General features: G+C 32.7%; 10 protein-coding genes and 2 long non-coding RNA genes across 14 annotated transcripts; 6 read left to right on the forward strand and 6 right to left on the reverse strand.

Annotated features, from left to right (window-relative positions):
• Positions 1 to 5,759: 5,759 nt before the first annotated feature.
• On the forward strand, positions 5,760 to 6,836 carry LOC144574144 (nuclear transcription factor Y subunit B-1-like). Its single transcript, XM_078324011.1, has 2 exons — positions 5,760 to 6,096; positions 6,187 to 6,836. Exons 1-2 carry the CDS (start codon positions 5,869 to 5,871, stop codon positions 6,586 to 6,588), a joined length of 630 nt encoding a protein of 209 aa, XP_078180137.1. The 5' UTR covers positions 5,760 to 5,868; the 3' UTR covers positions 6,589 to 6,836.
• A 24,749-nt stretch (positions 6,837 to 31,585) lies between these two features.
• On the forward strand, positions 31,586 to 32,559 carry LOC144573731 (uncharacterized). Its single transcript, XM_078323481.1, has 2 exons — positions 31,586 to 32,025; positions 32,463 to 32,559. The coding sequence occupies exons 1-2, from the start codon at positions 31,586 to 31,588 to the stop codon at positions 32,557 to 32,559; spliced, it is 537 nt and encodes a 178-aa protein (XP_078179607.1).
• A 1,277-nt stretch (positions 32,560 to 33,836) lies between these two features.
• LOC144574432 (uncharacterized) lies at positions 33,837 to 40,874 on the reverse strand. Its single transcript, XR_013518211.1, has 4 exons — positions 40,649 to 40,874; positions 34,827 to 34,841; positions 34,295 to 34,342; positions 33,837 to 34,144 (listed from the first exon to the last, which is right to left on the reverse strand). It is a non-coding gene; the product is annotated as an uncharacterized LOC144574432 (long non-coding RNA).
• Positions 40,875 to 45,858: 4,984 nt separating this feature from the next.
• On the forward strand, positions 45,859 to 46,817 carry LOC144574169 (MIZU-KUSSEI-like protein (Protein of unknown function, DUF617)). The gene has a single exon (XM_078324052.1). It carries the CDS (start codon positions 45,880 to 45,882, stop codon positions 46,612 to 46,614), a length of 735 nt encoding a protein of 244 aa, XP_078180178.1. The 5' UTR covers positions 45,859 to 45,879; the 3' UTR covers positions 46,615 to 46,817.
• Positions 46,818 to 51,472: 4,655 nt separating this feature from the next.
• SEP2 (stress enhanced protein 2) lies at positions 51,473 to 52,670 on the forward strand. The gene is made up of 2 exons (XM_078323844.1): positions 51,473 to 51,966; positions 52,199 to 52,670. Exons 1-2 carry the CDS (start codon positions 51,628 to 51,630, stop codon positions 52,463 to 52,465), a joined length of 606 nt encoding a protein of 201 aa, XP_078179970.1. The 5' UTR covers positions 51,473 to 51,627; the 3' UTR covers positions 52,466 to 52,670.
• Positions 52,671 to 52,773: 103 nt separating this feature from the next.
• LOC144574024 (uncharacterized) lies at positions 52,774 to 55,293 on the reverse strand. Its single transcript, XM_078323843.1, has 10 exons — positions 55,077 to 55,293; positions 54,628 to 54,723; positions 54,370 to 54,444; positions 54,178 to 54,246; positions 53,993 to 54,069; positions 53,788 to 53,876; positions 53,570 to 53,699; positions 53,365 to 53,455; positions 53,216 to 53,281; positions 52,774 to 53,129 (listed from the first exon to the last, which is right to left on the reverse strand). Exons 1-10 carry the CDS (start codon positions 55,236 to 55,238, stop codon positions 53,010 to 53,012), a joined length of 975 nt encoding a protein of 324 aa, XP_078179969.1. The 5' UTR covers positions 55,239 to 55,293; the 3' UTR covers positions 52,774 to 53,009.
• A 293-nt stretch (positions 55,294 to 55,586) lies between these two features.
• Positions 55,587 to 62,918, forward strand: LOC144574433 (Protein kinase superfamily protein). Its single transcript, XM_078324401.1, has 21 exons — positions 55,587 to 55,970; positions 56,068 to 56,112; positions 56,683 to 56,721; positions 56,816 to 56,986; positions 57,138 to 57,290; positions 57,614 to 57,649; positions 58,699 to 58,742; positions 59,131 to 59,221; positions 59,554 to 59,595; positions 59,753 to 59,861; positions 59,946 to 60,060; positions 60,492 to 60,541; positions 60,628 to 60,706; positions 60,785 to 60,835; positions 60,931 to 61,072; positions 61,158 to 61,202; positions 61,429 to 61,533; positions 61,650 to 61,691; positions 61,867 to 62,052; positions 62,202 to 62,321; positions 62,593 to 62,918. The coding sequence occupies exons 1-21, from the start codon at positions 55,629 to 55,631 to the stop codon at positions 62,695 to 62,697; spliced, it is 2,112 nt and encodes a 703-aa protein (XP_078180527.1). The 5' UTR covers positions 55,587 to 55,628; the 3' UTR covers positions 62,698 to 62,918.
• A 342-nt stretch (positions 62,919 to 63,260) lies between these two features.
• Positions 63,261 to 67,865, reverse strand: SK1 (shikimate kinase 1). Its single transcript, XM_078324402.1, has 10 exons — positions 67,295 to 67,865; positions 66,382 to 66,428; positions 65,989 to 66,043; positions 65,832 to 65,904; positions 65,616 to 65,703; positions 65,396 to 65,478; positions 64,624 to 64,753; positions 64,016 to 64,094; positions 63,774 to 63,838; positions 63,261 to 63,683 (listed from the first exon to the last, which is right to left on the reverse strand). Exons 1-10 carry the CDS (start codon positions 67,512 to 67,514, stop codon positions 63,627 to 63,629), a joined length of 897 nt encoding a protein of 298 aa, XP_078180528.1. The 5' UTR covers positions 67,515 to 67,865; the 3' UTR covers positions 63,261 to 63,626.
• On the reverse strand, positions 64,312 to 64,568 carry LOC144574435 (uncharacterized). The gene is made up of 2 exons (XR_013518212.1): positions 64,445 to 64,568; positions 64,312 to 64,343 (listed from the first exon to the last, which is right to left on the reverse strand). It is a non-coding gene; the product is annotated as an uncharacterized LOC144574435 (long non-coding RNA).
• A 13,701-nt stretch (positions 67,866 to 81,566) lies between the features above and the next one.
• XYL4 (beta-D-xylosidase 4) lies at positions 81,567 to 89,891 on the reverse strand. Its single transcript, XM_078324403.1, has 7 exons — positions 89,199 to 89,891; positions 86,885 to 87,166; positions 84,749 to 84,918; positions 84,066 to 84,163; positions 83,202 to 83,552; positions 82,478 to 82,894; positions 81,567 to 82,345 (listed from the first exon to the last, which is right to left on the reverse strand). The coding sequence occupies exons 1-7, from the start codon at positions 89,604 to 89,606 to the stop codon at positions 81,777 to 81,779; spliced, it is 2,295 nt and encodes a 764-aa protein (XP_078180529.1). The 5' UTR covers positions 89,607 to 89,891; the 3' UTR covers positions 81,567 to 81,776.
• An 18,678-nt stretch (positions 89,892 to 108,569) lies between these two features.
• LOC144574395 (uncharacterized) lies at positions 108,570 to 112,496 on the forward strand. Of its 3 annotated transcripts, XM_078324357.1 has the most exons (10): positions 108,602 to 108,709; positions 109,506 to 109,597; positions 109,679 to 109,765; positions 109,871 to 109,983; positions 110,094 to 110,177; positions 110,272 to 110,369; positions 110,797 to 111,113; positions 111,304 to 111,541; positions 111,679 to 111,883; positions 112,253 to 112,496. In XM_078324357.1, the coding sequence occupies exons 4-10, from the start codon at positions 109,891 to 109,893 to the stop codon at positions 112,340 to 112,342; spliced, it is 1,125 nt and encodes a 374-aa protein (XP_078180483.1). In that variant the 5' UTR covers positions 108,602 to 108,709; positions 109,506 to 109,597; positions 109,679 to 109,765; positions 109,871 to 109,890; the 3' UTR covers positions 112,343 to 112,496. The 3 variants fall into 3 exon arrangements, with proteins under 3 accessions (XP_078180481.1, XP_078180482.1, XP_078180483.1); XM_078324355.1 differs by lacking the exon at positions 109,506 to 109,597 and having other exon boundaries at positions 108,570 to 108,709; positions 109,864 to 109,983; XM_078324356.1 differs by lacking the exon at positions 109,506 to 109,597 and having other exon boundaries at positions 108,570 to 108,709.
• Positions 112,497 to 114,203: 1,707 nt separating this feature from the next.
• On the reverse strand, positions 114,204 to 115,403 carry LOC144573732 (UPF0481 protein At3g47200-like). The gene has a single exon (XM_078323483.1). It carries the CDS (start codon positions 115,401 to 115,403, stop codon positions 114,204 to 114,206), a length of 1,200 nt encoding a protein of 399 aa, XP_078179609.1.
• Positions 115,404 to 144,179: the final 28,776 nt, after the last annotated feature.

Raw genomic sequence — 144,179 nt, forward strand, 5'->3', positions numbered from 1 at the left:
TAGCTGAAACCTAATTATTACACTAACCTGAAGCAAATTCACTGTTGCAGATTGCTGGTAATTAATAAATTGGTAATAGTCATTTGGAGGCTTGATGTACATCTTTCTTTGTGAATTTTATCTTGGTAATATTCAATAATCAGGCCACTTTTTTTTTTAGAGAGAGAGAATAGATTAGGAAATTGTACAATTATCAAAGGTTCATTTAATTGTAATTACTCGTTCTACTTGTAGAAAAATCTCAAAAGCAGAGGTTTTATAATTTAATTATCATGTTATATGACTCATCAATACACATATCTAAAATTTTAAGTTATTTAATGATTGTTATTAAAAAGAATTTTCAAAATAGATACAACTTTTTATAAATTAAATGTACTAGAAGAATCACAATATTTTTTGTATTACCTAGAAGTGACTTTTAAAACGGGATCAATAACTCAGAATCTTTTTATTTTTTTCCAGTAACTCATAAAGAAATATATTAATTTTTCTTACAACCACAAAAAATCCGGCATGAAAAATGTTGATCTGGGTTATTTGTAGTAGACTTTCTAATAAATCAAATTATATAGTATTCCATCTATTTGCAAAGAAATATTTTAAATATTTCTAATATTTCAATATAAAAAATAAAAAAATCTGAAAAATGAAAAAAAAAATTGGAACTGTAAAATTTTTTTGCGGTTTTTTTTTTTTAAACCGCAAATTTTTTTGTGGTTTTGGAATTCCAAAACAGCAATTTTTTTTTGCGGTTTTAGACTGAATTACCGCAAAAAAAATTTGCGGTTTGGATGGATTTCGAAATCTGGTGTAACTTTGATTAGTTTTTGAAATTTAATTATTTTTTTGGATATTAATAAAAAAAATCAGGAATTCTGGTATAGAGTAGTTAGTATAGTTAGTTTATTTAAATTTTGAAGTTGTAAACATTTTTATTTGTCTGTACTCCTGGTAACTACTACTATGAATTTAAAAAAAAAAAAAAGTCTCATGTGGAAGTCATAAGTTTAAAATTCGGATGGAAAACTTCTTTAATATAATAACATGAATATTAAAATAATTAAATTGTTTGACGTCCAACTTTTACCTAAAAAAAAAAAAAATTCATTGTATCCATATAAGCCGACTGCTACTCGTTTGATAATAAAATTTGGCTTCCTAGAATAAGTAAAATTACATGAGATTAAGATATTGAATTCTTGCATCACTTCCATTGTATATGACGTATTTCAAACACACCTACATATATGAATGGAAATACTTTAGATAATAGTTTAGATTCGTTTTATTTTTTATAAAATATTTTTATAAATATTTATCTGACCTGTTTAATTCTAGTTATAAGGATTCAACTATAGCACATTCGGTGCTACAGTCAACTAAGAGCATCTACATCCCTGAAACTCTTGGAGTTTCTAAATAACTGTTAACTAATTTTTAGAAACTTTATCTCTGAAAGTTTATAAACCCTCATATCCCTGAAACTCAAAATTAGAGTTTCTTAATTGCCACATCAGCAAATAAATTACAAGAGAAAAAATTTTCAGCGAATTATTTGGCCACGTCAGAGTTTATAAACGGTTTCTTATTAAGAAACTTTGGAGCAAAGTTGCTAAATAAGAAACTCATCTGCATCCCTGAAACTGGTTTAAAAACTGCCACATCAGATTAGAAACTCAAAGAGTTTCAGAAATGTAGATGCTCTAAGAAATGTAAGACTTATGCGGCCTCTGTACGGCAAAGTCTACGAGAAATATACTAGTACATTTAGCTCTCACAAGTTGACCTAAATTTGTCTACTTCACAGCTTCTTTTCCAAACTTCTTTAATTATTATCAGCATTGACGGTCCAAATTTGACCGAATAAAAGTGATTTCGACTTTTAGAGATAATTTTTTTAGTTAGGTCTGTGCAGGAGTCGTTGAAAAACAAAATTTAAAAATAACAAGGATTACAACAAATCCAAATCGAACTAAGATAAATTAAGTAAAGATATTGGCAAACCTGATTTGACTTCGTGCAGTAAATCAGACATATACCTTTTCTTTTATCTCCATTGATTGTGCACTGCGTGAAGTTAAACTAATTCAGTTAATATCTTTATTAAAAAATATAGTCCAAATTTAAAAATATTGACAAAATATAATTAAAGAGACATACTGTACTTAAATAGGATATAATGAGTTAGCAATAAATTTTTTAGAGTAAAGCTAGGGTGTGATGTGCTCACCAAGAAAGTTTGGTGAGCATAACTACAAAAGTATATCGGATCAACGTCAAATGTCAAATTCAAACCGTTAAAATCCATGCACTTCATGAGTGATGCATATACATGCAAAATTTTGAAAGTTTCGAGTTTATTTGTTACACAGTTAAGTGGTCAAAGAAATGAACATTTTATAAGTTAATTTATAAGTTATTTTATATATTCAATTTTTATTATTTCTTTGACCACTTGACTGTGTAGCAAATAAACTCGAAACTTTCAAAATTTTGCATGTATATGCATCACTCATGAAGTACATGGATTTCAATGGCTTGGATTCGGCATTTGACGTCGATCCGATATACTTTTGGAGTTATGTTCACCAAACTTTCTTGATGAGCACGTCACACCCTAGCTTTACTCAATTTTTTATATAGTTTGTTATGCAGTCCGTTATATTATACATTTACTTTATATTCTTTTAATGTCATAAAAAAATTGGTACAAAAATTTGATGAGAAAAGAGTAGGATGTCTATTGGACTCAAATTTAGTTTTGATGGGCATCGCTTTTATCCGACACACTTGAAGATGGGTCCATGCATCTGCACAAATATTGAAGCGGGAATGCACGAATCTTACAGCGGCACGCACACATATTGAAGCAGATTGAACAGAAGCATTGTTCATCGAATCTAAATTAGGTCGGATGTGCATTGAACCTACGAAAGCGTATCCTCACGAGTAACGCATCACTCTATACAATCCCAATCGAGTGATGCTTTCACGGAATAGCATTAGATGCACGTGTAAGAGGGATCTTTGAGATTCATGACGGGTTAAATCGGACGGCTGAGATTGCTCATTATTCATGATAGGATATCCTAGAGTACCTAGAAAGAAAGTTCCTTCCGTAATGGATCAGGTAGCCCTGCTATAATTATCATTAAAAAAAAAAAAATTGGCCTGGCAATAACCCCACCGTATTGGTTTTCCCACTGTACTGGATAATGACCAGCTGCTCAAATAAGATTCTCATTAATCAAATCATGCTATAATTAGCTGATTCAAAACAGACATGAAGACAGCAACACTGTTCCAGACTCCAGACAAGTGTATTGGGTAATTGGGTTGTTGAATTACCTAACGCATAAAGACAAAATTAGTAGTTTAGTACGGAGATATTGTTTAAATCAGTTTTTTTGGGCCATTTATCTGCACTAATCAAGATAACCGGCCCAAATTGGGCTTGTATGAGATAATCAGTATTAACAGGGCTGGCCCAAAATTTCCCATGCAATTTAGACTTTAGAGAGCGCTTGGCACCGAAGAGTATGCGAATTCGTATCCTCTGAGATATCTCAAACTTTGCGTGACTTTATGGAAAATCCCAACCGTTTAAATACGCTCAGCACGAATCTCAAAGTACAAACATCACCTCGAATGGGCACCGGACATGTCGGTCACACAAAAGTTGAGATATCTCAGAGGATGCGCACTCACTCTGAGTGCGTATCCTCTGAGATATCTCAACTTTTGCGTGACCGATGTGTCCGGTGCCTGTTCGAGGATGATGTAGGGGGTCAGTATTTGTGCTTTGAGATTTGTGTAGAATGTATTTAAACGGTTGAGATTTTCCATAAAGTCACGCAAAGTTTGAGATATAGGATACGAATTCGTGCAATACTTGATTGAGTAGAATAATGAGATCTGAATCGTCAGTTTTTGTTTGGCACGAATTTCAAAACATATCTCTCTATATCTAAATTTGAGCGATTTTTCTCACTGATCTCACCTCCAAAATTAGAATATATAGGATGTGACTTCTTTACCTGTCCTCTCTGCCTCACCTTTATTTTTTTACTTTATACAATCTGTTTTGAGGACAGTCTTAGGTTAGTTTAATTAGATATCAGTAATCTACATATATGTTAATTGATGGTATAATCAGGGTTGTCTGTCATGACCAACAGGTAGACACAATGGAAATTTTTTTTTTCTCAATTCTCTAGTACCTTTTGTTTGTTGTAATTCCAACTAAAATTGGAGAAGGGAGAATAAAAATGTGAGAATGAGGAAATCCCCTTAATGAGATTTTTTTTAATCATTTACAGCTACCATTGGTTGCTTTTGAATATCAGAATATGTGATGGTGGTCAGAACTTAAAAGTGTACTTCTGAGTTAATTTTTACAAAATAAATAAATAAATAAAGTGGTATTTTGCAAATAACAGAGAAAAACTGAGTTCCTGCAAATATGATAATAGGTTTTTTTTTTCTGAAACTATTGAAATCAAAGATGATGAAATCACCGTTATAAGAGAAGCCACAAATTCTGTCTTTTTTCAAAATCAGAAACCATTTATGCTTGTACGAATAATTTGTACCTTAATTTTTTTCTGGATTAAATTTAATTATTTATTTATTTATTTTTAAGTACAAGTCCGTAGATACACAGCCTGACTCGCACAACCTCAAAGGAAAACACCAACCGAAATCTTGAACCTCCATCAGATCATAAGCTGGAATGGCAATTTCCTCCATTTTATCAATTTGGTTCTGACTATCATTTCCAGTCAAAATTGTGTCTGTGGATAATTTGACATTGAAAGACAGTACAGTTATTTAATTGTTGCGCATTACCTATTAAGTAATAAATATCTCATTCTCATCCATTTGATCAATGAAAAAATGATGGAAACGAATCCAATCTATACATTTTTTTTTAAAGTACAAATAAAGTATTGCTTCACTGACCAATAAATTGATCAGCTTTATTTTAATTAACACATGTAACAAATGCAAAGCATAATTCCTTCACATGAGAAGTGTCAAGTGTGAAGTGTCGCCTCGGTTTGGTCGAAGGACAGAATATTGTTAGGCTTTACTACCGGGGTCGCTTTCTTTCTCATTTATGGTATCTCTTTCTTTATAAGGCATTGCTTTTTAACTATCTTAATATTTTAATACCGGCAATAACTAATATAAAAAGAATATAATTAACCTTATATGTGCACTGAACTAATTAACTAAATGACTGTTTTAATTACATCATAGACACTAAGACACGGAGATATTGTTTGGACCTCTCTTTTGTTTTGAAGAAATATATGATCAAACTTTGTACCTTTTTTTGTCCTGATTCTTCCATTATTGTTGGATGTGACTGAAAGAAAGAAAGATGAACATAGGCAGTACTTTTTTTTGGTGGCTATGATGCAATGGAAAAAAAAAATAGAAGACCCGTTTCTGACGCCTATCTGAATGCTAAATTCACAAGTTATGTACCATACAATGACATAATAAATTGTCTAAAGTTTTGGTTTCATCATAAACAAAAAAATTACTATTTTTATTACTTATTAAATTAAATAAAAAAAATACATTGTTAGGCTATTAAACATATATTGCATGCATTTATACTTGGAGAATGAAGATGGAGAGCTAATTGTCTGTGGCAAGATGCAAAGACAAAGAACCTCAAAAGTGAATAAAATCAAACCAGATAGCTTTGCATCTGCATCGTTTCCCACCTTGTCATGCCACTTGCAGCTCATAAATTCTTTGCATCACTCCTCATTCCTCCCCATTTAAAGAACACCAGTCTCTGTGCTCGCTCTCTTAGCTAATAACATTCCTTCCGCACTATAACTGAATGCTATGAAGAGTAGAAGAAACAACATTCACTACCACAATACAAGTCCCAATGGCACTCCTCCTTCAGACACAGAATCTGGTTCAGCTGCAGCTGCAGCTGCTCGGGCTGGCTCTCAGTCCCCACCAAGGGAGCAGGATCGCTTCCTTCCTATTGCCAATGTCAGCCGCATCATGAAGCGGTCCCTCCCTGCAAACGCAAAAATATCCAAGGAGGGAAAAGAGACCGTACAGGTTTTATGTTTGTTTTGTTGGATGCATGAATATGTTTATATGCATTAAATGTAAGCAAATTAAAGTATGTTTCAATATGCACAAGTGCAGGAATGCGTGTCGGAGTTTATCAGCTTTGTGACTGGCGAAGCCTCTGACAAGTGTCAGAGGGAGAAGAGAAAGACCATAAATGGAGATGATCTTCTGTGGGCAATGACCACACTCGGTTTTGAGAACTATGTCGTTCCACTTAAATCCTACCTGGCTCAGTACAGAGAAGCAGAGGGTGAGAGGGTTGCTATGTCAGCGCTCCCAGGTAATGACAAGATTGGCGAGGCAGGGGATGCTGATATGCTGCATTTGGGAAACTCGGGTGAGGATGGGGTTGGCCTTGATATGCAGATCTTTGGGTTTTATGCTAACGGACCCACATCAGCTGTTGGTCCGAAAAGTCTGGGAGAGGGATCTGGTAGTAAGATCGTAGACTTTGACATGGCAAGGGAACCATGGTAGAACTCCGATTTCCCCATATGATTGAGGAATTAATATATGAACTTATATATGTAGGTATAATATCAAATAATGTATGTCATTTGTTTCTGTTTCAGTTCAGGCAATGCAAGTTATTTTGCAACCAGCTTATTGTGTATCCACTAAGAATAGTTTGCAGCTTCTTGCAACAGTTCATTTTTCCATCAGCAAAACATGTTTGTACCTACAACAATGCAGCATTCACTGTAATACATTTCTACCTATTATAATTAATTACATGACTATCCCTGGCTAATGACTTTATTTGCAGAATGAAATGGCCAAACTTTTCCGGAAAAATTATATATCATGAACAAAGGATTGGGTTGAATAGAACAAACAAAAATTCTAATCCAACACAAGGAATAAGTGAATAACAAAAGGCAGCCCTCTTTATTCTTGCAAGCTGTAGTGTACCGTGCAAGTACTTGCTCCTGTTGTACCAGAGCTCTTAAACAAATTTCGAGAACAAAGTGTAGATATATATACATAAGTCTTAATTATTTCTTTGGAATCTTCAACAATAAGATATTGCATGCTTTAAAGCAGAGAATGTGGGGGGAGAGGCCATACAAGACTATAAAAGTGTGTGTTTTGTTTAAACAAAAATTTAGAAGGAAGTTATTTTGCATAATTGATTTGTTTGCAACTCCTAGCTAGTGATTCCCAACAAGTGGATAGAACCCTCATCTTTAGAGAGTGAAACTTCTTGTCTTTAGACAATTTTTGAGATAATTATTTTGTACATATTTAGAAGAACTTTGCTTGCACACAAATTCAGAAGTTTGATTGTCTAATGGAATAGATGTTAGAGTTTAATTTGCTTTCATATGGGTGTTTGTACAAATTTACACTGCTTATATAAAAAAGTACTAATTTTACAGGGTATAAGATTTCATACTATTTTAAAAGTTGCCCAATTTGCACTTTGTGGAGAACTTCTTAATGTCAATCTGGTAGATGGTCACTCAATTGTGACAGTTTGAGCAAATCCCCTATTATAAATTGAGATTTTGTTCCTTCGAAAACCGAAGGAAAAACTACCCTGGTATGTAATTTGTCAGATTAGCGGGTCAAAATTTTCCTATTAGGTCTCCACCTTTTAGTGAATGAAAATAAATCAGCAAGGATATGTATCCCTTTACAAGAAAGAGAACTAGAGAGGCTAAAAACTATATTTCCATGGTACAGATGCAGAGTTAAAGCTCATGCTCGGGTATTAAAAATGAAACTACCTTTCCTCATTGAATTGAAATATTATTTTCCGTCAACAAGTTAAGAAACAAATCAGAAAGTTAACGGCGATAAGAGTACATTTTCTCTTTTATTTAGAAAAATATACTTGGTTCTTATATCCTATAAATATAGCATTTGTAAATAATTAAAATTAATGTAGATATATAAAATGAGAACAAAAATTGCCTCGCACAGGAGGTAGGGGTGCAAAAGGGTCGGATATTTTCCGACCGTATCCACATCCGTATCTGTATCCGTATCCATATCCGAAAATTAGGTATGAATATCCATGCAGATACGGATACGGTACGGATATGGTTTTGAATTTTAATTATCTGTATCCGGATAGTATATATATACCATATAGTTTACCATAAATTATGAAAATATTTATGTATATATCTACGGATATCCGATATTCATATCCGTATCCGTATCCGTATGTATCCGTCTAATGTCCAATCCGTATCTGAAAATTAAATGCGGATATGGATATGATTTTACCACTATCCAATCCGTTTGCACCCCTAACAGGAGGTAGGAAAGAAGTAGAACGAAAAGAGCAAAAGAAAACAAAAAAAGAAAAAGAAAAAGGAACAAGGAACAAGGAACAAGAGAAAAACCATGTTAGAACCAGTACAAACTCCAAATAAGGTGCAACATAATTTGATGGAAAAGGTAAGTTTCTTCCAAACAAAGTACCTTGTCTAGTCTAGCCTCTGCGTACCAGTTTAGTACCAATGGTCCAACCTAAATCCTTGGAACAACCAATAGACTATTGAAGGGAGAATAAACAAATAGCCCTCAGAAAAAAAAAATCAAGATAATGAAAGAAGAGCACTAAAATGAATGGGAGAATAAAGTGTTCAAGTCAAAGCAAAACATGTGATGATTGATGGACACAGAGAAGTGCCAGATAAAATAGGAAGTCACAGGTACCATTTATTAATAATAGGGAAGTGACCTGGTTTGATATTGTTATAACTTATAATCACTCTTCTGCATCACTTACCATCTTTACTTATAGTTAGCTAATTATTAAAAAAAAAAAATACCCCAACCAGCATCGCGTAATTGGCCCCAGAAACAGTATGCTGTAACTATCAATTATAAATGTAACAATAACTCCCTGAAGGAAATTAATCTCTCTTTCTGAAAAAAAGGGGGAAAATGTCACCTTCTGTTGTAACCCTAGGATTATGTCGAATACCTGCCTAATGGAGAAGTGAATATCACAATCCTGTACAGCCTGGTAAAGGTCATGGCAATCCTTTCTCTTCTTTAAGTGCATCTAGTGCTAGTGTGGTTTGTCTCTATGGGACGTCAAGAGTCAAGACTCAAGACGGTATCTGTTGTAGACATAAATAAAAAATACAATTTGTTGTATCCTTTCTCTTATTGACATGTTGGTGTTATATTTTGTGCACAAATGGTGTTCCACGAAATGTTTCAGTAATAATTTGGGATGACATATATTATTTACATACTTTTTCTGCAAATGATTCAATGCTAATAGTGTTCAATGAAATGTTCCAGTAATCATTCAGGATGACTTATATTATTCACTTCTCTGAAAAAAATGCTCCATGGTCCTGTGCTAATAATGTATGTTTAAGCAATATCAAAAGTAGCAAAAACATTAGAACTGAAAGCTGCTTTATCAGTACTGTTGAAACATACGATTGTGCACAATGTACGAAAAAACAATATCTTGTCAGGTTCTGAAAACTTCATTGTTCGGAACCAGTTCTTCCAAGTTCTAAGTGGTAACAACATCAAAGGAATTAGTACAGTGTCAAGTCAATAATTCTCCTTCAAATGTAAGGAATTAATTGGATGCTCCCCCGCCAGATCTGGGATGTCCATTTTAAATTTGATACGTACCAGATTAATACTGACCGAATACCCACCTAGACCCTGCCTATTAATTGGAAACTGTACCATCCTAGCTGCCCAGCCTGGGGTATGACTTGTAAACATCATTGCTTGAATGACAATTTTTTGTCAATTGTCAAATTTACTGGTTGTTTCTGGGTGGTATCTCACATTGTATCTGTGCTGATGGTTTGTTTCGATTTTTGTTATGGTTTTTCCATACTAGGTATACAGCTAAATGACTTCATTAAGTTGGGTATTTCATCAAACATCTTCTGTGCACTATAATAAGAATAAACCTGGTACCAATTGCACGGATCAAGAGAAGGGTACACCACACGTTTTTCCAAGACTAATGTTCTGGAAAAGCAAATGGATTGGTTATCTGTAAAGTTACACAATAATTTACCACCATCTCGTGCACCGCAGGGAATGACCATGCAATAATGCATTCAAACCATTCCTGCCCCTCAAAAGGAATTTGCACACACTCACGTTACCTGCTCCAGTGGATTCTGACAAGATAGGTATGCAAAGAGGAACTATAGAAGAAAGTCAAGCTGCTCTCTGTTTTTTTGTTTCCTCGTCTTGCGTGCGTACCGATCCACTTCGAGCTCAGATCCAGTGAAGTAACCCAAAAATTGGATTTTAAATCGGGACCGAATCCGTGATAATCTATCCAAATTAGAGCACACAAATCTCAAGGGATGAATTCGAATCGCGAAACAATCTCAAACGACGGATTCGAATCGGACGGTCTTGATTACTTTAGGGATCCAAACCCGTTCACTTCCCGCTTGCAATCGCTGAGCCCAAAACAAGGAATTCGGATCCCACAGGTACCTGAGGTGCAATAAGTAAATCCGGACCATTCTTTTAACTTGGCACGAATATTAAAGCGTACCCCAACAGTTTCTGTAGGTACGGGATTGAGTTTGATCCAGCTGAAATTAATCTGAACTGTTCATTTGTATATTACACTAATAATAGTGAATTTTCATGTTGCTTAGATCGTATTTAGTCGGTAATCGTGTCATTGGGTCATAAGAAGACTTTCTCTTATAATATAATATTTTTATTATGCATACGAAAGTATTCAAAATAAAATTATGTACCTATCTTTGACAAAAAGCAAAATAAATATTGTACTAGTAATATGTATAATAAAAATATTATACGAAAAAGAATAATGTTGAAAAATATATAGAAAAAAACATGTATAAGAAATTTTGATTAAAAAATGTACTCTAAATAAATATGTAATAAACACAATAAAAAAGAATGGGAAATAATTTTTAATTCATAGAAAAAATTATTTCAATATTGTTTAAATCGTGCTTAGAATATACAAATAATAAGAATAATATAAAATAAAAAATAAGAAGAATAATAAAAAGTTAGCTTCAACGGAACACTCAATAAATTTATATCTTTTTCACATGATACATAAAAGGTCTTAAAGAAGCTAAAATTTGGGAAATATAAACAAAACGGGAAACTTATAATAAGCTAAACTATCTGTGTAATTTTTTTTTTATGAATATTTAGAAAATATAGCAAACAAATAAAAACAAACTTGAGCCATAGTGGGATTTTCTAAAGATTATTTGACAAAATAACCAAATCAATTATCTTGGAAGTACCAATATAATTTTGCTTAAAAAAATAAGCATTATTTCTAACTTCAAAATAAAAGGTTCTTTAGAAATACACATATTTTTAAAGGGTGTGTAGCATTAAATTTAAAACAATTGTATATATTTTTTAGATTCCATCAACAAAAAAGAAATAAAACATACTCAATATTCGACTCATATTGTTCAGAATAATGAGACAGACATTCTGAAATGAAAAAGAAAAAACGCTCAAACCTATATACAAATAGACAGACATGCTGAAACAAATTTGCAAATTTTATAATTTCAGGGGCCTTACAAAAAACTGTAATTAATTTTTTTCTGTTCAAAAATATTTTGGAGGTCCCTGCGGCAGAAGTTTCGCTGATTCCATGTTGCGAGCCACTAAACAACTAATAACCATAGTGACAAACTAATAGTTGTACACCTGGTAGTCGCTACCCGGATATAAAAAAAAAGACAAACTAATAGTTCGGATTCGGTTCGGCGGAATCAAAAATTCGTGATTCGGGTATAATTCGGAAATGATTCGGTACAATAAAGAAGGAAAAGACCCCCCCCCCCCCCCCCCCCCCCCCAAAAAAAAAAAGTAAAACGTTTTTAGTGAATGTTTCATATATGTGATACAATTGTCTACATTTGTTTGTTTATAGAGAAAAATTCATCTGACACAGAGTGGTACAAGGCGCCAGTGCACATGGGTAACTCAAAAAAGCAATTCTTAGCGGCAATTTTTGTAATACTTGTTAAACCAAAAGGGCAGTTTATAGATGTCTGAAAGTTTGAATAAAATGCGAGGAGCAATGAATCATTTGAATAAAACGCGATTTATACGAAAAATTCGTTAAAATTGTGAATAATTCACGAATAAACCGTTAAATACGCTGTTTAATTCGTAGACTGCCTGTTTCCGAATTATTTGTGAATAACTTGCGAATATATATTTTTTTTTGATGAATAACTTGCGAATATTATTACTGTGCTAATAACCATCTTTAATATGAGAGAAAAATGATAAAAAAGTAATTACCTTCAAATTCTTATAAGATAATGAATGTAACAATTGTCTCTTTGTACAAGGCCTATTATGTTTATGAAGTTCATTAATTGCCAATTTAATCAAGCATCGAAATCATAGCTGCCCCATCTGAATTTTCAAAAATAGTGAAAAAAATAGTTTGATTTTGCCCCTCTGGAAAATTAGGTTGCCCCTCTTTCAAGAAAAAGAGATATGGTTTTCTCTCTTTTAATTGCTGGTGAGAATAAGGCACGAGATTTTCTCTCTCTTTAATTTTTTAGTTCTAAAAATCCTCTTCTTCAGACTAATTTTCAAATAACAAAGGAGGGAGAAGAATCTTAAAAGGGGTCGCACATGTCATTGATCCAATATAATGCTTATTGTTTTATTTTAATATTTTGATAGACTTGGTTTATGGTGAGCCCATGTCTTTTCATGTTTTTCATATTTTGGTCTATGTGATGTGGGTGTACCCAAAATGAAGGTGTTACATTAAATGAAGAGCTCAAATTAATTCAAATGATGCTTCTATGACAGTAAGCCTTACCGGTTAGATTGTCATCTACCACACCTAAGTTGTACCCAAATATGCGTTAAATATTGTAAAATTCATATAAAATCAACCGTTTGGAGGTTTTTCGCGTTCTTCATATCTAAATTCTCGGTTTAACGCGTAGAACATTATTATGGATTTTATTTTCAATAAATCAAAAACTCATTTTTGTGAATTTCAAAATATTAGATTTTAATGCATTGAATCAACCAATATTATAAGAAATTAATTGGATAAAATTCTTAAATGAATTCTCAAATTTTTAGGATTCAACAAATGCTCCCCATCAGAACAGGTCGTAAAGCTAATGGGTTTGAACCCAATTCCTGCCCCTCTCTGGCAAAAATCTTGCGTTCGTCCCTGGTCATTAAAGCATTAGTATCAATAAATATTTTATCATAGAGAAAGAGAAAGGACAAGAATAAGCTCTAAATTCAATTTAAAGAAGAAATCAAGTGCAGATTTTTAAATTCCAACCATGAACAATCACAACACAATTTTACACCAGTAAGTGAGAATGGATGATAGCAGTGTTCATGACAGTCGGGTTCAAACCCAATAAGGAAAAAAAAATATGATAAGGATCCATTTTTGAACTCATTTTTTTTACTCATAGTTGCCTGGTGATATTTTCATTTGTATGTATGTATATGAGTAATATGTATAATTTTGAATCTAGATAAAACATATACTTGTTGAAATTTATATAAAATCTATGTTTATGTAATTTTACAAATAATATCTCCATTGAATAGTGACAGTAGCCCTAACATAACAAATGTCACACTAGTATAGGTTTATAGAAAAGTACCAAAGAATCTCATGTTAGAGCATCAAGTAAGATATTCGACTTTTCTCAAAAAAGAAAGGCTAATAGACTGAATTTGATCTAGAAGATGATTTAATTACACAAGCCAATTCAGATTTGTGCACTTATTAGTTATGACTATAAAATAAAATGATGAGAACAATATAAAATACTTTTACATGTATCTATTCCTTCATGGTTCATATTTCATACAATTCTTTTATCAATTAAGTTCGACCGAAAATACTAATTCAGGAGAAAAATACTGTTGCTTATAGTATTATTGTACGATATAATACCTATACTCTCAAACTAGCTACATAAGTATTTCTGAAGTGATTTTAATAAATTACAAGTTCGAGCACTATGTTCAATGAAATGAATAAATAAAAAATAACATGAAAGACCACAAAGTTGTAACCATTTCAGATTTTGTTGTTATTTTTCACAAGTCATAACAGCATGGTCTATGATGTCTTGTTCTCTTAGTACATGAGACCTCTAGCAAATTTTTATGGTGACTTGAGAGTAATAGATATGATTATCTCAAAAGTCAAAAACAATATCCCAATATCTTTATCAACTGCATTAGGTGTAATTTTCTAATTTTTAATCATAAATGACAATGATTTCCATAACATACTTTTAGCACAAGATGATCAATCTAAAATCATTAACATGTTTATCATCAAGCAATGCATATAAACATAGTCAAATCCTTACTGCAAAGAAAAGATGCCACCGGACAACATGTCCAAACCTTTTCAAAAAGAAAAAAAATTTAAAACTACATTAATTGCTCGAACTGTGATTACTAAGAATTACATATTCACTTGACAATTTTGGATGTTTCAATAACTTATTTATCACGTGCCTTGCCATCCTCTAAATCATCAAGGTCATTCTCATTAACTAGAAATTTCTTTAGCTTAGAAGCATGGCCTAAAATGAACTTAGCAAATCCAAACATTGAGGCAGCATCTTCAAAACCCAGTATCTCTACCACCTCCAAATGTGTTCAAACAAGACATTTGTTGTTTTCATCTTTTCTTTTATCCAAATATTTAATTTGGATACACTTATATAGAGAATTTCTAAATTCGGAGCACTTCTAAACAAACAAAAAATAAGTTTGACACCCACCTTGTGTGTATAATACATGCAAATAATGATCTTATTCAAAAAGTCGTATGTTGATGTAAGCTTTTTCGATATAGGTCCCCGGGAGTCTAAGGTACTAAAACAAGACACAATATTTATAGGATATTGAAACTCTTATAATGGTATAATACAAGGCATAAAAGGGCATTACAATGGTACTAATGACGAACAACAACAAAAATCAAACATTTAGTCCCAAACTTGAGTTAATTTTAGTTTCTAACTTTATTGGTATGCAACATCCTCAATGCATGTCTTCCTGTATAAAACTGGTACCGGCTCTAAACAACAACAGAAGTGATGAACTTTTGTGAAATTTTGGTATTGGATAGAGGGACCCCATTAGTTTAGTTCTAACCTTGTATTGTTTGTAATGTCTGGTGAAGACAAATGCCTTAAACTCTTTTGTTCAGTTTCAGGTCCCCGGGAGTCTAAGGTACTAAAACAAGACACAATATTTATAGGATATTGAAACTCTTATAATGGTATAATACAAGGCATAAAAGGGCATTACAATGGTACTAATGACGAACAACAACAAAAATCAAACATTTAGTCCCAAACTTGAGTTAATTTTAGTTTCTAACTTTATTGGTATGCAACATCCTCAATGCATGTCTTCCTGTATAAAACTGGTACCGGCACTAAACAACAACAAAAGTGATGAACTTTTGTGAGGATGGGAAAGTTCTGATGCTTATTCTGCCAAATCAGCATATCAAATGATTATCGGGGGAGACAGAGTGAAGTGTGCTTCTACTAAAACTTGGAAGTTTTTTTAGCTGCTATCATCTGCTAGGCATTAAAAAAAATATTAGGAAATTAAAACTCTTACCTATTAAAATATTGATAGTACCTTAAGTTCTTCAATGTTAGGAAGTTCCCAAAAGAATTTCAAAATGTTGCTTTTGCCACTATTCATCGGGTCATCAAAAATTATATCAACGAAGATGCTTGCAGAAATCAATTTTGGAGTTTCAAAGCATATGACAGCGAATACTCCAACAATATTCAATCGCCTTAGGCTAGGTGAATGGATGATGAAACAGGTGACCACAAATTGAGATAGGTCCAAGCTTTAAAGCAGGAGCAAATTCAAAACTAGATTCTCCAATGTATTTTTGATTAGTGTAAAATGGAAAAATTTAAGGGTACGCAGAAGCATAAGACATTTGAAGGATCAAGGTGCATTAATAAAATAATTTGCAACTTTCAAATAATCTAAATTGTGACACGAGAAGATGCTTGACGGCATGTTAGAATCTAATTCATCACCAAAGTAGAAACAAAGATCCTTGATACCATTTTTGCATAAAATGCAGAGCCATCTGTCGATTGCCGCCTCATTACATTTCAGATTACAGTTTAATTGAAAGATTTTAATTTGAGCCTCATGCTCCAATAATACTATATCTACAAATTCAGTAAGACCATTATCATGTTCAGAATAATATTTAAAAACCAAATTCGACAATAAGATCCATTTGTCCTTCAATTTACTTGAGAGAGCACTTGTTCGGATAACATCTTTTATTGGAAGTTTTACAAGAAATTTTGCAATTAATTGATTTGGAAGTTGTTTTTTTAGCTGCTATCATCTGCTAGGCATTAAAAAAATATTAGGAAATTAAAACTCTTACCTATTAAAATATTGATAGTACCTCAAGTTCTTAAATGTTAGAAAGTTCACCAAAGAATTCCAAAATGTTGTTTTTGCCACTATTCATCGGATCATCAAGAATCATATCAACGAGTATGCTTGCAGATATCAATTTTGGGGTTTCCCAGCATATGACAGCGAATACTCCAACAATATTTAATCATCTTAGGCTAGGTGAACGGATGACGAAGCGGGTGACCGCGAATTGGGATAGGTCCAAGCTCTCGAGAAGGGACAAATTTGAAACCAGATTCTCCAATGTATTTCTGATTAGTGTAAAATGGGAAAATTTAAGGGTGCGCAGAAGCATAGGACATTTGAAGGATCGAGGTGCATTTATAAAACAATTTACAACTTCCAAATAATTCAAATTATGGCATGAGAAGATGCTTAACGGCATGTTAGAATCTAATTCAATACCAAAGTGAACACGGAGATCCTTGATACCATTTTTACGTAAAATGGAGAGCCATCTGTCGATTGCTGCCTCATTACATTTCAGATTATAATATAATTGAAAGGTTTCAATTTGAGCCTCATACTCCAATAATATTATATCTACAAATTTAGTAAGACCATTATCATGTTCATAATAGTATTTAAAGGCCAAATCCGACATTAAGGTCCATTTGTCCTTCCATCTGCTTGATAGAACACTTGTTCAGATGACATCTTTTATTGAAAGTTTTACAATAAATTTTGCAATTAATTGGTTTGGAAGGAAGCTTATCAAATATGCGTCCATTTTAAAATCTCTTTTATTGGTTAATTGTCATAAATGTATTCACAATTGAGAAAACACCATATTGCCCATAATTTATAAGTCACATATTTATTTAAAATACAATTGAAAAGTAAAAAGAGTTTTAAATAATAAAGTCGTTAACCAAATAAGAATTATAAAACAATTAAAAATGATAGCATCACTAAGCAATTACTGCACTTAAATTAAACAAAATTCTTTACAAAGTCAGAGAATAGATCTTGCGAGCATTTTTTAAGTTTGTCAAACCAAATTTTCCTGAAAGATCCTAGCAAGTTGATAATGAATATGCCCAGGTTTTTGTAAGGGAATATTCAGTTGAAATCAAATTACAAGTTGGTACATGTTATACTTAATCTTGATAACTTAATTTATGAGTCAAAATAGAGAGGCGCAACTTTTTAAACAGAGACATTAGCATTAGATAGAGTAAAAAAAACGAGAAAGAGAACCAGGAACAGAAATTGGTAATCATTGACAAATAATATAACTACTACCTAACCTCCGAAGCGGCTGAGTTAGGGTAAAGTGAAGTTGGCCTTTACCAAAACTTGGATGTTATTTTTTTAGTTGCTAGCCTTAACTAGGTATTAAAAAAATGATGGAAAATGGAAACTCTTACCTCATAAAACATTGATAGTATCTCAAGTTCTTCAATGTTAGGAAGTTCACCAAAGAATTCCAAAATGTTCCTTTTGCCACTATTCATCGGATCATCAAGAATCATATCAACGAATATGCTTGCAGAAATTAATTTTGGGGTTTCCAAGCATATGACAGCGAATACTCCAACAATATTTAATCACCTTAGGCTAGGTGAACAGATGACGAAGTGGGTGACCGTGAATTGAGATAGGTCCAAGCTCTCAAGCAGGGACAAATTTGAAACTAGATTCGCCAATGTATTTCTGATTAGTGTAAAATGGGAAAAATTTAAGGGTGCGCAGAAGCATATGGCATTTGAAGGATCGAGGTGCATTTATAAAACAATTTGCAACTTCCAAATAATCCAAATTATGGCATGAGAAGATGCTTAACGGCATGTTAGAATCTAATTCAATACCAAAGTGAAAACAAAGATCCTTGATGCCATTTTTGCATAAAATGGGGAGCCATTTGTCGATTGCCGCCTCATTACATTTCAGATTACAGTATAATTGAAATGTTTCAATTGGAGCCTCATACTCCAATAATATTATATCTACAAATTTGGTAAGACCATTATCATGTTCATAATAGTATTTAAAGACCAAATATGGCATTAAGGTCCATTTGTCATTCCATTTGCTTGAGAGAACACTTGTTCGGATGACATCTTTTATTGGAAGTTTTACAAGTAATTTTGCAATTGATTGATTTGGAAAGAAGCTTATCAAATCTGCATCCATTGTAAAATCTTTTTTTCTTTACCTGCAAAGTACAATGGTTAATTGTCATAAATGTATTCACAATTGGGAAAACACTATTACCCATCATTTGTAAGTCACATATCCATTTGAAGTACAATTCAAAAGTAATAAGAGTTTTAAATAATAGAGTCGTTAACCAAATAAGAATTATAAAATAATTAAAAAAGATAGCATCACTAAGCAATTACTGCACTTAAATTAAAAACAAATTCTTTAAAAAGCCAGAGAACAGGTCTTGCGAGCATTCTTTAAATTTGTCAAACCAAATTTTCTCGAAAGATCCTAGGTAGTTGATAATGAATATGGCCAGGTTGTTGTAAGGAAATATTCAGTTGAAATCAAATTACAAGTTGGTACAAGTTATATTAGACTTGATAACTTAATTTATGAGTCAAAATGAGGAGGCGCAGCTTTTTAAACAAAGACATTAACGTCAGATAGATTAAATAAAAAAATTAAAAACGAGAAAGTGAACCAGGAACCGGAATTGCTAATGGTCGACAAATATATAGCTACTAGCTCACCTCTGAAGCGGCGGCTAAGCGGTGGAGTGGGGGATGGATGAGTTAGGGTAACGGCGGAGGTTGGGGCGAGAGAGAACAGCAGAGAGGGGAGAGAGAGAATTCAATGAGTTAGGTCCGATTTGGATCGATCATTGTCGGGTTCAATTGAAATTGAAAGATGTATAATAAGGAAATTCACATCTGCTCCAATACTGTTCAAGGGAATCTTTTACGTTTAATGGATCTGAACCGTTCTTTTTAACTTGATACCAATCTCAAGGCCGAATAATACTGCCACCCTCAAATTCAAAAGTGATGAGATTTAATCTCAAACTATAAAGTGAGGTTCATTCTCTACAGTATTGGAGAGTAGTTGAATAAAAGGAGGAACTTCATGTGTACCCCTCAAAAAATTATTTCATTGACAGCATGTTACAATGTTCTCCAATTTCTCTCGTCATTTATTAATAATTAATGTCTTGATTTAATTCTCAACATTATATCTCGTTAAAATCATAAAATATCTCTTATTTGAGATTAAATCTTTTTTAATTTTAGAATTTTTTTTTGTTTAAATTGTACATTCTATAATCTAGACATCACATAATGATATAATTATATTTGTAATATATTGGTTAAAAAAAAATTTCTTGTACTTTTCAATTGAAATGTTTTCATTACTTTGTATATGTGGCAAGCTCTTTCATTACTAGGTACATCAATCACTATTAGGTTACCTCGCGTGACATGAATTCTCTATATATACGAGTCCTACCGTACTTAAAAGAATGGAGAATTTCATGAATTGCGTATAGCCGTATATTATCCTCTAAATTACGTATATTTTCCTCTAAATTTTATAATTAAGAATGATCAAAAACTAGAAAGTTACTTATTTATTGTCTTTTATAAAACTCATTTTATCTTTTATTAAAAATATGTATCATTATTAAAAAAAGCTGGTCTTATAATTAGTCGATTACCGGTGACAAATGGTTGCTAATATCACCATGTATATGTTAGAAAAAAAAAAACTATTTGATCTCAAAACCAATCAAATATAAGACTGACATTTTCTTAGATATGCTACAATTTTTTTATGTTATTAATTAAGAATAAAATGAATATTTTATAAATTTAAAATTAGTTTTAAAAGAAAAGACAATAAAATAGTTATTTTTTTTAATTTTTAAAGTCTAGAGAGGAAAATACGTAATTTCGAAATTTAAAAGAGAAAATACATAATTTTGAAGTTGTTGAAGAATATGCATAAAATTTCCGCTAATTAAAAGAAAACAAACAGGGATCCATTGGAATATAAACCCCCTAATTATAGCTTTCTTTTTGCCTAATTATAGCTTTCTTTTTGAGGAATAATATGTCAATCAAGATCTAATTTTTTTTTCTCTTCTCGTGTGTAGGATCAGTACTTGTGTCATTAATTGGATCATAGCCTTGCTCTTATAATATAATATTTTTTATTATAGATACGAAGGTATTCGAAATAAAATTATGTACCTATCTTTGATATAAAGCAAACATAAAGATTGGACGAATAATATGAATAATAGAAATGTTATACGAAAAAGAAAAATATCGAAAAAAATATATAGAAAAAACATTTATAAGAAATTTTTACTAAAAAAGTACTCTAAATAAATATGTAATAAACACAATAAAAAGAATTGGAAATAATTTTTAATTCATAGAAATTTTTATTTTAATATTGTTTATATCGTGCTTAGAAGATACAATAAGAATAATATCAAATAAAAAAATGAGAAGAATAATAAAAAAAGTTAACTTTAACGGAACACTGCATAATTATTTTTTTTTTCACATGATGCATAAAAGATCTTAAAGAAGCTAAAATTTGGGAAATATAAACAAAACGGGACACTTATAATAAGCTAATCTGTCTATGTAATTTTTTTATGAGGAACGACTAACAGTACCCCCATATCAGTCCTCTAAACGTCCCCGCACTAAAAGACAAACAACTTTTAACAGGAGACCACTAACTAACTCCAACATCTGATATGAGGGTATTTATACTCTGAGTTAATAGTCAAAACGTATAGTATTCATACCTACGAATGTATAGTATTCATACTTATTATTAGAACCATTCGTCATATGTAAACACAAGCTGGAGGGGACCAGTAACAACCAGGGGGACCGTTGACGTCTTGTGACAGCCTGGATTGGGGACCGCAACCATCTGAAAGCGACATTTGCCAAGATTGGGGACCACTACAGCAAATCTATATATTATTCATATCTAACTAAAGAAGTATTCATATCTAAACAAATGAAGTATTCATACTGACGATTACGAAGTATTCATACATGTTTGAAATAATTTATACAATTCAAAATTCAAAGTTAGACCCTTCTTCATGCATATCTAACAAATGAAGTATTCATATCTAACTAATGAAGTATTCATACATGTTTGAAATAATTTATACAATTCAAAGTCAAATCCTTCTTCTTGAACACCTCTTCTAAGAAATATTCATATCTAATAACATGAATGCATATCTAACAAACGAAGTATTCATATCTAACAAATGAAGTATTCATACATGTTCGAAATAATTTATACAATTCAACATTCAAAGTTAGACCCTTCTTCATGCATATATAAGAAATGAAGTATTCATATCTAACTAATGAAGTATTCATATATGTTTGAAATAATTTATACAATTCAAAATCAGACCCTTCTTGAACACCTCTTCTAAGAAATATTCATATCTAATAACATGAATGCATATCTAACAAACAAAGTATTCATATCTAATAACATGAATACATATCTAACAAACAAAGTATTCATATCTAACAAATGAAGTATTCATACATGTTCGAAATAATTTATACAATTCAACATTCAAAAGTCAGATTCGTTTCTCTCACCCCACATCTTCCAAGTATTCATATCTAACATGAAGTATGCATATCTAACAAATAAAATATTCATCTCTAACTAATAAAATATTCATATGTTCCACTGTGACAACCTTTGTTGGGCTAGCATGGACCCCCTCAAATGGTGCACCACGCTCTCCCTGCCGAATCTTGACAGTACACCATGCTCTCCTCGTCGGATCTCGACGGTGCACCACGCTCTCCTCGCCGGATCTCGACGGTGCACCACGCTCGCCTCGCCGGATCTCGACCGCCATCACAACTGTCAGCGTGGGTAGATGGTGGCGAGCAGTAGAGGAGAAGAACAGGGTGAGTTTTGAGTTGTGTTGAATTTTTTTTCCTTTCTAAGAGAAGATTGAAGAGGGTGGGTTTTGACCATGTGAGGGAACAAAAAATGAAGGTTGTTAGGGGGATAGATAGAGAACAGATTCAAGGGGGACAATATTTTTACTCTTTTATGAATATTTAGAAAATACAGCAAGCAAATAGCTAGAAACAAACTTTGAGCTATATAGTGTAATATTTTCTAAAGCTTATTGACAGAAAAACCAGATCAATTATCTTGGAAGTAATAATATATTTTTTCGAGTAAAGCTAGGGTGTGATGTGCTCACCAAGTGAGTTTGGTGAGCACAACTCCAAAAGTTCATCGGATCGACTTCAAACGCCGAATTCAAACCGTTGAAATCCATGTGCTTCATGAGCGATGCATGTGCATGCAAAATTTTGAAAGTTTCGAGTTCATTTGCTATACGATCAAGCGGTCAAAGAAATTGACATTTTATTAAGTTAATTTAAAAGTTGTTTTATATAGTCAATTTTTATTATTTCTTTGACCACTTGACCGTGTAGCAAATAAACTCAAAACTTTCAAAATTTTGCATCCACATGCATCACTCATGAAGCACATGAATTTCAACGGTTTGAATTTGGCGTTTGAAATCGATCTGATGAACTTTTGAAGTTGTGCTCACAAAACTCTCTTGATGAGCACATCACACCCTAGCTTTACTCTATTTTTTCTTAAAAAATTAAGCATTATTTCTAGCTTCAAAATAAAAGGTTTTTTAGAAATACACATATTTTTAAAGGATGTGTAATATTAAATTCAAAACAATTGTATATATTTTTGAGTTTTCATTAACAAAAAAGAAATAATAACTGATAAAAATGACAATAATAAATACTCAATATTCTTCTCATATTGTTCAGAATAATGAGACAGACATTCTGAAAAGAAAAAAAACGCTCAAACCAATATACAAATAAAGAGTTATACAAGTTTGAAGTATAAAAATACTAATTTGACATGAATTTGCAAATTTTATAATTTCAGGGGCCTTACCAAAAACTATAATGAATTTTTTTCTGTTCAAAAATATTTTGGAGGTCTCTGCGGAAAAAGTTTCGCTGATTCCATGTTGCGAGCAACTAAACAACTAATAACCCTCTTTTAAATAAAATACCACAAGGATGAAGGCACAAATTATCAACAGAAAATAAAAGCAATTCCTCTTTTTCGTTGTCGAGACTCGAGAAACCACAGTGCCGCAAGTGAGTCCGTGTCCCCCAGGTACCTGAGGTACAATTTAAAGAAACGAACGGTCCAGATTAATTCCATTCAGAACCAACTCAATTCGATCTCTATTTTGACTGTTGGAAGTCTGCTTTGAGATTTGTTCCAAGCTAAAAGAACGGTTCAGATCTTTCTCTTGCAACTCAGGTACCTGGGGTGATACGGATTCGCTGCAAGTAGACCCCACGCTTGCCACGTGCGGCCCTACGCTCAGGGATTCTTGATGTTCTATGTGCCTCTTTCTATGCTGATTTACAAAACGGGTCATTCGAACTCGTTGTACCTTGTAAGTTGTAACTCTATACATTACCCAATACACTTTAACTGCAGTGTTTTCCACAGAAAATCTCGAAAGAACATCTGAAAAAGATAAAAAAGAAGAAGATTAAATTAGAGTAGAGCCAACAATAACTAGAACCAGAGTTAGGCTATGGTGCTTTGGCTTTGCACAGCGCATATTGACTCATGTCATGGATTAAAATTTTTAATTTAAATATTTTAAAAATTGATTCAAACCGTTTTAGAATATGTATTTGTAAACTAAAATTTATATTTGTTTTAGAATTTTTTAACTATTTGTTTAGATGAGTAAAAAATCACTTGACCATAACAAACAATAATTTTCTACCCATCTAAACAAATAGTAATTTAAAAAAAATGTAAAATTTAGTTTTTAATTATTTTGAGTCATATTTAAGATTTTTAAAATATCAAAACCGATAATTAATGTTTAGCTTTCGCGCTTCTTCTATACCTATATTTATACGGATATATCAAACATTCTGATAAAATCTTCTAAAAATATATTTGCAGTAGCAAACTGCAAAGCCGAAACACAGCTGCATTCGCCAAAAGCTCAACACATTTGTATATATAAAAAAGGTTTTGCACGTATGTTATTTAAAAAAAATAAGAAAAAGTTTTGAAAGTGTAACGCTTGAGCATCGAACTTTTTCATGAGAATAATTTTAGGTGTTCCCCACTCCTGTAAAGATGCCATAAATTTATAAAGTGGCATCCTCATGACAAGGTGTTCATTGGGTTTCGAACCGTTCATTTTATTGCAAAAACAATGAGATAGTATTGAAAAATCTATGGATTATTGGTTTGGATGGCACAGTGCATATTGCATTTGACCAATGTATCTAAACTAATTCAGCCGCAGATTAAAGATTTAAATAGTGTTTATTGTGTTATAACATAACGGTAAAAAAAATGGCGTTATTGCCATATTACGCCGCTATAGCATGCTATAACATCAATAATGTGCTATAGAGCCAATAACACCATAGCTTTTATTATCCAAAAACGCTATAGTGCGCTATTTAAAATCCTGCTGCAGATCTTTGTTTCAGATGGAAATATTGTTAGATATGTACTAACATGTGAAAATATTTTAGGCCTTAATTAATAGTTAATTAATTCTAGATTAGGTCTTTTTGAGCTGCATCAAATATACGCCCGAAATATATGTTTTTATGATATGATATGATCTGATATGATTGGATATGCATATCTGAATAAGTGTGAATTGAATGGATGTGATCAACAGGTGTTTTGTATTATAAATACAATGCATATGCTATTTTCCTGGGACTTTCTCTCTGAACTGATCATTTTTCGGATAGCAGTAAAAAGACAGAAAAATAAAAAATAATATATATTTTCGGATAAGAAACAAAAAGAGAAAGAGAGAAAAAATAAAATATTAGTATTTCGAATTTATTGGATGAAACCGAAAATCAGATTTGTTTGAATTCACACTAAGTCAGAAACCGAAAGGGAAAATAGAAAGACAAGAAGGGGACTGCAAGTTGGCGCCAGCACTTCGACTTGCAGTTGTTTGTCAACCTGTCCGTGTGGATACCGATAGAGACGTGGCTGCGATTGTTGTTGCTTGGATTCGACACGAGGTGTACGAAGTGAAAAAGATTACTGCTAGTGCTTGAAGTTTCCGCTGCGCGTCAAGTGGTAAACTCTATTTTAATCTTGGAATTAGTTTTATACATGAATTATGGTTTTCGGATAATGAATAAACTGATGAACTGAATCGAATTGTTACACTATAACCTACCGAAATCTCAACAAATATTACATGTAATTTTCACCCCTAAAACACCTCCCAATTTTTTTTTTCAACTTTTTAATAAAATCTGAATGAGTAAATGTGCATTGTGCAATAGTGCACATTAGGCAATAGTCAAATTTACATATTAATGTAAAAAAATGAGTCCTTATTGAAACAAGTGTACATCGCTACAATAAATTCACATTGACACAATAAGTATGTATGTATCAACACAATAAACAAGTGTGTATTCTAAGATATGTAAAAAAGTTCATGAAAGTGTTTTGGAAATGAGTTCATGAAGAATGCTTAGTTTCTTTTTCTTTTCTTATAATATATCAGCTTGTTTCAACAACTCTTTAATTAGTTTTAATCTAAACCAACCAATTTGAACAAGATCTGCCATTAATTTATATCAGCGCTGTTAAAAGCTTCCGTTTTTGTTGCTATTTTTGGTTTTAGATTACAAAAAAGTGCCCTGGCCTTGTGCTCCTAGCTATCGTTCTAAAATGAACACATTAAAATATATATATATTTTTTTAGGGAAAGAAGAGGTTAAATTTCTCTCTTTTTTTAATAAACCTCAACGAGTACTAGATTTCAAACATAGGACATTATATACATAAGTATTGTTTATTAGGATAGGCTTGGTTCTCAAACAGGAGCGGAGTCAGACTTTCAAATTATGAGAGTCAAGCACACAATGAGAATCAATTGTATAAAATTTTTCTATGAATAATATAGGTCAATTTTACAATACTATAACATTTTACTCTAAATTATATTAAAAATCATATATATATACAAAAAGTTTTAAAAAAAATGAGGATCTGTTGACCCCATAGAACAATGAACATTTTTTTGGACACTAGTGAGTACTGAGTAGTACTCTTCGACGTAGATCGCATGATCCATTTGAAACGGCCTACACTCCTTATACTACATAACATAAGACTCAATTTTAGAACTGAGCCATTAAAGAGAAGAAAAGAGACGGAAGATGAAACACGTTCAGACCGGAGCTATTCGTAATATTCACCTGCTTCAGAAACGAGAAAATCGAAGAGGAGAGGAAGGAAAGCAATACTATGCTAAGGGGAATATGTACAAAGTTTTGAAATTTGTCTCTCCCAATTTGAAGTGTAGAGAAAGTAAACCGAATTCTTCCCCTTCCATTCTCTTCCTTTACACACACTATTTCTGAAACGCAACCTAAGTAATAGCTGATGCATATATTCACATCTGAATTTTTGCATTTTGTCTCACATTTTATTTTTGTAAATCATGTAAAACTCACTTATATTAAATTTCAAATTGCATAAATTTACTATCATAATGCTCATTTTTTTATATGAACATAATGAATTCAATATTTAGTAACTTTTACTGTAATTTTAAAATACCTTTTAGTATGTTTGTAATTGAACCCCATAAATATACTTAGAGCCTGTTTGACAGAACGTATTTCTATAGTTATTCTTGGGAAAAATAAATTAACCCATATTTATTCTCTTGAACTGTTCGGAGACTTCAATTTCTATTCCTATTCCCACAACCATATGGATTTTTTTCCTATTCTCTAATACATGAGAGCTAGGGAAAATAAAAATCTACTCAGACCTCTATTATTTCTCCCAAATGCTAAGCTTGTGAAAAAGTGAGAAAAAAAAACTACAGTCTGACCACTTTACGAAGTGAAAAAGATTACTGCTAGTGCTTGAAGTTTCCGCTGCGCGTCAAGTGGTAAACTCTATTTTAATCTTGGAATTAGTTTTATACATGAATTATGGTTTTCGGATAATGAATAAACTGTTGAACTGAATCGAATTGTTACACTATAACCTACCGAAATCTCAACAAATATTACATGTAATTTTCACCCCTAAAACACCTCCCAATTTTTTTTTCAACTTTTTAATAAAATCTGAATGAGTAAATGTGCATTGTGCAATAGTGCACATTAGGCAATAGTCAAATTTACATATTAATGTCAAAAAATGAGTCCTCATTGAAACAAGTGTACATCGCTACAATAAATTCACATTGACACAATAAGTATGTATGTATCAACACAATAAACAAGTGTGTATTCTAAGATATGTAAAAAAGTTCATGAAAGTGTTTTGGAAATGAGTTCATGAAGAATGCTTAGTTTCTTTTCTTTTCTTTTCTTATAATATATCAGCTTGTTTCAACAACTCTTTAATTAGTTTTAATCTAAACCAACCAATTTGAACAAGATCTGCCATTAATTTATATCAGTGCAACAGGAATGAGACACTTTTCGCGAGGATAAAAAAGTGACATTTTGCGACGGACTACTCTCATTGTTCAGTTTTTTCTTTTTGTGACAGACGACCGTCATAAATGCGCTTTTTCCCTCGCAAAAAATGTCTACTTTGTTGTAGTATAGCTGTTAAAAGCTTCCGTTTTTGTTGCTATTTTTGGTTTTAGATTACAAAAAAGTGCCCTGGCCTTGTGCTCCTAGCTATCGTTCTAAAATGAACACATTAAAATATATATATATTTTTTTAGGGAAAGAAGTTAAATTTCTCTCTTTTTTTTAATAAACCTCAACGAGTACTAGATTTCAAACATAGGACATTATATACATAAGTATTGTTTATTAGGATAGGCTTGGTTCTCAAACAGGAGCGGAGTCAGACTTTCAAATTATGAGAGTCAAGCACACAATGAGAATCAATCGTATAAAATTTTTCTATGAATAATATAGGTCAATTTTACAATACTATAACATTTTACTCTAAATTATATTAAAAATCATATATATATATACAAAAAGTTTAAAAAAAAAATGAGGATCCGTTGACCCCCATAGAACAATGAACATTTTTTAGGACACTAGTGAGTACTAAGTAGTACTCTACGACGTAGATTGCATGATCCATCTGAAACGGCCTGCACTCCTTATACTACATAACATAAGACTCAATTTTAGAACTGAGCCATTAAAGAGAAGAAAAGAGACGGAAGATGAAACACGTTCAGACCGGAGTTGTCCGCAATATTCACCTGCTTCAGAAGCGAGAAAATCGGAGAGGAGAGGAAGGAAAGCAGTACTGTGCTAAGGGGAATATGTACAAAGTTTTGAAATTTGTCTCTCATAATTTGAAGTGTAGAGAAAGTGAATCGAATTCTTCCCCTTCCGTGCTCTTCCTTTACGCACACTATTTCTGAAATGCAACCTAAGTAATAGCTGATGCATATATTCACATCTGAGAACTAGTCTTTGGTCTAGTGGCAAAGGCACATGATCTCTATGTGAGAAGTCATGGGTTCGAAATTCAGATGGAGAAAATCCTTTGTTATAATAACAAAGATATTAAATAGTTTGGTGGCTTAACCTCCAACCTTTACTAAAATATATATATATATATATATATATATATATATATATATATATATATTCACATCTGAATTTTTGCATTTTGTCCCACATTTTATTTTTCTAAATCATGTAAAACTCACTTATATTAAATTTCAAATTGCATAAATTTACTATCATAATGCTCATCTTTTTTATATGAACATAATGAATTCAATATTTAGTAACTTTTACTGTAATTTTAAAATACCTTTTAGTATGTTTTTTATTGAACCCCATAAATACACTTAGAGCCTGTTTGGCAGAACGTGTTTCTATAGTTATTCTTGGAAAAAATAAATTTACCCATATTTATTCTCTTGAACTGTTCGGAAGCTTCAATTTCTATTCCTATTCCCACAACCATATGAATTATTTTCCTATTCTCTAATACATGGGAGCTAGGGAAAAAAAAAATCTACTCAGACCTCTATTATTTCTCCCAAATGCTAAGCTTGTGAAAAAGTGAGAAAAAAAAAGATTATTTGTATTTCTTTAATTATCTACGTAGATCTAATATGATGTGTAATCAGATTTTTTTTTTTTTCTGTATCAATGGATTAATGTTCAAGCTAAAGTATACTGTATTAAAAAAAGTCAATTTTAATATACTGATACATTGAAACCTTACATGTCTCAATTGGCAATATAATAAAATTAGGAGAAAAGAATAAATAATTTAAACCTTACATGACCCAATTCTATTATTAGTTTGAGAATCTGACATATACACTTATATTGATCATAATCAATAATTAGTATCAATACACTTAGTATAGTTTAATTTTAGTATTACATCTTCTATAAATTAGAGTTTTTTTTTTTTTTTTTTTTTTTTTACATTTGCTTATTTTGAGAATCCAGTTTCTTACACTTGCTTATTTTCATATTCCAATTCTTAGTCCTTAATAATATTTATTCTGAACATATGACCAGAGAATTCAGAGTACTCTCAAGTTAAGCGAAATTAAGGTAACGCTATGTTATTAATTTAGGTGTTATGAACATTCACGCATTAATTTCTTGGTTGGATATACAGCCGGAGACTATAAACCAAAAGAGAAGGATTGAAGTAAATTACTTCTGGTGTGACACAATAAGCAGGGAATTGCGCGCTGGAATGGGACCAATTGTTTTATTATGTCGAGGAAATCAAGGAAAAGAGGACCCTCTAAGCAACCATTAGAGAGGCAAATTTCAACATGACCATATTTCTTTATTCGCATTGTGGGCTTCTGCTCAACTGCCCACTCACACTGTTTTTCCTATTTAAGATTTTTTTTTCCGATTAAATTTTATTTTTTTAACTAATTAAAAAATTAATTCATGACAATGTTATTTCTAAAATGAAAATTATTTATTTTCATATACAGATAAATTAATTCGACAAAATACTATTTTATTCAATATAAAAGTTACTAAACTTCTCAAAGTTAATTTTTTCAGACATTAGATATATGCTATGATAATAGGAAGGACCACTTGACGAGGGTTTTTATGCAGGATTCTAAATAGCACGCTATAGTGTTTTTGAATTATAAAAGCTATAGCGCTATATGGACATAGTGTTATTTTTTTGAGCCGTTCCGTTGTGACACGATAAACTTTATTTAAGCCTTTGGCTTTTTGATAACTATTTTTCAAAAATAGATTTAAATAAAAAATCAGATAAATTAAAATTTTAAAAGTAAATTTATAGGTATGTTATGTACATGTAAATAGTCTAACAACCATATTATTGTAAGTATTGTTTGCTAATACATTAAAGAAGATTAATTTTACACTGTTGAAATTTTAAATCACTTGATGTTATAATTATGATAATATAGATCATGACTATACTGTTTAATTTTTATTTTTAAAAATTATTAGATTTAAAAAATAAAAAAATGTGAAGTGTTGATAAAATAGGTTTACCATTCTTAATTATCATAATTTATGAACTACTTAGTAAATAAGAACTTCACATATACTTGATGAATAAATGAATGAATAATGCAAGACAGCATTCTTAATTTGCTGCAAAGAAAGGAGCAAGCAAAATAAGCAACAGTTGCTTCTCATCAACAAAAAAAATAATTCTCTTGATGAAACTATAAAAAGATTGTACTTCACTATTCATCAAGAGTCTGACCCTTCTCAACATATTAAAGTATTAAACAATAAATTAATGCTTCTGCTGCACTTGATGCATTATTATCTAATAATTGCACACATACTACGTACTGAGCCCCACCTAAAAACATATCATATTATAAAATGTGTACATACTCCAAAACCCACAATTGGAAGCCTTTTTTTATACCTTATATATATACACACCTCAAGAACCTACATCTCCTAATCCCAAGCTTCATCATTACATCAATTATTATCCCTAATCATATAAGAAAATGACAGACGATATTCCTCAAGTGATCTTTAACAAAAACAGGAGACGTCGCTCCCGCGCATCAAGTGAATACCTTGGAGTTCGGCGTCGGCCTTGGGGCCGTTACGCAGCCGAAATAAGAAACCCTTATACCAAAGAAAGACATTGGTTAGGCACCTTCGACACAGCAGAAGAGGCAGCATTAACTTATGATCTATCGGCTATAGCAATAAGCGGGATAGCACGGGCTCGAACAAATTTTTATTACCCACTATTAGCACCGCCTCCAGTATTGCCAATGCCGACTACTCCACCTCCTCCCCCGCCCCCTTCACCAGTGCCTTCGGAGAGTGATGATTTCTTGTCAGAGATAAGCTGTAATGAGGATGATGATTCCATGACTATAGCTGCTATCTTGCAGAGTTTTCGTCATCAATCTACAACGCTGTCATCCTCTGATCTGTACTAATAAAAGGTCAGCCAAAAACATTTTTGAAGTCATACACCATATATATATATATATATATGATATTAAGGCGATACGTGCAAACATGCTTGGCAGTGCTCGCCGGATCGCCCTTCTCAAAATTTGGTTTAGTTTATTAGTTATCAGTTCCCTGAGAAGAGCAAAGTAAATCACAAGTGTTTTTTTATTTTTTTTATTTTTTCCTTTTCATGGATGGGTGCATGTGACAACCTGTTATCCATTTTCGTGTTGTCATGCTTTCCTTTCTTAAATTAGATGAAAGACATGATGCTCCACTTACAATTGATCAGTATTGAGAATCGTTTTACAATATATCTCAACTCAATTAACTGGTTATTCGTCATCTATGACTGACTAATAACAAGCCTTATTCTACCCTTCTATATTTGCTGTAGTTGTAAATTTTTTTAAGACTTTTAGCTGAGCCTACCAAGTTACTTTTTATGGGCCTAAGCAACAGTGGAGGTGTAGACAAAGGGGGTGAGTACCTCATCGGCCCAGTAGGCTGAAACTGGGATGGGCTTTGTATAGGCACGGACTGTTTTGGGTTATTTCTCGTAAGGAGTTCACCAGAGGGAGAAACAATCATGTAGTCCAGCCTTTTGTTTTGTTCAAAAAGAAAAATTACTAAACTCAAGTAAGCCTTCAGACATTATAAGCATCCATGAACTATTGGAGAAATAAATTATCTAGCAGAAGGCCCCCACCCGAATTTTTATGTTAATTATTTTTCCTTTCTGGATAGAAAAATGAATGTCTTGCTTCCAAGTTTCATTAACCGCGCGAATTGTTATGCTTATAGTTTGTATTTATTTCTGGCCTTGGGAGAGGCATATAGTTCTTTATTGGTTATGAGTACAGATATAAATACTATCAAAATCAAGTAACGTTACATTGAACCTTTTTAGTATATATAATTTATTAATCAAATTACAAAATTAAATTTGTAAATATTTTCATAATATAATTTTAGTCGATTTGAATACATTTAGTATTTCATTAAAAAATTTGAAGTTATTACTGATGAATGACTAATTAAATTTTAAATTGACAAAATTCGATACACGTTCAATTTAAATAATTAAAAATAATATACAATGACAACATTTTAATCTGAATAATGTTTTTTAAAAATAAATACATATAACATAAGAATTGAATGTACAATAAAAATTAGGAAAATAAAGTTGATAGTTGATAGTTGTTTCTAGACAAGAAAGTTGATAATTTTGAAAATAAAGAAGTTGCTATTTCGCTCTCTAGATCTTTCATCGATCATGCATCTACACATTGCACAGAATTTGTGATCACAAAACATTACGAACCAATATAGAATAGTATAACCTAAAAGCAACCCTCGCATAAAGGGTCACAAACAAAAAGACTAATAATTAACGCTTGTACTGAATTCCTAAAAAGCATTGAAATCATTAAGCATGAAAATGGGGTCGTCTGCTATGTCTATGAGCTATCATGACTGCGACAGCAGCGATCATGATATGAGATTCGATCTGATCAGAAATTCAGAATCAGTACCTAGCTAGCTGAAGTATACGTACTATGTAATACCAATAACCAAATTATGCACGTAATATATACATGCATGTTTAATTTCCTTTTTCCACTTCTATCTTTTGATCATTAAGCATCAATTAAGCTGATTTGATTAATTAATTGACCCCATCCATGCATAATGATCTTGCATATGATTGTGCTATATATGTAGCACAAGTGTATATAAAAGTGTTCCCGGTAAAAGAACATATATAAATAGCTAGGCCGAGAATAAAGACATGATCTGAATTTGTACACTACACCATAACGTTGTAGTTATATTATTATATTTTCGCTACAAATATACACAACAGAAATATATTACGCACAACCTATATATAAAGAAGCACTACAGCACCAAGCACACTAAAGGAAATAATACATCATAAACTAACTTGATTAAAGAGACTTGATTGGATGATCAGGCACATAAATAAGAAATTTACTTCAGTGTATCTTGCCACCACTTCCTTCACTGGGTTTCGGTGGCTGGGGGCGTCGTACACGTACAACCAAACTTGCTGAGAACACTGAATCTTCCTATCAGTTGGAAACAATTCTTGTAAGATTAAATATTCAAAATTAACAAGGAAAAATGAAGCAAAAATTTATCTTTGGTTGGCAAGTGAAAGCTAAATTATTATCTATATATATAGAGAGAGATTGAAGCAGGGATTATCAGGGGTTTACCTCAGTTTTCTTTTCGTTCTTCTCCTGAGAATCGACATTCTTCTCTTGCTGCGTGTGAGACCGAAGTGTTAATTAATAAATAAATATAAACCAGAAATAATGAAATGGCTCAAATTTGTTCTTTGTATATGTTGGTGTCAGCTTGTGATCTTAGAGTGATACTGGTATAAATTGATCCAGGATGGTACTGTTTCTATTTAAAAAAAAATACATTTACTCCCAGGTGATAGATGGGTCTAGCTAGCTGGGCCACATGAACTGATTTAAGCGTTACTTTCAGCTGTCCAGGTTGTGAAATTAAAGCTTAATTAAGGTACCATCTTGGACAGGGTATCGAAATCTGGTACATGAACATGAACTGTACCGAATATATTGTTTTTTTCATTCAAATTTTCTTCATGATAGAAATTCAAACTTCTTCTTTCCAAAGAACTTCATGATCTCTTGAACTTTACAAGATATATAAATTTTGAAACAAGGTTTCCTTCAGTGGAGAGAGAGAGAGAGAGAGAGAGAGAGAGAGAGAGAGTACTTGTGTATCATTTCCCTTCACTAGTGGAAAATATGGAATCAGGATCGGTTATATACACATATCAGTAACGGAATCCAACCGATCCTGATGAAGGCGATACTGATACTATCAGGATCGGTTTTATATTTTTTAAAGAACCGTTCCAAATAGAAACTAATAGGATCGGTTTTTTCATAAAACCGATCTTAATAGTAGTTATCTAGATCAGTTTTTGAATAAAAACCGATCCAGATAGGAACTATTAAGATCAGTTTTTATATAAAAACCGTTCTTGATAATATTTTCGAATATTTTCTTTTATTAAAAATTTCATATCTAGATCAGTTTTTGAATAAAAACCGATCCAGATAGGAACTATTAAGATCAGTTTTTATATAAAAACCGTTCTTGATAATATTTTCGAATATTTTTTTTTATTAAAAATTTCATATCTAGATCAGTTTTTAAATAAAAACCGATCCAGATACGAACTATCAAGATCAGTTTTTATATAAAACCGATCCTGATACTTTTTTTTTGTTGGAATGAGGATCTGAAATCTGGATCGGTTTTTAAAAAAATAACCGATCATAATAGTAGTAATCTGGATCGGTTGTTTAAAATAACCGATCCTGATGTTTTATTGAAGCTAAAAAAAATATTTTTATTTATTTAACCAGCTTCCATATATATTTTGCTGGCCAGCATCCTAAATATATTTTTTTTTGCACAGTAAGAAACAATAATCAAATATCATATACACATCATAAATTAAATATCATACACATCTTAAATTATTACAAAAAATTCATGTTCATACAAAGTTTTGTGAAGCATTACATATTATAACAAGAAATTTAAATCCAAAAAAAATTAATTAACAAACATACAAGTGACTAATTGAGCTATTTCTTCAATTAACACACATTTATGCAATTAATGTAAAGCACAACAATAAAAAAATCAATAATTACCTCTTTTGCAATCACATCACTTGAGATTAAAAAAGATCCTAAAAATAAAAACAAATGTAACAATTAGATGGAAAAACATTTTACAATAAAAAATACAAAAAAATGTGTTTTTAAAGCATAATAATGAGAAAATTATATAAAGTTAATACCGTAATAGTTGATCGGCCGAGCCGGAGGTGCGAGAGGCTCGGCTTTGAGAGGAAGAGACGGAGAGAAAGAGAGAGAGAGACACGGAGGAGAGGGAGAGACGGAGACAGAGAGAGAGACACAAAGAGTACAGAGGGAGAGACGGAGACAGTGAGAGAGACGCTAAGTTGAAAATGAGAGGCACGGAATGAAAATAAGAAGAACCCTAAGCAGGTTATATAGGGAGTTATCATTAGGATCGGTTGTTTATAAAAAACCGATCCTAATAGTATCAGGATCGGTTTTTTATAAAAAACCGATCCTAATACTAATTTTTTTTGGCGGGACTAACTTTGAAAAAAATAGTATCAGGATCGGTTTTTTATATAAAAACCGATCTTGATAAATTTTTTTTTCAAAATGGGTTCTGCAAAAAAAAAAAAAAAATCAGGATCGGTTTTTTATAAAAAACCGATCCAGATACTATCAGGATCGGTTTTTTATAAAAAACCGATCCAGATACTATCAGGAACGGTTTTATTGCTAAAAACCGTTCTTGATAATTTTTTTTTTTTTTTTTTTTTTTTTTGCTGCAGAACCAACTTTGAAAAAAAATAGTATCAAGATCGGTTTTTTATAAAAAACCGATCCTGATACTATATATAAGAAAGATCACTGCGGTAAACCCCACTCATATTGATGGTCTATCAACCATCAAACGGCTACCATTTATTTTCTTTTCTGTTGATAATGCATGTACACAGATAAATATTAAGAAAAATGTGAAAAATATCAAATTTATTTATTTGTGTTTGTATGGCCAAATCAACTCTACTATGATCAATTTTGTACAATTTTATTATTATTAATGGCATCAAATTGTTAAATGGAATGCAGACCGTTCATTTCTGCATGATCATCCAACGGTGGGTCTGTAATTAAATGACATGTAATAATTTTTAAAATGATCAAGATATAACATGGAACATTAATAATGTAAAAGTGCCGAAGGCCCGACAACTGTAAGTTTTGATCCAACGTAAATTATTTACGGCCGTGCGATGTTGCTATATTGTTTTGCTTTGATGAACTAGTACACGAATCCCGAATTGTATCAAATTTTATAATGGTGAAATTAATATGACATTCTTTCATTTTAACGGTTCCGATCGACCAAATGCTAATATTCGTATTCGTTCCTTCACAACCCCACACAACAAGGGTTCAAGTCCTATGTATATTATTATATGGCACAAGTCATTGATGCATCATGCATGATTGTATAAATAAATTCAATAGTCAAAATGACTTCAAAATGAAATATCAATGTCAAATAACTAATTATATTATCACATAAATTTTAATAATGTAAATTACATTAATTTTCATCAAAAAATATTTATAATTGAACCATATGCCATATACAACAACCATATATATATTCTATTAATCACCACACTAATTACATATACAACAACCATATAATTGAACCATATGCCATATACAAAAAAATAGTATTAGAATTGGTTATTTGAAATAACTGATTCTAATACTATTTTATTTTCAAAGTTGTTCTAAAAAAAAAAAAAAAAAAAAAAAAATTATCAAGAACGGTTTTTAGCAATAAAACCGTTCCTGATAGTATCTGGATCGGTTTTATTGCTAAAAACCGATCCTGATGCTATTTTCTGATATATATTTCATTTGTTAGATGTATTTAAGTTATCTGAGAAATATATATATAACCAGAGATTATTTAAAAAAAATAAACAACTTGTTTGTGTTTGTATAATTGTTTGTTTAATTATTTATTTGTTATTTATAAATTAATACCATAAAATTAATTGCTTAATTGATGTCATGAACAAATGGAAACGAATTCATATTACCTGAGATAACAAAATATATATGGTTAGACCAAGACCATATTGATTCGAATTTTATCAGACGGTTCATATATAGGATGTACATAGGGAATTAAATATCTTTAATTTGACATCTTTAAAGAAATTAATTCAATTATAAACCTCTTTTTAAAAAAATATATATACTTGAAAGCTGACCAGGTTTTACAATGCTACCTTTAAAAAAAAAAAAAAAAAAAAAAAAAAAAAAAAAAAAAAAAAAAAAAAAAATTATCAAGAACGGTTTTTAGCAATAAAACCGTTCCTGATAGTATCTGGATCGGTTTTATTGCTAAAAACCGATCCTGATGCTATTTTCTGATATATATTTCATTTGTTAGATGTATTTAAGTTATCTGAGAAATATATATATAACCAGAGATTATTTAAAAAAAATAAACAACTTGTTTGTGTTTGTATAATTGTTTGTTTAATTATTTATTTGTTATTTATAAATTAATACCATAAAATTAATTGCTTAATTGATGTCATGAACAAATGGAAACGAATTCATATTACCTGAGATAACAAAATATATATGGTTAGACCAAGACCATATTGATTCGAATTTTATCAGACGGTTCATATATAGGATGTACATAGGGAATTAAATATCTTTAATTTGACATCTTTAAAGAAATTAATTCAATTATAAACCTCTTTTTTAAAAAATATATATACTTGAAAGCTGACCAGGTTTTACAATGCTACCTTTAAAAAAAAAAAAAAAAAAAAAAAATTATCAAGAACGGTTTTTAGCAATAAAACCGTTCCTGATAGTATTTGGATCGGTTTTATTGCTAAAAACCGATCCAGATGCTATTTTCTGATATATATTTCATTTGTTATATGTATTTAAGTTATCTGAGATATATATATATAACCAGAGATTATTTAAAAAAAAATAAACAACTTGTTTGTGTTTGTATAATTGTTTGTTTAATTATTTATTTGTTATTTATAAATTAATACCATAAAATTAATTGCTTAATTGATGTCATGAACAAATGGAAACGAATTCATATTACCTGAGATAACAAAATATATATGGTTAGACCAAGACCATATTGATTCGAATTTTATCAGACGGTTCATATATAGGATGTACATAGGGAATTAAATATCTTTAATTTGACATCTTTAAAGAAATTAATTCAATTATAAACCTCTTTTTTAAAAAAAAAATATACTTGAAAGCTGGCCAGGTTTTACAATGCTACCTTTAAAAAAAAAAAAAAAAAAAAAAAAAAAAAAAAAAAAAAAAAAAAAAAAATTTATCAAGAACGGTTTTTAGCAATAAAACCGTTCCTGATAGTATTTGGATCGGTTTTATTGCTAAAAACCGATCCAGATGCTATTTTCTGATATATATTTCATTTGTTATATGTATTTAAGTTATCTGAGAGATATATATATAACCAGAGATTATTTAAAAAAAAATAAACAACTTGTTTGTGTTTGTATAATTGTTTGTTTAATTATTTATTTGTTATTTATAAATTAATACCATAAAATTAATTGCTTAATTGATGTCATGAACAAATGGAAACGAATTCATATTACCTGAGATAACAAAATATATATGGTTAGACCAAGACCATATTGATTCGAATTTTATCAGACGGTTCATATATAGGATGTACATAGGGAATTAAATATCTTTAATTTGACATCTTTAAAGAAATTAATTCAATTATAAACCTCTTTTTTAAAAAATATATATACTTGAAAGCTGACCAGGTTTTACAATGCTACCTTTAAAAAAAAAAAAAAAAAAAAAAAATTATCAAGAACGGTTTTTAGCAATAAAACCGTTCCTGATAGTATTTGGATCGGTTTTATTGCTAAAAACCGATCCAGATGCTATTTTCTGATATATATTTCATTTGTTATATGTATTTAAGTTATCTGAGATATATATATATAACCAGAGATTATTTAAAAAAAAATAAACAACTTGTTTGTGTTTGTATAATTGTTTGTTTAATTATTTATTTGTTATTTATAAATTAATACCATAAAATTAATTGCTTAATTGATGTCATGAACAAATGGAAACGAATTCATATTACCTGAGATAACAAAATATATATGGTTAGACCAAGACCATATTGATTCGAATTTTATCAGACGGTTCATATATAGGATGTACATAGGGAATTAAATATCTTTAATTTGACATCTTTAAAGAAATTAATTCAATTATAAACCTCTTTTTTAAAAAAAAAATATACTTGAAAGCTGGCCAGGTTTTACAATGCTACCTTTATAAAAAAAAAAAAAAAAAAAAAAAAAAAAAAAAAAAAAAAAAAAAAAAATTTATCAAGAACGGTTTTTAGCAATAAAACCGTTCCTGATAGTATCTGGATCGGTTTTATTGCTAAAAACCGATCCAGATGCTATTTTCTGATATATTTTAATTTGTTATATGTATTTAAGTTATCTGGATCGGTTATTATGTATAGACCCGATCCAGATGCTATTTTATGATATATTTCAATTAATAAGATTTATTTGAGATATTTTAATTATCAGGATCGGTTTTTGTTGGAAACGGATCCTGATACTATCAGGATCGGTTTTTACTAAAAACTGATCCAAATGATTGAACTATTAGGATCGGTTCTAAAATAAAACCGATCCTGATAGTATCAGAATCCGTTTCCACAAAAAACCGATCCTAATAGTAATAAACTAGGATCGGTTGTTACTAAAAACCGATCTGAATAGTTTTTAGGATCGGTTTTTTTAAATAAACCGATCCAGATACTTATTAGGATCGGGTGTCCATATAACCGATCCAGATAGGCCGATCCTGATTTCTGTTTTTCCACTAGTGCTTCCTTGTAACGTTACAATAGGTATAGACGGGAAGACCTCTGATGATGAAGAGACCGCGCAAAGACGACGGAGCACAGTCTCTAAGGTACAGTTGCGTTAGAAGAGAACCAGCTTTCTTCAAGACCAGCGCCATGAGTGATCGGAGAAGAGATCTCAGACTAGATCAGCACTCCTGTAACTGTAATCTATGTGTGTTGTGTTAATTGTTACTACTCTCTCTCTCTCTCTCTCTCTCAGTCTCTCACAGCGGTGCTCTAGTGCTGCAGTTAGAGCCCGACCGCTTATTTATTGTCCCTGGTCGGTAACAGAAAGGGAATTACCACTTTACCCTTTAGTTATTACTCTCAAATAATTTTTTGATAGAAGATGTATCCTCTCTTTCAACGTAACCTCTGTGATAAATACAATGTAAAAGTATTTGTAAGGTCTCTGGTCAGCGTAAATGTGCACCAGTATTTGTAATTATGTTTATATAAATATTTATTTCCTAATTCTCGATTGTATTGTTTTCTAGGCTTTTAGCTAGTCAACCTCCGACGCCTTTAAAATATTTAGTCTTCTAATCTAACCAATCAATCATGCAATGATGCAAATGTCATCACTTATTAAAAAAATATTGTGGCTTGAGCTTTGACTAAAAATTTGGTAATACTATAGGGGCATAGCTGGAAGTAGGACTGTTACCCTTTTTTTTTTTTTTTTTGAATGAAGACACCTGACAGAGATTCCACGGTTTCCAACTACTTTTTGGATACATTTTTGTTTGTTCCTCTCCAACGCTATATGCCGCACAAGAAAATTCGAACGTTATTTTGTGTGCCTTAAGATTCGTGAAAAAAAGACTCTGCAGATCGGACTGTCTCGATCGCTCATGGTGATACAACATTGTGCAGAGCTGAAGTGGACAGGTGTTCGATGATTTTGCTCCAGTGACTCTACTAAATGTAGATGGTTTAGGTGGTTCGATGTTGAAGTCTATCCTAAAAATTAGCATTTAGTAGCAAATTCGCTACCTACGGGTTTTAATTGAAGAAAAAAAAAAATAGCAAATTCACTGGGAAGAAAGATACTCAGCTCCAAGTGCTACCCTTAAGTCACATTCTTGTTTTAAAATCATTGTTATATAACAATATGTATAGTTATAAAAAATATATTTTGAACGCATGGATAAATTTGGTAATATGTCTCATGTTCATAAATCGAATAACATGTATAGTTCCAAGTAAGATGTCAGAAAAATATTTTTATAATTCGTTTGACTAATTTATTATTGAATTCGTTAAAATTGTAACATATAAAACTTTACTTTTCACAGTCTAGTACTCTAGTTTGATTAATAATTTAAATATAATTAAAAAATATTTTTAATTTAAATTACTATATATACAATATAACGCTTGCTATATATAACTTTTGTATCGTAGTTACAACGTTACTTAGTATGCATAAATAACTTTTTTATGAAAATGATAAAGTTTGTTCTATGTTTATTTACTAAAAGAAGTAAATTTTCTCATGAACTCTTATACTATCATCTCTCTAATTGTATAAATATTCAATTATAGTACCGAGACAAATGTATTTTCACTAATTAAAAAAATATATGTCATGCTAAATTTAATAAAAGTATATTATTTTTAACGACTAGCAATATAGTAATATATTTTGTTTTCTTACTTGTCTAGGTTATATAAAAAACGCTTCTTCAACTAATAAAATCACGTTACTCTCTGGTTTTGTCTTTTGAAGTTGTCTGATCTTTTAATGTTTTCTAGGTATAAATTATTATTTTCAACAAAGTTTCTTCTTTATACATACTCTATTTTATTAGTATTAAGAGCATCCTCATTTCACCGGTGTACAACAATTGTTTATTTAGAAACTATTAGCAAAAAGTTCTTATTAAGAAACCGATTTCTAAATCCACACTGGTGAAATATTCGCTGAAATTTTTTCTCCACTCACCTCTGACACTTTCTCTCTCTTCTAAGGAAAAAAAAATCTCATTCAAAACATTTCTACAATTTGCACGCCTCCATCTATGATTTTTCCATAATATTTTTCTTGTCTAATTACATTTGTATAGTACGTAACAGTAATATTTTTGTAAGTGATAAAATTAAATTACCAGTTAAAAACAAAAGAGAGAAAATGGTCTTAACCAGGAGCTCTGTAACGGCGCTAAATGGCATAACTGGTGTACACTAGAGACAAAGGCTATAAATTAAAATGCACCCCTGCGTATCACCAACTACAATTTTTTTTTTTTTAAAAGTATCACCTACTACAATTTAAAACCAACAAACAAAGATATTCACGCCATGAAAGTATGAAACCCCATGGATTTATAATGTCCTCCATTCTGACCATTCATGTTCACACAAGTTGAATTTTGACCGTTCAACTTTAATAACTTAAAATTCCATATATGTATATCTAACTTTTCCGAGATTACCATCTCAATCAGAGCATCAGCAATCGGATCATTCAAAGTTATATATATCATATATGTAACTCTAGAACATTGGTTTGGTCGTACTAAAAAATAAAAATTAAGACAGGAGCATCAGGTATAACCGAATGTCAAAGTCTTCAAGGTTTTGCATGTGTTTTTTTCCCTGGTTTATATGTAACCTGGGGCATTAGGCATATTAACCAATGTCAGCCTTTTTTTTTTCTTAACTGTTTCATTGGCTGTCAGGCCAGCCATGCTGGTTTTCATTTGCTGGGATATAAAAGTTAACACAATTGTTAGGTGCAGCACAAATCAGCAGCAATATTATTAAATAGTTATATGATCATTTAGCTCGACTAATCGGCTGATTAGTCGTTGGTGGTGACCAAATTGTTATAAATTATCCGTTTCTATTTATACAGTCATTAGTTAGTCATTTTTATTATTCTTTTTTTTTTTCTACATTTATCCGTTATATATATTATACTTTGTCTTTGTCTTATCTGAGTTTTTTTAAAAGATAATTTTATAAATTTTATTAATTAAAAATGAAATTAAGTTAAAATAAGTTTATTTAATAAATTTGATTAGTTAAATTAATTATTTTTAATAATTATAAGTAGATGCTCATATTTTTAATAAATAGTAAAATTATTCGTAAAATTCTGATTAATCAGTCATATTGTTATTTACGATACTGATTAAAACATTAACTCGAGAACATGCTTAATTAGCTCCTGACACAAACGTCCAGAACCTTCTCCAGGTCTCTGATCCAATCTGCAGAACACACTAGTTTGCAAACGCATAATTCATTAATTAATTAATTTGAATCCACCGTTAGATCAAATAGTTATATGATAAATTTGCCTATATTATAAGAATATCTTTTAACTTTTGACCTTAAACAAAATTATAACTTTTACTTGTTGACCTTTAAAAAAAGAATTACTTTTACTTTTTAGTAAGACAATATTTACTAATAAATATAAACTTTAATAATTACTTTAATAGCTGTTGTTATTTGATTTAAAGAAACTCTCATTATATAGCACAATCATCAGATCAAATAAATATGAATTATTCAACAAAAACTTAGTTTAATTAGTAGAGGGCTGGGCAAAAGAGCTCGAATTCGTAATTTGCTCGTAACTCGCTCATTTACAGCTCGTTTTAACTCACTCATTTACAACTCGGCTCATTTACAACTCGAGTTGACCAACTCGTTTAATAAATGAGCTGAATTCGAATTGGTCCCAACTCGCTCATTTATAACTTGAGTTACATAAAATTACATAGTATTGGTCAGAATAAATTTCAAAATAATCAAACCCCGAATCTCTAGACTGTTATTTGTGCTTTGAGATTCGTGCAAAATATGTTTGAACTGGTGTTGTAATATTATCATTGGTTAAACGAGTTATAAACGGGCTGTGAGCCAACTCGAGTTGATAACGAGCTGAGTTCGAATTGGCTCTACAACTCGCTAGTATCATCTCAACTCGAGTTGGCTCCCGCGTTTATTAAACAAGTCGAGTTCGAGTTAGGGGTAACTTGCTTAAACTCGACTCATTTACAGCCCTAAAATATGTTCATAAATGTTTCCATCTGATTTGCTTTATATGTGTTTTATCAATTTTAGTTTTAGGTTGGAGCCAATTAAACTAAATCCGTTGTTATTTTCCATTAGATAATTAAATTTATCATTATCGACAACAGTTATAATACTATGTTTTGAAATGAAATGAAATGAAACTTTTCAACTGAAATGGAGATGGAACTAAGTTTCTAAAAGGATTGTCAGATGCTGATAACGTGACTAGGAATATAGAATGCGTATCCTTTGGGCTTAGTACATGGCTTAGTATCACGCTGAGATTGGGCCTATATACTTTCTTGTACCTACAGTAATTATGGGCTGTAGAGAGAAATGCTGCATATAATCCTTCTAGAAAACATCATGACAAACAGTCATTGTTCACTTACCGGATCAGATTGTTCAGGTCAGAATGTCAGATGCCACTGTACCAGATCATAAATGTATTATGGCGGATCGCACATAAGAGGCGATTAATTAAAGAAAATTTTGTACATCAAATTTAACTACTGGTATAAATTTTGTTACTTCAAAATTAATGTAAATAAAAATAATAAAAAACATTAATCTTGCATATTAATTATTAAACTAGTTGAATTTGAAAGAAGTATATAGTGCTTGCTTCTTTCAACCAAATAGACAAGCTAAAATAAGTAAATAGTTACACTAGGTAAAGTACATTTTTCTGAGAGAATCCATATATGCACAAAATCCCCGATGAAACAGGTGTGTCTGTGACAGTTAACAACCTTTTCACCCGAAAATAGCAAACAGCTAGATCTCCTAATCACATTCCGATTTATCCTTAAATAAATCATTTGTTAGCGGCGCTAAACCAACCACCCTTTGTTTACCTCTTCAATCTTCATGCGCCACATAGTAAGCCAACCATCCAAACAATGAAAACAACATTAATTAAGTTTCACACAATCTCTCATACAAAACCGCTTGAGAGATGATAAACCAAGTGGAATTAGTGCTCAAACACCGCATATGAAGCCTCTTATTCCTTCATAAAATGGGGAACCCAATCTAAACTTTCCCTTTCTCCAAATCCAAACCAAACAACAACAATAATACAAGGCAAGCAAAACCTAATCCGGAAGTTGCTCTGATGGGTTGGTCAGGACAGAAAATTGCCACCAACACATCATCTGAAGAGCAGGTACGGAAACCAATGCTTCCGGTCCCATCAACACTATCCCTTGTTGAGCCAGAGCGTCGCCGCCGAGCTCATCGCCCCAGCAGGGGTGTACGTATATTACGGTCTCTCTGTCGCACATTACCAGTTTTCACACCGAAATGTGCACGTGTTCCAGGTCCATGCAAGATGATTTCCAATGCTCATATCGCATCCAGTGATTTTCACCAGCAACATATGAGCCACACAGCGTCGTCATCATCATCATCTTCGCTTCGCATCACCGGTACCCTTTTTGGCCACCGCAGAGGCCGTGTTTCGTTTTCTTTCCAGCAGACATCACGTTGCCTCCCCTCATTGGTGATTGAATTGGCCATACAAACACAAACATTACTTCGTGAAATAGGGTCAGGGATGGTACGAATTGCGCTCGAGTGCGAGAAACATCCAGAACATAAGAGCAAGGATCAACTTGGATTGCTAGAGGAGCCTATATGGACCATGTATTGTAACGGGAAAAAGTGCGGGTATGGCTTGAGAAGGGATGCAACCAAAGAGGACCTGGCAGTGATGGAGACACTGAGTCCAGTGTCGATGGGTGCAGGTGTTCTTCCAGGTAGTTCAGAAACCGAGGGAGCAGAAGGTGAGCTGGCATATGTGAGAGCATTTTTCGAGCATGTGGTGGGGTCTCGTGATTCGGAAACTCTATACATGGTCAGTCCTGACGGGCGGAATGGTCCCGAGCTCACCCTCTTCTTTGTCAGAATTTGAATGGCTGGGTTTGTCAGAGTGTCGATGGCATTTGTTGAGATAAGTTGGATGTTTTCTGAAGAAGGATTTTTGTTGTTAGCTCTTAGATACTTGATGGAACTGTGAAAGAAAGGGACATGGTTCATAAACTGTTGATTGGGATGTGGATGGTAGATGATTTTACTTAGGACATATTTGAAATTATGGATAATTTTTTCTAACTATCTTTATTTCAGAAATGGCTGTCTTTGTTCTCTGATTCTCTCCTTCCAAAAGATAACCCCTAGAGATGAACTCATATATCTTGTATGGATTGTGACAAATTTGTCATGCATATGGGATGTGTTATTAATATTGCATCTCAGAAGTGAAGACTTGTTAGTTATTCAGGCATAGCATTGTTATAATTTGAATGATGTGAATATTGAATAGCTTTTACTTAGTTTCTCAACTATTTGTAATGTATAGCCAGTTCTTAATTTATCATTAAGATTACATCATGTTCATAATCTATAGTCTACTTAAAGTGTAACAGAACATGATATGTACTTTACCAGTATAGTCATACCAAATTGATAAATTAATTGGAGAAACAGGCAAAATTGACCATTGCTGGTATTAACTAATTAGTAATTATGCCCGGAATTTTTATCCTGAACATTTGTTTTAAACAGCCAAAGGTTAAATTATATAAAGGATTCGATTAATGAAGAGACGCTTAATTAAAAAAAAAATTAAGGAAAAGTTAGGATTTATACTGACAATTATTGATAATTTTTCAATAAATGTATATATATAGAGTAAGGCTACCATGCTTTGCAAATTAAAGTGGGTGTTTTAATTTGCGTTCATATCTCTAGTTTCAAAGTTCAAAATGTCAATCCGAACCGTTCAAGTTGATATCCATATTAAATTGTGCTTGGAGACCAAATTTTATATTTTTCGAAAACTTTTTACTATTTTTTCAGAAAATGCTGGACCATCAAAAACAGTGATTTTGAATTTTTTTTAAAAAATAGTAAAAAATTTCTAAAAAATATAAAATTTGGTCTCCAAGTACAATTATGAGTGTGCAACGCAAGGAGACCAGATTGAGCATGCATGCTGTTGAGAGCTGTCTTATAGATTTACAGTCAGGGATGCTGCCTATATACCAAGTAAACAGAAAAAATGCCTTCTCTATCAATTCCTCTAAGACCCTGTAAATATTGCATTTGGCTTTTTGTTCACTTATGTTCATTTATGTACCAGTTAGTATTACATCTGCCAGTAACACGGATGTTGATATATGGTGGCCTGTTGTGGGATATTGCTTAGGTCGATGATCCGGCGGTGACCAAGGATGACATGATACCATGTAACAGTTACAGGTTTTGATGTAGAAGGTGTATCCCGGGTGTGAAAACGCAGGATGGTTTTCTTTGAATAAATAAAGCTGCCTGTACTAGCTTGTGTTGAATTTTAAAATTACAAAAAAAGAGGGAAGATTGCTTCAATTATTCTATTTACGGCAAAATCCAAACCAGCCCACTCTTTTTTTAAATTCAATTATTCTATTTTTCAACAGTGTAACGTTTTTAATCAAAAAAAAAAAAAAAAAAAAATTTGCCAGTATGATGCCAGCAGAATGATATGTATACCTCACGTATATAAAAGATGAAAGTTACATCAAAATGAATTGAAAGCTACATGTACATTACAGTCGATATCAAATCATGATCTTTGATGTTAGTAGCATTTAGTAAACACTAGTCAAAGTACATTAAATTGGAGGCTAATTAATGAATCATCTATACACCAACAATATGTATGTATATATATATACATACATGCAGTCAATGTTTCTTAAACGGTTTTGTAGGTGCATATTTATTTGTTCATATTTTTTACAAATAATTGTAAAATAATATTAGTGCAGAGTATACTTTACTCAAAAACATTTATTTGTTCATATTTTTTACAAATAATTGTAAAATAATATTTGTGCAGAGTATACTTTACTCAAAAATATTGTAAAAATATTTTTATTTTAAAAATAATTAAAAAGTTTGTCCATTCTGAAATTTTTTATCTCATTTGACAATTGTTCATGGATATCGTAACAGGTAGTTTTTTTAATGAAACAGGCCAAAAAATTTAAACTTTTTTATATGTTAGAAACAAACTACTAATTTTTTTTTTCAAATAGAGTTAAAATATACTATTGATTTTGTGCTCCAACGACATCCCACATCTCTATCTTCTTCTTCTTCTTCTTTAATTCAAACAGTCAATTTGAACTACTCAATATTATATCTATATTAAAATATACTTAGAAATCAAATTTTATTTATTTTCTTAATATAAAATATAATTAGAGCACAGAATCAATATTACATTTCCACGATGTAGGAATTTTATCCACCAAGAAAAAGTACACAAATATCTGAAGTCTCTGTTTCCATGGAGCAGCCCAGTCCTAGAGCCTTAAAAATTCAACTGGTTTGCGGGTTTACGCGCAAGGGTATTAACCTGAGCGCAGTTGGGCTCAAAAGAAATGGCTCCGGTCCATTATAGCCCACGTGTAACTCAGCGAGAGGCTTGGAAGTTTCCGCGCTGTTCTACTTTTTACCTCACGAGTCAGAACACACTCGGCTGTCGGGCACCTCGCACCGAGTTCGTATCCTCTGAGATATCTCATATTTTGCGTGACCGACGTGTCGGGTGCCTATTCGGAGGTGACGTAGGGGGCCAGTATTATTTGAACTTTGAGATTCGAGGAGAACGTACAGTAACAGTTGAGATTTTCCAAAAAGTCACGCAAAATATGAGATATCTCAGAGGATTGGAATTCCCTCGCACCTTCCCTTCCCTTCCCTTCCCTTCCATCCCGATCTCAACTGATGCATCGGGTAACTTTACTTTTATTCACTCTAAGCCGTTAGATCTTGATCGGACGCAATGGTAGTGAAAGCAACAGGACTGTAGGCTTAGAGTGCCACGTTGTGCTCAGACGGTGTCTATGGATTAGCTAAATACCGTGACGTGGATTCCAGGAAAACCTCGAGTGACGACAATAGAGAGAACCTGGATCCCATCACCGCCCGGGAAATTGAATTCAATGGGAACATCAGCCAAGCGGTCAGGAATCTCTCTCAAATAGACATCTCATCCAATTTAATGGATAGATTTTTTTTTTGATGAGAATTTAATGGATAGATGGATTCCTAGTATGGGTGCATGGATACCCGATATTTTTATCAATAGAAAAAATTAAAGAAAAATCCAAAATAATTAATGAATTTGATATATTTCGAAATATAAAAAACCCGTTATGATTTATAACGTTCCGCAATCAATTAAATCACTAATTAATAAAATAGTAAGAAAAAACCAAATGTTACTTTCTATAACATCCAGACTCGTATTCTGAATATTTAAGTACTTAAGGTGCTTTAATGCATAAAATAGAAGTGTTTAAACTTTTAAGATGCCGTAAAGTTTAAACACTTTCATAAATAAAGTGACATTAAATTATCATTTTTTTTGTAATTTTTTTAACCTCAATACTTCACTTATTAACATAATAGTACTGGCGAACAATAAACATACTTCACTTATTAACATATATAGTGCGACATCAATTCTATTTCGCGTTTTAGATAGAAAATTGGTGTTCTAATCATTGTAAGTCTCTTTATCTACTTTGCTTATCAAACACCAATAATTTAAAGTGATTTAGCATTTACTTCGCTATATTTTTTAATTTATTTGTCAAATGCAAAGTAGAACACTTTTGTTTCATGTCCTAGAGCACCTTAATTAAAGCACTTAAATTTTCATTACAATATTTCCCAAACACTCCCAAATGGGATCTAATTATTTTTGTTTTGCCAAATTTTTGAAACATTTGTCTTTCTTTCTTAAGACTCATTGTATGAGTGTTTTCTCTTAATTGATTTCTTCAAATAGCTATTAGCTCTTGCCGAGTCCATATCAAAACAAAAAAAACAAAAAAAAAGTTTGTTCCACTATAGCTCATGTGAGAGAATTTATTTGTATTTTTTATTTTGGCAAGAAGAGAGGTTAACTTGGTTGAATTGACACATTTTTTTTTTCTTTTTTTACTTGTAGAAAAATTAACTGGTCCTTTGAATAAATAGACCAATAAAAAAATGGTAATCACATATTCTTTAAAAATAGACCAATGAAAATAACATATTAAGTAGTGCTTTCAAATAATTAATTTGATCACTTGTGGATACGTTTCAAATTTGAATTTATCAATTACAACAAATAATCTTTGAATGTATATTGATATGAATTATACTACTTCTGTAAGTTATAAGATCATTTCTGCATCATCTTTTTGTGAAAATGATATACATGAAATATTTATTATTCTTGCACTTTTCATACGCAACACAATATTTGGCATTGAAATAATTATATTTGAAATAGACAAATAGATGATATGATATTGTATTTTTAAATTTAGTACATATCATTTTTGGTAGCTTTTTATTTCTTTAAAAACACTCAAGGGATAACTATAGTAACTATATAAGCGAATAATTCTCATTTTTTTTAATGTTTCTCAATCAAACTTCGAATAAAATGTAAAAAAAACATATAATATATTTTATTCGTGAGTAAAACATGAGTCACGAATTATTTGCGAAAAAAATGCAAAATTTTTTACTTCTTTATTATACCAAATTATTTCCAAAATATTTTTTTTGAAATATTTTTTTACTTCTTTATTGTAACAAACAGTACACTCGGTCCCCCCCACCCCACACCCCACCCCACCCCACTCATGCTCATCTAAAAACCGGTAACTCGTTAGCCGACGGAATCTCCAACTGTAGTTGAAGTTACCGCAAATGGCCACATCCAAACGGTCCCACGGACATGCTTTTATTGCTTTCCTCGTTATCACAAGTTACTTCTCTAAAAAAGGTTACTCGTTGAGATTCCAGCAATCTATCTTGACTTTTCCAGTTTTCCTCTTCCTTCCATCCATTTCTCTCTTCTCCTCGATTCCATTTTACGATGGCCTCTGCCACCACGGCCACTGGCCGCTCCATTCAGTCCATTGTGTGTGAACTATCATCACCTCAGAAATCGGCCTCTGCTGTGACTGTGAAGCGGGATTTGCAACTTTCGAAACCGAGATCTGCGAATCCCACAACCGAGGCCGCGAAGAAGATCATGCTTCAACCCCGGCTCTGCACACTCAGATCGTACGGCCCGGAGACTCAAGATGCAGTTGTTAAATTGACGGGGCAATTAGATAATAATACTTCTCAATTCTTCGCCTCTCTCGCAGATTATATAGAGAGCTCTAAGAAGAGTCATGATTTCGAGACCATCTCCGGTCGCCTTGCTATGGTAAATAAGTTAATTGATTGATTTTGTTGAGATCAGGAGTTCACTTCAGCTGCTATAGTTGCAACAACTATTGAACATAACCCGAGTCATTACAAGTTTATAATTATAACCCATAACATGATCTGGCATATTTTATTTTTTTAAACTGTATAGTTCAGATCATGTGTGATATCAATAATAAATGGTAAATCTTTCGTGTTTAATATATAGTTTGTACTTTTTTTATGTGCAGATTGTATTTGCAGCGACAGTATCGAGTGAACTGGTTACTGGAGATTCTTTGTTTAAGAAACTTGATATGCCGCAATTGGCAGAGGGATTAGGTGTGTGTCTGGCCATCATTGCCTCTGCTGCAACATTTGCATGGTTTACCAGCGCGCGAAATAGGATTGGCCAGATGTTCACCTTGAGTTGCAATGCATTTGTAGATTCTCTGATTGATAACCTTGTAGAAGCTCTGTTTTATGAGAGCGAACTGAATGATTGGTCTGAGGATTAGTAGCAAATTTCTAGGGAGGGGAGGAGAATTATTATATAGCAAGTAGTTAGTATACATGGGATTTGGGCGAAAAAATCCCCCAAAATGTAAATGTTTGTTAGAAAACATAGGCTTAAGAACTGTCGAAAGTTCATATCTTGTATTAGGAATAGGCAATAAATAATATTTTGTCTAAATTATGAATTAATTATATAAGCTTCAAAAATAAGTTCTCCATACTTGAAACGGCTGGTACGTTGAAGTCAGGATAAACAAAGCAAGTGACCAGTAAATTAGTAGTGAGAATAATCTGTTGTCACTTCTTACAATGAGATGCAATTTTCCTTCTCTTGTTAATTATGGACATATATTACATTATTGAAGTTATCCTTCTCTTGTCAATGAGACCAAAAACAATTAGCAAATAACAGTAATTGAAGCTTATATTGCATTTCTCTCTCCTTAAGCAACTTTCTCTCCTATAATGACATTCAATTGCTGTACAGGTTGAACAAACAAGTAAATGACCTATCCATTTAAATGAAATAAAAATAGTATATCTTCTTTAACCAGCTGTCTCTATGGCTTGAATGCACTCCAACACGGTTGCTTTATTAGACATTGCTGACAAGAGAGCCTCATGTGCCCCTCTGTTATTTTTAATCAGTGATGCAGCAAATAAAACCTGAATTACAAAATTAAATTAACTCTCCTTTGTTTGTAAAAGGAAAACAAACAGTTACTTAATTTCAGCATGAACAAACAACTGACCGCCCATCGAGTAAGGTTTTGCTGCTGGTCTTTGCTTAGTTGTGGCTTGCTTCTGTTCATGAACCTCTGGTTCACATGAAAAAATAGATGTATAAGTTTCATCCTAAGAAAAGAAAATCAGGGGAAGAAATCAATCAATAAACAAAAACCTGAAGACTGAAAAGATCAGCCGATTGCCCCACTACTTTGTCATATTTTAGACCTTCAGCAGCTAGTCCAGCCATTGACACAACAGCTAATCTGGTAATGCTAATTTATCTCAGGATTTTACACAAATGGTCCTTCTATTACATGAATTTAGTAAAAATGTAAGTATTGTTAGTAAATGTAAAAGAGATAGTCACAGAAAATTACTTGTCGAGTTCCTTACTATCTAGCTGTCCACTATAAATCAACTTCTGTAGCCTTTCATCAACTAAATTGACATGCTCTTTTCCAATGTCTAAGGAGTATCCCAAGATTGGTAGGCCGATCAAGTATGCAACTGATTTTCAATAAAAAGTTGTTAAGCCTAATTACCCACAAAACTCATGTAAAGAAGAGATTTTCTCAGGTGTAATTCTGGGAAATACCTAAGAAGTGAGCAGCTTCATGCCTTGCAATCCTCTCTTGATAATCAGGGAAAAATGAAGAAAAACCTCCAATTGAAGCCTGCAGTAGCCTGTGAAGAGTCCATAATGTGCGCCAATGCACTAACATGGTAATTTGAAAACCAAAACAGCTTTGCTAACTATTTAAATTTAGATTTTGGAGGTGTTTGAGATATTATAAGAGTACCCAGGTGAAACGCTTCCGATAGCCAATACTATCAGAGAGATGCTTCCAGTAAGGTACGGTACAAAGAAGCCCCAATCCTGAACTTATTGCAATTGAAGAATCAAGTCATTAACAGAACATGCAGTTAAACGTCTCCAAACATTCTATAATTACAAACACAAAAAATATAATTGCATGCAGTGTACCCCAGGAAGTTGGCCGGCAAGAACAGCAAGAAATCCTGTTGTCCCTACTACTGTAAATAAAAATGCTGCCTGCACAATAAAATACCACATATGAAACCCACAATCCACTTTTGAGTCATATTATGTAAGAAGCAATTTTTGGAAAACACTCGAGATGTTCTACAATTTGTGAGTAGCATACACAAATCTTACATCATTTCTGACACTAGGAATGGCAAGATTCTCAGCGTTCTTTATCCCAAGAGTTGTTAGCTCCCGCAAAGAAGTCTGCACAACAACTAGCAACTCAACTTTCTTGAAAACCATACACACAGCACATTTAATTGCAAGCTAGTAAAACAGAAACATACACATTTGTTTTTTCATAGAAAGAATCATAATCAGTGTGGATGTTATCTATTATTGCTTGAGCAACACTAGCCCAATTTATCTCTGAAGTGTTGGACTGACCATACGACGTGAGACATATGGTTGGGAGCTCCATTTGTTAGCCCAGCCAAGCTCTCTCAGCTGATCAAGTGTCGCCTTTACTGCATCTCCATCTTTCTGTTTTATAATAATAAAATTAATTATAAAATAGAAAAATATTGTTATTGGCTTATTGCAACAATATATTGGTAAACCAGTTATGAGGAACAGCTGCTTGATATGTAGCCAAGTTGAAGTTTCCTTTTTTTATATAACCAATATATAGGTTAGAAACTTGACCCTATTTTTAGTCTCAAATTCAAAAAAAATGTACCAATTACCAGAAAGAACTGCATATAGTCAATCAATGTTGTTTGATATATATGCGTCCTGTATCTTTGTTATTTCATACATTACCCCACTACATAATCTAAATTTGTTGGGAATTTGTGAAACTGAAAATGTTAATAAATTTGGAAGTGGGAATTAACCTTATCAATAGCAGCTTCTAACGGTTTGAGATCAATCCCAGGAGCAGCAGAAGAAGCTCCGATCCGCCATTTTCTCCCCAATTCAGACCTCTCAATTCGTGATCCTATACTCGGAGATGTGGAATAAGTTATCGGTCGGACTATGGTGACTAGACCCGCCATTTTTCTTCGCTACTTCCCCACCGTTGGAAGGAGGCGAAGAGATAACACCTCCTGGCGCGCGCCAGATGTTTTATGTCTCATTAATTTGCTATTAATTTATTTTGGGCTGAGCCCAATAATGTCCTATTCGGCCCATCCAGCTCCATCAGATAATTATTTTTCTCTCCTCAGCTTCTCTCTTTTTCTCTCTTTTTATTATTTTTCGGAAAACAGTTTATCCAATATTCTGGTTCAAGTTCAATCCACAAATTCAGTATTTTACGGAAACTCGCGCACCAGGACAAGTAGAAATATTTATTTTTAAATTACACGTGTTATCATCTTTATCACAAATATAAGACTACAAGATTTGAAGAAAAGCAAAAAAGAAAACATTCAGTCTCCTCACAAATGCTTCTCTTCATCCCCATTCCCGCCAAGGTCACTCCTTATCTCTCATCTCATCGCATCCAACGGCGGAGGCGAAAACTAAAATCTCCTCGCTCATCCATTAGAGTTGGATCGGGTGACGACGATGCCTTCACCAAATATTCAGGTTACCTTTTTCAGAACGGCGCTTTGTCAGAGGCCCAGCTTCTGACCGAATATAATCTGCCGGTAATCGCCGGAATCTACCGCCGGAAGCCCCTCTTGGTTCTCCGACGGTTTACTCAGATCAGCATCACATTCGGCAGGTGGTTTGCTCAGCGGTACCTCGATAGTATCAATGATCGCTCTGATAAGATGTTCAAAGTATGATTTAGAAATTTGCTTAATTAAATTCTTCAAAGAGTGATTTTAATTTGTGTGAGATTTGATGAGTGAAGAGTGATTGATTTTTTAATTGCAGACTAGAGCAGCTGAGCTTCGGATGATACTGCTAGAGCTTGGTCCGGTAATTGAGTTGCTACTATACTTCATACTTTAGACAGTCCATTGACAATGGATTAATTTGTAATCTCCAAAAATGACTTCTAAATTTAAAATCTAACATTTGGACTACAATTTATATCATAAAAATTGATGAAATTTGATGCAAGTTTTAGTGTCCAGAAGAAAAATTGAACATTGCAAAGGATCATAATACTGTCTTTGATGAAATATCAGATGACACTCAAACTGCATGAAGTTTGATATACTACTAATGTTTAAGGCTAACAAAATGGCTACAATTTTTTTTAAAATTTCTTTTTGGATTATTTGAGGGATACTGGCAAGACTGTCAAATTAATTCATTGTCAATGGGTCCCAACCATTAAGACATAATTGATATGGAGTGATCAACAAGCAGTATCAGTACCTCTCCAGCTTTTTGTTGAACTGGTTAGGTACAGTGCCAGCATGTACTGTTGTGTGGTTGTACAAATGTTCCTTGAAACACTCAATTGATCCATTGTATCAGATTATATATTTTTTAAAAATATATTTTTTATGGAGTTTTCTTACATCTTTACTTAGCTTTCAGGCATTTGTGAAGATCGCTCAAGCTGTGTCATCACGGCCTGTAAGTTAATATGGTTTCCATGTCACTATAGGTTTAGAATGCTATCTCATCTACTATTTAGTTGGGAACTGAGTAATTTTGTTGCAATTCCTAGGATGTGATTCCACCTGCATATCTTGAGGAGCTTTCATTATTGCAAGACCGTATTGCACCATTCTCCACCGAGGATGCTTTTACGATAATAGAGAAGGAGCTCGGTATGCCAGTAGATATGCTTTTCTCTGAGATAACTCCAAAACCAATTGCTGCTGCATCCCTTGGCCAGGTGAATTACCTTTCTATGATTCCTTCTTTAGTAAGAAGACATCACTGCCACAGGCAATATTTTGGTGCCTGACTCTACCAAAAGAACAATTAGCAAAGGATTATCAGCACTGACATGTGTTGATCATGTACTTCATTTTGTTAATTTCCAGGTATACCAGGCAAGGCTACGTGCTAATGGGAAAATAGTAGCGGTGAAAGTGCAAAGGCCTGGGGTTCAAGCAGCAATTTCATTGGATATCTATATTTTAAGGTACCTTGCAGGGATAGCAAGGAGAGTTGGCAAGCTAAATACTGACCTTCAGGTACTTGTTTCCGGTTTAGTTTTTTTTATTTTTTATATATACTTCTTTTCTAGCTTCAGCCCTTTGTTTAGTTCCAGACTCTTTCTGTTGCTTATTCTACCAAATAATAGACATCCTTTCGGAAGAAAAGAAAAAAGAAGAAGAGGATTTTAGGTCAGACCAAAACCTGTTAAATGTCATACTGGTCAGGCCGTTTGGATATTTGGTTATGTATACTAGTTTTGACTAGTATGGTAAATCTCTGATCTAGACAGTTCTGAAGTTAATTTCATTTACCCTAATGGGCTTCATAAGAATTCATTTGTTTGAGATCCTATTTACAGGCTTTGCTTGATGAATGGGCATCGAGTCTTTTTCGGGTATTGCTCTTTCTTTCAGTTATTTTCTCTTCTATAACTTCTTTTCAGTATGTTTGTTAGCTGCTTGAATATTGTGATACTACTATTACATTAGCAATTCTACTATAGTTTGTATTTTGTAAATACATTTATTTTTGGAACTTGCAAAAAGACCCTCAACAGTAAGGACATTAAAAGTGAAGCCCTGATCATTACTTGTCACTTAACCTTGCCATATTAACATATGCTTAAGCACTTGCCACAGTAGTAATTTGAATTTTGCTCCACAAATCTTTATTTCAGTACCTTCCAAAATCCAAAAAGAAGCAAGGAATAGTGTCCATATTACTGCATTGCTTTCTTCTTCCATTTTTGCCCTTTTACCCCTCCCAACCTTCTTCTATTCCACTGCATGAATATAAAATGTAAAGATGAAAAATTACAATGGACTGATAATTTGCTTTTAGGTTTGTCTCTTACCTTCTGTTGTTATGGGAGATTACATGCAATTGACCTCTTAATTAATAACTGGACTAGTCTTAGTTAAATTTAACTCTGCTAGTATGAAGTCAGAAACACAAACGGGAAATGGCTGGTTAGTGTTCTTAGAATGGAGGGCTGTTTTTGCAACTTTCAACTATGGAATTTAGGTGATAGGTGAACTCTTTTGCACATTACTCTTATTATTGCGAGTTCTGACCCTGTTATGTTTTTGTTTTTGCACATATACTCTCCTTCTCCCTCTGTCCCTCTGTCCCTCTCCCTCTCCCTCTCCGTCCCTCCCCTCTCCTTCCCGTTCGTTCTCTTTCCTTCTTTTTTCCTGCCTCCGCACCTCTCCCTGAATGTTTGTATATGTGACCTGATCATTAGGTCTGGCCATAAGTAGGTATTTTGAGAATTATTCTGCTCAAAGGCTTATGCAATACTTCTAATACTTGGTTCTGCTAACTTTAGTGAAATGGATCTTCCTTTTTTTAATGTAGTTCCTGATTTTATAAATTCGGCTAAAAGAGTCCCATGGTATATTCTTAGATCTTCACATTGAATACAGGTAATCACATTTAATGCAGGAGATGGATTATAGAGCTGAAGCTAGGAATGGGAAGAAGTTCAGGTAAAAATCTCTCTAGTTATCTGAAGTCGGTGTGTGGTTTAGTTCTCAATGATGCAGCTTAATAGTACTAACTATTTATTGACCATTTGAGTGGTCAGCATTTTAATATAAGAACAATTTCACTTCGATAAAAAAATATTGATTTTGTGCATCATCTTGAAATGAGGTTAAGTTTTGAATTTGACTTTATTCCTTGAGTCCCTAATTTCATGAAAGTACTCCTAAAAAGTAATAGGAAAACTAAAGATTTATGGAAGAATCAGTTGCCCATTGATCAGAAAAACTTTGTGTTGGCAGTCGGTATGGGTTTAGGACAAAGATGGAAAAATCTAATGATCTCACTCTATATAAGCACATTGCTGAGCTTTTCATCATTGATTATTTATAGGGAGTTATATGGAGGACTCAAAGATGTCCTTGTGCCGGAGATGTATAGCGATCTGACAAGTCAACGTGTTCTAATGATGGAATGGGTGGAGGTTGTGCACCTTTTAAACTTATTTCCTATTCTTTGCAATGCAACTCTCTTTTGGAAATTGAGAGATAATTTTACCTCCTAATCTTGATAAAAATCTCATCCATCAAAAAGGTGTGTATTGTCCAGACCCCAGAAGACATTTAATGGTACCCTTAAATTCCAAAAATATTGTAACCCGTAGTTCTCAAGTAGAAATTTCATACTTTTTGGGTTTTGGAGTAATATTTAAAATTGTTTGCATTTTGAGGGATCAGAATTGATATGTAGAGATTTCAAGAGAGAAACACACAATCCTTCTTCGTGGAAATTAACTTCTTGTGCTTATCCCTGCAGGGAGAAAGATTATCTGAAGTCAAAGACCTTTATTTAGTTGAGGTTGAACTCTTCTTTTACTGGAATAAACAATCTGGTCAAAGCACTGTGTTCATTTGTTTCATATGGCTGTGTAAAATTACTTTATTATTGTCATTATACAAATTGGTTGTTTTTTGTATATTTTTTTTTACTTTTTTTTTTTCTCAATTTTTCATAGGTTGGGGTTTATTGCTCCCTATCTCAACTTTTAGACTATGGGTTTTATCATGCTGACCCACATCCGGGAAATCTCCTGCGATCATCTGACGGGAAGCTTGCTTACTTGGGTAAGCAGATTCCATTGAACAAAAATAGTGTAGCTGAACCCTATTTTAAATGCTTCTATGTAATGTATCTTCTTTTTATGCTAGATTTTGGAATGATGGGTGAATTTAAACAAGAACTAAGGGACGGTTTTGTTGAAGCTTGCCTCCATCTTGTAAATCGTGATTTTGATGGTTTGGCAAAGGACTTTGTTACTCTTGGGTAAGAAAATGTTGAAATATTTTACTTTTTATTAATCATATCACCTTATAATCTGTTCGTACCAACTTGGTACTTATCTGGTCTTCTTCATGGCTTGGATTTTAGTAATAAAAGAGTCAGTAGGGGAAAAATTGTCAATGTTGAACTGCATTTTCCCCCAGACGAATCTAAACCTGCATATTATTTGCACATACCAGAAAACATATTCAAGTCTTAATTGTTAATATCTCAAATGCTGAGCGTTTATATTGTTGCAATTGGCAAAAGTTCCTTTTATTAGCATTTGTTAATTTGCTAATAAATTGGCCTATTTGGCTGATATGTTGGTGCATATGAAAATTTGGGTTATGTGTTAATTATTGATAAACTTTTTCTCTTTTCTTTGTGAAAAACGAGATGACTTTTCTACTCACATAAAACTTGTTTTCTAGGCTTCTTCCTCCAACTGCACAGAAAGATGAAGTCACCAAGGCATTAACAGGTTCTCCTCTAATTCTAGGCTAAGGATTTATATCATACTAACATAAAGCAACAGTAATTACATTGTTTTTCTTTATTTTGTTTCAGGCGTGTTTCAAAATGCTGTCAATAGAGGAGTTCGCAACATAAGCTTTGGAGATCTATCAGGGGATCTGGGAGTCACAATGTATAAATAGTTCTTTAAATCTTAAATAAATTTGTATGCACGTCTTATTGTTTATTTCCTTCCATTACCCCTTGATAGGTACAAATTCAAGTTTCAGATACCTTCATACTTCTCCCTCGTCATCAGGAGGTAAATTAATTGAGTGCCATAACAAAAATTTTGAATTATGAATATTAAATTTAAACTAATCTCCTTGATTTGAAGAAATATATATATATTTGTAGTCTTGCTGTTTTAGAGGGAATTGCAATCGGTTTCGATCCAAATTACAAGGTTTTGAGTAGCTCGTACCCATGGATTGCAAGGAAGGTTCTCACAGACAGCTCACCAAAACTCAGATCTACATTGCAAACTCTTCTGTACAAGGTTCCCAATTGTTAATTTCTAATAGCACAACACATTAAAAAGAATAAACTGATAAAATCTGACATAGTTGTTTATGTATTATCAGGACAGAGTGTTCCAGATTGATCGTCTAGAGTCCTTAGTAACCGAGGTTATTTCTTATACTGCTCCTAATAGATAGACATGCCTAATTCAATTTTATTTGCATCTAAATGGAATAGTATGCTGAAAAAATCAATGCGGGATTTTCATGCCCGGAACACTGTAGTAGTGGTATAACTGTACAAACTAGTTTGGTGTTGCCAGATGCCAAATTTAGCATCCTGCTGTTTGTTAAGGATCATATCCGGTAGCAGTGATCTCTGTGATTGTTTCAGTCCCTTAGAGCAAGAACAGAGGAAACATTAGATAGACAACAAGCAGGAGAGAGTGATGATAGCAGGACAATTAAGCAACTTCTCTCTTTCATGTTGACTGAGAAGGTACTACTAAATCTGAATTTGAAAATTCTTTTGCTACTCTTGAAAGCTGCAACAGAGGAAAATATGAGGTATTCAAATTTTACTGATCAAGAAAGTTATGCTTACGTGTTTTATAGGGTGCTTTTGTGAGGGAATTACTTTTGCAAGAGATTGCGAAGGTATTGACTATTCCTATAGAGCTGTACAATTTCTTATCATGAATATTTTCCGTGTTTTCTTATTGCATTAAATTTATACTTTAATTACTGTACACTTATAAAGCAGCAAGTGCTCAGATGACGTAGCTAGCGCCTAAATTTTGTCCTTGGTAATTAATAGTCATTTATCATGTAGGGAATAGATGCTCTTAGTGTGGCCACCGTTGAATCAGTTACATTGACAACTGCTTCGAGATTGCCATTTTTTATACCTACACCATCATCCCCAACAATGGGACAAGAGGATATAACAAACTTGAGAACTTTGCGTCGCCTTCTCGTGATATTATCAACACTTCAGAAGCCCAGGAGTGAAGTTCAAGTATAAAATTTTCCAGCTTTCGTGCATTTTTATTTAAACTGTATTCAGTTTCATGTTTAGTCTGAAGAACATGTAATTGAATACCCACCTGAACTATATTTCTACTCGAGTTAGCTTGTGATTATTTATTTGGCTTCTTACATTTTCAGCAACTTAAGGATAGCTATGCTGAGGAGACTACAATTAACAGTGCCGAGGAGGTTTCTCTTGTGTTAAATGAGATGACATCTCCACCAGATCTGTTACGTATAGTTTCTGTTATTCCTGAGGTACGAAATTAAAAAAAAAAAAAAAAAATGAATGTTGGAATTAGGTCAAACTCAGCTGAAGGACAAACCACACATTATCTGCAATTGTTAAACTTCTAGTACTACTCAAATGATGATGATTGTTGACTATTTTTTCTTTAGTGAAGTTGGGAGTCGAGCCACCCAACTAGTTTAATATCCACAAGGATGTGATCTCCATCCGGATTTAGAACCTGTGATTTCTCACACCTCTCACATAGATGATTGTGATTATTATTATTTATTTTTGCAGTTACCTTCAGAGTCACAAGAGCAATTGCTTCGATTGCCAGTAGATTTAGCAGGGAGACTTTTATCTCGAGCTGTAGCAAGAACAATCCGAAAGCTTTTCATTTGAGAGATTTTTTACTTCAAGTAATTTAAAATTTATCTGATAATCTATTGAACAATTTTCATGATTAGTCAATACTGTTATAATAGAATAATAGATCAGCACCTCTCTTTTTTAACACAAATGTAAGCTTGAGTCCCTATAGTAAATATTTTAAAATGGATCTCAAGTTAGCGAAATTGATGATTCATAGTAATTCTTCTGTTGTGCTCCCTAAAACATAAAAATTGGAGACTCATAATTAGGGGGGTATATTTTTTATTTTCTGCCTAGGTCCAATTCATATAATCTCCTGTGCGGGACCATTCACTTAGGATGAGAATGGTTCTATATTACATCATTAAATCTCGCTTTGTGCAAATCTCAAGAAACATTCTAAAATTCAAATTTCACAATGCTGGAACCATTAAGTTAATCATGCAGAACTAGAACAACTTAAATAGTTAGTACTGACCCATATAAATATATTATTTGGGTTGCATTCCTCGAGAATAGTTTCCAGATTTTTTTTTTTTTAATATTGTGTCAAGTGTATTCTTTTGAAGTCCCCTGTGGCATAAATTATACAGTTTACTCAAATCAATTTCCTTAATGCTCGATGGATGAGAAAGTTTCATGTCATGCCATATACAATTCATATTATCAAATCCATAGACACACCTTTATACCTTTAAACTGAAAACGGACCAAAACTCTATTTGACTAGATCCTGACAGGATTGAACCCCAATGACATATCCTCATCCACTCAAACCAACACTTAGTGTTACTTACCACATCTAAGTTCTTATTTCATTTTACAAAACATATCCACTTAATGAACCTTCACATATGAACAAGCAAATGTCATTGAAAGATGACTTGTACAACACGAACAGTACATGGATGGTACAACAAACATGATACCTAACTTAATTTTCAACCCCGAAGCAATGGTTAACTGTTTCTGACAGCAATCTTCTCAGCAAAAGAAGTCTCCATCTTTAATAATGCCTGAATAGTATAGATTGTAAACCATCAAAACAAAATTAGAGAATAAAGTGCTTAAATCCATTAGAAGTAATGTGGATGAGTTTTGTTTACCTCAATGGCAATTGCAGTTGGTGTTAGGGCAGAGACGTCATTCAAACCCTGTTTTGCTGCCATATCTGCGTTGATATAGAAACGCAGTATTAGTGATATATGGTGAGGACGTGCCAGGTATTGCTATTATTTTTTTTTATCAATGGTTGGTATCAAATCTAAATTCTTGAAGAAGTCCACAGTCCCAGTCAGGTTGTTTAGCAATTGACTGAGACATTATAGTAAGCTTTAACATAACATACCTTCAAGGGAAACTCTGATGTCAGCATTTGGATAGGCATCTGACCTCTGTTCAAAGAGTGCTGTCAGCTTTGCAAAAGCCTGCATCAGACAAACGTCAAATCAGACTACCCAGTCATTACTAAATAAGTGGGGACTTGGAGTACTTAAATGACATGAGAAATGCTGGTGGAGTACTAACTAACTAAGCATCTTTGGTTGTAATAACTATTACAAATATGCCTACCATGTGTCCTTATTTGCAAAAAACAACATCAATTTTACAAATTGCAAAGATTGCCGTTTTAGAATGATAAGGTTTATTGAAGCCAAATATCCTTTATTGCAAATCTATTTTTTTTCCTGGGACAAAAGATTTGTGTTTTAGAGTACCAAGAAGAAAAGACAAACTTTTAGGGGAACTTAATTAAGAGGAGATATCTGATGAAAACCAAATAGCCTTTTCTTTTGGTTCTTCAATTTTTCTCCCTTAACACCCATTGCAGCTCGGATTATAAAGAATTAAAAAGTACTGGGATACTGATCACTAGGCCCTCAAATCATGGTTTGTTGTGAGGTTTGTTATCCATTTTTTTTTTTCTTTGGAAACAATTCTATGCATAAATGCTACCTTTGTGTAAGCATCACCAGATTCTTCATCAAGAAGAGGGCGAGACGCTGTTCCAACAGCAGCGATTCGTCGAGCAAGGGCATCTAAAGGAACATCAAGCCACACACTTACACCTTGTTTCATATACTTCCTGGCCCAACGTAAATATAACCTTGTTATAGATATATCATGAAGAAAGCAAAAGATTGAAATGGGTTCTAACACTAGTTGTTCTCAATCAAGGTGGTTTGGTTTTCTTTGGTTTTAATGAGCAATTATTGCATACTAGTATAATATATTTGTAATGATCTACAGTACAACAAATTGAAATAATTATAGAAGTATATTGGAAACAAAAGACTAAGCACAAATGGGGACATTTAGGACAATTAGATGAATATATGGGAGATAAAAAAAGGATGCAGTAGTCGGAGAAGTTTAGAAATATACAAGAAGTTGGCTATAGAAGCCCATGGAGTCCTTGTAATTGAGATATTGTTGAATGAATAAAATGAATTCAATCTTATTTTCTCTATCTTCTCTCTTTATCCAATTCATACACCAACATATTAAAAGAATACCACAATTATCCATTTCTAAACATCTCCAACTACTACATCCTTATTAATCTTCCATATATCCTTAATTATCCTAAATATCCCCATCAGCTCTTAGTCTCTTATTTCCAACATAATTTTATATTATTCCTATTTATTGTATTGTAGATCATTATAATACTTCTACATGAATAACCCCACAAATCTATAAAATAAAGAAGAGATTTCTTTCTTACCAGTTAACAGGTCGTATAACAGCACCACCCCCCGTTGCCACAACCAGCCGACGCATTGTTGACAAGTCTCTTAATACCTCACTCTTCAGAAAGGAAATACATGAAAAATCAAAAGAAAGAAGGAAATCTCAATGAAACATCAACAAATCACAGGAAAAGAATATTTGAAGTTCCCAATAACTCCACAAAAAAGAGCTGTCATCAATATCATAACCACTACCTCATTATCTCTGAAGAAAGCTTCACTATGTTGCTTGAAAATCTGAGCTACTGATGATATTCCCACAGCCTGCTCAACCATTTTGTCGCTGAAACAGTAACAAAGACGAAACAAAAGAAATTACTTACCTATATGAACATCCAGAAAAAAAAAAACCCAGCATTTCATAGTTATCACTTATCAGCACCATTTCCTTACAGAAGAAAGAGAACAAACCTGTCAAAGAAAGAATAACCCAACACTTGTGACAGTATCTTTCCAACAGTTGTTTTCCCAGACCCCATCATACCTATTAAAAAAAAATGCACATAAAATTATTGTGCTAGTAATGCGCATTTGTTTGATAGATACAGAAACGTTAAGTAAAACTAACCAACTAAATAAATGCATCTTTCATTTAGGTAAGGAAGAACTTCTTGCGACTTCCTCTGTAATTTATATAACAAAGAGTGGTCATGTCAGTGGCTTTTCTGAGCTGGCAACTACAAGGATCTTGATTAACTTCAATATAAATAATTAATGTAAATTCTGGTGCAAATGTTCTTAGGACCAATCTAGGTCATTGATAAAGCTCATGGACCAAATTATAAATTTGCCCCATTAAATAACTTTTCTGTTCCATTTTTCTGGTCAATGGACTGTAATGAATTAACTTAAAAAGCAACTGTTAGTCTAAATAATGGAAAAAGAGATCACAGTCACTTTCCGAATAATAAGAAATGCTAATAAGTTTCTGAAAGGAAATTTAAAAGTGAACTTCTGTGACCTTTAATATGAGGGCTTCATCAACAGAGTTATGAAGCTCGACGCTTGCTGCAAACAAATAAAATACAGTCAAATAATACATAAAAATAAATCACAAGCCAACAGATCGCCAAAATTCCATCTAATAAGAGGCATCTTAAACAGGAAACTCCTTAGAATGACTTTAACAATTGGAGATCAAGATCCAGAACAACTAGATTACTAACCCTTTTTATTGTTATAATTTATTTACTTTATATATTTTTTAGGAAAGGAAAATATTCAATCCATAACCCCCTAATCCCTATTTTTATTTTTATTTTTTATTTTTTTAATTCCCCTAATTCACAAGTTTATTTTGGTAATTCATAAAAGCTCCTGTAGTCAACATGGTATAGCTTCCTGCACTCATATATAACCCTGAAAATTATTGTACATTTGGTAAAGATCCCTGACAAATTGAACACATAACCTTTTAATTTGAGTGATGCTATTTTGAATTCTTAATTTACAATTTTCAGAGCTTAGAGATTTTTTTTTTAACTTTATACCAGTTTTGCCCTTATTTAATACCCTCTTTTTTAAAATGAAATAAGATGCATTACACGGAAAGAATTTAACGTGTTTCATACAGAACGTGTAACATTATTTACTTTTATGGAGATCACAATTTATGAATGATATTTTGTTATTTTCACTCAGTGATCAGACAAACTATACTATTCTTTCAGTGGCAATCCTTCAAAAATCAAAATTATATTTCGTATCAAAAGGTAACCAAGCATACAGCATTGGGCTGAAAAAAAAAAATAATTCAGGTCACATGCTCTCGAAACCGTGTCGGAATAACAAAAATCAACAGCAAATACTCCCAAAGAAAGAAAAAAAAGACAAATTAAACAAAAATATCAGAAAATAACCATCAAAAAAATTACCTGCTGATTTCTTATGACATCGCGATATCTTCAATGGCGGATTTTTCGACTTGATCGAAACCCTATTTCTCGTCAAATCAACCAAATTCACCGTCTGACTCCGCTGAAATCCCAAATGCACAGTCGAGACCCTCCCAATACCAGTATATTTTCTCCCGTATTTATTATCGTTATTGATCAAATAACTGGATTTGAGACTAAAACCCACACTCGCCTCCATCTTTTAACTTATTTTAAGAAACGAAAAAAGAAAAAAGAAAAAAAGAAAAATTATAGTGAAAATTTACAAATCAACACTTCATTGAATTTGAAGCCAGCTTTGTAAGGGAGCCGCGCGCACGTGGCGCACGATAGCACCGGGTGCGGGGCCGCAGGCTGGAGGGCGGTGAAACCAAAAAATTGTATTTATGTCCAGGTTCGGGGAAGAACGCGTTCGGGTAGTTGCATTTGTTAATGTAGAATTAGAAAGGAAATGAGTGAAATGACTATAACACCCCTTGGTTGGTACGGTGTTGTTGGTGAAGTCGATTTGCATTATCTGAAGAAGTGAGGGTTCGTTTGGACAATCGGGGTTGGTGGCTCGTGTAAAATTCTCACTTCTGCGCCAACTAACAAGCAGATGTGTTGACACGTAGGAGAGAGAGGAGGGGGTTCGGTAGGACAAAGTGTTCTTTGGACACGGTTTATATGAACCAACGAAGCATAAGAAGATGGGACCCGATAATAAGTGGTGGTAATTATACTGTACCTGAAGAGCCAGAGTCCAAAATATATTGTCTGGATCCTCTGAAGTAAATGAAATTTTGAGTTTAGACATTCAAGTGATGAAAGGGCGACGTCACGTGATTTTCCTGGAAAAATGTTTTCAATTGCGTATGATCTTCTCCGGTCAAGTCCACCGTAGAAGTCAAGATGTCGACGCTTCAGCAGAATTACGCTTGAATTTTTCGTGGGTATTCTCTCCGGTTCTAAAATACTGGAGAATTAACTTTTCGTGGGTATCCTCTCAAGTCTCAACCTCAATTCATTCCCATTCAAGGCAACTTGTTTTTAGGTTCAGGTTTAAACAAAAGTTGGCTTTACGTTAGTTTGCTTAATGTTTGAATATGAAGCTTTTGAAAATAAAGTTTACATAAAAAAGAACTCGAGTACTTACATGATTCATATTGTCAAAATATGGAATCAAAAGTTAAGTTTTAACAGATGAATTTTAAAATAAATGAAGGATAGAGTCTTTTTTCTATTTCATCCCATATTTATTTTCTCTAATAGGAACCGGATGAAAGAAAAAACAAAAAATATGTTTAGTTCTAAGATGTATTTCGGAAGAAGAGGTTTCAAATGTTTTTATTTTTTGTGTCTCCGTCATACCTTTATTTGTAAAACGTTAATAACTCAAAATTTAAATCATAAACGTCAAAGTAAAACGTTATTGGTTTACATTTAAATTTTGTTTTTATGTAAACCAATAAGTTGAAAAATTAACGTTGAGAAATTATCTACATTAGTATGTTTTTTTCAAACTCTTGATGACAACCAAAACAAAATTAAAACGTCATAATTTTTTACACATGTATAGATAAAAGGATATAGATCATATCTAACGATTTTATTTTGACTTTTAAAGTTTTAAATTTTGAGTTATTCAAAATTTTAAAAATAAAATACAAAAAATAAAGGCATTTGAACTCTCCTCGTGATCATCAAGTGAATTTCAATCGAATTTGGATTATATTCAACGTCTTGTATTGGAATTCTTAAAATAACAAAATAATTATCTAATTAGACAATGATATAGATTGCAAAATTGTTGATGCACATCGCCTTGAACAATAAAGACACCATTATATTAAGATAATTTGAAAATTATGTTCTTGGTACAAAATTGTTTTGCAAATAATGCCTCCGGAACTAAACTTCTAGACATAAAAGATTATCACACTATTCTTAATTTTTGAAATAATTAGGAAATTGTGTCCTATGTTAAATAACACGCCATTGAATCTATATAAAATACACGGATCCGGTACTGCATACATCGCTTAGGTTGTATTTAACTCTATCAACTAATTAAAAGTGGAGATGGAGAGGTAACACAGTTAGTTAGGAAGAAAATATTTTAAGATTGTGACTATTTAAAAATTAAAAATTTCTGTTCCGTCTACGACTTCACAGTTTCTGTGAAGATTTCAAAAAGAAAAAGAAAGAAAAGAAACTAATAAAAAATGAACAAGTGTCAAAATTTTGTAAACAACACTTATATATATCGCAACTAAACTTTTAGGAATATGAGGATAAAATTGAAAAGAAAAAAGGATGAGTTTTTTTTCTCCTCTTTGGCAATAAAAAAGTGGGTGGACTGAGTTGTATATATAGATATTTACTTTATATGTTGTTGTTTGTGATAGTTGTTTATTGACATTTGTTATGTGCTATCTTTCTTCACCTTCTCTTTTTTCGTTTTTTTTCTTTTTTTCACACTGGCGGCTCTTCGTTGGGACCTCTGAGTGGTGACTATCCCGGTCCGATTGATTCAGTTTCCGGTTTGATTTGATTCAGTGTCTCTCTTGGAACTTTGGAGTGGTGACTGTCATGTTCTGGTTGATCCAGTCCCGGTCGGGTTTGATTCAGTGCCTTCTCCAATGTGGTTTGCCAGAAGGAATATGACAACTATGCGCACCGAGAAAACAATCACTAGGCTCCAATCATTTTTAGTAAGTAAGGATGACCAAGGGTGGAACTCAACTTTAAGTATGGGGGTGGCTAACTGACTAAACATCATATACTCAAAAAATATTATAATAAAAAAAAAACTATAAAATACAAAATAATATGATTCTTCACTATTTGATTTTATAAAACTTACAATAATTAACAAACATCAATAAATGACATGTTTAACAAAATAAAAAAAATAGTATATTCAAACATCATATTTTTTATATTAATAGAGACGTCGAAATATATAGAAAATCCGTCAATGAGAAAGCTAATTTTATTTTTCTTCATTTAGAATTTTCTAACTTCAGAAATTAATTTGCTATTTTTGAAATATATAGAATGATTATTAATAGAGCGCTAATTTTATCATTCTTATTTTGAATTTTTCTAATTGGAAAAACTATTTTCTTTGCTTTCTATTGTTACAACTGCTTTTTTGCTCTTCTAAACTTACAATAACTTGTTGTTTTTTCGGTTTATGCATGCATGTTGTCTTTTTCCAATTTAAGCTTGTAACTTTCTATATTATAATATTAAACAACTTTGACCGGTCACATGAAACCATCCAAAACAAATGCTCTATGTTATAATATTAAATAACTTTGGTCACCGGTGACGTGAAACCATCCCAAAACAAATAAAAATTGATGTTACTTTTACATATGAACCCTCTAAATTTTCTGTATCATCACAGGGGACTGAAGTATACAAAATATAAATTTTAGTAAATTTTTTAGGTACTCGTTAAAAAAATTTGAAAATGTTAGAATTTACTCGGCCACCTTTCAACTCCACTATCTTCCGCCCCTCAGGATGACCAACTTGGTCTCAACAGGATGCATGTACTCGTGCGTTTTTAATGTGTTTATAGCTCTATGATTTCTCAAACACTCATGATTTAATTTTATGTAACAGCTTGTAACTCTTTTAATTAAAAAAAACTGCCTCTGAATTTTTAATCAAAAAAAAAGGAAAAATGATGGACGAATATTTTCCATCTGTAATTATTTCATGACATAATTGATCGGTTAAAAAGGATTAAAATAAAAATGTACAAAAAGAAAATACTACTGTATTTTCAAATTGAAGACTGATAGCAATACCCTACGATTGTTGTGATATAGGACGCAATAATAACTTCGATCCACTATTTTTTTACATTTACGTGTCAAACAAAAAAAAATACTTGATTTTTACAAAATTGGAGTTCAGACCTTCCAAATATTAAATTTTGATATTAATAGAATATTTAAGACTTTTATGCGAACAAATGCTATCCAACCGGAGCTGGTAGCCTGGTAGTCACTTTCTAATAAAGAGTATATGGGACTGTCCTGGTCTCCAGGCTGTCGGCCTAGGCGTCTCCACGTAGACACTTAATCCAATCTTATCCATTACTTTGGTGGAGGATTTTTTATACTTCCTATTCTTTACGCCCTTCAGGGAGGTGAGTAACGTGGATCCAGTAAAGCCGTTCAAATGTCGATCGGACGGTCTATATCAAGCACGTCCTTTAGTTGTCTAGATCTGCCCGAATTTTATAAGTAGACCAGACTCTATATTAGCCGCACAATTTAAACTAAAGGGTGTGGATTAAGCTGGATTAGTCTAATATATTTCTATCAGTTGCAGAGGAACCGCTTTCCGGTACGTCGTATACAGCAAGCGCCAAGCTAGGGGCTTGTTTTGTCGAATTCTGTTGGGGCCATTTGCAATTCTGTTGGGGCCATTTGCGTCAAAACTTGAGTAAATTAATTTTTCCTTTTATGATCACCGTCACCTAGCACTAACACTGTGATGGGAAACAATGGAGCACGATAAATGAGTTCATTTCAGATGAATAGAAATGATTTTGATTTGAAATTTTTTGATGGGAAACTATTTACAAGTTAGTAGAATTCATTTTCAAGAGGAAAAAAAACCATCCATCATATTTATTGAATTTACAGAAATTGTTATTGTTAGAGTTTCACACAACTAAAAAAATGAATGTTAAATTGAAAAAAAAAATTACCGAAGAATGATACAAGTTTGAAGAAAGCAACTCAATATTTCGTCGGAGCTCTTGATGTGAAGAAGAGAGATCGATTTCACCGTGTAGTTGACAAAGGAAGAGAAGAACAAAGAGGGTCGATAGGTCTTCTCACCAGCAAACAATCAATTCTCGTCAAATACTTACGTTTTGATGGAGATTTGCTGACACAATTTGAGAGTTTAAAAGTCGCATGAATTGAACCCTTCTCTTGCTTCTCCTTTGCTTCTGATCACGAACGCGACAAGCAATTCTAATTCTATTTCGCATTTGTTGCTCCCTTCACCTTTCTGATCAGAGGGTAAAACAACCTGTATTGTTTACTAATCATATTGAACTTAATTAGGCCCTGTTTGGCAGCAAAACGCAAGTTACTGTTCATGTGGGAAAACAAAAATTCACTCAGACTGAATTTTTTTTCCCACGTGAACAGTAAATTTCAGTTTAAAATTTTTGCATCCCTATTCCTATTTCCATTTCCTTTGTTCCGTCGACCACGCCCTTAGAGTTTGTATAAATTAAAAAAAAAAGTATCCCATTATTTCAACCCATTTGTAGAACAGTGACAACAAAAAATACTGAACGAATATTATTACATATTTATTTCAACCCATTTGTACCTGCGGGTATACATGTACCACGGGCCAGGCATCACGGTCTGGTTCGTTTTTTTTATGTTTTTTATGTTTATTTTTTATGTTTTTTTACAATGTTGTACGAATATTATTACATGTTTATAATTCAACTTTTAAAATCTGAATAGTTCAATATCAAATAGTGTATATAAATAAATAAAATTTGTAACTTATATGTAAAAATTATTCGTGTGAAAAATTTGTATATTTATTCGGCTAAGTACGAATCTATTTATTTATTTCTTTACATGTGTATATAATTTATTTATATCTCGAAATTTTTAGTTTATATTTTAAATTGATAATATATTTTTAAACACTAATTTATTTTTAATAGGTTAAATAAAATATAAATAAAAAATAAATTAAAACAATATAAACGGATGGGGGAAATTTAAATTTTTTTGAAATTTTGAATATAAACGGGTACGGGTACACAGGTATAGGGTACAAGGGCACGAGTTCACGGGCACAGGCTTACGGGTACGGGTAAACGGGTACTACGGTTCGGGTATGCCCAGATATTTTACCGAAAAACCGAGTCCGGCCCGTTTAATGCCCTTACCCGTGTACCCGTTTACCCATCCTATACCCGGGCTCGGGCACGGTAGGGGTGATTAATGAGCGAGCATGAGCGAGTTAGGGTATGCTCATGCTCGCTTATTTAGTAAATGAGCGAGTTTAAGCGAGTTGATAAATGAGCGAGTTATGAGCGGCTCACGAGTTATGAGTACTAAAATTTAATAAATTGTCATAATTCATTTAAATAAAATATAATAAAAATCCAACAAAAATATAATCATATTACAAAAATCAACAGTATCATCAATACTTCAACAGTGATACTTTCACAGCTATCGTCTTACAAACAATAATATAATATAACAAAAATCAATAGTATCATCCAACAAAGTGTAATACTTTCACAGTAACATCAATAGACAACAATCAATATATTACAAAAATAGAATAATCTAACATAAACTAACAACAACACTAATAAAAATTTAACAGCTATCGTGGCAGAAATTATGAATATTACACAGGATTTAATGAGGCAAGGATGATGTGGCAGAAATTTATTTAGGATTGAATGTGGCAGGGATTAGATGCGGCAAATCCTAAATGAGCGAGTTGGGGCATGCTCATGGTCGCTCATTTAATAAATGAGTGAGTTTAAACGAGTTGATAACTGAGCGAGTTTAAGTGAGTATTTAATGAGCGAGTTATGAGCGGCTCACGAGTTATGAGCAATTTACTAACCCCTAGGTATGGGTACCCCGGGCATAGGGCACGGGCTGCCCGCCTCGGGTTTTGTTAATACACTAATTCAATATGATATATATACTAAAATATGGTTAGAGATGAAATTTTATAATTTTTAGAAAAAAAATTTACAATTTTTTAAGATGGTAAAAAATCACTGTTTTTTAAACGGTTCAAAAACAATGATTCTGTAACTATCTTAAAAATTAGTAAAAAAATTTCAAAAAATATAAAACTTCATCTCCATGCATATTTTAGTATAAATATTATGTTGAACGTCTCGGATTGATAATTTGAACTTTGAAAATAAAGATATAAAATATGAGGTATGATGAGTTATGAAAAATATGAGGCATTAGAACCCTCCTCTATATAAATATATGTTTTATATTTCTTGCCAAAGTAGATAAGATTTTCCTTGACCACGACAAATATTTTCATAATTGGATGACTGGGTCTTTCAGACGCAAGCAATTTTGTTAAATTAAGACCTAGTCTCATCCCCACAGGTCCGCACTGAAATTTTATCTGAGTAGACTGTGGCCCACATAAAATTTTGGGAGATCCATTCAAGTTTAAACAAGCCCAGAAAATAGAAACATCCCCAACATAGCTCTATAGGCCTGTTAAAAGCCTGAAGCTGTTTCATCTGACATTTTTATTTTTACCCATTTTTAAAAATATTTTATTAAAAATAACTAGGGTTCAGCTAAAATTTTAAAAATGCCCAAACCGTGAAAAAAATACACGGTTTTAATTTTTTATTCCAAACCATATAATATATACACGATCCTGAATTTTTATTCCAAACCGTGGAAAAAATCCACGGTCCGACGATTTTTTTTTTTTTTTTTTGCACTATAAATAGGTCCTGAGGAAGAGTTCTAGAGAAGGAGAAAGAGAGGAGAGAAGGAGAAGGAGAAGGAGAAAGAGAGGAAGAGAAGGAGACGTAGTTACTGTTTAGCTTCTAAATCAAGTATTTTTTTTTCTTCAACTGTTCATTTACGTATTTATTATTCATATACTGTGCATATATATTTTTACTGTTCATCAGTGTTCATGTAATGTTCATATACGTATTTACTGTTTATTACTGTTCATATACGATTGTTCACTACTATTCACAACTGTTCACAATTGAAATCAGTAAAATGACAAAATATTTACCATTTACGAATGTAGTTTATTGGTCATGCCTATTGGAATTTCAGTACATTTTGAAGGGAAATTCATTTTTGACCAGAATGGGGTACATTACTCCAAACCTCCAGTAAATACGCATTAGGTTGATGAAAATTTCTCATTTAAGGAGTTGCAATCGCTTATTTATAAAGCGAGCTGCTACAATAGGAATCATTGGGAATTAGAAATAATGGCCCGAATTGTCCAAGCAGGAAAGTATATCAGAATCGCATTGGGAGATGACAGGGCATTGAGAGGCATGATCACGCGGGTTGTGAGGTCTGGTGATGATGTCTGCGAAGTTTTTGCATGCATAATTCACATAGAGGCAGGGGCTGGAAGCTCAGCCCAAAATTTGGTTGCAGAAAATTATGAACCACACACTCTTTTATTCGTACCCGGACCAATGCCAGTACCAGAACTAGAACCAGAAATATACAGTAATTTACCCCAATCTCCACCTTTTATCCCACCCCGACTACAATCTCCACCTTTTATCCCACCTATATCCGTGTATGAAGGTCCTTCATCCTTACCTGGGCCTGAACCAAATCCTCACCCCATACTGCCACTAGTACATGAAGATCCATACGAGTCAAAATTTGAATTTATGAACGAGGTACTGGAGGAGAATCTGCAAACTGGTGATGAATGGGGGGGAAGGAGATTGTGACATTAATGATGAAGAAGATCAAGAAGAATACACACAACCCACTGTGAGACAAAATAGGAATATGTCATTAAGTGGCCGTTCTGAGACTCACCCGTTCATAAACTTCAATGACACATTTGCTTTTCGAGAAGCAGATATTTCTTACTATGGTCATCAGATTGAATACAATAGTGAGCTCGCAAAAGGCCAATACTTCAAAAACAAAAGGCAACTAACGAAAAAGATCAGATAGTACCATGTTGACAAGAATCAGGAAATATATACGAAGAGAAGTGACAAATTATGGCTGAAAATTAGTTTGAATTGTTAAGTTAGAGGTTTGCATGAATTTTATTTATATGTGTTGATAGCTGACAGTTTCACTCTGAACTCAAATTTGCACATCTGGTTAACATAGCAAAATATTCCCAAAAATCATGAAAATTGACCGACATGCAGTCTTGACATCGTAGAACAAGACTGTGAAGTTTCATACAAAATTTCCAAACAGATCGTGAGATATCATCTCTCAAAAATTGCCCGAACTGCTAAAACAAGTTCTAAGCCCAACTTTGCACCTCTGGTTAACGTAGCAAAACATCTCCAAAAATCATGAAAATTGACCGACATGCAGTCTTGACATCGTAGAACAAGACTGTGAAGTTTCATATAAAATATCTGAACAGATCATGAGATATCATTTCTCAAAAATTGCCCGAATTGGTAAAACAAGTTATGTTCCTGGTTGTTCCTGGCCAAAACAGGGGCCGAAACCAATGTGCAGAAAAGCCTATAGTTCAACCAAATTTAATCTTAAAAAAAAAGAAAAAAAAAGTAATCACGTACCTCAACAAATGCCAATGAGACTCGGTGCTCATCGTGAGTCATCCATAATAAAAGACTAAAATAGTCCTTGTTGTTCTCGAGAATGGGCTCATCAATAAGGGCGGCTGGTGGTGGTCTCCTAGACCATCCCCTAGCCATCCTACATTGAAACAAAAATTTAGACATGCTACAATTGGCTACAAAATGCTCATTGTAGTAAAAATATACAAAATAAGCTAATTGCGGTAAAAATATGCTAATTTACGCTAATATGAAACAATATGTTATTCAGGAAAAATATGCTAAAAATTACAAAAACATACTCAACTTGGCTTAAAATATGCTAAAATACACTAATTAGGGTAAGAATATGCTAAATTACGCTAATTACGGTAAAAATATGTTATTCAGGTCAAATATGATAAAACAAGCAAAACTATACTCAAATATGATAAAATACGCTAATTGCGGAAAAAATATGATAAATTAAGCTAATATGAAAAAATAAGTTATTCGGGTAAAATATGCTAAAACAAGCAAAAATATACTCAAATATGCTCAAAATATGCTCAAATACGCTAATTATGGTAAAAATATGCTTATTCGAGTCAAATATGCCAAAACAAGCAAAAATATACTCAAATATGATAAAATACGCTAAATGCAGTAAAAATATGCTAAATTAAGCTAATATGAAAAAATAAGTTATTCGGGTAAAATAATATGCTAAAACAATAAAAAATATACTTAAATATGCTAAAAATAAGCTCAAATACGCTAGTTATGGTAAAAATATGCTTACTCGGGCCAAATTGCAGTCAAAATACGCTAATTTCACTAATTACAGTAAAAAAATATGCTTATTCGGGTCAAATATGCCAAAACAAGCAAAATATACTAAAATATGCTAATTGCAGTAAAAATATGCTAAAATACTATAATATGAAAAATAATAAGTTATTCATGTAAAATATGCTAAACAAGCAAAAATATAATCAAATATGCTAAAAATATGCTCAAATATGCTAATTGCGGGAAAAATATGCTTACTCGGGTCAAATTGCAGTCAAAATACGCTAATTTCGCTAATTATGGTAAAAATATGCTTATTCGGGTCAAATATGCCAAAACAAGCAAAAATATACTCAAATATGTTAAAATATGCTAAAATACGTTAATATAAAAAAATATATTATTCGGGTAAAATATGCTAAAACAAGCCAAAATATCTAAAATAAAATTAAAACTAACTTTGGTACCATAATTATCACTAAATACAAATAATTTTGGTACCTACATTAACACTAATTACCACTAAATTGGTTCCATAATTAATTAACTCTAATTATAACTAATTAACAATAATTAACACTAACTCAACTAATTAAATATAATTAATACTAATCAAAACTACATTATACTAATTTGGTATATTAAAACTACATTATACTAATTAAACTACATTATACCTTAATTGGACTAATCTACAATATTTACACTACAAATGAAATTTTAAAAAAGTATAGGGGCTTACTTGCAAATATGCTAAAGAGAGGAGAAAAATGGGAGAAAATCCGAATTTGATGAGAGATAATGAAAATTTGAGAAAATGAAATGGGAGGAGAGAGAGTGTGCTGTCCATGCCTATATATAGTCCCGGACCATGTAAAAATTCCGCGGTTTGGAATTTTTAATCGGGGCTGTAGATTTTTTTCACGGTTTGGAATAAAAATTTTGGACCGTGTATTTATTCCACGGTTTGGAATAAATAATCGGAACCGTATATTTTTTTCACAGTTTGAGTATTTTTAAAATTTTGATTGAAACCTAATTATTTTTAATAAAAGATAAAAATAAAAATGTGGGTTGTTTCATAAATGATCCAGAGTCCAGACTCATCAGATACGGATAATCCGGATCATTCCGTATCCGAACCTCTCCGACCTCTCTCTCCCAATTTCTCGTTTCTCAACCCTTGGACTTCGACTTCTCCCAATTTCTTTCAATCTCTATTCGTTCAAATTATGCGGTCTCCACTGAAATCCATCTTGGACCTGGATTGGATCTCTCCACCGAACAGTGTTATTTATTCCATTAATTAGTTTCTTGGGAAACATAATAGACACACACATGATTTATAGATTCAAATTGCAATATTTTCTCAGTGAAGTAATACTCAATCTACCCTATCAATTGTCGTTTCTACCCTAGAGCAGCAGACTCATAATACTGAGGGAGCAGCCCAATGTAAAATGGAAGGAGCAACAAACTACTATTGTAATAGAATTTAAGATTTTTTTTTCCTTTTTTATGGCGCATTTTAGATTCATTTTTTGTGTTAAATTTTCTTAATTTTTTTCTGTAGCAATGGGTATTTTGGTAAGGTCGGTAAGTCTCTATACATTAACATAGAAAGAGTATAATTTCTAAAATCTTGAACAATATAATTGCCACAAATATAAAATTATCTGATGCAAAAGATACAGACATGCTATTTCAACTTGGTGCATAAACGATTTCTCTCTTGATCTTCTTTCTCTTAATGTTACAAACATTGGAATTGAAAATATTTGTGTGTAACCTCCAATAAATAGATATAGGATCTATTTATAGTAGTTTAGCTTTAATATGATATATTCATCAAATACCAAATGAATGAATTAGATTTAATGTGCTATTAACAGTGAAAAATTAAAAGAATTGAAACTTTCAATTAATGATACAAAAAGATACAAAAAAAAATTTGGTGACATTTAAGAGACTAAAAAATCTCGAGAGGTAGCACAATTAGCTAGGAAAATGTCCTAGAGTTGTTATACCCAAAGGTCGAGAATTCGATTCCCCCTCACGAACCTTGGTAGCTACTACCAAGTTTTCAAAAAAAAAAAAAATCTCGAAATATTTATATTCACGAGACCACTTAATTGAAATTAATCTAACAAATCCTTCTGGTTTAGGATTTTACTAGGAAAAAGAGTGATCCTAAATTGCTCTCTTTATTTGCTTTTCACAATTTCTAGGAACCTGTGTAATACTTAATCCATTTTCAATGCAATACACCTACGGGTCTTCAAATAAATAAATAAATAAAATTGTCGTTTCTGTTTGTACCAAATATTACAAAATGATTTGAGTTTCAGGCCAAACATAATTAGAAGCTTACTTTAAAGTTTCCAAAATGGGTCACTAAGACTAGCTTTATTTTGGTGTCATAAGTTTTGCTGCTATTAGGCAACAGTCTCAATTTTTAAAACTAATATATCATAATAATTTTTGGAGCAAGCAAAAGAAGAAAGCCCTGCCTGGTTTCTATTAAGAATAATTTATTGAATAATAAGTTAGTTCTGTCACAGTGTACAAGTTATGTATCCGAATTATATATGTATCCGTTAATATCCAATCCGTATCCGTATCCATTTAGTATCTGATCTGTATCTGTATCTGAAAAATAAAAACAAATACGGATATAGTTTTACCAATATCCAATCCGTATCCGTTCCATTTGCACCCCTAACTATAATACCCTTCTTTGTCCCGGAAAGCAACATGTCGATGTAACAAAATGAAACTGAGAACTCATTTCTTGTAAAAATGATGATAGATGGACCTCTGAGATTTCTGGTATCTTGGCACAAGAATTGTCTGAAATTTTGAAGTTTTATTATTAGTACAATTCCCTATACTCGTAATCATGATATAGTGGCTTGGAGACGAGAACATTATGGTAAATTCACTGTAAAATCTCTATACAAGTTTCTAAATTCTAGAGGTGATGCACATGTTAAATATTTAGTTTGGTGGAAAATACCAATACCATCAAAGATTAAAGTGTTTATGTGACTTATCATAAATGTTTTTTTCTTTTTTTTTGTTAACAAAATCCAATACGATTCAATAGGGTTGAACTGAAAACACTGAATGTTAGTTCTGTGAGGTAGACTCTTTTGACAACCACGGTTAAAAGACAGTATTACTGGTACAAGCTCTGATACAATTTGCTTGACAAGTAGGCCCTTTCGGATACAAACAGGACAATTTATTTTCGGATCAGTGAATTACCGATAAGGCAGACCGTTTTGACAACCACGGATTTAATTGATTCTTAATTTCTTATAGTGCGATAGCATGCTATCAGAGGCATGGATGGTTGGGAACTCGGAATGAATTTGGTTTTTCTTGCACAAGCAAACAGAGTAGAACTATGTCTGATTAGGCGCCGTTGTGTTCCATGCGGTTAACCTAATGATGACCCATTTACTTCATGTTTATATATAAGTTGTTGGGCACCTTAAACCTGATCCGATAGGAAGATTTTCATAAATAAAATTTACAAGAGTGACGCTGTGATAATATGCATCCTACAAAGAAGTCGTTACAATAAATTCATATATTTATTTTTGAAATTTTAGCAATCGATATAAATTGCTCAACATGAGATACATATGAAAATATACTACCAATTTTTTTTACTAACTAAATAGAAATATACTTGATCTAAAGTTTTTGTATCATCCGAAAATAATGATTTTCTACTATTTAAAAAGATAGTAAAACAATCATAAAATTTATAATATTTAGTCTAATACACATTTTCATATAAAAATCATGTTTAGTTGTTTAAATCGATTATTTAATTTTTAAAATATATACATAGATTTATAGCCCGGTGATTGAACGATTCTGGGCAAGTTAGTTATGGCCCAGATAAAATTTTGGGAAATTCATTCAAGTTTCAATAAGCCAAGAGTCTATAAAACATCCATCCCACAGCTCGGTAGGCCGGTTAAAAGGCCATAGAAAAAGTATGGCCCCAAGCTGTTCGATGAAATGCTTCAGAGTCGGGGCAGCCTGATACACTATGATGTTCTTCCTAGTCGCAGGAAAAACATATCAGGTGTAACAAAATGAAACAGAGAAGTCGTTTCTCCTATTAAAGAAGATAGTTGGGCCTCTGAGAACTTTTCTTTTAATTTAAACAAATTTGGAATGCCTACAATTAACCATCCTTTGAAGCAATGGAATACGGAAAGAAGAAGAAGAGCAATTTACTAGAGAATTGAGTAAGTTATAACTTGTAAGCTACCTTGGTAGCTTATTAGATAGCCTTCACCAATGAAAGGGAGAACTTTTTCTCCCAAACTAACCATGAATTAAACTTAATAATTGAATTTACACCCTCAATGTCAAAGAATGCTTCAAAGTACCAACATGGAGTGTGTGCGCGCCTAGCGCAACCTTTCGGCTTCCGGTTTCATCCACCACACTCAAATCCTTGCAAACATCAAGCTTGAATGTAACGTCTCCTACTCCTCCAGGCCCTAGATACACCCTCTCAAAGCCTAGCAAGTGCTTTTGCGGAGCATTATGCACGGTAGGAGGTGTGGTGAAGAGGAACACTGTGTGTGCTCCGGACATTGCGCCTGAGTTTTGCACACGCAATTGAATTTGAAATGCTGCATTCTGGCAATGATTCCCAAAGGCATTAACTGACTTGCATTGCTCGGAGGAACATGTGTGCCCTTCTTCAAGAGGTATGTAGATGGTTTTTGGAGCTTGGACGAGCCGGTGCTTGTAAGTCGTGTAGCTCAGGCCATCCCCAAAGGAATAAACTGGGGTACCCGTGTAGAAACGGTAAGTTCGGCCTGGGTAGCCATTGGATGAATCGGGTCGCATGCGCATGTCAGTCATGGGGACACTAGTGAATGATTCGGGGTACCATGTTACTGGTAACCTTCCACCTGGATTAATAAAAAAGATATTAAAATTTATTTCAGGGTAGAAATTTGCATTGAGACTTGCAGAGGTGCAAGTTGGATGAGATTTTGTAGAACAACCATATAATCACAGAGAAAAAAAGAATTGACACTTACAGGGATTGAAGGAACCAAAAAGTACATCAGCCAGGGCCCCTCCACCTTTCTCGCCTGGATAACCTATCCAGAGAATGGCCGGGATCTTAGAGCTCGTTTTGGCAAATGAAATGTCAAATGGGCCACCAGACATGATTACAAGAATTACCGGCCCCTTGGAAACCTTTGCCACCTCTGTAATCAAAGTTGTTTGCTGGCCGGGTAGCAGGAGGCTGACCCGATCCAAACTCTCCCTCTCTACTGTTTGATCGGCACCAACAATTAACACTGTTGCATCAGCTTGTGAAGCAGCCGATTTTGCATTGTCTAGCTGAAGACTATTTCCAGAGCAACCAACATTGGTGCAACCGGGCTGGTAGACCGTGGAGACATAAGAAGCTAGGCCTTGCAAAGGTGTTATGTAGCTGCATGGTGTACCTATAAGAAGAATTTAAATGTGCCAAAAGAGATGTTCAAATAGAACAATGAATAAACAGCATGATATATTTTCATTATTGTTCTAATTATAAAATTTTTTTTTTTTTTGAAAACTAGACAGAGGCTGTCCTAATTATAAAAGTTTGTTTCAGAATAAGTTTCTTCAATAGAGGACACCAAACCAAAATTGTGAACTCAACAATGGCCTGTTGAGGTTCTCTATCTCCTTTTCATTATTAACTTATTCCTTTTTCTTCAAGATTATGGTCCATGAGCCTGATTTTATTTTGGTACTTATATAATATACCTTCATAGTTTCCGATCATGGTATGTGTAACATTCGCATTGGGTCCTATCACGGCAACCGACTTGAGGGACTTTCCAGGGAGCGGTAGCACATCATTGTCGTTCTTCAGAAGTACAATGCCTTGCCGGGCCGCCTCACGCGCCAACTCCTGATTGGCTGTCGTGCACACGTCCTTCGGCCCAAGAGCTCCATACTGGTGGTTCCTCGGATCACCGTCAAAGAAACCCAACCGCATCTGCACGATGAAGTTGTTTGTTATAGCATTGTCCACATCAGCTTCGGATACTTTTCCTCCCTGCACGGCTGCCAGAGTGTGCTGACCTAAGAAATTCCCGCAGTCTAGATCCAAACCTGTCAGATTTGAAATTTTTAGATCTGTTACACCACTGGATTGGTCTTAAATTAGCTAATCTGTCATTTCTATTATTCTTTTTTTTTCCTTTGTTGCTTGTTTGTGTGAAGATAAGATTTTTGCAGTTCACTTAGAAATTAATAAGTATTTTCATAAGAAATGGTGATTTTGCCTTGAAGTTATCTGCTCCAAATACAATATTATGATATTAATTCCAGGTGCCATACTTAAGTCGCTATCATACATATCTAAAGTATAACATTGCTTTTCTAAATAACAATTATGTTGGGTCAGTATTAGGCAGCATAGTCCAATAAGTCAAGATGCCAACTAAATGCGTTGCCATGTTCACTTCTCACACTTGCAACTAAGTTGGAGAAGCCTCTTTCATGCTGTAAATTTCCGTTTAGCAAATTTGAACAGAAATTTTTTTTGTTTATTAATAATTACAACTCCCCATATTTCAGGTTAAAAGTACTAATCACCTCACTTTCAGAATGAAATCTAATTACCTGACTTGATGGTAATAGCAGCTGCATCTTCTGGTGTTTTGGTGTAGTGCTGGTTATTATAAAGCACATCAACTGAATCACAGTCGGAAACTATGTAGCTGAAATTAATAAAATTATTAAAAGTTAGATGATTGATATGGCAAAAAATTGATTTTGACAACTAGTCATGTCAACTTAAATTCAATTCTCTGTTCCATAACAGAGTCTTGTGCTGTATATTAATGAATGTCTCAGAAGCGTTCCATCTTTTCTGGTACTTTATTGGTCCGTACTTTTTTTTTTTTTTTAATTCATATCTACCTGATACTATTGACATAATGACATCTAAAGCAGGTCCCACTAATAACCATTTTAAGAATTTGATATTATTATGTTTGCAGTTAGGTTTGCACTTTACAGCTGCATAATCATCTGTTTGTTTTCTTTCTACAAGAATTATTGTACGGAAGTGAGGAAAGTCTCTCTTTTAAAGCAAACAAAGCAAAATCCTCAAGAAAAATTAGCTACCAACTGGACCACCAACTTGTACCAACTGGCTTGGTATCACTTTACTAGACATAAAAGATACATAGACTATATACCAGATTGGCTAATATCAGATAAATTTAACAAAATTATTGCCTCAGTACCAACTAAACTGCATCTACCAAGTTTGTTTGGTACTGTTCATACATTGCACATACCCGTTAAGTTTCCAGTCGCCTCTAATGACGCCGGAAAGTAAGTCCTTATCGGCGCATGTCGGTTTACCATTGACCTGGTTGTAGGAGCACATGACACTAGCCACATTGCCATCTATTACACAGCTCTTGAATGGAGGCTGGAATGTGTCGTCAAGGTCTTGCTGGCTCACCTACAATAAGGCAGAACCAACCACATTATACATTACATCAATTAATGTTTTTTTATGTATTAAATTAGGGACGATTGGTATACACCTACCAAATCTAAATCAAATAAATCTAATAAGATATCACTCACTTAATTTGTCACTCATGTGCCTAATTATATTAGGTGGCTCATGCTCTGCAAGAAAGCTATCTACTTGTAGAAATATTACCTTAATAGTATTGAGCTACTAATTTTATAATTTTTGAATATTTTTGGTACTTCAATTGCTTTCCAAACTTAATTTGAATATAAACACATATTTTGTATGCATAAGCTGCATCCGAACACATAAACGTAATCCTTAAATTATGTTTAATACTACCTTAATAAAATGTACATACTAAATATTTAAGAAATATATAAAACTTTTTAAAAATATACATATGATTACATATACATAGTTGGACTTGGCGTCGTCTGGGACATGAACTTTTTTGTCATCTGTAAACATAAACATGTGTAGTAGATTGAACTTTAGAATAAAGAAAAAAACCACCTTTTGTTTTATGACTAAGGTAATTTTTGTGTGAAAAATTACAGGTTTGAAATCTGATTAGAATGGAAAAAAAAAAAAAAAAAAACTGGAAAAATTCTAGAAGTACTCTATTTGATCATTGCAGAGCCGGCTGGGGTCTCTAATTAAATTATACCAAAGAGCGACAACGAATCGCATATTGTTACCAGCAGGCAGCAGCAGCAGGTGTGGTGCCCTTTTGCCAAGATCTGCTTTAATAAATTAGATTGGAATCGGCTGGTGCACGAATTCCGAGGAGATTTGTTTAAGTAGAGAGAGGTAATTAGGTCGTCAACACGTTTCTCGGTCCCATGATAGGATAATTAGTTTATATATACTAATACTAGAATTGCATTGGATTTTGTTATGGTTGTATTTGTATCGAGACGACCAATTTTATTACCATTATAATATTCTTTTCTGACACATAGGAAAGGCTTATGTTGGCTTTGATCATGTGCGTATAGAAATGATTGATATTAAAGAATCGATTCAGAATAATCAATGAGATCGGAACTGACTAAAAATATTTAGATTATTTTTTAAAATAAAGATGGAATATTGTCAGTTTAAAATATATATTTTTTGAAAATGACATGTTATATACGAAGAGTATTGCTTTAATCACTGTATCAAAAACTTATTATCAATTAGAAATATTTGTTAAAATTATTTTTAGTTTAATCAATATTTTCAAATTATTCTTTAAAATAAAGATGAGAGCATTGTCGTAATCACTCTATCAAAAAGTAATTATTAATAAGGAATATTTGTTAATTTTGTTTTGTTTAATCATTTTTTTAGGGATTACCGTCTTCTAATTTTCTATAAAAAGATATTTGTTAAAAATAAAATGTATAATCAAGAGAATCATAGAGCATCTCTGTCAAATTGGATGCAAGTTCCAAGACCACAAATATAGTAGTTTTAGACCACAAAAAAAAAAAAATGAAGAATAGTTACTTTTACTTAAAATGGCAACTCTGAGAGAAACATATTGTTTTTATGCTTAGCATACTTAATTAAACCAAAATTGATTTGACAACTAATTGTGACACTGAACTTCATTATTTCAATATTAAGTGCAGTTACTTCTACTTAAGAAAACGATATTTTGGTCTTCTATTAATAAGAGTCACTTTCCACTTACCTTTTAATAAGAGTAGTTTTCCTCTCAAAATAAATAAGAGTAGTTAGTTTGCCTGTTACATCAACAAAATCCACAAGTTTGCAAGGCAACAAAAGATGGTACCGGGTTCCTTTGTTGCATATCTTCTGACTCATTTCGTGTCAATGATTAACTTTTGTAACTAAAACTGGTGTTGCAAGATTTGAAACTGGATAAAAATGTAAAGAAAAACACATCTCTAAGAAAAAAAGAAAAGAAGGGAAAATGTGACCTTAATAAACTTACAATGGCATTGAAGGTATAGCGTTGAACCCCTTTCCAGTTATCGACATCGTAGGCGGTGTAATGCTTGCAACATGCTGCGACCTTGAGGGTGTCCGGTTGGCCGGTCTCTTGCAAACCCTTCACGTACCCGGTCGCATATTTGCTCGCTAAAAGCGGGTCCTCGCCAGGTGTCTCCTGCCCCCTTCCCCATCGCGGGTCCCGGAATATGTTGATGTTCGGGCTCCAAAACGTCAGCCCCGCCAAGCCGACATTGTACATTGCACGAGCCTCTGTCGAAACCACCTATGTAAAGTGAAATATGGCATGTATGAGTGAGTTTTGTTTTACCAAAATTGAGTAGTTTGTTAATTGTTATGCAATATACATGTCTTTTATTTCTTTTCTTTTTTTCTTTTTGAAGTGTTAATAAAACGTGGGCCATAATTCAGAGGTGGATCTTAAGCCAATTAAAAGGTGACTAAGTTACCCCTATGATTTTAAAATATTAATTATATATACTAAAATTTAATTAAATTTTATTTTTTTGAAATATTTTATATAGTCTAGCCTCCCTCATAAATAATTACATGTTAACTTTAATTTAATGGTAAGAGCTTATGTAATATTGAAAATTGGAAATAGCATGGGTTCAATTCCCACTAGCTACAATTTTGTATTTTAATTTTTAGCCCTCTATTAAAATTTTATAGTTCCGCCCTTGTCATAATTAAATAGAGGGGAAAAAAACAATTACCGCGTTTTCAAGTTTTCAAGTTTTCAAAATTTTAATTTTTCGCGGTATAAATATTTAGTAGGGTCCAACGGAGATGAAAAAGTAGTGACCATATTTTGTGAAAAAATTCTAGGATAAAAAAATATTTTTTTTGTTATTTGGTGCTTGAGAAGGCTTGTCAGATAACATGTTAGCAGAAATTCGTATCCTCTGCATTAACTCAAAAGGGAATCTTTTGAGTTAATTAATCTCAACCGTCTGATCTGTTTTAAGATTCGTGCAGAATAAATCTGCACTAATATTAAAAGGTCACTTATATTATAAGCAGGTGCCTCTTTAGCTCTGTTTAAAATCAGACGGTTGAAATTTATCAACTCAAAAAGATTCTCTTTTTAAGTTAATGCAGAGAGGATACGCATTCATCTTTAGCAGAGGGACCATAATCTTGCACTGATGTCAATCTCCCAGAAGACAATGACATCTCAACTGATTGTAATGTGGGGTTAGATATGGTAGCCTTGTTGCCACAGCCAGTAGGGAAATACTTAAAATCCATAATAATACACAGAGGCCAAAACAAATTATCACCTACACAGTAGGCATTAATTAATATACACATAAATAAGCCTTTAAAACTTCCAATTTTCGGTTGTGCAAGCAATAATGACACACTACAAGAAAATCTTTTTTCATTTTACGAAGAATTCTTCATAAATTAATCTGACAATACTACTATTGTATATGGAGAAATAATCTTTGATAACCAATTTAATGTCCTTTGAGAGATCACAGATTTAAAATTAGTTGTGAATATTTAAGTGGAATCTAATCTCATTTTTGTCTTACAAAAAATACTGTCGTGCATTGAGAAAGCTTCTTCAAAATTGGTAAATTCTCATTCCTCATACTTTCATTTGTTAAGGATTGTATAAAATAGACGAACAATATTCTTTAGAGAATGTTGTTGTTTTAATGAGGCAAGTAAAGGCGTTGGAGAATACTAAGGTGGTGAAGAAAGAACCTTCTCTCCGTTTGAGTGTTAGAGTATGTTTGAATTAATTAATAACGAGTATAATAAATGTAGTTGGATCAAAAGTTGCAACTCTTGAACTAAAGTCGGGACCCACATTGTCAGAATCAGATCTTATTTTACCGTGTGGGTCCTGAGTTTCTGTCAAAATCCTTGACTTTAGAATTGAGGTTGGTTAATAAATTCAAGCTATTCTCCTTAGGATTGTATTTAATTCCACCAAGCTGTGAATAATTACTACAACAGTAGCAAGACAGGAAAGCTTCAGACGTAACTATTAATATCAGATTTTGTGTTTTTTCAGAAAAGAAAGAGAAATAAGTTACAAACAGACCAATAGAAGCACTCAAAAAAAAAAAAAAATTTTGCTATTTGTTCATTGTACTGCTTTTCATATACCAATTAGAAGTTAGAACTGTAGCATGAGTTTCAAATAAACTACATTAAAATTGACCAACAAACAAAAGAGTAACTCCAAAATTAATAGAGAAAAATCTCCAAAATGCCAATGCAGGTTAAAGGAAAGCAAAAAATCATATTGAAAAAACATGTAAATGATATGAGGAACTCACCCTTCCAATGGCTTCAAACAGAGAAGAATTGAAAGAAGCCGCAGTGAGAATCGGCATTGGGAAACTAGTGGCTCCCGGCACGAGAGTCGAGAAATGGGTACCGGGTCCGACATAGGAAACACCGTGCAATGCCTCCGACCACCACTCATAGGTGGGTATGCCGAGCCTTGACACCGCGATAGCCTTGTTCACCAAAAACCCAATTTTCTCTTGCAATGTCAGCCTCTTTACCAGATCCGATGCCCTGTCAGAAAAGCTCAATGAACTGTTACAAAACCCAAAACCAGCTAAGCTCGGAGTAGATTTAGTGTCGCAAGCAAAGGTAGGGTTTTGGGCCGTGACAGAGGTGGCAATGAGAAAAAGAAAACAGAGGAAACAGAGCAATGTAAAATGGCATTTTGATGCCATTTTTTGGGTTTTTGGTGCTGGAGTGAGAGAGCGGATAGGAGGTGCCTGCTTATAACAAGTAACAGTGGGTGTGGGTTGTGAGCTGTGTGTAGCACACCCGTGACAATGACATGCGTAGAGAGGAGAGCGCAGAGGTGGGTTCGGCTGTAGAGACCCGTGAAGGAATTTTGGATATATTTAAATTATGAAGAGAAGTTATGTAGCTTTGTTTATACGATAGTAAAGAAGAAGAAGATGATGGCAATGATGATGATGATGATGTTGTATTAAGTAGTAAATTAAATTGGAATGAAGGGTTGGGAGGTGCTTGTTTATGTAGGGTTGTGAGGGGTTGCAAGCGATTTTATCGTCATAAAAGCCGGATTTGCTATTACAAATGTGTTAGATTTATATACGAATAATTTCTTGTCGAACATATAAAAAGGCTTATTGGTGTGAAATTGGTGTAAAGTTATACAATCTTTTCGTTTGAAAAAGTACAAGGTATATACAGAAACAAAATAAACAGAAATAAAAACAGGTATTGATTCTTTTCTTTGTTTGTCTGATTGGGTTTTTGGTGCGGCTGTAGATTGGGTGATGTCAGAAAAAAAGGAGGCTTTTTCAGCCTTTGTAGAATATTATCTTCTCATTCTTTTTTTTTTCTCCCTTTTTTTGCTTTTTGGATGTTAAGGCTTCCTTTTCAATGTTTTGTGTCTTATGCTAATTGCTAAAGGTATATGCCGACTAAATTTTTTTGAGGCGATTGTGCAAAATTAGAAATATTAGAGAGAAATTCCACAAAAATAACAGTTTGTCCCAGGAACCGTTAGGGTAAATATTTGGACAGAGCAGTTTTTAATTCGTGCAGCGCATGAGTTATATTCAACATTCTATTTGATTATATTGTTTGTGGATGCATAAATTTGAAACTGCTATGTCAAAATTTTCACCCATATATCCGCTATACTGTGCAAAAATAGATATTTGGCTCGGTTACTGTGTCTATTGCATGGAAATTTCTTATGGTTTTGACTTTACCGTTTTACAAAAAAAAAAAAAAAAAATCTAAGCATCAAATTCAGCAAAAGAAAAAAAAAACTGAGACACTGAATAAGCAGATATATATTAAGTACAATTGCATACCACTATAATGATATTTTATTTATATTGTAGCCGTAGATTTGGTACACATATTTATTTTTCATTGCAGGTTTTGGATTTTATTTAATAGAAAAAAACATAATGTCGATATAATGGTGCGAAAATTAATAGGAGTAACGACAACATACAATAAGGCCCTGTTCGGCGTGCCGATGAGAATGGGTGTGGAAATAAAAAAAGTGAAAATTTGAACTGTTTTTTACTGTTCATGTGAGAAAAAAAAAACTGATTTTGAGTCATGAACTATGATAAAATGGTGATGCCGAACAGGACCTAAAATGGTGATGACGTTTACAAATTTAAAAGTTAAATTAATAAGAAGAATGTGAACTTTGGCATCTGTACAGTAGTAAATAGTATAATGAGAACAAGAACTATGATAGGGTCATGTAAACAAGGTCCTTAAAAAAATAAGGTTTGAATCATGAATAACCCGATCTCATAATCCTTTCGCCGGACTGAATCGGGAACAAGAATAAGACCTATACCTTCACAACACCAAGCAGGCCTGTCACGGCCCAAATCTCATCTGAGGTACCATTCCGACCTGACGAGATAAAGCAGGCCAAGGTTCGGTTAAGAAGCCCATCTCGGCCTACAGCGGCACCCGTTGTTCGTACGAATAAACCCGCATAGAGCGACTATGAGACGTCTGCTAAACCGTATGCGGACTCCTCTGACAACTCTAACAACGCATAATAATTGTCATATGATATCTTATATAACCCCCGAATTCTAAGGTATGGGGAGGACTTTTGGACGATGAAAGGAACTAAGAGGTTAGAGTAAGAGTACCCGAAGAATTATCCTAAGTCCCTAATCCTGCTTTAGCGAGGCCTGAACCGGGACGGGTCAAGCTCCCGAAACAACCAAAATCATACGGTCTCGTCCACCAGGACTTGTCCCGTATCAAACTATTTATTGCCAATAAATAAATCTAATTCTTTTTCACTGCATGCTCTTATTTAGCAGCCTTTCATGACTTTCTTTATTCACATTATATCCCGCTTATGTTTTTCCTGTTGTCAAACTGTCCATAAAATTAGAAGTTTTTCTAATTTACGTAATACAATAAATAAAACATGCATTCATGGAAAGCTACATGTCAGTTCGAGGTTGTCCTATTATCACGTGAATTTAATTGTAGATTATATTAACAATAAAATTATTTGACGCCGATTAAATAACTATTATAGTTAATAAAATATATATATATATATATGAGATGAGCTACGGTGAGTTGCAAAGTGAAACACGTTTATACTCTACGCAATATCTTCATTTTCAAAGTTCAAAACGTTGATCCGAACCGCTCAACATGTTCTTCATAATAAAATATGCTTGGAAACTATATTTTACATTTTTTTGGAATTTTTTTACTATTTATTAAGCCACATTGAAAATCTGAAAATCTGGGTAAACAGTAAAAATTTCTGGACCACCGGATTGACGATTTTCAAAGTGGCTTAATAAATAGTAAAAAAATTCCAAAAAATGTAAAATTTGGTCTCTGAGCACATTTCAATATGGAGATCATGTTGAGCGTTTCGGATCAACGTTTTGAACTTTAAAATTGTAAAATATAAGTGTGAAGTAAAATAGTCGCTTTACTTCGCAACTCACCATAGCCCATCTCTATATATATATATTCTTTACAATTTAGATAGTTGTATATCAAATTTAAGAATGTTTATAAGTTAATCTTAATATGTTTTTTATTAGAACTAGAATGTTTTTAAGAATGTTTATAAGTTAATCTTAATATGTTTATTTTCCAACATATTATAACATATTGACTTTACATAAAATTAATTCAGATATTTATAAATTTGACATGCAAACTCATCAGTTTCAATGATTTGAATTTATTATTTAAAGTCAATCTAGTAATTTTTGGAATTAAGATCACAACAAACTTTGTGGGCTTTTAAGGACACAATAATTGTACTCCCATAATTGTAGCTTATATCATAAACTCTTTATCTAAAATCACTTTTTGGTGTTAAGCTACAGAGTTTTGGAGACAATTTTAGTGGTCTGAGTTCGTTATTCTAGCTTAGGTCAATCTAAACTATTCATGTTTATGTTTAGTTGAGATCTAAAATTAAATAATGACTTAACTATTTCTTTGTTTGGTTGAAAATAGTGATCTGAGTCATGACTTATAAATTAATTACTATTTCAACTATATTTTTTAAGAATCCTTTTTAAGCTTAACCTAGCATGTACTATCTTCAATACCAATAACCTAGCATGTACTATATTTTTTAAGAATCCTTATCAGTACCAATAACTGGTACTAGTTCACAGAATGTACTATCTTCAAAATATATGTATAATTAATGCATATATGCATTTGTATCTATTTTTATTAAGAGTAAGGCTAGGAAGCTACCGGTAGTTAACACAACTATTTGCTACCCCTTTTTTCAACGTTGGATTAGCTTTAAAATTCGTGCTGGTGATTGACGCTGAGAAAAATAATGGAGACGGAATACAAATTTCATCTCTCTTAGTGACTCCATCTACCGCCATTTCCCCTCCCGTCGCTCTTTCTCTCCCCATGCGAAACTGCTTAAACCCTACCTCTCCGCTCACTAATTTTTCTCTTCTCCTCTCTGTGCAAAAGCTTTTCTCCTCTCGTTGCCCTCTCTACGCCTGTTGAAGCTCTCCTCTGACGCTACCCTCTCTCCACAAATTAGGTATGTCTCTATCCGAGCTTTATGGATATATCTAATTACCTTGATTGTGGCTAATTTGATTTAAGGAAAGATATAGATTTGTCTTTTTTTAAAGAATTTGAGCAAACCCTAGAGTAAAGAATAACAATAGGTACATACAGAAATTCTGGTCTCTTTCAACAATAACTTGTAGTCCAGGGGAGCCTTATAGTCGGGATTCATTTGAAGTAAATCACCACGAAAAATAATATGTCATTAAAATTCATGTCAAAATTTTAAAATTCAGACATAAATATGTTGGAATCGTAATTTTTTAGTCAACTAAAGAGTAACATACTAATGATTTCTCATCTTCCAAGATCTAGTTCTCTATGCTGCAAATTTTCAAAGGAAGCAAGAGTTAAAAATAAGTACAATGTACACCATTAAAAAACCAGTTATGAGTGCATTCCAGTGCCTTGGTGGCTTCCTATTGATTCACAACATGAAAAATATTAATTTCATTGCTTAAATAATTCAAAATCCAAATTGAAGATTACAAAGAGCGTATCATAAATTTCGCTGGTATTTTCAACTTAAAATTCTCAATTATTGATAGTATATTTCAATATAGCAAGTGATGAGGGAGAGAGACTTACATGATACTTTTAAATTTTTTAGGCGGAGGAGAAACGGTCACCGGAGCCGAGCTTGACACGATAGCGAGTGAGACAAATCGAAGATGCGAGACATGCCCGGCCGTCACGAGATAGAGGGGAGAGCGTGCCCGGCTGTCACGAGATAGAGGGGAGAGCGTGCCCGGCCATCACGAGAGAGAGAGGGTAGAGGTAGGGTTTAGGCGGGTTGCGCATGGGAAGAGAAAAGGCGACGGGAGGGGACAAGAGTCGGTAGATGAAAAGTCGCTAACAGAGAGATGAAAGGTGTATTATGTCTCCGTTATTTTTCTCAGCGTCAATCACCAACACGAATTTTAAAGGTAATCCAACGTTGAAAAAAGGGGTAGCAAATAGTTGTGTTAACTATCGGTAGCTTCCTAGCCTTACTCTTTTATTAAAACCAAGTGCAATGGAAATCAATAAAAAATAAAAACTGACAATTAACATTAAAATGTATCACGTAAAAAAATAAAAAAAATGATATGAGGATCAGTAACGTGAGTTTTCAAATTTGAAATGCTATTTTAATTAATCTTTTTCGAAATCAGTTAGTTCACAGTGAAATTCAATATGTAATTTGATTGTCGAATATGCATCTCTACAAAACTTTCCATTAAAATTAAAATTCCCAAATGACCATCTACAATCACACAAACAAAAATTAATTAAATCAACAATTGTCTTAAACTATCAAATGCCATGGATTAAACCACCTAAATAGATCGTTTAAATTTAGAGGTCTAAAATTAAACTTAGATTATATTAGGACGGCCTAATTAATTTGTGTTTGTCAGCTTAATTGAGACATATACCTCTTGTTTTTATAATTTAGACCTCAATTAAACATTATCTAATGAGTAACGATAACTTTTTTCCATCTCGAACAAATTATCGATACTATATCTAATAGGAGCAAAACTAGCGCTTGTTGGGCTTACTAAGAGAGTTTTGGTGAGCATAACTTCAAAAATCCATCAGATTGCTTTCAAACAACGAATCCAAATCATTAAAACTCATCTTTTTCATTAGCGATGTGTGCACGTGCAAAATTTTGAAAGTTTCGAATTAATTTAGTACAAAGTCAAGCTGTCAAAAAATAAAGTTTTCATAAGTTATTTTGTGCATTCATTTTTTTTACGTCTTGACTTTGTACTAAATGAATTTCAAAATTATGCATGTACATGCATCGCTCATGAAGTAGTTGGGTTTCAACGGTTTGGATTTGTCATTTGAAACCAATCCGATATATTTTTGAAGTTATGCACACTAACTCTCTTGATAAGCACAACACACATTATCTTTGCTCATCTAATATATAATATATGGGCTGTGGCTAATTTGTTGCCAGCAGCATTTCTGCCGGCGGTGCTGCCGCCTTTTATTTATTTTGTGATCTCCAAACAACAAATCAAAACCGTTAGATGTTTAATCTATACTATAATATACTTGGAGACCAAATTTTACATTGTTTGGAATTTTTTTACTATTTATTAAGCTGGTTTGAAAACCCCTGTTTTCAATGCTGCAGAAATTTACTGAAAACAGCAGTTTTCAAACCAGCTTAATAAATAGTAAAAAAATTTCAAAAAATGTAAAATTTGGTCTCCAAGTAGATTATAGTATAGATTAAACATTTAACGGTTTGAATTTGTTGTTTGGACATCACAAAATAAATAAAAGGTGGCAGGACTGCCGGCAGCAAATTAGCCGGACCCATAATATATGTTCATATTTTGAAAAAAAAAAATGAATTGTCGTTTTGTTAGTTGCCACAGTTGTCAAAATATATATGATTGTAAATATAATCTTCCCTGTATACAGCATGCTTTTTCCATATATCACTCAGGTTTAGTATCAATAACCAAGTTTGAGTGTATTAAAATTAATTAGTTGATACAACTCATCAAAATTACCATTTATAATTGATGAAAAAAATTATAAATATTAAAAAAAAACAATCTTCTACCACATTTCTTATTTTGCAATTTGTCATGGCTTTCCTTTTTATTTCTCATTACGTCTAGTTAAATTTCGGTGAACCATCCCATGAATTGTTTGTTTTTTTTTCTTTTTGAGAAAATATAAGGTCAAGGCTCTAATTTTAAAAAATCGTATACTATATTTTCAATCCAACTTTTGAACATAAAATCTTAATCACTAATTTATTAAAATTACATGTTTTTTTATTTATGTAATACTAAGAACTAAAAACACATGCATGCACTGATGCACAGTTGCATATCAGTCCGAGGGGTCTGATACTCTGATTCTCACACGAGGATAATCTTACATAGAGTGAACATCACTTTTATCTAGGTCCCTTGTCAAAGCCTAAATTTCACAACGAAACAAAAAATAATAAATAAAAGCAAATAGGAAAATTCACCCGTGATTTCTCGTACTAATCAGCTCCTTCCATTGTTACTCCGTGAGCTTTGCGCCGTGATGATAAACTCCCAGAGTCCCAGTAGCATGTTCTTTCGGTGTATGACACGGCGTGGTCCAGGTCTATTCCCACAAGAGAGAGTTGGCCCAGCCCAAGTCAACCCATTCAGCCCTAGCTCTGGATCAAATTTATGGGCTTAGTGGGGCCCATTTTGCATGATCACCGTTTTTGCGTGGTTAGTGTGCCAGTTGGCAGTTAACACTTTTTCCCGCCATTTTTTCTTTTCTTTTGTCATTTTATTGTCAGGCTTGAAATTTGGTGGCTTCTTGCTGCGCATGTTATACATTAATTTAATACCAACTTGTTATTACATGCCAAAAATATATTAATTGATATTTGTTGTATTCCTTTGCAATTACCTAGTTTCCTTGGCTCCCACAAAAGAGACACATGAATATGCATTAAATTATATATATTATGCATTTTTTAAGCAAATAGTACACTACTTTTAAATAAATCAAGTAATAAATAGTTCTCATGTCATTAACTGAAAGTGTTGACAAAAGATATGAGAAAAAATTCAGATATTATTTTTTGATAAAAAAAAGGAGGTCAGTTTGGAACAATTTGAAGAATCTAAATTGCAACAAATTTGAATTCTTTTTTTTTTAGTAATAAATCAGGGGTGGATCTAAAGCTATTCAAAAGGTGGCCAAGCCACTCTTATGATATTAAAATTTTAGTTATGTGTACTAAGATTTAATTAAATTTTATTTTTTTGGAACATTTTATATAGAGCTAGTCCCTCTCATAAATATTGCATTATTTACCTATAGTCTAGTGGTTATAGCTTATTTCGTATTGGTGGAGAATTTGAGTTCAATTCCCACTAACCACAGTTTGTACATTTTAAGTCTTAGCCTCATCTATCAATATTTTCTAATTCTACCCCTGTAATAAATAATATACATACTTCAAATGAATCAAATTTCAAGCGTAATATATTTTTAAGTCGCTATATTTCTCTTTCTTTCTATCATTTCCGGACAAGTTTAATATTTTATTTGCTTGCATTCACCTATGTAACGTCGAGCCTCGGAAAGATACTGACATACTAGTTCTTGGAGATGCATAGAGGGAGATTTAAAAAAAAAAATCATACTCATTTGTCGCATTAAAAAAAATAATATTCACATAAACATAACCCTATTTTAACTAATTTCTCTCTGGTCTTTTGATGTCAATACCATTCCTTTAGTCCTCTTCCATAATAAAATAGTCTAATATACTTTTACATTTTTCCAATTTATGCCTCTCTTTTAAGTCTCTATTTTTTTTCTAGATAGATTTTATTTTATGCATTTTATCTAAAACTTTTCTTTCTTTCTTTCTTTATTTTTACTTGCACCCATGAAATATTTACCAATAGTTCTAAAAATAAGAATTTGAATCATTTGAGCAGTAAGTAGACTACACAGAAGTGTCAACTTAAATGACCCACATAGAAAGGCAATTTGGAAACTGTTATATTAACTTGTCTCTAGCAATATTTGCAACAATATATTTTTTTTCTCCTGAACACAAACAATGTTTGGGCTAAAAACAAAAGTAACCATTGAAACTTGAAGATAAGATTTTTTTTAATAAATAAAAATAGATTTGCTGTAGATGATGACGTGTATGTGTGGTGTCTAATCAGGATCACTAATTAAGAATTAAAAAGGTGGTTTCTATGGAAGCGGAAAGGAATATGGTAACCTGCACTGAGGGATGTTGCAAGCTGTCTATCATTATTGTAAATGTAACCTTGTTTTGCTTTCTTATGAAAGAAGTCTTTGTTTGCATCAGGCAATGGAGATCCGATTTTTTTTTATTAAGAAATATTAATTTGTATAAAAAATATTAAAGATACTTAAAAATTAGAATTAAAATTTCGGCCCCTTTTTAAGGCCAGATAAATATAATCAAACAGTTTTATTGAAAGTTTAACTCTCTTTTTCTCGTACATCGGTACATGTCAGAAATGCTGTACTTTCTAAAATTTAAAATTTTGTTAATATTTCTCTAAAAGTTTAATTAGAATTTTAAGAAAAATTTCTTAAACAAACAGAATCGGCAATGGAGACACGAAGCAAGACAATTGGATAGGCTACCCCCATGGCCCCACCCCTAAGCATGTGGCAAACTGGCAATGCATGAATGCATCCCCTTTTCCCACCGAATTTATCCCAATTTTTCTGTGTTGTACTTGTACTTGTACAGGAGAAAGAAGCAAGAAGGCAAATTGAACATGGTTCAAAGATAGAAGTTACAAACATTATTATTCTAAAATACAATAAGAATTATGTTGTATAGAAAAGGATGAGGGTTCAAATGCACCGTGATTTTGTGCTTCAATATGCTCCACATCTTTTATCTCCGTTCTCAAAGTCCAAATAATCGATCCAAACCGATTGTCCAGAATTTTATATTTTTTTTGCAACATGATCTTCATAATAACATGATATTCATAATAAAATATTCTTGGAGACTAAATTTTATATTTTTTTTACTATTTTTTTACATAGGTACAATATCACTTTTTCGGATGGTCCAAAATCTCCTTTGAAACAATTATTTTCTACCTATCTAAATAAATGGTCAAAGAATTCTAAAAAAATATAAAATTTGGTCTGCAAGCATTTTTATTATGAAGATCATATTGAGCGGTTCAAATCGATTGTTCAGATTTTGAAAACGGAGATAAAGGATGTGGAGCATATTGAAGCACAAAATCATGGTACATTTGAATCCTCCTAAAAAATTATCACGATAAATAAATTACTAAATGTCAACTTCGTTTTGACGCGAAATAATACTATGAAAAATCAACTTGCAAAAATTATCCACGAAATAATACTATAAAAATCAACATATAGAATTATCCACGTCATCAATTTTTTACAAGATTTTGACACCTACAAAAATAATTCTAAAATACTATATAATGTATGTATAAAAAAAAATATATACATATCATATTAGTAATTTATTTTGTTATCGTTAAGTCTTCTCATGAGGTAGCACTTCTTAATTAACATGATGACAATATAATTCAGGTATGGTTCCATCATTCCACGGATCCAAATTCCAAATTCCAAACCCAACGGATAACGAAATTGAAGGAAAATGCCAAGCCTAAATGAAATCACCGACAAAACACAAAAGGGTTACTTTATGTATGTACCAATGTATGATGTTCTCCAATGGTAGAAGACAATTGGGTCAAAGTCAATGATAGGGATTGATACTATGCTCCTTCATAACTCAATCCAAAATGCAGTGCATGCTAATATTCCTTTGGCATTCTTAATGAATATATCATTAGATCATAATTACTTGAACAATTATACCTTGCGTTTAAAGTATTTTTACTAATGAGGTGGGTTAACCCAACCTAGGTGCGTTATATCTTATGTCATGTTCATTCGTTCGACTTTATGAAACTAGAAATCCAAATGCAATTAGTTAACTTAATTTTGCTGCTTAACCTCATTTGAGCTTGTGGATCAAGCTTTGAAAAGGGAGGGCAAAAATGTCATTATATTTTTTATTAATATTAATCACTAATTTTAATTTAGTTCATTAAATTAAGAAATAAAGATATTAATGAGTACAACTAGGGTGAGCTTAATTCAAAATTCATTAGAATGACTTCAAATTATTGAAACTAATTAACTTCACGGTAGCGCATTTGAATATAAAATTTATAATTTTTTGACTTATTAGTATAAAGTCAAGCGGTCAAAAGCAGAGAATTTTTTTTTTTTTTTGCATTCGTTTTTTGACTGCTTGATTATATTCTAAATTAATTCAAAAATTTATAAATTTGACACGTAATGTCACACCCCGAGACAATCCACCACGTATTTCTACGTAAGGCATATTTGCATCACATATATTATCAATAACAATATAATAAAATCCACAACATTCCTTTATTAAAATAAAACCACTCTAATAAATGGTCAAAGACAGACATGGCTAGTTATAACATGCACTGCCATGCCCGTTCATTGTGTAATCAAGAAAGGAACAATAATCATTCAAATACAAATGTGTGGCCATCTTTATTCTTCCTGCTTAGTCTCAATCTTTTCTTTATTCGAATCCTTCCTCTTCATTACCTGGAATCCACGTAAAAGTGGAACGAGTGAGAGATCTAACCTTTTCTCAGTGCAGGATTTAGTTCCAGCTCAGAGTTTATAAAACTTTTACTTTATTCTCACAAACATGAAAATAAATATAATGCGTATGTTTTTTCTAAATGCAATGCATCTTTTACCATTACCTCTACTTTCATATATTTTCACATTCAACAATCAATCATTAACCTGCCTATCCAATGAGAAATCCATCAAACATTGGAAGACCGCCAACCCACTGGGAAATCCAACCAACAGTGGGAGGCTGTCTCACTAGACGGGGAATCCACCCTACGTTAGGTCTTGACCCGTGACTGAAAAATCCAACCAACTCCACGTTAACGAGGGGTCCAGTCGAATACTAGACCCAATGTATACATCCCAATATGCAAGCATATCGGCCCCTGTTCATTTTCGTTATCCGTTCATTTCACATACAATAATTTAATCATACAATTCATGTTATGCTCAACACATCCTACTAATGCAAGTCCATTAATCAAAGTATGAATTATATCATTTCATGCAATTTATATTCTACTCATATTATACGAATGGTTCAAAAACAACATGCATAAACTCATCTAATGCCATAATAATAAACAGTTAAATGACAACAGACAAGTAAGATAGTTTTATAGAGACTAGAAAATCCGAACCTATTAGCTTTAACAATTCATTTATCGTTTCTCATGTCTCTTAATTCTTCAAAAGTCGAACTTAAGTTTTAAACATACTTCTATTTAATAACTCAAATTTATGTGTTCTAATTTCTTAAAATTCTTTATTTTATTTGAATAGAATGTAATAGATCCGAAAGTAATTTATTTGTTCTAAATCTTTGAGTTACCTTGAATTTACCAATTCTCTATAATGCGAAACGAAAGAAGAATTTCAGATTTGGAGTAAGGATTTTCGGATCAGCAGCTAGCGGTATGCGCAATAGTCACTGTTTTGGACGGTTCTCGGCGATGGAGACTCCGATCGGGGTGAATCTGGCGCTCGCAGATCTATATCTCAGAGCACTACAACTTTCATCTCGCACGCTACTTGAGATTCCAGACGTACGGATTGAAATTCCCTGTGGAAATCGGCTGACTGGTTCAGCTCAGTTTTCTTGTTTGAGTACGGACAGCAGCCACGGTTTTGGCCAGATCTCTGTGGTGGAAACTCGGATCGAGGTGAATCCAATGCTCAATCGTCTGTATCTTCGAGCAATACAATTCTTGTGTTGAACACTTCTTCAAAATCCAGACGTACAGGCAGAAGTTCTCTTTGGAAGTTGGCTGGATGGTTTCAGTCCAGCAGGGGTTCAGATCCGAATGGGGGAAAATGGGGCTGTGGCGGTGACGAGTATTTTTGATATACAGAATTATGCTTGATTTTATTCTCTTTTTGCCTTTAAATTTATTACCTTTAATACTCAAAGAAATGTTAGTTTCAAGCGCACAATCTACCCTTGTAGTATTTAGGTGTCGAACTACAGAGAGTATGGTTAAAAACTAGATTTCGACTTTATCAATTAATTTCAGAAAATAAAAGAAAGTAAAGTAAAATTGGGGAGTTGTTCTAACAATTCTAAGTTTGAGTTCAATACCCAGGAGAGAGGAGTTTTAAGCAAATAAAAGTAATAAAGGAAAGTAAAGAGAAAAAGGAAAGTTTTGGTTGCTTTCAAATTTGAGAAGATCTAGGGGCATTCGGTTTACAATTTCTTGTTAATTCAATTTATTCGATTTGTTTAAATTTATGTATAATTTGATAAGATTTCTAACCTAATATGTTAAAAAGAGTTACTTTCGTGAATTAATAACGTGCCTCGGTAATTCGGACTTCACGGTTAGGTCATTCATCCTAGCTACATAGATCATAAGCTCTTGTTAGTCTCTCATATCCTCGAATATTGGTACTTCACGATTAAGTCCTTTATACCAATATCTGATTCTATTTAAGATGCCCTAATTAGGGGTTGACTTCACAGTTAGGTCCTTCACCAAGTCCATAACCTTAATTTATGTAGTTCCGGCTTAGATTACAAATTGATTAGATCCTAATCCAAACTTAGGGTATTTGTGTTCATAATTTGGCACCATCCTATATAATCAAACAATAAATGATAAATCACATAAATTATGCAAGTCAAGTACTAATTATGTAGTCAACATAAATGATAAATCACAGAAATTAACAATCAAATCAAACAATCATAATAAAAACAATATAACCGAATATGATACAATTAAACAAGTTCATGCATTGACCTAAATCCCTAGATAGAGAGCTACTCTCTCTTGGAGAGATCCATTACAAAAGTTGGCAAAAATAAGAAGAAATAGAATAAAGAAATGATTACACCCTTTCTCAAATCAAGAACCTCAATATTGCCGAATTCTTGCTCGAATCTTCTTCTTCTCCTTCCTTGAAAAGCTTCTGGGACTTCGAGATTTCTGCAGATTTTTCACTGTATTCAATGGAAATAGACATGCACCAAGGGATGATGAGAGATGAGAGATTGATCCTTGAATGGCCCCCTCTTTTATATCTAAAGATCATGCCCAATTTAGAGGCTAGAATGTGGGGCTAGTGGGTGCTATCTTTACAATGTTTTCTAGACTGGTATGTCTAATTTTGACCCTTGAAATGTGTCCTTGATGCTCCAGAAATAGAAAACCTGTCGCAAACACGTATTTCTGGCTGTCTGCGGGTTCAGTGCATCCGCACTGGTGGTGAGTGCGGATGGCCTGACCCGCACTAGCTCCAAGTTTCCTTATTTGGATTTCTGAATTTCTGTATATTTTTTTTAGTGCGTCCGCACTGGATCCTGGTGCGTCGGCACTGCCTCAGAATTTTCTCTTTCCCTGAAGAATCTGAAACTTGCAAAAATCGGCTAAGTAGTGAGTGCGAATGACTTGACCCGCACTGGCTGGTGAATACAGACACATTAGGCTCGGACTTTTTCTGCGAAGTGCTGAGATGCTGGAAATTCGTCTAAGTGCTGAGTGCATTCGCACTGGCGATGAGTGCGTCCGCACTGGAAGCCTTTTTCTTCATTTTTCATCATTTCCAACAATATAAAGCCAAGCAAACACAGTAACTTGATTCTAAGTGTATTATATTCACTTTATGTTCAAAATACAAGATATTTGGTGTTATTTCATTATAAAAACTAGATCGAATGTGTATATAATTTATGCCTATCAGGCGGCTAGGTTTTGATGAGGGGTTTATATAGAGGTGAGGCTAGGGTTTGCTTCTTAACTTCTGGTTGGATTGGACTGGGCCTTTATGGACCATGATCAAATTTAATATGTCAATTTGGGCTAAGAACAGAAATCTGTTTTTGCTGTTTTAATTTTCATCTTCAAATATTGACAATACTGGAATTATGGATTTGGAATATGAAATTATTTTTCCATATAAGAGTTGTAGGATTTTTTTTGTATGGTTCTAACACAACTGGTTTCATCTTAATCGAAATTTCCAGTGAGGAGAAAAGATAAAAATGGTCGATGAAGGTCTGCAGTCTTCGGACAGAAATGTTTACTGACTTTACAATTTTATTGAGAATCCTACATTCGGAATTTTGGGTAGACTTCTACATGAAAGTTGTAAATCATGAAATTACCTTTTTAGGTATTAAATTTCACAATTAGTATGAGTGATATGTGATTATAATACTAATAGTTGTTCATCTGAAAATTTCAATTGAAGTTAATTTCGAAAGGTTGTCAAAATGGATAACTAATGAAGTTTTTAAATAAGGTTTTTATTAGTATTTACTAAATATCATACCTAAAATTACGTGACGTCACACGTAAATGCATCACATGTGAAGAAGATTAGTTTAATGGTTTGAATTCGTCGTTTGAGATTAATCTGATAGATTTTGCAGTTAGTGATTTAAAGCACCCTAGTTTCTATATTAATAATATAAGTGAGTTTGGATGATAAATAACTAATTTTAAAATTACGATGGGAAAATAGAGTAAGGCTATGGTGATATGTATATTACAAATTGACTAGTGTTATGGATATATATTTCTATATTAAGCATGATCTACATGTGAAAATGTACTTTCAGACCAAATTTTACAATTCTTTAGAATATTTTTACTATTTATTTAGATGGGTTGAAAATCACTATTTTTGGAGGGTTCAGAATTTTCAAATCAAGTGATTTTAATTTCTACCTATCTAACAAAGTTAGCAAAAATCTAGAAAATATAAAATTTGGCTGCAAGTAAATATTTATATAAAGCTTGTGTTAAGCACTTCAAATATACTATTTGCAAGTAAATATTTATATAAAGCTTGTGTTAAGCACTTCAAATATACTATTTGAACTTTTAAAATGGATATATATGAGTACATAGCACGGACCAATACATTTCTAAAAATTATGATGGGTCATTTATGTCTCTTACATAAAGATCAAATGCCTCCATTTTTTGTGCCTCCATCATACCTCCATTTCTAAAAAAAAATTATAACTCAAAATTTGAAACTTAAAAATTAAAACAAAGCTGTTTGATATGATATACATCATTTTATCTATCTATGTGTAAAAATAATTGCATATAACTTTGTTTTGGTTATCATCAAGATCTTGTAAAAATGTACTAATATGGATAATTTTTAGATGTTGATTTTTTAACTTATTGATTCACATAAAAACAAAATTGACATGTAATATTTTTTTTATGAGTACATAGAGAAAATAACATAAATCGCATCTAATAATTTTATTTTAACATTTATGTTTTAAAATTTGAGCTATTAACTTTTTAAAAAATAGAGGCACAAATAAATGGAAGCATTTGAACCTTCCTCTTATACAAATTTCTAATTATCAAAGCCATATCGTACATAATTTTAAAGATATCTCACACTATGTTTAATACAGGTAAAATTATTTTTCGGATTTAGTTTTGTGCATAACGACCTCGTCTCTATCATTTATGGCCCAAGCTTTTGTCCAAGTCCTTCAATTGCCAATTTTTATGATGTTGAAATTACACTCCTAATTCTAAGAGCAATAATAGGCCCATCATTTGTTGCGAACTTAGCAAGCAAAATGTATCTGAAAAACTAATGCACTTCAACATTATCCACCTTTTGTTAGTAAATTTTAAATGCATTATTTATATTACTGTATTTTATTGTTGAATTGTGTTTTGTGGGGAAAATATTTAATCTAAAATTTCCTACGAAAAGTTCCAATAATTTGCCATTGAAATAGCAACATAATTGACAAACGGAGGTAAGATGGATATCTTTTAAAGTAAACAAACACAATTATCGTAATCTTATTATCTAATTTTTTTTTTCTGGAATTTAGTTCTATGGACCGCAGAAAACTACAAATAAATCCGGTGCTATATATTATTCTCATAACCGACTTATTCAACCACCCATCAATTAATTTGATCCGGACGTTTAATTAGATCAATTTATAATTCTAAATTAATCTATCAAGCGAGACATAAACATTGTACCTTGATTGTTTTCTTGATTTCTACTTCAAAAACTGCAGGAACAGCTCTGTTTCGTTGTCATGCCATATGTTTTGCTAGACACTGGTTACCTAAATTTTTCTTGACAAACCCCTTGAAGAAGGTGAAATTTTCTAGAAGAATCACATAATGTGTTTCTATTGAGATAAATATTTTGCAAGGAAGATTTCAGCTTCGTCTAAGTTTGTATGTCAATCAAAATTAATAATGGCTAGGTATTATTTACCACCTTGACTGACTCGCTATTAGAGCGTGGCGATTTTTTTTCTTTTGTTGTTTATTAAGTTATTTAACAATGAATTACTCAGATCCTATTTGTGCATTTGTTTCTGAAGCTTTTAGTTGAACATATGTAGCGTTCAAAGTCAAGATGATACACATTGGAAAAAGGGGCGATTTAATGGGCATCAAACCGAATTTAATCTGATATTCAGTCAGATATCATTCGATCCGCTTCATAATTCGCACGCTTCATATTGGGCATCAAACCCAATATGTTTTAAGATTCGTGCGGACTAAATCTGCACTACTATTAAAGGCCCTCTAAGTTATAAGCAAGAGCCGAATTAGCTCTGTTTAAAACCAAACGGTTGAGATTTATTAACTCAAAAGATTTCATTTTAAGTTAATGCAGAGGATACGCATGCATTCCACCTCAGGTTCCATACACATTCGGTATTGAACCACAGCAACACACAATTCAATTGAGGTCGTTGGCTAAGAGTTGAAATATTTCTAAATGTATGCACATCTCAGTGCTTGATGTGAAAAAATATATTTGAAGATTCAGAACTTGATGTGAATACATTTAAAATTTATAATAGATTATTCAACAAATAATTATTAATTAAAAATTATATCTAATACAATTGGTTATAATATTGTCTCTTATAAATAAACTTTTGTATTGTGGATGCACTGAGTTTGATTTTCCATTAAAATATTTTGCGTGTACGTGTGGTTGATTGCATTCATCGCTATTTCTGTGTTAAATGTGGTCTATAAAATGTTATTTTTCTTATTATTCAACCTTATTATGTATAGCGTTAACATTAGCGTGTTTTTGTTGAGCAATAATTTCAAAATCTATTATATCATGTTCAATCGACAAATTCAAATTCAAAACACTCAAGTCGACCATGATTTCAGCTCTAGTTCTAGCATTGTCAAACTTCAACAAAACCTCTTGCATTGGAGACCGGAAAAAGTATCCCCCCAGATACTGTAAAAGATTATCCTCACTTTACAGTTTGAGATTAACTCCCAGCCTCTTTGATATTCAGACTAGCATAGGTAGCAGTATTCTTGAGCTTTGAGATTCGTGCCAAGTTAAAAATAATGGTTCATATCCACTAATTGTAAAAGATTCCCTATTACGGTACCAGGGAGGATCTGAATTCCCTTCAAAGTGGTAATTTATCATAAAAGCTGACCATGAGAGTTTGAAATATCTGCTGAGTCAGAAGTTGACTCACACCTTACAATTATAGTAATAAATGTTTTTTTTAATAATATGTCTACTTTAATATACGATGCATAATATAAATTTTACATGATTATTATATTTAAATTCACTCAAATATATAATAACATTAACATAATTCAAAGATTAACTAATCAATACATACAAAAAAATAATTTTATATGGTTTAACAATAATAATTATAATTAAAATAATATGTAAAATACAATTTTTTTAAATGATTAGGTCAAATTTGGGCCGTCAATAATCCTACCCACCGGCCCGGTCCATTAAAACATGCTAAAATTCTAAATTCTGTTTCGCTAAAACAGATTTCGGGTCCATAAGCCCGAATGTTATGCCTACGGGCTCTCTGCCGAAAAGAATCTGGCGTAGGCCCAAACTAGTAAGACGAGGGATATAATGTACATAATTATTGGTGGCATTCAATAAAATTAAATTTTCAATGATTATTTTCTAAATTCTTGAAAATAAAATTAAATGAATTCCATTTCATCCAATTCAATTGGATCCAATTAAAGCAAAATTATAGTTCTTTAATTAAAAAAAATATTTCAAATCGATCCAAAATTCTATAGAGCTAGTTTTTCGATCGAGTATATTTTTTTGGAAATGTATGACTATGACCCAATTACTCTACAATTACTCAAAATATTCGCTGGTCCACCTTAAACTAACTATACTAATTATATACACGCATCTAAAAGTATTATTTTAATTTCATTTTAATATGCATACAAAAAATAAGCAGATTAAATTTTGACTATTTAATTCTTTTCTTAATAGCTACGAAATAAAATTAAAATGTCATATTATTTTGCATGTGTATAATTAAATACTTTATATTTGTTAATTTAAACCTACGTCGGTCTTTGAATTCCTAATTACTAAATTACGGATTAGCCCTTTACCAAGTGCGGCGCGGGGCTTCTTTGCGCCTCTTTCTCCTTCTGAAGCTGTGCTCTCCTCATAGGCACAACTCTGACAAGATCGGTAGTAGGCTGAAAGATTTGCAAATTGGTGGTACCAAGAGGTCTCTTTCCTTGTCCCTAGTACCAAGGTGGGTTTCTCTCTCTCCCTCTCTATTTCTCTGTTTTCTATATTTGTTTTTGTAGGTTCGAAACTAGAAGTAGAACTCTGGAAATATAATTGCTCGTGTATTTGTTGGAATTTTAGTGACATAGACTGCCTTTTGGTCTATGTACTAAAGTGTAGAAATTTCTTATATTGCAACCTTAGTATATATGTTGGAATTTGCTGTCAAGGTGAAATTACGAGTGTGCTGATTGATTGGTTGTGGAAGACCAGTGGGGAAAGAATCTATAAACTAATATGATGATGTCAATAGGTAATTCTAATATAAAATGGTAAAATAATAAGTTTATATAAATATTGGTAAATTGTTCATATAAACTGTTTTAGTTTTGGGGTCTCCAAACTAGAAGTAGAAGATTGGAGAAATTATTGCTCGTTTAGTTACTGGAAATTCCTTATATTGCAACCTTGGGGTATGTTGGAATTTGCTGTCAAAACAAAATTAGGAATGTACTGATTATTTGGTTGTGGCAGGGCAGTGAAGAACAAATTCATAGACTAATATGAAGACGGCAATAGGCAATGGTAAAAAAAATAAGTTTATATAAATACTGGTAAACTGTTCATTGCTGGAATGTGATGGTATCAGAGCATTCAGTCAAGGAGCTGTCGTTGAATCCTATACGAGTTGTTGTCAAATCGTGTCAAGCTAGCTCAAATTCCAAAGAAATTGAATTGGAGCTTGAATTTCAACTTGGATTTGCATTTCAGTTTTCACCTGACCTGGTTTGGATTTCAGCTTGAATTTGATGCATTTGCAGCCTTGCCTAACATAAGAAAACCTCTGCAGAGATGTATGGACCATGGTGGGCCTGGTCTAGACAAAGACTGGGCCTTCCTTTCCTCCATCAAGGTGGAGTTGTGATTTTGGGCTTCCATCAGTGTAACTGCTCTCTCCATAACCTTTTTTTTTCTTCCTTTGTGTCATTCCCAGTTGACATTGCGTGCTCTCTCTTGAGTCTTGATCACTGCCAGCTCAGAATTTGCTTCTCAGCCAACTGCGTGAGCAAGATTTTCTGAGGTAATATTTCTATCAATATTTCATCATTGGTTCTCCTTTATTTCTCCTGTTACTGTTCTCTTGGAATTATTTGTTAAATAATTTACTTGGGCTTTCAGATTTCAGTGTATATTTGTGACTCAAGGATGGGGGAAGTGATTCTAGGCATGCCTGGACAGTGGGCCCATGACTACTGTGAAAAGGCTGATCACTACACCACCAAAATCGGAGGCTTACCTGTGAGTGACTAGCCTTTTTCTATTAATTATTGTCCTTGTTTTGGTTAAAACTTGCGCCTTTTCGTCAGAAAGTTGTAATTTTTTCTGGCTGTTGTTGCTTTCGCTTATAGGATTGGCCAGATTTGGATGTAGCTGTGAGCAGAGAGCTGCTTTTGTGTAATTCATGTGGTGACAAGCTTTGTCTGGTAGCACAGGCATGTTTTTTTTTGCCTAATTTTTTTCCATTTTTTTTTTCTCCATGTTTTTGGTTATCTGGTCTTCTTAATCTAATAAATAATGTGTTGTTAGATTTATGCACCTGTATCCATAGCAAAGGGAAGCATTGATGAGCGGGTGATTTATGTTCTTGGTTGCATGAAGCTGGAATGTGGCAGTAACCCCCGAAGGTACACTCTTTGTGCTTATTACTTGCCATTTTTATTTTTTTGGTCTAATTATATGGTTTGGCTGGTAGTGATCAGTATGTGCTGGTAATAACTATTAGTTGCTATAAAATGTTCCTAATACAAATTGCATACCACTTGAAGAAGTTCTGTACCAGCTGGTACAGCTGGTACTGATTTATACCAGCTGGTACTGATTTTTACGTGCTGGTAATAAGCATGTCAACCTACCCATTACTTGACACAAAAGACAGTAAATGCTGGTGCCGGTACCATTCCAGACAGTATAAGCTGGTATAAAGTGTTAGATACTAGTATAATGTTCGCAGTGCATTCTGCGTACCATTCCAGCAAGCTCTGTACCAGTTGGTACTAACCTATTTATGTGGGTGCCATCATATTCTCATTATTAATTTATTATTGTTTTCAGTTGGAGGGTTCTTAGAGTTCAAAAGTGCGAACAAGATGTTCAAACTAAAGATGAAGCACTTAAAGAAGTGCAACCGGAAGAAGAATCTACTTCTGTAGTTCAAGATAAACCCAAATTACAAACTAGTTGTCTTATAGAAAGTGGCGATGAAGAAAGTGATAGTGATAGTGATATTGATTTAGATGAGCTGGCGCAAGCACTTGAACAAGCTAGCACATTGGCTTCTCATTCCAAAAAGCAAGAAGGAAAAAAAAACACCAAGAAAATTGTAAAAAGCCCAGTTGGAAAGAAAATGATAGTTGATTCGACTTCACCAGGTTATGCACTTATTTTTTTACTTATTTGTTGGGTTTTCCTCTTTATTTTTTCATTTTGTATTATTTACTGTTTGCCCGTGCCTATTGGATCTAATTTTTCTGGTACATTACCATGACTTAATATCAGATGTCTTGATTAATAATAGTTACACATATCCGAAAATTAACATTTATTGATTTATATATGCAGTGCTACCTTGTTTTTATGTATACCCGGAGAAGGAATCAAGGGGAAGGATTGGTAAAAATATTCCTGAAGGCTACTGCTCTATTTCATTAAAAGAAATAGAAAAGAGCAGTGCAAATGAAAACGAAGGAGAAGAAAGCTGGCAAGGAGAGGCTTATGAGTATGACAAGGCTTTAGGTGCTGACAGAACCTATTTAAAATTCAAGAAACTATTAGATGCAAATCCAGAGCAGTGCTTTAGGTAATCATATTTTATCTTTTTTCATTTTCTTTTTATGTCATAATATCCTTTTCATCTGTTCTTAAGCATTCACTGAGTTTCAAACCTCCCACCTCTCACAAGGAAAGCAATGATATTTATCATTTTTCTTTTGTCAGATACTCTTTTGGAGGCAACCCTTTGTGTCCTGTAGCAAGTGTGCCAAAACCAGGGGAATGCAAAATTTGTGGCGCATTTAGAAGATTTGAGTTGCAGTTGATGCCCCCATTGTTGTATTTTCTACATGAAGGGGCTGATGGTTCATCAGATATTTCAATAGATGGATGGGCATGGCTTACTATAATTATATGCACCTGTCCGGGGGTATGCCATTGAATTCCATGTTTCATAGATTATAGTGCTGCATTATTAGCTTTTGTCTCTAAATTTATTGAGTCTATTATGAGCACTTAATTCTAGTACTGTGGTTCAACCACACCTGTATCTGTATGCTTTATCTATTGAGCCTTTAATTCATTAACACAATTTCATCTCAACACAAATAGACGATGAGCTGAAAGCCAAGTGAGAAAATTGTTTTTCAATTAGATTGTGAAGCAAATGGTATGCAGTACAGGAGTATCTCAGTACTTACTGGTACCGAGCATGATCTAAGCTCATATATATCATATCGTATGGGTCTTTATAAATTTTCACAATTTACATTTAATTTTTTTTTTTTTTCATTTGCAGAGTTGCTCCTCAAGGACTACCAGTGAAAAGACAGGTAGCAGTTGCTGGGGTATTGTAGAGGAGGAAGCTATTGTAATTCATGATGATTAATTTTTTTTTCCCCTTTTGCCTTCTTGTTGATGGAGGCTTACAATGTAGCAATTAGAGCTATTCTTAGGTCTTCTTACATTTCCTTATTTATATGAGTGTTTTTTGTTATGAAGGGTTAATTTATTTTTAATAAATAATAGACTGATTGCTACCATATGGTTATACTGATACAAAATACTACTATATGGTTATACAGGTTTCACAGACTCTCTGTTTGCTAGGGATGACACTGCCCCTACAATGACTTTCACGTAATTGGTTTTTATCACTGTTTTTTGTGTGTTTGAACTTTCCTATTTGTGAAATTTGAGCTGGATTTGTGCGAGTGTTGCTTTCTCAATACCACCTAATGTATAATTATTACATTCAAGGAGCGTGGCTGTTGTCCAAATGGGATGAGCTACAAAAGCAACATACAATCTGTAAAATTCGAAAATAGAAAACACGAATTTTGTTTTCAGAAGACAGAAAACATAATTCTGAAGGCACCTAATTAATTAGTTATTCAATTTTGGATCCACATTGTTTCTGAGGAGAAATTTTTTCTTTAGACTGTTGGAATTAATTTCAATTAATTACAACATATGTGGGCTTATATGTAATATAAATATATATTGAATAATAGACTGTCAAAATTAGATCCGTTATGAAGTGATCAAATTAAGTATTATCTATCGGGTTCAATATGTGTCATGAGAAGAGAGGCCTTTAATGTGTAGAACGTGTATTAATAACTTTATGATTTAGTGATGGTCTAAATTATATAAAGTTTGGAAATAATACAATTATGCTATTGATCCCTGGGGAACACAATCAAATATGACAATGTTCCTTAAATAAGAAAATATCCAATAAGGCAAATTCTGAATTCAGATCCACTAAGAATCCAATAAGATTGATTGATTAATTAATTAATTAATTAATTAATTAAATAAATAAGGAATGGGAAGAGCCTGATGAGAAGAGGCGTATGCGGCTATTCATTTTAGAAACGGGCCTATTCAATTTTGGATTAAAGATGAAATTAATATACGGCTAATCAATAGGCGCCTATTCCTTTTATATAGATATACATCATCAATGGGTCTGAATGCTCTTGATTTGATTACGGCTTTATCTCTCTCTACTCTCTATATACAGTAAGATAGAAAGAACAGAGATTGATATAGAGTAGTTAAGGAGAGGATTTTCAGTTCAGAACTTGAATCGGGTATTTCTCTTGGTACGGAAAAGAACGTTGCCGCTGCCGCCTCTCTCGATCTCTCCATCGGACTTGAGAGGGATTACTTGGAATTCTAAGGGCTTCCGGTGATCAACGGTGATTGTGCATCTCTGGAAGACCATGGCTACCGATCAAGGTAACTTTAAATTTCAGATTAGGGTTCACTAGAGGATCATGGCAATTTAGAGTTCATATATGCAATACGGTTATGCATAAAATATATCCTTCACAGACAACAAAAATAACATTTGACTGTTGAGTAAGAGGTTTTGTAAGCTTTAGTATAATTTAGTCGGAATATATAGCTTTTCATGTCTTTTTTTTCTCAGAAGAGCATATATGAACGTTGCTCAATATAATTATTCAAAATTAAAGACAAAGTTATTATCGAAAGTAAATAAAAAAGATCTGATTAATAACAAGTAAATTTCGGATTTTTTATTTTTATTTTTGATAAAAGTGGGATCTAGCCCACCGTTCTTATTAAAGAAACCATGCACACACATGCATGTACAAAGTTTAACAGTTCCCAGACTTACATGCAACAAAACAACAATCACCACAAAAGAGCAATAGCTACAAGTAAAATATTATTAAAATAAAAAAACATTGCACAGATGGCTTTTGAATCAATATTAACTAAATCTTTTTTTTTAAAAAGGTGATGAGTACCAAACAGATTGTGCGGAAGATGGTGATGCCCAAAACTAGCATAGCACCCATGAGAGAGAAAATGGTCCATGGGCTACTAAAATAGCCATGGCGTAACGCAGCCCTATGCTTTGGCCAAAACGCTTGACAATGGTCAATCACTTGAACAAACATCAGCCTCAAGTAATGATTATCGTGAACATACTCTCTCTGTTGACCGAAGAATCTGGCACCCTCCACGCTGTTTGCTAGATTATTTTCGAGTATGCCGACCCTTTCTAACAACAAAACATCTACTGCCATGTTTATGAGGCAAGCCATGAACACCGCAAAGCTGGATAGAGGTTTATCTACACGACCAACACCACCATCACCATCACTGCTATATTGTTCGAATGCTATTAGATTAAGATACGTGGACCGGCCGCACTCCTCAATCATAAATTGAGGGACCTCAAGGATGCCATCTTTGAAGGAAACATCGAGGAAGCTTTTGCACTTCTCCTTCTTCTTCAACGTGACACCATATTCCTTGAGCTCAATCGCACTCGGGATCACTCTCGGGCTTCTATTCTTTTCATTCAATTTTTTTGATTTAAAAAATCCTCTAGGATCACACTTTTGCAACAGCTGTAAGTAGTTCCTATGAGGTTCCTGGCCTTCCTTTTTGGAATTCATTTGTATTGGTGGTGAATATTCTGGTGCAGGTACAAAAAGAAGATAAAAGAGATGAAGCAGGTGCTTGATTTTGACATCAGGTTTCGGAACTATGGCCCTTTCTTCTTGATAATGCAGAGTATTTGCGGCAAGTGTAATGAAGGAATGCCGCCTATCTTCATCCGGTGGATGGACACGGCCAAAGGTGTATAAGTTGAACATCGTGTCGAGCACAGAGAAAGGGATTTGATTATCAAGCATGAGAAGGTCGCCCATCAGTTCGGGCATAGAGCATCCAGCATCACATGCTGCATCCAATTTTTTCAAATGCCACTTGATAAAGAGTTGGATGATGAAGCAGCTGTCGAAAAGCATCATATTAACAAATGGGTCGCCTTCAAGGCCCACACTTTGAAAGTAGCAGGCACGGAGGTCAGCCTCCAATTTCCTTATCTCCCGTATACCGACACGCCATATGTCATCTTTTTGGTTGATGAACTCAACGAAATAGAGCCACTTGCGGTCCTCCATGGCACAGAGGTGTTCTTTGTTGCAATGATAAGGACCAATAGACACCGATCTTGGCTCGTAGTAGCACTTGTTGTTATTGCGGATGTGCGCAGGGACACGATCGATAGATGGAGAATTGTTGATGATCAGCAATCCGGACTTCAGTTAATCTTCTCTCGATGTCGATGATGAGGTGGTCATTCTCAGTCGACGACATGCTCGTTTCAACAGTTGACATCTACATTTGGATACATATATTCAGGTACAAGAAAATGTTAAACGGGACGCAATAATTCAAATTAAGGAGAAGAAAGTACCGTAAGGAGTGCTCACTATAGTCTTCAATATAGTTGGAGCTTCGCCTTTTCCTAAAAAGACTGAAGAATTTTGCAATAAATAGAGGTGTGCTAGGTCAAGAGCCCAATAATGAAGTCATGCATTTATATAATTAATACAACAAGCTTCATTATCATAATAAAGTCAGATGTTGTCTGTTTTAATTAGTGTCTTACTGTCTACCATCTCCATCAATTTAAAAGTTGGAATATCGTTTCATCTATTTTGCACTAATGATTTATTTGTTCTAGTAATGCTGTGCACTCCATGAAATTAGCAAATTAATTTGCATGTTTTATTTATAATTACTTTTTGTTAACTTTATGGCATACCATATATTAATACAGCAAACAATCGGATAGTTTGACAGCCCAAATTACACACACACATTCTACATATATTCTACTCTTTTAAATTAATAGTATTAGTCTTACATATATTCTACAGTTTCTACTCTTTTCTATTAAAATCAACGAATGACAAAACAGATAATATAATATATGTATATGTATATGTATATATAATATAATATAATATATATGAAAATGAAGATATTTGTATATATAATATAATATATATGTATATGTAACATATACATATATTATATTATATATAATATAATATATGTATATGTTACGTATACATATATTATATTATATATACAAATATCTTCATTTTCATATATATTATATTATATATACATATATTATATTACATATACATATACATATATTATATTATATATACATATACATATATTATATTATGTTATTTTTTTGGGATAATTTTTTATATACCCTTCAAAACTCTTGCGGTTTCTTATTTACCCCTCTAGTCTTTAATTTCTCTTATTTACCTCTCAACTTGTTAGATTGTTTCTTATTTGCCCTTGCTTTAATTAACCTTTCACCTAAATTATTAAAACTCCTTTATATATCTATGCTTTAAAAATAAAAGACAAAATTGTCCTTTGTTCTTTCTCTTGAAGCACAAAATGAATATACTGATCCTGAGAAGCAAGAGCAAGCACCAAGCAGTCGATGAACAAATAGTAGAGAAAGATATCAGACAAAAGGCAAAAATGATTGAATCCGGGCGAGCCGTAGCACAACCTCTTTTTTCTTTAAGAAATAAACTTATATATAGTGTAGTTTTTTATTTAATAGCTTTTCATTGAATTGAATCAGGGACTAAGGAATAGCTATGCCAGGGTGGACATTAGGTCGAGCAGACGAAAGGAACTTCCACATTATTTCTCGTTTCGTATCTTTGTCGGACGATCTTCATTGGAGACAGCCTTCTATTTCTATATATTCTTCACAGTGGTTCGTCCTATCCATTCTTCTGTGGTGATAGAAAAGAAAAAGAAAGAATAAAAAGGGAACAGATAATCCATACATTTTCGGTACCAAGGCTGCTGAATCGAGGGAATTGAATTAGCGTTTCCAAATAAATAGAAATAGCAGTACCAAATACTTTGATATGCTTAACACTCGAAAATGAAGAACTTTATCCTAAAAGCGAGTCCACCCACGACTCCTAAATATTGAGATTAATTAACTCTGCGAAGGCACAAAAAATTCAACTCAGCATTAGAGGGGGTAATCCATCTGTTTCTTTTTGTGCGTGTATAGTGTTAGTGTTTTAGATACTAGGGTCAAGTTATAGATTTGGTGCGTACCTTCATTGCAAGACATAGAAGAAATGTTGTATTTTGACTGGTATTCACTTTGTGCTTCAAGAGAAAGAACAAAGGGTAATTTTGTCTTTAATTTCAAAACATAGATAAATTAAGTAGTTTTTATAATTTAAGTGAAAGGTTAATTAGAGGAAGGGCAAATAAGAATAGTTCAACAAGTTGAGAGGTAAATAAGAGAAATTAAAGACTTGAGGGGTAAATAAGAAACTATAAGAGTTTTGAAGGGCATATGAAAAATTATCCCTATTTTTTTTTACGGCCGTAAAAAATTCAGCATGAAAAATGTTGATCCGGATTATTTGTAGCAGTATTTCGAATAAATCACATTATATAGTATTCCATTTATTTTTTTTTAAATATATTAAATATTTGTAATACTTCAATACAAAAAATAAATAAATTATAAATAAAAACTGAAAAAAAAATTTCCTAAAAAAAAAAAAATTCTAAATCCGGAAAAAATTATTCCGGATTTAGCAAAAAAAAAAAAATCCTAAATCCGGAAAAAAAATTTCTGGAGTTAGAACCGGGTTTCCGGAAATAGAGTTTAATTCCGGAAATTTATTTTCCGGAATGGATAGATTTTGACAAAACCAACCGATTCGGATATTTTTTTTAAATTTAATATAAAATTTGGATATTAATAAAAAATTCGGTACATATATTCTACAGTTTCTACTCTTTTCTATTAAAATCAACGAATGACAAAACAGATAGTTATCCAATAAATTAATAGTTTCTACAATTAAACCAAAAATATAACAAATTAATGAATAAATGTATTAAATATATCATGTTACATAATATAATAAAATATGATATCATAATTATTGATTTCATTATTTGAAAACTAGAAAGTGTTAAAGATATACAATATTTTATAAATTAATTTTGTCCTAAATTGTTAAGTAAAAGAATTATATAAAATAGTAAATACATCAATTTTGTATTAATTATTAAATAAAAAATAAAATGCTATATAAATCAGCATAATCATAAAAATAAAAAAATACATTTACCAAGAAGAAATAATCATCATTTATAATTTTATATTTATTCATTATTCTATAAGATAACGCATACATAATAATTCTTATCCGTATGTTTATCTGATCATAAGTACAAAAAATAGTTTTTACTCGTTCTCTTATTCGCTAAAAAAAATTATTTATATACATCTTAAGAATATGTTACTGATAACTAAACATGTAGGGTAAAATGTTCGAGTGTCATCCTCTTATTCGCGTGAAAGCGACGAATTGAGTTTTTTTTTTTTTTCACTTTTTTATATGTGGTTAGATCGAGCTGGCGAAAGGTGAACCTTCCTGTGAATTTTCATCCCCAGTTCATAGGAGAAAATAAATATAATAATTAGAGCAGGCCGAAGGGGTGAACTTTCGTGTCCCAGATCATCGGATCGGAGAAAATAAATATAATAATAGTAACAGTAATATATGACGAGAAAAAATAATAAACAATAAAGAGCCTGACGCAGCAAATTGAATGACTGCTGACCTGGATCGATAACATAGTATTTTGATTCATTTGCAGCCCTTGCAGATATGTAATGGACCATGGTGGGCCTTCTATAGACAAAGACTGGGCCTTCTCTTCATCAATAATTATATGCATCAGAAGGATTTTCTTCTAAAAAAAAAAAAAGAAAAGAAAGCCTTGAGTTGTTTATTTGCAATTAGAAAATGAATATGATGTGCTGGTCTGCCCCTGCTAGTTCCCTCAAATTCGGATCCTCCTCGGTACCATAAAAGATAATCTTCTAGAATTAGTAGATTTAGAATTAGATTGTTCTTTTAACTTTGCACGAATCTCAAAGGATAAATAATACTATCTCTGCGCTATTTCAAATAGACACCATTTTTTAGTTAATTTAAAATCATAAAGTAGTAGGTCCCATCCTACACATACATGATACATGAGAAATACAAGTTCTAATTCCCTCTTATCACTTCGGAAATCCTCTTGCGAGCAATTCAAATTAGAATTCTTTTTGTTATAATTATTCAATGTGTCAATGAATTAGTCAATAGAATTCAATTTATACAGAATTTAACGCATGGCTAATGCAAAACACTGGCAGCATCTGTCAGGGAATTTAAAAAAAAAAAAAATACAGAATTTAACGTAAAAAGTCTAAAATCTGGCTTTACCATGTAATTGTCATTTTTTTTAAAGTTATCCTACTAATTAAAAAGCTTGTCCGACATAGTTTAGATCTAATTCACATAATTTTGTTATTTTTGCTGAGCAAATTCAACTCCTCTTATAAATATTTGAAAGAAAAAAAAAAAAAAGCCTTGAGTTGTTTATTTGCAATTAGAAAATGAATATGATTGTTTTTTCATCAACTAGTGTGAAATGGAACATGATTAATTACAGAATCGATATGGAATGCATGATTCCAAGAAAACCCAGCATCAAAATAATGGTTTAATACTTTAAAGCTTAGGCGAATAGAAAGTTGACCTACTTCATTTGTTTAAGCTGTTCAGCCAATCACCAGGAAGCTAGGCAGGAACCCTGTTTTTCTTCCAAATATTTATAGAAGGAAGTACATTATACAACCATGCGCTATATATTTTTTTTTCTATTGAACAAAAGATGGTCAACTTGTAAAGAGAATCTAATATGATTGGTGGGAATTGGATACTCTACTCTCCTGTTGATGAAGAATCACAAAAGAGGAAGAAAAATATTGACCAACAGTTTATGTTCATTAATCCTCCACGCACAAAACTCTTCTTTCCACATTGTAAAACATAATTGCATTTATATGGTTTGAGCTGATTTTTTTATGGTTTTTTCTTTCAAAGGATAATGGCTAGGTTCGTAGATTAACAAACATGTAATTAATGTTTGATACGTAATTAGTAACAGATATAATATGCTTATATGTCAACCATATATCAGCAAATTAATCGGGATTTTTTTTTTTTCTGACAACCGCACATTATGAATTTTAAATGAAAGATAGCATGTTTGATAGCTTGACCTCCATTCTTTATTCAAAAAAAAAAAAAAAAAAAAACGAATAACGGAGGTCTGAATTAAACTTGATTGGCTGCACAAAAATTCAACCCGGCATTAACTCCAAAAGGAATTTTTGAGTTAATGAATCTTAACTGTCTGATTTGAAAGGAGCCAATCCGACCACTGCTTATGATATAGGGGACACTTTAATATTAGTGCGAATCTAGTTAGCACGAATCTTAAAATAGATCGGATGGTCAGAATTCATTAACTCAAAAGATTCCCTTTTGAGTTAATGCAGAGGATACGAATTCGCTAGAGATGCATGTAAATTGCATGTAAATTATAAATCGAATTGAATGCCGCCTAGTGTATAATTACTTGTATATTTAATTTCAGACGTGCCAACTGTCAAGTCAATTTGCCAGAAATGTTTGACTAACTATCAGAGAAACTTTCCATCCTGTTTGGTAGGTACAATTTAATTTAGTGCAGAAATGCCGAACACTTTCTTTAGAAGTACAACTTTGTCCTAGTTTTATGATATCTGTTATAGACGTGGAAACAGGAAACCTCATTAGTTTACAAGATGCATTAATAGTATCTGATGGATGACATCATAACAGGTACTTTTTTTTATTACCCTTCAAGTGAAGTATAGATATTTTATTACAGGCAATTTTGCTCTAATTTCAAGCTGGAAAACTGCTCCGATCACATATGAATTTTTTTGATAAATCATAATTAAGAAAATAATTTTTATTAATCCAGCATGATTGTTTTTTTTATTTGAAAAACCATAAGGACCGGGAGGCTCCTCCGGTCTCAACAATTTTCTTTCCTCAAGACTGGGAGGCCCCTCCGGTCTCACCTATTTTTCACCTTTTTTTTTTTTTTTCGGTGCAGTCCAGTGTGTAGCGATTCACTTTTTTTTCTTTTTTCTTTTCACTTTTTTTCTTTCCTCCGAGGTTCCGCTCTCACCAATATTTATACTTTGTCGGTGGCGATTGTGCAGCGACTTTTTTTTTTCTTTTTTCTATAAATCCTCTTCTCTCTCCCCCCACGTCTAACATAAACTCAGAAAACTTAATCTTGTCAATTTTTTCTTCTCCATCATTTTTAGCTGATAATCAAGCTCCAGCGAAATATTTTGTTTTTACAGATTGGCCTCTTCATTTTGTTGGTAGCTTTCATCTAAAGATTGTAGTAAGTTTTTTTTTTTCAATTACGGTCATATTTTAGGTTGTAAAATTAAAAATGATATCAACAGTTGATTTTAGCAATTTATAAAACCAAGTTCAGTTACTCTGCCAAAATCCTACACCCGTAGGGGGGGCAACCGTTCCTCTTGGATATTGAGTTGTAGTAATGATCTACCGGTCCTCGATTGACTTTGCCTTCTACTGAATTTTATTTTGTCTTTCTCTGAATGTTTAATTTGTAATTCAGGTTAAATTTAGTGTTAAAATCAAAATAATTTTCTTAAATTATGATTGGTAATTATAATTATAAGTTAGAGCATTATAATTTACAAGTCAGAGCATTGGAAAGTATAAGTCAATGCATTATTTTTTATCGATTACTTAATTAATTAATGGATTCAAATCCAATTAGCTATTTAAAACCAATTCGATATTTTTTTGCTCCCAACGAAAATCCTAGATCCGCCCTTGCAAACATACCTATAATAAATTATATCGGACGCACATATCGATACTCATAATTAAGAACACAACACATTAGACGTTCCATTCAAAATATTAACAAAATATACTTATTCCTTCTAAAATATTAACGGAATAAACATATTTCGTCCACAATACTAACAGAATTAACATATTATATTAGAATTTTGAATGAAAAATAATAGAGTGACTTAATTAAAATAAATAATAAAATTAAGTGACTAATAAGAAATAAATTAAAATTAGATAATCAATTTGTGACAAATGACAAAGTTAAGTGTCATACTGCAAAATTTACCCCACAATGCGCCTTGACACATGCTAGACACGAATGTTAAAGAAAATAAAATTCCCAAAGGCTCACTGCCATTTGAACAATCTCCCATGAGAGAGTTCCACGTGGCACTCTTTTAATGGACCAAATTTGGGTAGTGAGCACAGCTTTTGGAATTCGTATCCTCTGCATTAACTCAATTTGGAGAGATCGGACCGTGTTCCCGATCTTGAAGAAGGGAAATATTAAGACCGGACCGTGTTTTCGGTCTTGCACATTGTGGATCTTCTGTGGCGAAATACGCACTAATGAATAAAAATGAATGAAAATAGGTGAGACCGGAGGGGTCTCCCGGTCTTGAGAAAAGAAAATTGTTGAGACCGGAGGAGCCTCCCGGTCTTTATGATTTAAAAAAAAAAAAACAATCATGCTGGATTAGTAAAAATCATTTTCTTAATTATGATTTATCAAAAATATTCATCATATATATCTATACAGCTATACTCCACTGTGCATTGTGTCAAATATGTACGACTTTTGTAATAAGATGCAGAGATGGACCTAAGAAATTGAGGTAAAAGAGCCTCTGCCATTTAATTTCAAAAAAAGAAATTGAGATAAAAGGACCGGAGAGAAAAAATGGGAATTTATAAGGGTCTAACAGCTGATCGCTTTTGAGTGGGTAGTGGTTTGCTAAACCCCTAACGGGTTCAACCCGTTTGCCCGGCTCGTACCCGTACCCGTTCCCCGGGTATAAACGGGTAGACGGGTACATGTAATAAAAGGACCGGACAATCAAATTTGAAAAAAAACCCGTTGTACCCGTACCCGTCTACCCGTACCCGCCTACCCGTACCCGTCTACACGCATACCCGTACCCGACCCATTTCATTTCAAAAAAATTTGAATTTTTCCGCCGGTTCAAGAGGGGCCCGGTCCGGGTCAAATCAAACCCGGCCGGACCCACCCGGGTCACCTCAACCGGTTTTTTTTTTTTATTTCAAATTTTATTCCCTCTCCAATTTTTTCTTTAAATACACCCCTCTAACCCTCTTCCTCTCCACATTCTAACTCAAATTCTCAATCTCTCAAACTCAATCTCAAATTCTCAATTTTCATTATTCTCAATTTTTAAATTTATTGTTTAAAAAAAATATAGTTGTAATTTAATTCATTCTACAAATACGCAAACGGAATTACGAAGGTATCGAAATTACAAAGTTCGGCCGGGTTTAAATTGAATGTTAGATTTACTGTATAGTAATTTATTGTTTAACATATTTTTGTATAGTAATTTAAAATTTGATATTAGATTTACTGTTGTAGACAAATGTATAATTTAAATTGAATGTTAGATTTGTTAGATTTATTTTATGTTAGATTTGTTAGATTTATTTAATTTATGTTAGATTTGTTAGATGTGAAGTAATTAGATTTGTTTTGAATATGTTAGATTTTATTTTTGAAATTCGGATTTATTTTTAATAGGTTAAAAAAATATGTTAGATTCATTTTTGTGAATATGTGAAATATTTTGAATAGGTTAGATTTATTTTTGAAAATGATAGATTTATTTTGAATAAGTTATATTTATTTCGAATATGATAGATTTATTATTGAGATTTATTTTTTGAATATGTTAAGATATCCGATTTTTTTAAAAATACCCAAAACAAAAAATAAATAATTTAAAATACCCAGGTTTCGGACAAAATTTTAAAAATGCCCAAACCGCCTCAAAATTCGGCGGTCCGGAATTTTAATTCCGAACCACCAATAAATTCGGCGGTCCGAATTTTTTTTTTTTTTGCAAATCAAATTGTTTTATATATTCAGATTTTTTGCAATAAAATGTACCTCTGATTTTCTTAGCAAAACAGCTTGAAAAATCATGAAAATGTACCGACATGTAGTCTCGACATCCTAGAACAGCACTGCCAAGTTTCATGTAGAATCTCTGAACAGAACATGAGATATAAGCTCGTAAAAATAGCCCCAACTGATTAATGTTTCATCCGGGGTCCAACTTTGCACTTCTTGTTTCCTTGGTAAAAAATCTCCAAAAATCATGAAAATTTACCGACATATAATCTCAACATCCTAGAACAGCACTGCCAAGTTTCATGCAGAATTTCTGAACAAAACGTGAGATATAAACTCGCAAAAATAGCCCGAACCGATGAATGTTTCTTCCAGGGTCCAACTTTGCACCTCTTGTTTTCTTAGTAAAACATCTCCAAAAATCATGAAAATTTACCGAGATACAGTCTCGACATCCTAGAACAGCACTGCCAAGTTTCATTCAGAATTTCTGAACAAAACGTGAGATATAAGCTCGCAAAAATAGCCCCAACCGATGAATGTTTGTTCCGGGGTCCAACTTTGTACCTCTGGTTTCCTTAGAAAAACATCTCCAAAAATCATGAAAATTTACCGACATACAGTATCAACATCCTAGAATAGCACTGCCAAGTTTTATTCAGAATCTCTGAACAAAACGTGAGATATAAGCTCGCAAAAATAGCCCCAACCGATAAATTTTTCTTCCGGGGTTTAACTTTGTGGTTATTTTTATTAGTGTTTTTTTGTTCTTATTTTTGTTGTTGTACTATTTTATTTTAGTGTTATTTTTGAAGTATTTTTGTGTTCTTATTTTTTTAGTGTTTTTTTTTCAAAATTGTTTAATATTTTTTTATTGTACGAATACTATCATAAAACATAGTTTAACCCAAAACTAAAACTAAAACATAATAAAACATAAAACATAATAAGCTAACCATAATAAGCTAACTAAAATATAAAACATAATAAGCTAACTAAAATATAAAACATAATAAGCTAACTAAAAACACAAACATAAAACATAATAAAATATAAAACACTACATAATAAAACTATAAAAAAAAACCCACGAACTCTAAAACATAATAAAACTAACTAAAAATAAAACAAAAAAAACTAAGTGCTCAACGATACTGCGAAGGTGTATATCGGTCAGCTGGTTGGCCCCTGTTCTCTCTGGTGAAAACCCGAGCCTGATGCCAATCATTCCACTGTACTTCTCCTTCCTGCGCCACGCGAGCTGGTGTGATCTCCTCCATGGGCACGGCCTCTCTGCTCATCATGAGTGCTGTACCCCATGGATCATCGGCGGTGTGGGTAGCTGGCGGTGGCGGGGGGGTATGGAACAAGGATGCCGCAAGCTGGGAACCATAGTCAGGCTGAGTCCCGCTACCAGAGGCCTCCCAATCATGAGACCTCTCCGGATACGGCTGACGCGATGTCGGGGAGGCGGCTGTGTCCAACTGATACTCTGGAACAAAATCTGCAAGGCTGAAAGTCAAGCTCTCATCCTGCGTAGGGTGGATCACCGGAGACTCCCGCATCGGCTGGATCTCTGGAGACCCAGCCTGGTGCTCAGCCGGTGTCGGCATGTAGGTAGGACCCTGCAAAGATACCAATAATTTAATAAATTTTACCTAACTTACTTTACCGAAGGAGAAAAGTGTAACTATTTTGACATAAAATATAAAATGCCATACCTGGGGAAGAACTGCACGTCCATGCTCATCCCAGAAGCCGTGCCAACCGGACATGCTCAATATCCAACGATGGTAGTCCCACTCTGGCTGAGATGTGGGCTCCGGTGGCATCTGACTAGCATGAACAGCGGGCTCATCGGGCTCATCCCTCTGTACTCTGCGCCAATCGATGTCCTCTCCGGCGTCTCTGAGCATCGTGACTAGCTTGGCCTCATGGCCATGGCCCTCAATGCAAGGGGCAACCAAGTTCAACATCGTGTGCCCAAAAGCCCTATAGCCACGCCTTCCAAGACAAACGATTGAATGCCCGGCACCTTTAATTGCCAGTAGTAGCTAAAAAAAATAAAACTAAAGTTAGACGAAAAAAATACATTAGGGAAAAAATGAATTGTTTAATTAACCCTAATTATAACTAATTAGCACTAATTACGATCAAATTTTGGACTAAATAATTCAAGTTAAAATTAAAACTAACTTTGGTACCATAATTATCACTAATTATAAATATTTTGATACCTACATTGATACTAATTACTACTAAATTGGTACCGTAATTATTTAATCCTAATTATAACTAATTAGCACTAACTCAACTAACTAAAAAAAAAATACTAATTTTGGTACCTTACTAACATAATTGGACTAATCTACAACTTTTTTACACTACAAATGAAATTTCAAAAAAATCTAGGGACTTACTTGCAAATTGGAAGAAGAGAGAAGAAGAGAGGAGAAAAGAGAGGAGAAATTCGGGTGGGGAGGAGAGAGAGTGAGATTTTGAGAAAATGAATTGTGAGGAGAGAGAAACAGGCTTTGGGGGGTATTTATAGGCCCGGACCGCCGAATTTATTGGTGGTTCGGAATTAAAATTCCGGACCGCCGAATTTTGAGGCGGTTTGGGCATTTTTAAAATTTTGTCCGAAACCTGGGTATTTTAAATTATTTATTTTTTGTTTTGGGTATTTTTAAAAAAATCGGTTAAGATATTGTATTTATTTTCAAATATGTTAGATTTTATTTTTGTTTTTTCAAATTCTTTTTTTTTTTGTTTTTTCTTTTTTTTTCTGTTTTTTCGTGGTTTTTTAATTTTACTTTTTTCTGTTTTATTTTAAATATAGTTGTATTTTAAATTGATTATATAAATAGGTTAGATTTATTTTTTGAATATGTTAAGATATTGTATTTATTTTTGAATATGTTAAGTAATAGTTGTATTTTTGTGAATAGGTTTACATTTTTAAAAAATGTCATCTCATCGCGATTCGGTGCAAGAAGATATCGCAAGAATGTCGGCCGATCTTTTTGGCCCCGAAATACCGACTACAAATTATCCACAAAATTATTTTGAGGATTCCTCTCAAATGCCGCCACCTAAAAGTGTGCTTGCCACATACTTAATCTCGTCGTGAAGGCGGGCCTTAAAACAGAACCCGTAAAATTATTGATAATTAAATTTAAGGATGCTCTCAGCCACATTGTTTCAAACCAGCAAAGAAAACAGCGGTTTGCGTTGATGTGCGTCAATTATGGATTGAGTAAGTTGAAAGTTCCTTGGGATATAGATACTCGTTGGAACTCTACCTATAGGATGTTGAACCGATGCCTTCCTTATAATGCTGTCATAGGGGAGCTTTTGAGAAGCTCCACCCCCGAGGAAATGGCATTGGAACCCGACGCCGGGGAATGGGAACAACTAGAAAGGCTTAGAAATTTTCCAGGACCTTTTTTACAGCAACCGTCCAACTATCCTACTCGTACTCACCGACGTCATTTGAATTGCTCAAACATCTCTATAGCATCTCCAAGGTGTATCGTGAATTGGAACAAGTTGAAATCCACGATAAATCTCTCACGCCGATCGTAGATGCCATGAAGCAAAAATTTCTAAAATATTGGGAAGATGTACCCCTCCTGGCCATTATCTCAAGCTGCCTCAACCCGGCATACAAGAAGTATTTCACGATCAGAATGGTTCAAGCGTACAAAGAGAATCTACATTTGGACAACACCGAGGTGGAGGCATACGTGAATTCGAAGTTCGATGAGATGTTCAACTTATACAACTCAAGAATGGGTAACAACCAAAATCCGTCTTCGTCCCGTGCCCCTAGGTAAGAATATCTACATTATTTGTAATATCTACATTATTTATAACATCTACATTATTTGTCCACTATTTTTTTTTAATAGTTCCACTTCTATAAGCACTAGCAGTGGTGGCTTGTTAGCAGATTTCCAGTCAAAGAGCTGACCGCACACATCCACAAACGAGTTATTGAGCTATATGTCGATGCTCAACGAAAATGAAGATGTTGACATCATGACGTGGTGGAAGAGAAATGCAAGGGGCTATCCAACACTAGCGATGATGGCCCGCGACGTATTTGCCGTACCCGTGTCAATCGTCCCTTCCGAAAGTTGCTTCAGTTCGACGAACAGGATCGTCTCTGATAAGCGCAGTAAGTTGGGTGCACATGTTTTTGAGAGACTTGTGTTCTTGAAAGATTGAATTGATGCTGACGAGCGCAAGCAACATCGAGATCAACAAGAATCATCATCCGGAGTCGAGACTGAAGAAAGCGGTACCGAGCTGCCCGGTGATAATTCGGATTCAGATGGTGCGGAAGAGAGCGAGCAATGGTACATGAATACGAACTACTAGATAGGTAGTGTCGGTATAAATTTCTAACCTCTTTTAATATTTACTGTTATTTTTTAAATTATAAATTTTTAAACAATTCAATTAGTTTTTAAATTATTCATTCTAAAGAAAAATTACTAACAAAAAAAAAGTTAGAACTCCGCCTATGTTATTTTACATAGCCGGTCCCAAGCTCGGAATAAAGGAGGAGGGTAACTTTTATTTTTTAATCTATTACTTTAAAATAATTCATAATTATTTTTAAAGTAATTGATTTAAGAAGTTTTTCATTTATATTTTATTGCTTTGAAGGAATTAATTTAAGCTATTTTTTATTTATATTTTATTTAACCAATTAAAATAAATGAACGTTTAGAAAATATATTATTGTTTTAAAATGAACGTTTGCACAATATATTATCAATTTAAAATGTAAACTAAAAATTTTGAGATATAAATAAATTATGAAACTATCTAATTACAATGAGAATTTGAAAATAAAATAAAATGATCCGTATAAAGACATAAATAAATAGATTTGTACTTAGCCGAATAAATATACAAATTTTCGCACGAATAATTTTTATATATAAGATTACAAATTTTATTTATTTAGGAATTATAAAAACAGAAGAAAAAAAACAGAAAAAAACAGGAAAAAAAAAACGGGTGGACCGGACCCGTACCCATACCCGTCAACCCGTCAACCCGCAATGGGTACGGGTAATAAACGGACCGAATAGAGATTTTGGAAAAATTACCCGTCTACCCGTTACAGGTTTTACCCGTACCCGGCCTACCCCTTTACCCGTCCTATCCGTTACCCCTAACGGGTAACCTAGAACGGGTCACGGGTAACCCGTTAGCAAATCACTATGAGTGGGGCAGTTTGGTTCAATCAGCAGACTGCTCCACTAAGGGGCGGCCAAGTTCTAGAGCAGACCACCCTTCTGAAAGGCGGTTAGGTTATTTTTGAAATTATTTGAAAACCGAGATAAAATTTGCTAATTTTTTTTGGAGAATTTTAAGAAAAATCGGCTTCTACTAAGTTTTTCAAAATAAGGTAAAAGAAAAACAGAGAGGTAAAGGGACCGGATGAATAAGGGTTGTGTATTTTTATTTTATGAGAAAGGCTTGTAGTTTAAAAGTGCAAAGTTTTATATTGATATGGGAAACTTAGTCCCCTTTTTCCCCTGATACGACGGTTGCTGTGTTACTGTGTGAATTTGCTTGTCAAATTAAATTATCTTTTTCTTGTCTTGAAGCTGTGTGAAATAAATGTAAGTTGTCAATTGAAGCTTGACTATTTTGCCGAATTAATATCAAAACGATCCATGTTGGAATTCTAGCATGGACGATGTTAAACTGGTTTAAATTTATTTAGATATATTGGAGAATTCGTCGTATGGTATTTAAAATGAAATTCCAACAATTTCTCTTTAATGAATATTAGTAAGACTACTAAACGAATTTCAAACAACAAAATAAGTTGTGCGGACAGCACATACACCAGTTAAAAGAAAAAAAAATCATAAACTAGAACCATCAATTCATTCACTGCGAATAAAGGCGAAGAGGAGGCTAGTTTTCAAGGACGAACGCATGATTTTTGTCAAGGAAAAGCAAGAATCGGATTAAAATAATTTATTAGGTTCAAATTAATTAATTGTACTAGATAAAAAAAATACAATAAACATAATAAAAAAACAACAAAATAATATCATTTTACATATTAAAAAACAATAAAGTTGGTTCGGATCCGTAAATTTCTACAAAAACAACCAAGTTTCTCATTAATAATACTTTTGGACTGGTGTGGCGGGCTTTCCAGTTCCAGAGGAAGATAAAATAATTTCTAGGAAGGAGCAAAGTGGTACCAGGTCCATACTTTCCACTAAATTTCAAAATCTATAGAGGGACAACTACCCTCCTATGGCTGTGTGTGAGTCTGCCCCTGCTAGTTCATCCCCAATCCGGAGATAGGTGTAACAACTTACTGCGTATATATTCTATTAAGAGTTAGGCTGGGTGCTATGGATAGCATAGTGGCCTCTATGCTACGACTCAATATTCGAGTTTTCAAAATCCAAACGGTCGATCCGAACCGTTCATCTTATTCTCCATATTAATATCTGCTTGGAGACCAAATTTTACATTTTTCTGAATTTTTTTACTATTTATTAAGTATTTTACAAAATTGTTGATCCAACGGTGGCTGCACAAAACAGTAAAACCGTTGGATTAGCGATTTTCAAAGTGGCTTAATAAATAGTAAAAAACTTCAGAAAATTATAAAATTTGGTCTCCAAGTAGATATTAATATGGAGAATAAGATGAACGGTTCGGATCGACCGTTTGAATTTTGAAAACTCGAATATTGAGCCGTAGCATAGAGGCCACTATGCTATCCATAGCACCCCAGCCTAACTCTTCTATTAATATACATAATGTAAGGTACGGATTTTTTGTATGCATTGTTAATAACATTCATTATTTTTTTTATAGTATATTATGTAAAGAATTGAAAACTTTATATAGTATCCATGTTAGCTAGTTTGATGCATTTTGAAGTTGGATTGTGAGAGAAATAAGATAAACTATGAAAGTGGACCAGACAATTTCTACTGAATTTGGAGAGATTTTTAGTGAAATTCAGGTGATTTTAGAGTAGCTTGCTGGCTGAAGGGGGAGAATATGTGTAGAAGATATTTAAAAGAGAGAGAGAGAGAAATAGAAAGAGTACTGTTGAATTAGGAGTGTACTGATTGATTGGTTCTGGCAGGCCAGTGTAGAACGAATTTATATGATGATGGATTGATGGCAATAGGTCTTGGTAAAGAAAAATAAGCTTATAAAAATACTGGTAAATTGTTCATTGTTGGAATGTGATGGTATCGGAGCTGAATCCAATAACGAGCTGTTGTCAAATCGTATCGAGCTAGCTCAAATTCAAAAGTTTCAGCTCGGAATTGCATTGCAGTTTTGAGCTGACCTGGATCGATAACATAGTATTTTGATTCATTTGCAGCACTTGCAGATATGTAATGGACCATGGTGGGCCTTCTCTAGACAAAGACTGGGCCTTCTCTTCATCAATAATTATATGCATCAGAAGGATTTTCTTGTTTCTACCCGTAACCAGCACATCACAACTAAAAAAAGAAAGAAAAGAAAGCCTTGAGTTGTTTATTTGCAATTAGAAAATGAATATGATGTGCTGGTCTGCCCCTGCTAGTTCCCTCAAATTCGGATCCTCGGTACCATAAAAGATCATCTTCTAGAATTAGTAGATTTAGAATTAGATTGTTCTTTTAATTTTGCACGAATCTCAAAGCATAAATAATACTATCTCTGCGCTATTTCAAATAGACACCATTTTTTAGTTAATTTAAAATCATAAAGTAGTAGGTCCCATACTCCCATCCTACACATACATGATACATGAGAAATACAAGTTCTAATTCCCTCTTATCACTTCGGAAATCCTCTTGCGAGCAATTCAAATTATAATTCTTTTTGTTATAATTATTCAATGTGTCAATGAATTAGTCAATAGAATTCAATTTATACAGAATTTAACGCATGGCTAATGCAAAACACTGGCAGCATCTGTCAGGGAATTTAAAAAAAAAAAAAATACAGAATTTAACGTAAAAAGTCTAAAATCTGGCTTTACCATGTAATTGTCATTTTTTTTAAAGTTATCCTACTAATTAAAAAGCTTGTCCGACATAGTTTAGATCTAATTCACATAATTTTGTTATTTTTGCTGAGCAAATTCAACTCCTCTTATAAATATTTGAAAGAAAAAAAAAAAAAGCCTTGAGTTGTTTATTTGCAATTAGAAAATGAATATGATTGTTTTTTCATCAACTAGTGTGAAATGGAACATGATTAATTACAGAATCGATATGGAATGCATGATTCCAAGAAAACCCAGCATCAAAATAATGGTTTAATACTTTAAAGCTTAGGCGAATAGAAAGTTGACCTACTTCATTTGTTTAAGCTGTTCAGCCAATCACCAGGAAGCTAGGCAGGAACCCTGTTTTTTTTTTTTCTTCCAAATATTTATAGAAGGAAGTACATTATACAACCATGCGCTATATATTTTTTTCTATTGAACAAAAGATGGTCAACTTGTAAAGAGAATCTAATATGATTGGTGGGAATTGGATACTCTACTCTCCTGTTGATGAAGAATCACAAAAGAGGAAGAAAAATATTGACCAACAGTTTATGTTCATTAATCCTCCACGCACAAAACTCTTCTTTCCACATTGTAAAACATAATTGCATTTATATGGTTTGAGCTGATTTTTTTATGGTTTTTTTCTTTCAAAGGATAATGGCTAGGTTCGTAGATTAACAAACATGTAATTAATGTTTGATACGTAATTAGTAACAGATATAATATGCTTATATGTCAACCATATATCAGCAAATTAATCGGGATTTTTTTTTTTTCTGACAACCGCACATTATGAATTTTAAATGAAAGATAGCATGTTTGATAGCTTGACCTCCATTCTTTATTCAAAAAAAAAAAAAAAAAAAAACGAATAACGGAGGTCTGAATTAAACTTGATTGGCTGCACAAAAATTCAACCCGGCATTAACTCCAAAAGGAATTTTTGAGTTAATGAATCTTAACTGTCTGATTTGAAAGGAGCCAAACCGACCACTACTTATGATATAGGGGCACTTTAATATTAGTGCGGATCTAGTTAGCACGAATCTTAAAATAGATCGGATGGTCAGAATTCATTAACTCAAAAGATTCCCTTTTGAGTTAACGCAGAGGATACGAATTCGCTAGAGATGCATGTAAATTGCATGTAAATTATAAATCGAATTGAATGCCGCCTAGTGTATAATTACTTGTATATTTAATTTCAGACGTGCCAACTGTCAAGTCAATTTGCCAGAAATGTTTGACTAACTATCAGAGAAACTTTCCATCCTGTTTGGTAGGTACAATTTAATTTAGTGCAGAAATGCCGAACACTTTCTTTAGAAGTACAACTTTGTCCTAGTTTTATGATATCTGTTATAGACGTGGAAACAGGAAACCTCATTAGTTTACAAGATGCATTAATAGTATCTGATGGATGACATCATAACAGGTACTTTTTTATTACCCTTCAAGTGAAGTATAGATATTTTATTACAGGCAATTTTGCTCTAATTTCAAGCTGGAAAACTGCTCCGATCATATATATCTATACAGCTATACTCCACTGTGCATTGTGTCAAATATGTACGACTTTTGTAATGAGATGCAGAGACCGACCTAAGAAGTTGAGGGATAAAGGGACCGGATGAATAAGGGTTGTGTATTTTTATTTTATGAGAAAGGCTTGTAGTAATATTTTCTTATAAAAAATAAAATTTTGAAGATTAAAAGTGCAAAATTTTATATTGATATGGGAAACTTAGTCCCCTTTCTCCCCTGATACGACGGTACTGTATTACTGTGTGAATTTGTTTGCCAAATTAAATTATCTTTTTCTTGTCTTGAAGCTGTGTGAAATAAATGTAAGTTGTCAATTGAAGCTTGACTATTTTTCCGAATTAATATCAAAACGATCCATGTTGGAATTCTAGCATGGACGATGTTAAACTGGTTTAAATTTATTTAGATATATTGGAGAATTCGTCGTATGGTATTTAAAATGAAATTCCAACAATTTCTCTTTAATGAATATTAGTAAGACTACTAAACGAATTTCAAACAACAAAATAAGTTGTGCGGACAGCACATACACCAGTTAAAAAAAAAAAATCATAAACTAGAACCATCAATTCATTCACTGCCAATAAAGGAGAAGAGGAGGCTAGTTTCCAGGTATGATTTTTGTCAGGAAGAAGCTGGAATCGGATTAAAATAGTTTATTAGATTCAAACCTATTAATTAATTAGGTACTAGACAAAAAAAACAATAAATATAATAACAATAGTATAGTCTTACATAATAAAAAAATAACAAAATAATATCATTTTTCATATTAAAAAACAATAAAGTTGATCTGGAGCCGTAAATTTCTATAAAAACAACAAAGTTTCTCATTAACAATACTTTTGAACTGGTGTGGCGGGCTTTTCAGTTCCAGAGGGAGGTAAAACAATTTTCAGAGAATAGCAAAATAGTACCGAGTCTATATTTTCTACTAAATTTCAAAATTCAAAGACGGACAATTGCCCTTCTCTGACTGTATGTGGGTCTACCCCTGCTAGTTCCCTCAAATTCGGATCCTCCTCGGTACCATAAAAGATAATCTTCTAGAATTAGTAGATTTAGAATTAGATTGTTCTTTTAATTTTGCACGAATCTCAAAGCATAAATAATACTATCTCTGCGCTATTTCAAATAGACACCATTTTTTAGTTAATTTAAAATCATATAGTAGGTCCCATCCTACACATACATGATACATGAGAAATACAAGTTCTAATTCCCTCTTATCACTTCGGAAATCCTCTTGCGAGCAATTCAAATTAGAATTCTTTATTCTTTTTGTTATAATTATTCAATGTGTCAATGAATTAGTCAATATAATTCAATTTATACAGAATTTAACGCATGGCTAATGCAAAACACTGGCAGCATCTGTCAGGGAATTTAAAAAAAAAAAAAAATACAGAATTTAACGTATAAAGTATAAAATCTGGCTTTACCATGTAATTGTCATTTTTTTTAAAAGTTATCCTACTAATTAAAAAGCTTGTCCGACATAGTTTAGATCTAATTCACATAATTTTGTTATTTTTGCTGAGCAAATTCAACTCCTCTTATAAATCTATAGCAATTGAACACATGTAATTTATCCCAAATGGAAAATAATAATAAGTACTTATTCTTTCACCCCCTCTTGTGCCAAAATTTTGGCTCTTTCACTGTTTATTAACACTTGTAAAAGAATTAAGCCAATTTTTCGAAGGTGAATGACCGTTACCTGTAGAAAAAATATATATATATATATATATGAGGAGGGTTCAAATGCACCCAAATTTTTGTGCACCCAAATGCACCCTATCCTTTTTCTCCGTTTTCAAAGTCCGAATAGTCAATCCGAACCGTTAGATGCGATCTACATATTAAGATGTGCTTGGAGACCAAATTTTATATTTTTTGGAATTTTTTTACTATCTATTAAGTCACTTTGAAAATCGCTGATCCAATGGTCCAGAAAATGTAAAATCAGCGATTTTCAAAGTGGCTTAATAAATAGTAAAAAAATTCCAAAAAATGTAAAATTTGGTCTCCGAGCACATCTTAATATATAGATCGCATCTAACGGTTCGGATTGACTATTTGGACTTTGAAAACGGAGAAAAAAGATTTAAAAAATAGGGTGCATTTGGGTGCACAAAAATTTGGGTGCATTTGAACCCTCCTCTATATATATATATATATATATATATAGAGAGAGAGAGAGAGAGAGAGAGAGATGGGCTATGGTGCATTGCAATGCATGAACCTCCTTATGCATTGCACTATAATTACGAATTTAAAGTCCAAACAACCGATCCGAACCGTTAGATGTTTAATCCATATTGAAATGTGCTTGAAGACCAAATTTTATATTTTTTGGAATTTTTTTACTATTTGTTAAGCATTTTTGAAAATTGCTGTTTTGCTGTGAACAGTAAAAAACAGTAAAATTTTCTGGACCATCAGATCAGCGACTTTCAAAATTGCTTAATAAATAGTAAAAAATTCCAAAAAATATAAAATTTGGTCCCCAAGCACATATTAATACGAAGAACAAGATGAACGGTTCGGATTGGTCGTTTGGACTTTAAATTCATGATTTATAGTGCAATGCATAAGAGGGTTCATGCATTGCAATGCACCACAGCCAATGTCATATATATATATATATATATATATATATATATATATTATGTGTGAGACTTTTGAGTTACTTAATTGTTATGAGGAGCAGGTAAATAATTTAGCCACAAATATATCTTCAAGAAGTGTCCTAGTTCTTAACTAAAATGTAATTGCTTCATGTTAAATGGTTTTGAACTTGTTTTTTTCACATTTTAGCCTTTAGCGTGAAATTCTTTATACCTTTTATTTTTTCGAAGGAATTTATTATATTTATGATTAACAATGATTCAATTAGATCATCACCCTTTGGTTCAGTGGCAAAATCAATATTCTTTGTGTGATAAGTCGCATGTTCAAAACTCATAGATATCTCTTGTAGATGATAAATAGTTAGATAGTTTGACCTTAAATATTTACCCAAAAACAATGATTGAATACTTCAATTAGAATAATTGTTATTTCTATATCGTTATACTTATGTGAACCTTTTGTAATAATTAAAATGAGACAAATAACAAGCTATGATTTTTCTTAATATTTAAATAAAAATGTTAAATAATAAAATCATCTCCTTGTGTACATAATGCCATGAGATGCTAATTTGTGTGCAACTTGTGTACCCAAAACTTTACCATACTAATAGTGTTGTAAAAAACATTTGTTTAGGCCGATCAATCAGCCAATTAGTCGTTGGCGGTAATCAAATTGTCACGAATTTTTTTGATTAATCCGTCGATTATTTTTCATTATAGTTGATTATTCCCGATTAATTGCTTGACCAATAATTGCATACCGTTATGTACAATACTGATTCCTCTATTATCGTCCACAGGAAAGCTAATTAATTAATTAACCACACTGAATTAATAATTTCCAGCGAACTCCGAGTCTCCGACTTGACTTGATTCCTTGCCTCCCAAATTGTGACATGTTTGGAAGTCGCTGGAATGGCCGATTAGGTTACAGTCCTTGAAGCAATGTCAAACTTTATATATATATATAAAAAATTGAAATTTTATATTAGTTTGTTTATGATAGATCTGTGATGACGTCTTTTAATTAATCCCAACTGGCGCTTAATTAATATTTTATGTTTTAATTATGCCAAATCAGAAGATGAAGTGGATCACTATCGTCACTCTCTTATTTTGTATTAGGTGCACGAAATCCCACAATTTATCTTAATTAGTTATTTGCCTCGATCCTGAAGGAACGTGTACCTACTAATTCACACTTATGAAAGGAAATGATATGACACAACCGAATAGGTGGAAGAGTTTGGGACGCAACTTTTATTAATGATTGTTAGCGATCTTTAAAAAAAAAATGATATGTTGTTAGTCTTTAATCTGTCGTATTACATTTTGTCCACTAGCTAGTGTGAACTGTGAAGCAGTGTTGTGACAAATGAAAAATGAAAATGCTCTTGATGACTAGTTGTCGGACATTAATTGATGTTATACAATCGAACCCAAAACAATGAACCGCCTGATTCTCCTCAAAAAAAAAAAAAAATGAACCGCCTAATTGATCATAATATACAGTGTGTGCAGAGACTATTTGACGACTATGAAAGACTAATTGGCTATCAAATCTCATTAATACCACATTTAATTACTCGATTGCAAGATAATATTAAAATATATATAGTGTGAATTATAAACAATTAAAAAAACATAAATTTGTGACGTCAAGTTTGGTGCCAAAACTATTTAGTCCGTCATATAATCTTTTTAATTATTAAAATTCAGTCTAAACTTCGATGTTAAAGTTTTCTTAGAATTTTCATAATTATTTAGAGCATTTTCAAGTTACTGCAGAATTTGTCGAACCATACAGTCAATGCACTATTCATCCAATACTTTCAATGAAATTTACAAACTTTTAAATCAATCCTATAAGAATTCAACATTCTAATATGTTATTATGTTACAAAATAACAAAACAGTAAATTATATTCATATCATATCCGAAAACTAATTTTCGAATCACTAACTTATCAACCATACTTTTAACTTAATATGTATACAACCTTGGTAGCTACTACCAAGTTTTCAAAAAAAAACTTAATACGTATACGTACTGCATCTCTCAGCTCCTAATCTCCTATACGAAATAGAGAAATTTTTTATTCATAGTAATTATAAAAGAGAGATATACGAAAACAGATAGAGTATCTCATTTTCAACCAATATAGTAAGACCGTCAGCACGAATCACAATCCACATTTAATGAATATGAGAGAATGACCACGATCCATCTTTTAAAAAAAAAAAAAAAAAAATTAGACTGCAGTTTTAAATCATTTTCCGTACATTTTTTTTTGTAATTATTATGAATAAAAAATTCTCACGAGGTAGATATCTGCAGTAAGTCCACTGCTCTGAGGTAACAAAGTATTTGTATTTAGATCCAGACCGTCTAATTAAAACTTGAGCTAATTCGGCCTGAGGCAATGCACATTATCTCTTTAATATTAGTGCGGATCTTATCGGAAGATTCAGATTTAAAAAGAAATATTATGTTACCTTAGATAATGTAAGATCAAAACGTCAGATGAGAGGACACGAAACAGCTAGGAAGGTGAACCCAGCAGGAGTCTGATACCTCTGAGAAATATCCTTTACAATACATAGTGTGGCGCGTCGAGATCATTAAGTTTCTTCTTCATCGTAAATGACTCCGTACACATTGTGCCCTTATGATAACGCAGAGGATCACAAATGGCCCACCTGACCTGGAGCGTCTGAATCCGCCAATGAGGAGGCGAGGCACTGTCACTTTCTCCCTTATTTACATTTCAACCCACCTCAAAGGCCACGCTTTTGTCTGTTTTCGCGCTCTGATCCTGACATGTAGCGACGCGGAAATGGGGATGCGAGACGCAACTCCACTCACCTTATTTTTCTGATCCTGTGTGTGTTTTCTTCAGCTAATATTCGTGTGTACGTTGTTAGAAGTAAGAACTGACAAGTATATTTCATAGTGACGAGATATTCGAATTATATCTGAATAATTTATTTTTGGGGTGATGCTGAACTGAATGCCGAATTATCGTTGATCGAACTTTGACTGAATTAAACCTGAATAATTCGCGAATTTTACGAAGTTTTTCTGAATTTTACGAATTATTCACGAATTTTTCCAAGAACAATTATTTTTTTTGGGTTTTTTTTTGCTCCCTTGCAGAACTGAGATTTATAATCCGAATCATTCCCAAATTATACCCGAATTATTCCCGAATAACGAATTTTTGATCTCGCCTAACCGAATCCGAACAATTCATTTGTCACTATATTTAGTGCTCAACTGCTGATGGCATGTGCAGGAAAGTAGGTACAAGTAGGTATACACGGACAAAGGAGACGTGAGCAAAGTATATATAGTGCCTTCAAATTTTTTTTTTTAAATAGGACTCTTTTTAATTATTTAATTTTTTTTTAAGTAATTTTTAAAAAAATTATTTTAACGGAACAAGCACCTTATGAGGGATTATTATAAAAATAGCCTCCATCAATCTCTAGGATCGGTGTACTAAGAAAACCATTTTTTGCACCGATCCTAGAAATAAATGTGAAGTTTATTATAAAAATGGCTCCACCGATCCTAAGGATCGGTAGAGAAAATGATTTTCTTGCTACACCGATTTCTAGGATTGGTGGAAGCTATTTTTATAACAACCCGCACACTATGCTTGTTCAGTTAAAAGGGTTAAAAAGAGTTATATTTTAAAAAAAAAAATCTGCACCATTTCCCACATCCAGAAGGGAATTCATATCGCAAGAGAATATTTTTGTTTAATTAAGGACCGTCCGATCGAAATTCGCACATATATTAAAAGAGATTCATGCATTCTATGTTGGACTGAATTGGTCTGAATTTAGACTGAAATATTTTGTTAATATAAACTCTCCATGAAAAAAGACGCATCATATTTGTCTAAGATAGCTGCAGTAAGGAAAAAAAGTTATCTAAACATTGTTAATTACAATAAAAAAAAGAAAAAAAGAAAGAGATTTAATCCATTCTTATTTATTCAAAATATAATTAGTAAACTTTTTAATTTTATATTTACAATTTATTTCACTTTCATGCATTTTGTAAATTTTTAAAAACCGGACATAATATATTTTAAAATTGTCTCTATAGGCAAGCTAGAGTTATTAAAAATAAATTAGACGGCGTGTGGAGTAAAGCTTTAGCAAACTTTGTCAAAATATATTACTTAATTTAATAACTTGAATCTTCAACATCTTTGTCTTATTACAAAGTCGTCAAGTATGACTAGACAATCATCTCATAAAATTTAATAATTATCTAATTAACCTTTGTTACCATGTACTATGTACAACCTGCTGGAACATTTATATAAATACATTCGACCTAGTTTAGCACTGAATATTTCAACATTTTATTTTTCAAAATTATCTTTTGAAGATTTTATTCTACTGCTCTAGAACAAAATCCATCGTACTTTGCATCTCAAACTTTCCTCATAGACCCACACTCCGGTTTTTTTTTTTTTTTAAATAATGAGTTCAGAGTTCTAGTTCTTGGATTTTAGCCCACAAATATTTACTAGTAAAATTTTGGTTTTCCATTAAATTGATTTAATCAAATTAATACTTCAAAACTGAAGTTCATAATTTGGTTTTTTAAAAGGCCAGAGATTTGAAAACTAGAGTAGAGTTTAAAACTCATGCTGTAATTTTGAAATTAAACTAATTTTTTTTTTAAAATATCAAACCGTTGTTCCGATCATGATCATATATATAATAATGGCCAAAAATTCCAAAGTTTATTCTTTTTTTAAAAGTCTTCACTCTTCACTATAAATTCTTATCCATTGATTTTGTTATTTTACTATTAAAAAAAATCAGCTTAGTTTATTTTTCAAGCACTAGTTTCCATCCCATGCACTTTTGATCAATCTTTAGTTTTTATAGAATCAACTTTCTGTTGATAATTTTTGTTTTCGCATATGCAAGTCATATTGAAAATTACAAGGGTTACGAAGTAAAATTACCAGCTAGGGTTGTGGTGTGACCAGTAATTAATTGTTCCAAAGTAGCCTTCATCCTTTCTTCAATATGAATTCATATCTATCGATTCTAATTTTTTTTTAAAAAAAAATCTGATGTTTTATTTTTTGAAGCACTAATTCTATTCCATACACTTTTAAATCAGTCTTTAGTTCTTTAAAATATAAGTTCTGTTGATATTTTTTTTGTTTCCGGATAGATCCATTAGTTTTTAGAGTGAGTCTATGGTACTATGCATATCATCGGTTGGTCCGTAATACGGATCAATATTTTTGTTCTCAAAATTCTAATGGTTAATCCGAACCGTTCAACATAATCTCCATGTAAATATGTATTTGCAGACCGAATTTTATATCTTTTAGAATTTTTTTTTTTACTAATTTTTAAGATAGGTAGAAAATCACTTGATCTGAAAATTCTGGATCATTCAAAATCAAGAATTTTCTACCTATCTTAAAAAATAGTAAAAAAATTCTAAACAATATAAAATTCGATATGCAAGTACATATTTTTATAAAAATCATGTTGAATAGTTCGGATCAACCAATAAAATTTAAAAAAAATGAAAATATTGATATGTATTACTGATCAAATCGTGATATGCATAGTACCATAGACTCAATCTTAATTTTTATTAGTACAAGGTTTATGGAGGAAAATCACCAACTGGAGTTCTAATGCGACCAATAAAAAAGTTAGTCACGCCTTAAGCAGTTATGCTCATAGAGTAAAATAGCAAATGGGGCAATTGGGATACGGGATCTCTAACTTTTTAATGAGGTACTTGCTGTTCATGAATACTGTTTGGAAGATGGCAAATGGGGAGAATCCACTACGGGCACAATCTGTCACGGCTAACTGGCTAAGTTGGTGCTCAAAATTGATGACAACAAGAACCCGCAACACATTTTAATTTGCTGTGGATAAATTAAATCTCGAATGAATTATAGACAGTGTTATATCTTATATGGATTATTGGGAATTTGGGATGGAAATTCATGTCCGCCAATGGGAGTCCCGTGGTCTCCGTGTTGGATAAATCATGCACCGACAAATGCTTCCTTCCCAGGAAAGACTAAAAAAGTCGTACGCTTCTTTCATGGAAAAAAATAGTTGTTAATTATTTTTAAAAGCAGTCTCGGAGAGCGCAATGCGACGGAGGAGAAGGGTCGAACCAAAGCGCGCCACGTAGCAACTCTTTCTCCGAGTCGCGTGCCATGCGCTGCTGCGGTTGGACGCAGCGCGCTGGGTGCGGGAGCACTGCAACTTTAACGGGGACCACTTGACGCCGTTAGTATTTTTCGTTAATTTTACAACTCAGCCAGATAAGCTCTGCTTCAAGCGGCTCTGTTGGCCTGACCTGTCTCGTGCAAGTTGCAAACGAAAGAGGTGGGAACCACGTGGAAAGGCTCCGTAAAAGTGATGACAGAATGATTGTACGATTGGTGGGAAATGATTGAAAATTGTGGAAATTTATAATTTCTCAGCCAGATTAATTATGTTGAAGTTGAACACTTGAACTGTTTTTTTAGAAGACTTAAATTGTTATCTACATCATCTTATTACAATGTTTTTTTTACTAAACTGTAAAAAGGCCCACTTGTAATATTGAAATGTGTACACTAGCTTTCAAGAAACGAGGCCCCTTAACTTTGTCTTCTTTTATCGTGAACCGTTTTTCTTTAATTGTGACTTTTCCTGTGGTCGCGTCACAGTCCCTTTCTTACAAAAGTGGTGGTTCTCACAAGTGGACAAGAATCAGATCTGTTGTGATACACAACCCTGTCGAACTGTGTGGCATTTCACTGACAAATATGTCTAGAAATATAATCGTAAAAGATGACTAGCTAAATTTTTTTATATCTTGTTCAATTTTGTAATATTAATTTTTTTTTTATCTTATTTCCTTTTGCAAATGCTCTTACTTGGGCAGCATCATGAAATGTTTCACCTAGGTGTCCCTAACTCAATACTCATGGAGGCCCCTCCTAGAAGACAAAAAAAGGGACATAATTAATTGTACTATGAAAAAATTGGTGACTATAAATTAAAGTTCATCGTGAAGATTTATGAGCTTAATTTAAGTAACTTATTTTAAAAAAAAAAATTGAAAAATTTATGTTGATTTTATAAGCGAAATAATTACTTTTTACTTTTAAATCAATGATCGAAGTCCCCGTTTGAAATTGATCTGATTTTTCTTAATTTTCTTAAGATTAAACTTACAAAGAAATTTAAAAACACTGAACATATTAGTTTGAAGTTTTGTCTTATTCTTCAGATATACAATTCTAATATTAAATATTACAGACTTGCGTAGAAGCCTGGAAGGCACAATTAACGGGTCTCCAGGTTCAAACCGGGCAACTGGTTGGATAACAGATCCAAATTTCACCGAACGCCAAGCACGAAACCTACTGAAAACGGTAGTTCCAATATTTTTGCGACACATGGCGATAGGAATCTATGCTGGGATGATTAGTGGAGTGACTTTTTGCCCCAAACGGTAGGTGCCGTCAGGTCGAGAGGACTGAGGAGGGTATATTATCTAGTACCAGTATCCGGTGCGTTGCAAACGAGAATATATTATTATATTAAATAAAATATAAATAATTTTTTTTGTTTGATATTCACGTAATATTAAGATAAAATATGTTTAAATGAAAATAAAAGACACAAATGAGAAAAAAATAGATATTCCAATAATATATAATAATAAAAGAAACAACAACAAATAAAAAAAATCAAAT

This window comes from Carex rostrata, chromosome 22, assembly GCF_964058835.1.
Source record: "Carex rostrata chromosome 22, lpCarRost1.2, whole genome shotgun sequence".
Classification (NCBI taxonomy): Eukaryota; Viridiplantae; Streptophyta; class Magnoliopsida; order Poales; family Cyperaceae; genus Carex; species Carex rostrata.

Bases quoted from the DNA above. Each gene is read 5' to 3' on its own strand.
- LOC144574395 (XM_078324355.1), top strand. From the start codon at position 109,891: ATGGGGGAAGTGATTCTAGGCATGCCTGGACAGTGGGCCCATGACTAC. The intron at 111,114-111,303 runs GTTATGCACTTA...TTATATATGCAG, and splicing joins AGTTGATTCGACTTCACCAG to TGCTACCTTGTTTTTATGTA. The intron at 111,542-111,678 runs GTAATCATATTT...TTCTTTTGTCAG, and splicing joins AATCCAGAGCAGTGCTTTAG to ATACTCTTTTGGAGGCAACC.
- LOC144573732 (XM_078323483.1), bottom strand. From the start codon at position 115,403: ATGGAGGACCGCAAGTGGCTCTATTTCGTTGAGTTCATCAACCAAAAA.
- LOC144574144 (XM_078324011.1), top strand. From the start codon at position 5,869: ATGAAGAGTAGAAGAAACAACATTCACTACCACAATACAAGTCCCAAT. The intron at 6,097-6,186 runs GTTTTATGTTTG...GCACAAGTGCAG, and splicing joins AGGGAAAAGAGACCGTACAG to GAATGCGTGTCGGAGTTTAT.
- XYL4 (XM_078324403.1), bottom strand. From the start codon at position 89,606: ATGGCATCAAAATGCCATTTTACATTGCTCTGTTTCCTCTGTTTTCTT. The intron at 83,553-84,065 runs GTAATTAGATTT...CAAATCTGACAG, and splicing joins TGCTATTACCATCAAGTCAG to GTTTGGATCTAGACTGCGGG. The intron at 82,895-83,201 runs GTATATTATATA...TTCTTCTTATAG, and splicing joins CATGATCGGAAACTATGAAG to GTACACCATGCAGCTACATA.
- LOC144574169 (XM_078324052.1), top strand. From the start codon at position 45,880: ATGCTTCCGGTCCCATCAACACTATCCCTTGTTGAGCCAGAGCGTCGC.
- LOC144573731 (XM_078323481.1), top strand. From the start codon at position 31,586: ATGACAGACGATATTCCTCAAGTGATCTTTAACAAAAACAGGAGACGT. The intron at 32,026-32,462 runs GTACTAATAAAA...AATTTTTTTAAG, and splicing joins ACGCTGTCATCCTCTGATCT to ACTTTTAGCTGAGCCTACCA.
- LOC144574433 (XM_078324401.1), top strand. From the start codon at position 55,629: ATGCTTCTCTTCATCCCCATTCCCGCCAAGGTCACTCCTTATCTCTCA. The intron at 57,650-58,698 runs GTATTGCTCTTT...CATTTAATGCAG, and splicing joins GGGCATCGAGTCTTTTTCGG to GAGATGGATTATAGAGCTGA. The intron at 61,073-61,157 runs GTTCCCAATTGT...ATGTATTATCAG, and splicing joins TGCAAACTCTTCTGTACAAG to GACAGAGTGTTCCAGATTGA.
- SEP2 (XM_078323844.1), top strand. From the start codon at position 51,628: ATGGCCTCTGCCACCACGGCCACTGGCCGCTCCATTCAGTCCATTGTG. The intron at 51,967-52,198 runs GTAAATAAGTTA...TTTTATGTGCAG, and splicing joins TCTCCGGTCGCCTTGCTATG to ATTGTATTTGCAGCGACAGT.
- SK1 (XM_078324402.1), bottom strand. From the start codon at position 67,514: ATGGAGGCGAGTGTGGGTTTTAGTCTCAAATCCAGTTATTTGATCAAT. The intron at 64,754-65,395 runs GTAAGAAAGAAA...ACGTTGGGCCAG, and splicing joins GTTATACGACCTGTTAACTG to GAAGTATATGAAACAAGGTG. The intron at 63,839-64,015 runs GTATGTTATGTT...ATATCAACGCAG, and splicing joins CATCAGAGTTTCCCTTGAAG to ATATGGCAGCAAAACAGGGT.
- LOC144574024 (XM_078323843.1), bottom strand. From the start codon at position 55,238: ATGGCGGGTCTAGTCACCATAGTCCGACCGATAACTTATTCCACATCT. The intron at 53,700-53,787 runs GTATTTCCCAGA...ATTGAAAATCAG, and splicing joins TGAAGCTGCTCACTTCTTAG to TTGCATACTTGATCGGCCTA. The intron at 53,282-53,364 runs GTTTTTGTTTAT...CATGTGAACCAG, and splicing joins CTGATCTTTTCAGTCTTCAG to AGGTTCATGAACAGAAGCAA.